General features: G+C 39.9%; 1 protein-coding gene across 3 annotated transcripts; it reads right to left on the reverse strand.

Annotated features, from left to right (window-relative positions):
• Positions 1 to 20,518: 20,518 nt before the first annotated feature.
• On the reverse strand, positions 20,519 to 112,580 carry LOC128652178 (uncharacterized). Of its 3 annotated transcripts, none has more exons than XM_053705122.1 (9): positions 112,455 to 112,580; positions 79,938 to 80,175; positions 72,280 to 72,363; positions 66,631 to 66,711; positions 47,521 to 47,859; positions 47,250 to 47,357; positions 46,117 to 46,209; positions 24,450 to 24,530; positions 20,519 to 23,723 (listed from the first exon to the last, which is right to left on the reverse strand). In XM_053705122.1, exons 2-9 carry the CDS (start codon positions 80,121 to 80,123, stop codon positions 22,527 to 22,529), a joined length of 2,169 nt encoding a protein of 722 aa, XP_053561097.1. In that variant the 5' UTR covers positions 80,124 to 80,175; positions 112,455 to 112,580; the 3' UTR covers positions 20,519 to 22,526. The 3 variants fall into 3 exon arrangements, with proteins under 3 accessions (XP_053561097.1, XP_053561099.1, XP_053561094.1); XM_053705124.1 differs by lacking the exon at positions 112,455 to 112,580 and adding an exon at positions 82,257 to 82,607 and having other exon boundaries at positions 72,280 to 72,360; XM_053705119.1 differs by lacking the exon at positions 112,455 to 112,580 and adding an exon at positions 82,257 to 82,607.
• Positions 112,581 to 144,179: the final 31,599 nt, after the last annotated feature.

Genomic DNA, 144,179 nt, shown 5'->3' on the forward strand with positions numbered 1-144,179 from the left:
TCCCTTATGACCAACATTGTATCAGATCGCTTTTGTGTGTTTGAATACCTTATTACTCATTGCGTGTTTGCTTTGCTATTTGGCTAGTGCTGTTTGGCTCTGCAAATATGGACAACCGGCATAGAAAAGAAACAATCCAACGAACCGTCTTGAAACCAACAACTTCTTTAATATAACTCCAGGTACAAAAACACCACATCCACATAAAATTGTAAAAGATAGCTTAGTCCACCAGATTAAGCCGTAGCCGGTCTTACGCGTTTCGGCTTGAAAATTGCCTTAATCATAGACCATATGGACAACCGTCAGATTGTGTTGGTGCTGTTGGACAAGTTATGTACAACAGACTCAGGTGTGCCTGGCATCACAAAAAGATGCGAGGGGAACGCCTGAGGATTAGGGCTCCTCCTGTTCACAGGGTGAGGCTCACCTTGGATAACATGAGCGATGCCGAGGTTTTTGACAAGCATCGGCTCAATAGGCAGCAGCTATTGAACCTTTACGATGTACTAAAGCCTTATCTGGAGCCAGACAAGCGTATGCGCACTGCAATTCCTGGCATGTCCAAGATGCTTTGCTGCATACATGTCCTGGTCTCCGGAGACTTTCAATCCACAGAGGGTTACTTGTCTGGCTTGTCTCAAGGCACCTTCTCTGTGGTTTTTGAAAGGTTTCTGAATGCCATGAAAATAATTTGTAGGCTTTTCATAGGATTCCATCAAAATGAGGACGATTGGAGACACCTAAAGAGGGAATTCAAAATTCAAATAGCTGAAATTCTGAATATTTTAGGAGCAAAATATTGCACCCATGTTGCTCTGCAGGCTCTAGCAGAAGAGGGTCCTTACCGAAATCGCAAACACTTTCATAGTTTGAATGTGCAGTTTATTTGTGATGAACATGTTTGCGAATTTCGGGGGCGCCATTCACGACGCCCGTGTCCTCAGGCAGTCGTCAGTCTGGTAGCAGTTTGAGGACAGATAGTTTCCCCACGGGTGGCTCTTTAGACAATTGCCACAGTTGTGTTTGTGTAATGTGCAAAATGTGCAGATATAGAATGTTTAACCAGTTAATTGTCTTTCAGCAAATGTCTAGGTTTAGCTCAAAACAGATATGTAGCAGGTCATAGCGAAAATGTGCAGATATTGAATGTCGTTTAAACATTTACTTGTCTCATTTAGCAAATGATGTTTAACCATTTCATTTCATTGTCTCTTTCAGCAAAAGTCTAGGTTTAGCTCAAAACAGATATGTAGCAGATCATAGCTTAAATGTGCAGATTTAGGGGTCATTTTATCAAAGCGTCAATCTCAGTGCATTCGCCGGCGTCAATACGCTCGCGAGACATTGCTGACGCGGATCAGAATACGATCTTATTATTTCTCAAAAAAGCCGTCAAAAACACTTGCGTCAAGTACGGTGCGAAGAGCATCGGACTGGTGTTAACTAACAGTCATCGATGTCACAGTAATACATGTTTTTCCCAACTTTATTTATACCATTTCATTACTGTCCATGATCAAGCACATTTCTCCAAAGCTAATCTTTTATTTTTCAACTGGTAATGTCCAAGAAATAGCTACATTTATACCTCAACAAACAATATCTCATAGAAAGTTATTTTTATATTTATTTGTTATACAAAAAAATCTGTTAGATGATACTTTCACATAAATGAATGTGTATTTGTATTTCTAGAAGTCATGATTTGCTTTTATCTCATACTTTTTTTTATAAATGATTATTAATGCTAGAATTTGTACATATATCTTCGCACATACTTGTATATATACCCCTTAAAGGACACAGGAAAATAATTCAACACAGTTACGATACTTATACTGCTAGCAGTACTGGAGGGCGTTTCACATACGCTTCCTCAGAGCCCTCTAAGGAAGCGTATGTGAAACGCGACCACATCAGGGGACTCTCTGTATTTTAACTGCCCTCCAGTTGTTGTTAATTCTAAAATTTAAATAATTTTGAACTAGTTTAAAATAACAAACTACCATTGAAAACCTTCTTCTAGAAAAGGGTGCATTTACAAAACCAGTACTCTCCCAGTACTGCTAGCACTATTAGTATTGTAACTGTGTTGAATTATTTTTCAAAACAAAGCTGGTAGCAAATACTGAGCGATTGATCAAAGTTATTTAAAGACACAGTACTTGTTGGTGTCTAGAATTTATGTAGCATCCTCCTCTCTATAAATAACACTATTCTAGTTACAACAAAATTCACTCATACTATAATAGTAATATTACCGCACTGGAGGAGTGTTTTTAAATGTGTGTGTGAGCAGCCTAAAGCTGTTTCTATTTTTTGCTGCCTTTTTTATTTTCAAATCAATTAAAGGTTATATTTGAATGAATGAATGAATTATTCTAAGATACACAGATAGTACATAAAACAAACCTCTTTTTTGAGCATACTCACCTCTTTGTGGGATCTGCTCTTATTTGATACATTGAAATTTGTTGCTTAAATTACACCTACTTATGTTAACCCACATACATATTTAACAAGGTTAATAAGTAGGAATTCACAATATATATATATATATATATATATATATATGTTGCTTTCTTTTCTTAAATAAAACATAATCATGTTTAAATTCCTTGCCTTCATTTCATGATGCATGATCTGTAAAGTGTGCACTAGTATTTTTGTATATTCATCTAAGGTTTGGATTTTAAAATGATTTATGTGTAGACTGTCCATTTCACTAAGACAAACATTAATATTTCTATTGAATAAAATGTTCAAGTCTCATTGGGGGGTAGTTATCAAGCCGTCAACCTCAAATACGCTGGAATTCCGCAGCGTATTTGTGGCGAGGCTGATTCGCCTAAGTTATCAAGCCCTAGATACCGGCAAAAGTAGAATTTTGTGACGTAAGCTTCGATCCGCTGGACTCAGTCCGACACAGATCGATTCTTATGTCACTCCAGATGTTCCGCACACAAGTGCGGCACTATCTGACTACTTTTGCTAGTTATCAAAAAACTAGCAGGTACGCTCGGCACTTTTCCGGCCCAGCGTACCTGGTTTTCAAACCGCCGCCCTGGAGGCGGCTGATCCCATAGGAATCAATGGAAGTCTGACCATAGTGAAAGTTAATGTTCGCTGCTACCAGACATCCCATTCATTCCTATGGGAGCTGTCTGCACCTAACACCCTAACATGTACCCCGAGTTTAAACACCCCTAATCTGTCCCCCCCTACACCGCCGCAACTAAATAAAGTTATTACGCCCTAAACCGCCGCTCCCGGACCCCGCCACAAGCTATACTAAATATGTTAACCCCTAAACCGCCGCTCCCGGAGCCCACCGCCACTCTAATAAACTGATTAACCCCTAAACCGCCGCTCCCGGAGCCCACTGCAAGCTATAATAAATATGTTAACCCCTAAACCGCCGCTCCCGGTCCCCGCCGCAACACTTATAAATGTATTAACCCCTAAACCGCCGCTCCCAGACCCCGCCGCCACTTACATGATACCTATTAACCCATATCCTGCCCCCCTATACCGGGGATTTATTTTTATTTTTATTTTACAGGCAACTTTCAATTTATTTTAACTAGGTACAATAGCTATTAAATAGTTATTAACTATTTAATAGCTACCTAGTTAAAATAAAGACAAATTTACCTGTAAAATAAATCCTAACCTAAGTTTCAATTACACCTAACACTACACTATACTTTAATAAATTATTTCTATTTAAAACTAAATACTTACCTGTAAAATAAACCCTAAGATAGCTACAATATAATTAATAATTACATTGTAGCTATTTTAGGATTTATATTTATTTTACAGGTAACTTTGTATTTACTTTAGCTAGTTAGAATAGTTATTAAATAGTTATTAACTATTTAATAACTACCTAGCTAAAAGAAATACAAAATTACCTGTAAAATAAATCCTAACCTAAGATCCAATCAGCCAATCTGATTGAGCTCGCATTCTATTGGCTGTTCCGATCAGCCAATAGAATGCGAGCTCAATCTGATTGGCTGATTGGATCAGCCAATCGGATTGAACTTCAATCTGATTGGCTGATTCAATCAGCCAATCAGATTTTTCCTACCTTAATTCCGATTGGCTGATATATATTTTTTTTTAGAAGACATCCCAAAGTATTGATCTAGGCCAATTTTGGTATAATTCATGCCACCATTTCACCGCCATATGTGATCAAATTAAAAAAAAAAAGATCACTTTTTTACAATTTTTTTCACAAACTTTAGGTTTCTCAATTAAATTATTTACAAACAACTTGTGAAATTATGGCATAAATGGTTGTAAATGCTTCTCTGGGATCCCCTTTGTTCAGAAATAGCAGACATATATGGCTTTGGCGTTGCTTTTTGGTAATTAGAAGGCCGCTAAATGCCACTGTGCACCACACGCGTATTATGCCCAGCAGTGAACGGGTTAATTAGGGAGCATGTAGAAAGCTTGTAGGGTAAATTTTAGCTTTAGCGTAGTGTAGTAGACAACCCCAAGTATTGATCTAGGCCCATCTTGGTATATTTCATGCCACCATTTTACCGCCAAATGCGATCAAATAAAAAAAAAAGTTAAATTTTTCACAATTTTAGGTTTCTCACTGAAATTATTTACAAACAGCTTGTGCAATTATGGCACAAATGTTGTAAATCCTTCTCTGGGATCCCCTTTGTTTAGAAATAGCAGACATATACGGCTTTGGTGTTGCTTTTTGGTAATTAGAAGGCCGCTAAATCCCGCTGCGCACCACACAAGTATTATGCCCAGCAGTGAATGGGGTTAATTAGGTAGCTTGTAGGGAGCTTGCATGGTTAATTTTAGCTTTAGTGTAGAGATCAGCCTCCCACCTGACACATCACACCCCCTGATACCTCCCAAGCATCCATCTCTCTTCCCTCCCCAACCCCACAATTGTCCCAGCCATCTTAAGTACTGGCAGAAAGTCTGCCAGTACTAAAATAAAAGGTATTTTTTTATCATATCTACATATGCTGCTGTGTAGGATCCCCCCTTAGCCCCCAACCTCCCTGCCCCCCCCCCCCAAATAGCTCTCTAACCATCCCCCTCTACCTTATTGGGAGCCATCTTGGGTACTGGCATCTGTCTGCCAGTACCCAGTTTAGAATAAAATAGATTTTTTTTCTTGATTTTTTTTCTTTCTATAGTGTAGCTTCCCCCCTAAAGACTAAACCCCCACCCTCTCCCAGATCCCTTAGATCCTTTTTTTATCCATTTCCTCCCCCATTTCTCCCACCTATTAACATAAACTTTTTCTGTAGTGTAGCATTTCCCACCTGCTCCTTCCCCATGCACACGCCCGCCCGCCAACCCCGTGCACATTTGCGCGTCCGTGCGTGCCCCCCGGTGACCCCACCCCCCAATCCCGCCCCCCTCTTACTGAAAGAAGCCATTGATGGTTGCCCACGCGTCTCCCACTTCAGCTCCCACCCACCAACGATTGCGGCCATCAATGTCCGGTGCAGAGAGGGCCACAGAGTGGCTCTCTGCATCGGAGGGGTAAAAAATGTTATTGCAGGATGCCTCGATATCGAGGCATCACTGCAATAACCAGAAAGCGGCTGGAAGCAATCAGGATCGCTTCCCCCGCTTTCCAAGACCAAGGACGTACGGCGTACGTCCTCGGTCGTTAAGTGTATTTTTTTTGAGGACGTACGTCCTCGGTCCTTAAGGGGTTAAATAAATTATATTTAACATTACCAAGCCAATCATCTTAATATATTTTGTCATCAGTGATTACCTTGTTTCAAAGCATATGTAGAGTGCACATTAATATTTGTTCATATGACACACTTCCATATTATCCAATTAGTGGACTCTCATAAGTAAATCCATAGGCATGTGTCTAAAAGTACTGTATGTTGTGCACATTAAATAATGCACTCTAGATGTGATCCAATGACAAGTACGTCACATAAGAGACGGACCTCTATGGCTTTTCAATATCAAATGCATCCATGTGTACTGATATATATAATCAAAAAGAGAAATGTAATTTCATAAAGATGAACACATAATGGGGACTTTGTAACTACTCAGAATGCAGGCATTTGGTCTCTGGTGTATGTAAAGAGTAATTAAATGCTTAAAAAAAAAAAAATCTTCAAAAGCTCATGCAAAAAAGGTTTTGTGTAAGTGACTTGATTCAGATTTGCTTTGCTGTTATGTTAAAAAAAGATCAGTAGTGCCTGTACTGTCCATTTTTTTTCTTTTTTTTTTTAAATCTTGCAATCACAGTTAGTGTGTAGCTTGAAAAAGCTAGGTTAGTGTAGGGTCAAAATATGAGGGGGGGTGCATGACCACTAGCTTAGTCAGGGGCCCCAACATTTCTAGTGGCGGCCCTGTTCCCCTCATGCCCCTGCCTAACCTGCCCAGGCCCCACCTGTCGAGGCCCCACCTGTGTCTGTTCCACCTGTCCAGGCCCCACATTCCTCAGCAGGCCCTGCCCCACTACCCCATCCATCCTCACTGCCAACCCCTTTTCCATGCTCCTCACCTTCCTCTGCCTGTGTATGCTGTTCTCCTTCCCAGCCACAGATGTAAGTATCAAAATAAACATTAGACCATACATTCTTAAAGGGACATTATACTGATCTAATTATACCGAAATGTAATTTTTATTGAAATATTTATTTAGAAAACTTTATTTCTGATATGAATGTACATATTTGTGTAATTCTTCTTCTATATAGTATATTTTCTTGTAAACATGATTTGTATTAACATTATTACAATGTCCCTTTGCTTATTTTTACTTCTGTTCTGTCATTTATATTAAATATAAATTAAATATTTTGTTTTAGGTTGTGCATGGTTAGCATGGTTGACGCTAGAGGCTCTAGCCAGATTGGAGAGCACCATTCTGCGTTGCCATCAGTGGCTGGAAATGATTCAGGATTCCATGGTTTTGCATCTGCAGTTTAATGAGATAATGCTTACTCGCATGAGCCGTATTGAGGCAAGGCTGCAAGCTGCAGAACCTCAGGCAGATGAACGTGAGGAGGATGCCCCAGAAAGTGGACAGTCCGGAGATGGGGGGAGCATGAGTAACTCCTCCGTCAATTATTTTTGTGATAATTTGTTGCCTGTTGGCTATGTTCTTTATTTTGTATTGGTTTTTATGTTTGTGCCTGTTGCACTTTGTTTGCCCTTGTCAGATTGCTCCAAAGGGGCTATATTGGCCTTTGTATGCCATTGTCAACTCCCTCCAATGACTGTGATGCAATATGTCACCTTGTCAGATGGCTCCAAAGGGGACTGTATTATCATTCGGACTTATTTGTCCTATTATATTATTTAATTATGTTTTATGACCTTCATAAATCATATTTATCATAATAAAAAGAATCTTTTAATTTAAATGTTATATTTATTATTTATTTATTAATGTCATTTCTAATAAAAGTGATTATTTTTTTTAAATAATTCTTAAGTGATGCTGACAACACTAATTTCTTTATGGATATGCATTTATAAGGTACTTTTTAATATCTAATTTAGTTTTACTCAACATACACATATAATATATTTAAAGCAGACTATAATCTGGATGTTGACAGCACATATATTCCAATTCTTATGAAATCTTATTTTAGTAGTAGAACATACAAAATCACTGTGTGTAATGCACACATATTTTAGATGAATAATCTCTTTCTATGATGTTATATTTAATTATCAAACAATATATTTCTATAGGTAACATATAATGTATAAACAATACACATTTTCGTGATGTATATAGTAGCATTATTTCTATCTTAAACCTTGATGCTTCATGAATATTATGTGAAAATGTGCATTACATAGAACAAGCACACTTGCTATTTAACAATATAGCACATGCTAGTTTTATTGTTATTGACATGCAAACGTGTAATTTCCGTAATTTGATTGGAGTACGTTGTTCAGCGATATTGGATGCGCCATGTTGCGTAAGACTTCAAATGCAAATGTGTAATTTCCGTAATTTGATTGGATCACGTTGTTCCGCGATATTGGATTTGCTACGTTGCGTAAGACGTCACATGCAAACGTGTAATTTCCGTAATTTGATTGGATCACATTCTGCGATATTGGATACGCCATGTTGTGTAAGACTTCACATGCAAACGTGTAATTTGATTGGATCACATTGTTCCGCTATATCGGATGCGCCATGTTGCGTAAGACGTCACATGAAAACGTGTAATTTCCGTAATTTGATTGGATCATGTTCTGCGATATTGGATGCGCCATGTTGCGTAAGACGTCACATGCAAACATGTAATTTCTGTAATTTGATTGGATCACGTTGTTCCGTAATATTAGATGTGCCATGTTGCGTAAGACGTCACATGCAAACGTGTAATTTACGTATTTTGATTGGATCACGTTGTTCCACGATATTGGATGCGCCATGTTGCATAAGACATCACATGCAAATGTGTAATTTCTGTGATTTGATTGGATCACATTGTTCCACGATATTGGATGCGCCATGTTGGCGAATGGGAACACAAGTTTATAGCTTGTGTCCATCTTTGACATTGTTGAAACACAGATGATAAAAGATCTAAAATATTTTGATTGATTGCTGTCTCGTGGAAAAAACGAATGAAGTCAATGGGGGGTAGTTATCAATGTGTCAACTTTCCTGCCTTCGCCGGCCCAATACGCCCGCCTAAGCTCGCCTCACATCGCCGCCGTGGACATTAAAAAATTCGCCTAAGTTATCAAGTAAAGCTGTCAAAAAGCCGCGGGGCGATGAGCAGCGGACTGTGAGAGTTATCACTCATCCGATCTCGCTGCTCTTCGGCTGTTTGACAGCTTTCTTGCTAGCCTGTCACTAAGCACTCACACTAAACTACACTGTTCTACCCCCTATACCGGCGCCCCCGGAGCCCCCCACAACTAAATAAAGTTACTAACCCCTAAACCGCCGCTCCTAGACCCCGCCGCAAGTCTTATAAATGTATTAACCCATAAACCGCCGCTCCCGGACACCGCTGCCACCTACATTATACCTAGTAACCCCTATCCTGCCCCCCCTATACCGTCGCCCTCTATAATAAAGTTATTAACCCCTATCCTGCTGATCCCGCACCTCGCCACAAATAAATAAATAGTTTAACCCCTAAACCTGGGGCACTGAAGAAATCTTCCATCCGATGAAGTGATCCTCCAAGCGGCGCTGAAGAAATCTTCCATCCGGGCGAGGTCATCTTCCAAGAGGCGCTGAAGAAGTCTTCTATCCGGGTGAGGTCATGTTCCAAGCCGGGTCTTGAATCTTCATCCTGCCGATGCGGAACAGCCAATAGAATGCAAGCTCAATCTGATTGGCTGATTGGATCAGCCAATCGGATTGAACTTGAATCTGATTGGCTGATTCAATCAGCCAATCAGATTTTTCCTACCTTAATTCCGATTGGCTGATAGAATCCTATCAGCCAATCGGAATTGAAGGGACGCCATCTTGGATGACGTCCCTTAAAGGAGCCTTCATTCGTCGGTAGTCCGTCGGGAAAGAAGGATGTTCCGCGTCGGCGGGATGAAGATTCAAGACCCGGCTTGAAAGATGACCTCGTCCGGATAGAAGACTTCTTCAGCGCCTCTTGGAAGATCACCTCGCCCGGATTGAAGATTTCTTCAGCGCCGCTTGGAGGATCACTTCATCGGATGGAAGATTTCTTCAGCGCCCCTTGGATGATCATTTCTGCCGCTCCGGATGTCCTCTTCAGTTCCATCGGTGGCTCGGCTGAGTGAAGACGACTAAAGGTAGGATGATCTTCAGGGGATTAGTGTTAGGTTATTTTAAGGGGGGTTTGGGTTAGATTAGGGGTATGTGGGTGGTGGGTTTTAATGTTGGGGGGGTTGTATTTTTCTTTTACAGGCAAAAGAGCTGAATTCTTTGGGGCATGCCCCCACAAAAGGCCCTTTTAAGGGCTGGTAAGGTAAAAGAGCTTTGAACTTTTTTAATGTAGAATAGGGTAGGGCATTTTTTTATTTTGGGGGGGTTTGTTATTTTATTAGGGGGCTTAGATTAGGTGTAAGTAGCTTAAAATTGTTGTAATATTTTTTTAAATGTTTGTAACTTATTTTTTTTATTTTTTGTAACTTAGCTTTTTTTATTTTTTGTACTTTAGTTAGTTTATGTAATTGTATTTAATTGTAGTTATTTGTAGTTAATTTATTTAATTAATGTAATGATAGTGTAGTGTTAGGTTTAATTGTAACTTAGGTTAGGATTTATTTTACAGGTAATTTTGTATTTCTTTTAGCTAGGTAGTTATTAAATAGTTAATAACTATTTAATAACTATTCTAACTTGCTAAAATAAATACAAAGTTACCTGTAAAATAAATATAAATCCTAAGATAGCTACAATGTAATTATTAACTATATTGTAGCTATCTTAGGGTTTATTTTACAGGTAAGTATTTATTTTAAATAGGAATAATTTATTAAAGTATAGTGTAGTGTTAGGTGTAAATGTAACTTAGGTTAGTTTTTATTTTACAGGTAAATTTCTCATTATTTTAGCTAGGTAAGCTATTAAATAGTTAATAACTATTTAATAGCTATTGTACCTAGTTAAAATAAATTGAAAGGTACCTGTAAAATAAAAATAAATCCTAAGATAGCTACAATATAATAATTATATATATTGTAGCTATATTAGGGTTTATTTTAAAGGTAAGTATTTAGTTTTAAATAGGATTAATTTAGTTAATAAGAGAAATATTATTTAGATGTATTTAATTAATATTTAAGTTAGGGAGGTGTTAGGGTTAGTGTTAGACTTAGTTTTAGGGGTTAATAATTTTATTACAGTGGCGGCGGCGTAGTGGGGGGCAGGATAGGGGTTAATAAATTTATTATAGGTGGCGACGGTGTAGGGGGGCAGGATAGGGGTTAATACATTTATTATAGGTGGCGACGGTGTAGGGGGGGCAGGATAGGAGTTAATAAATTTATTATAGAGGGCGGCGGTATAGGGGGGGGCAGGATAGGGGTTGCTATGTATAATGTAGGTGGCGGTGGGCTCCGGGAGCGGCGGTTTAGGGGTTAATATGTATAGAGTAGCTTGCGTGGGCTCCGGGAGCGGCGGTTTAGGGGTTAACATATTTATTATAGTGTCGGTGGGCTCCGGGAGCGGCGGTTTAGGGGTTAATATGTATAGAGTAGCTTGCGGTGGGCTCCGGGAGCGGCGGTTTAGGGGGTAATAACTTTATTTAGTTGCGGCGGTGTAGGGGGGGACAGATTAGTGGTGTTTAGACTCGGGGTACATGTTAGGGTGTTAGGTGCAGACATCTCCCATAGGAATCAATGGGATGTCTGGCAGCAGCGAACTTGTACTTTCGCTATGGTCAGACTCCCATTGATTCCTATGGGATCCGCCGCCTCCAGGGTGGCGGTTTGAAAACCAGGTACGCTGGGCCGTAAAAGTGCCGAGCGTACCTGCTAGTTTTTTGATAACTAGCAAAAGTAGTCAGATTGTGCCGTACTTGTGTGCGGAACATCTGTAGTGACGTAAGAATCGATCTGTGTCGGACTGAGTCCGGCGGATCGAAGTTTACGTCACAAAATTCTACTTTTGCCGGTCTGTAGCCTTTGATAACTAAGGCAAATCAGCCTCGCCACAAATACGCTGCGGAATTCCAGCGTATTTGAGGTTGACGGCTTGATAACTACCCCCCAATGTGTTGTTGATCCCAAATATATTTTGAGGGAAGTGATAATCCATGAATGTTCTACGATGAATATACTCCATGTTGTTTAATATGTTTGTCAACAATATTTTCTCATTAACAAATAATTTATGTGTCGTGTTTAATTGTATACATTGTAATTTCCGAAACATGCGCAATGCGCTCTGTATTTGAAGTAATTTTTCAATATGCATTCACCTATATCATATTTTATTGTGTAACATATAATAAATCATGTATACTTTTTAGAGATGTTATGTCCTAATATTTATTATTTAGTTAAATGTTCAATATTGTGTCAAGTATCGATTCAAAATTGTTGTTATCCAAATAATATAACCCTGTGAGCATGAAATTCAAATTTAACTCTGAAAAATGTATCTTTCATTAGTTAGGTAGAACATACAATTTTCAACAACTTTCCAATTTACTTCTATTATAAAATTTGCTTCATTCTCTTGGTATAATTTTTTGAAGGAGCAGCAATACACTACGGGTTTCTAACTGAAGACATGGGTGAGCTAATGACAACTGGTATATATATGCAGCCACCAATCAGCAGCTAGAACCTTTGTTATTTGCTGCTCCTGAGCTTTCCTAGATAAACCTTTCTGCAAAGGAAACAAGATAATGAAGCAAATTAAATAATTTAAGTAAATTTGAAAGTTGTTTAAAATGTTATGCTCTGTCAAAATCATGAAAGAGAATTTTCAGCTTTCATGTCCCTTTAAATTAAATACATTTCCAAAATAAGTAAAACACTTTAAGCTAGCTTTCCAAAATCACACTTTATTTTGCGTATTCAATGTTGTCAACACATCAAAAGAAATATTGCATCCTGGCCAATAAAATATTTGATTTATTTAACAAGCACATGTGGATATACCAATATGCCATTAAATGAGGATTAGTATATGTTAGCATATTTTCTTGTTTAAGGTTTGTTGTTTGCATCAACACAGTGATATGCCATCATGTATAATTGTAATGGTCGTTGGTTTGTATTAGAAGAACACGTTTGAACATCACATCACAAAAACAAATCAATCTAATTAACAGGGACAGCATGTGATGATGTTGTCTCAACACACTTATAAAACACACTCTGCAAACAATCTGCCTCCATGTACCCGGTCCCATAGAATCCTATTGAATACAGAGTGTGCTCCACAAGTGTAAGAAGACATCATCACATAATTATCCTTTACACATTAACTTTACATTTAAATCAATAATATATAAACATTATTACTTCTCCCTCCTTCCCTTCTTCCCAGGACATGGAGGCTCTGGAGTTGTCAAATGCCTCCTCAGACATGTCCTCATTGGAGATGTTTGGTGAAGAGGGGAAGGAGGAGTACTGTGAGTGATTGGGGATTGACAAGGCAGAGTAGGAGATGAATGAGCAGGAGGAGATGATGGAGGAGGCACAGGAGCTGATGGTCCAGGATATGGTCTGCTGGCCACCTCCCGGAGGACCTGGACTATGTTATTTAGAACATTTAACATATTTCTTTGTCCTTCTATCAGGGTGTTCACTGGGTTGGTTATACACTGTGTGTGTGCCTCTTGTGCCCTCCGGGAGTCCTGCATTTCCTGTAGGAAGACCCTCATCAGCTCCACCTTGGACACTGTGGGGGGATGTTTTTGTCAGGGGGATCTTCTCCATGGGGAGCTGCTGCAGGGGGATCCTCCTGCTCTCTCCGAGGTGGCGTGTCACCTTCTGCGTTACTCTCATGCCTGGGTGGAGGAGGAGCATGTTCCTGCTGTGTTTCCTCCTCACCAGCCTCAGACTCTGTATATTTTGAAATTAAACAAATAAGAGATATTAGCACAGTTCCAAATAAAGATGTAAATATTATAGTTGAAAGTGTATTAATGAGGCTGCCTTAGTAATTAAATTTTATCCAAAAGAAATCAATATGATTTATGTATTTGAAAACACGTCTTTCGGGATATCTAGATGGTCAATATTAATTAATTTTTGTGTGCGTCTTAAATGTTTAAATGGACACATAATATAGAGACTAGATACTAATGTGATAGCTTTTCTTCAAATACAACTTTCTCAAGGTAATTCTGAATGTGTTTTCTGAATAATGTTTAAAAAAGCGAAATTGCGTTAGTCATATCCATAATTTATTTTGAGTGTAAATGAGTTATGAAGTGGATGTAAAGTGCTTGGATCCTGAATAGGGCAACCTCGGAGATGTTGGGACGCAGCATTTCCTCCCAGCGGCTGTAGATAAACGTCTGCTCCGGCCCAGATAAAAGTCCCTCATGAAGTCCGCCACTGCGTTGACAGCATCCCTGATCTCCTCCCACAACTTTTTCTTTGCTGATGGGGTGGCCTTCGGTGCCTGCAGCCTCGTAGCCCTCTCCATATAGGCCATTATAAGGGTCTCCTTCTCCTCCCTCCTATACCTCTCCTCCCTCTGCCTGGGTCTCCCCTGTGATGTGAGCCTCTGTTCTCTGGACTGTATTGGGCCCTGTCTGCGCTCCTGACCTGCCCCACTGGGAACAGGCACTTGTTTGTCTTCAACAATGTTGTTTGGCCCACCCACCCTGACCTCTCCCCCTTCCTCTCTAATTCCTCTCCCCCTTCCTCTCCCACTCTCCTCCCTAATCTCCTCACTAATCTCCTGCCTCATCTCCTGCCTCATCTCATCCCTAATCTGCTGCCTAATTTCGTCCCTAATCCTCCTTCACACCATACCTTTTCAGAAGGTGAAAGTGCACAAATGAAAGGGGGTCAAAATAATGATAAAAAAGGATAAAGTGCTCAAACTGTGAATGGATTTTCGACAAAAAGGGTAAGGGGTAGTAAGAAACACAGGCAAACATAATAAAATGGACTAAATGAGGGTGAGTAAACAATAAATTGGTCTAAACTGAACAAAATATAACTCTAGATAGTTTAGTGTGAGACTATGAGGGAAGGAAGGGTATATGGCAGGGACGTGCCCTCATAGGAGGCAGGTGAGGCAGTGCCGCACCTGCAAATGTAAGAGGGGAAAAGTTTTAATAATAATATTTAAAAAAAAAAAAATCTCATATTTTTTACATTTGCATAAATTTACACACCATGTTGGGCAATGGAGAGGCTGTGAGCCGTTCAGCTGCCCTCCATCGCGCAACATGGATTTGTGTATTAGCAAGCAGAGGGAGCTAGCGCCAACCAGTGGTACTTCTTATGGCTAGCTCCTTGCACGGCCCATTATGCTCCTGGAGGCTTTTTTTCTAGCAGCCTCGGGACTCGGGGAGCCAATCAGGTCCAGAGTGTAATCACATGAAGAGACGTGATTGGTGCACTCTGGACTGGAGGAGGCGTGTTTCACTTTCACTTCCTCCTAGTACTGCGGCTGCTGGAGCGGGAAGGTAGCGTGTGACACTGTGTCTTTGAGCATGTGCATCATACGATAGTGGACGCCTGGCGTGGATTCTGTTTGAGGAGAAGTTCAGAAGAAGAAGTGTGTCTTGGACTTCAGTGTTGATTGAACTTCAACACTTAGAAGAGCTGCTGTTGTGCCAGGCTAAGTATCGTCATTGTCATGACGAGTCTCCGTGAGGACCAGCCAGCACCTACCTACAAGTATTGTAATTTTTTTTCCCCTATCTAAATAAATCCCTATATTCGTGTGACCACCAGCATGATCCACTGCTGTCACAAACAGCAAAAACTAATGCCCATTTTCATTGAAATGACAAGCTGTAAAAAATATAAGGTTGAATGTACTACACTCCAGAATGAACACATAGGCCTCTAGTTATCAAGCCGTCAACCGCAAATACGCTGGAATTCCACAGCGTATTCGTGGCGAGGCTGATTTGCCTTAGTTATCAAAGGCTAGAGACCGGCAAAAGTAGAATATAGTGACATAAGCTACGATCCACCGGTCTCAGTCTGACACAGATCGATTCTTACGTCACTCCAGATGTGCCGGCACAATCTGACTACTTTTGCTAGTTATCAAACAACTAGCAGGTACGCTCGGCACTATTCCGGGCCCAGCGTACCTGGTTTTCAATCCGCCGCCCTGGAGGCGGTGGATCCCATAGGAATCAATGGGAGTCTGACAGCAGCGAAAGCTCATGTTCGCTGCTGCCCAATATCCCATTGATTTCTATGGGAGATGTCTGCACCTAACACCCTAACATGTACCCTGAGTCTAAACACCCCTAATCTGCCCCCCCTACACCGCCGCCACCTATATAATAGTTATTAACCTCTAAACCGCCGCTCCCGGACCCCGCCGCCACCTACATTATACCTATTAACCCCTAATCTGCCGCCCCCTATACCGCCGCCACCTACATAAAGTTATTAACCCCTATCCTGCGGATCCCGGACCCCGCCGCAACAAAATTAAATGTTTAACCCCTAAATCGCCGTTCCCGGACCCCGCCCCAACTAAATTAAATGTTTAACCCCTAAACTGCTGCTCCTGGACCCCGCTGCAACTAAATTAAATGTTTAACCCCTAAACAGCCGCTCCCGGACCCCGCTGCCACCTATATTAAACTTATTAACCCCTAAACCTAAGTCTAACACTAACACCCCCCTAACTTAAATATTATTTAAATAAATCTAAATACATATTACAATTATTAACTAAATTATTCCTATTTAAAACTAAATACTTACCTGTAAAATAAACCCTAAAATAGCTACAATATAACTAATAATTATATTGTAGCTATTTTAGGATTTATTTTTATTTTACAGGCAAGTTTGTATTTATTTTAACTAGGTACAATAGCTATTAAATAGTTAATAACTATTTAATAGCTACCTAGTTAAAATAACTACAAAATTACCTGTAAAATAAAACCTAACCTAAGTTACAAATACACCTAACACTACACTATCATTAAATTATTTTAAAAAATTAACTACAATTACCTAAAATTAAATACAATTAAATAAACTAAACTATAGTACCAAAAAAAACCCCCACTAAATTACAGCAAATAATTTTTTTTTTACAAGAACTTTAAACTAATTACACCTAATCTAAGCCCCCTAATAAAATAAAAAAGCCCCCCAAAATAATAAAATGCCCTACCCTATACTAAATTACAAAGTAATCGGCTCTTTTACCAGCCCTTAAAAGGGCTTTTTGCGGGGCATTGCCCCAAAGTAATCAGCTCTTTTACCTGTAAAAAAAAAATACAACCCCCCCAACATTACAACCCACCACCCACACACCCCTAATCTAAAACCTACCCAAACCCCCCCTTAAAAAAACCTAACACTAACCCCCTGAAGATCACCCTACCTTGAGCCGTGTTCACCCAGCCGGGCCGAATTCTTCATCCATGCGGGGCAGAAGAGGTCCTCCATCCGGCCGAAGTCTTCATCCAATCGGCGTCTTCTATCTTCAATCATCTAAATTATGTGAACAGTCCCCAGTAGAAGGCAAAATATTGTTTAACTTTTACAGGCGCTTTACAGGTGTAAAGCTGTAAAGCTTTTGTGGTATGCAAAAATAGCTAAAACTAAGGTCCATTATTATTGAAATGACAAGCTGTGAAAAGTATAAATGCTGAATGTATTACAGAATGAACAACACATAGGGGCCCATTTATCAAAGGGCTTGCGGACCTGATCCGACACTGCGGATCAGGTCCGCAAGACCTCGCTAAATGCGGAGAGCAATACGCTCTCTGCATTTAACATTGCACCAGCAGCTCACAAGAGTTGCTGGTGCAACGCCGCCCCCTGCTGACTTGCGGCCAATCGGCCGCCAGCAGGGAAATCAACCAACGATCGGGTTGATTTCCGGCGATTTCTGTCCGCCTGCTCAGAGCAGGCGGACAGGGTTATGGAGCAGCGGTCTTTAGACCGCTGCTTCATAACTTGTGTTTCTGGCGAGTCTGAAGACTCGCCAGAAACACGGCCCTTCAAGCTCCATACGGAGCTTGATAAATGGGCCTGATAGTGCTTTCATCAAAAGTTGTTTATATCAAACAAACCTTTATCTACTGAAACCTTTGGCTAAAAACTCTCCACAACTTTTGATGAAAGCACTATGGCCTCTATGTATCAAGCTGTCTACTTACCTGCATTCTCCGGCCCAATACGCTCGCCTAAGCTCGGCTACCATCGCCGCCGCGGACCTGAATACGTTTAAGGGGGGGATCGGGTGGGTTTTAGAGTAGGGGTGTGTGGGTGGTGGGTTGTAATGTTGGGGGGGTTGTATTTTTTTTTTACAGGTAAAAGAGCTGATTACTTTGTAATTTAGTATAGTGTAGGGCATTTTATTATTTTGGGGGGCTTTTTTATTTTATTAGGGGGCTTAGATTAGGTGTAATTAGTTTAAAGCTCTTGTAATTTTTTTTATTCTCTGTAATATAGTGTTTGTTTTATTGGTACTATAGTTTAGTTTATTTAATTGTATTTAATTTTAGGTAATTGTAGTTAATTTTTTAAATTAATTTAATGATAGTGTAGTGTTAGGTGTATTTGTAACTTAGGTTAGGTTTTATTTTACAGGTAATTTTGTAGTTATTTTAACTAGGTAGTTATTAAATAGTTAATAACTATTTAATAGCTATTGTACCTAGTTAAAATAAATACAAACTTGCCTGTAAAATAAAAATAAATCCCAAAATTGCTTACAATATAATTATTAGTTATATTGTAGCTATTTTAGGGTTTATTTTACAGGTAAGTATTTAGTTTTAAATAGGAATAATTTAGTTAATAATTGTAATATGTATTTAGATTTATTTAAATAATATTTAAGTTAGGGGGGTGTTAGTATTAGTGTTAGACTTAGGTTTAGGGGTTAATAAGTTTAATATAGGTGGCGGCGGGGTCCGGGAGCGGCGGTTTAGGAGTTAAACATTTAATTTAGTTGCGGCGGAGTCCGGGAGCGACGGTTTAGGGGTTAAACATTTAATTTAGTTGCGGCGGGGTCCGGGAGCGGTGGTTTAGGGGTTAAACAATTTATTTAGTTGCGGTGGGGTCCGGGATCCGCAGGATAGGGGTTAATAACTTTAATATAGGTGGCGGCGGTATAGGGGGCGGCAGATTAGGGGTTAATAGGTATAATGTAGGTGGCGGCGGGGTCCGGGAGCAGCGGTTTAGGGGTTAATATATTTATTATAGTTGCGGCGGGGTCCAGGAGCGGCGGTTTAGGGGGTAATAACTTTATTTAGGTGCGGGGGGCTCCAGGAACGGCGGTTTAGGGGGTAAAACAGTATAGTTTAGTGTGGGTGCTTAGTGACAGGCTAGCAAGAAAGCTGCGAAGAAGCCGATGAGCAGCGAGATCGATGACTGTCAGTTAACAACAGTCCGCTGCTCATCATACCGTACTTGGTGCGCGGCTTCTTGACAGCTTTCTTGATAACTTTGGCGAACGTATTCAGGTCCGCGGCGGCGATGGTAGCCGAGCTTAGGCGAGCGTATTGGGCCGGAGAATGCAGGTAAGTAGACGGCTTGATACATACATTTAATAAATCTACTCCTAAGTATCATAAGACCCCATCTGCAATAAATACAAAAAGCAATGCAATCATACATACTACTTGTACCAGTGTTATATATTTATATATTGGGTGTTTGAGACTGAGGGCCTGATGATCAAAAATGTGCCAGTATGGGGAGAATTCACTCACAATTTTTGGGGGCTTTTTTGAGCATTAAATGGTAATGTAGGTGTCTCTACTCTAAAATTATTTACGGGACCTCACAGTCTTAGCCTGTTAGATAATATTGCCTGTGCGGAAAAGCTTTAGATCATTAGGCCCTAAGAGATTAATGTAAGTTTTTGTTCTTTTATTTACCTGCGTGCACATCTTTACACACACATACACACACTCACACATACACATTCACACAAACATACAGACACACACACTCACACAAACATACACAGGCACACATACACACACTGACACATACTCATACACAGTCACGCAAACATACACAGGCACACATACACACACTCACAGATACACATACTCACAAACATTCACACAAACATACACAGGCACACATACACACCCATTCACATACACACAAACATACACAGGCACACATACACACACTCACATATACACACACTCACACATACACACAAACATACACAGGCACACATACACACACACACACACATATATTCATTCACGCAAACATACACAGGCACAGATACACACACACCTACACATATTCATTCACGCAAACATACACAGGCACACATACACACACTCACATATACACACACACTCACACATACACACAAACATACACAGGCACACATACACAGGCACACATACACACACTCACACATACACATATTCATTCACGCAAACATACACACGCACACATACACACACTCACACATACACATATTCATTCACGCAAACATACACAGGCACAGATACACACACTCACATTCACGCAAACATACACATTCACACATACACACACACTCACTCACACATACATACACACACATACATGCACACATTCACACATACATATGCATACATACACACACCAGCATATATACATACATTCACACACATACACTTACACATACACTCACACATACAAACACACTCACACATGCACGCAAACACACTCACACACATGCACAAACACACATGCACACTCACATACATACACACACACATTTAGATAGATAAACATGTAGTCATTCCACGTTAGTACCAGTATTTAATTGTCACCTATGCTCCTCTTCTTATATAAAACAATATGAGATGGCCCATAAATACTACAATAACATTTTTGTTATAATATATAATAACGTGACTGAAAATTGCTTAATAATATTTTCATATTTAATGTAGCTCTTTATATAGAATTACATTAATCATTTTACAATCTTGATTACAATATTTTGTTTTTAAACAGTAAAAGAAGAAGAAAATAACAAGAATAACTTCAGACTTATCGTGATCATATAGGAAAGAAATCCACATGATGTTGCATTCAGAGGGCAGTAGAAAGGCAGGAAACAGTAGTGTTTTCAAGCACTGGAGTCTTAGAGGTAACTATGTTATTTTAAATTTTGCATAGTAAGGCCTCGCTTCCATTGAGTCGTTAAAAATGGAGCCGTAAGCTACCGAAGCGGCCGACAGCTAAAAGTAATTTACGGCTGCATTTTAGTACCAGGTTTCCATTGAAAAGATTAGCGTGTTGCGCGCAGTCGCTCTTTTCGTGTAGCTGTAAGTTAACGTTGTGTTAACGCTTCCATCTGACGTCGGATTTCTTGAAAATCAATTAGTTGCTAAGGTAACCCGACCTTACGCTATAGAATTTACGTTTAACGTCTGTGCTTCTTACCTGTGATCGCCTCTCAAGAAAAATAAAAAAACACTTATCCATATTTTTAATAATCAAATACTATTTTCTAATATAATTATATTTAACACTTCATAAATATAAGTAATATTTATTGCTGCCCTAGGCATAGGTCTAGTTTGCATTCTGTAGATATGTTCTTGCATATATTATTGTATTTAAATATATACTGATATTTCTATTAGAATATAAGTTCAACTATTTCTATACATGAGACAACAATAAATATTACTTATAACAATTTATTTCTACATTAAAACACTTGCATTATATGCAAGTTTTATCATTTCAATAGAAAATAGGTCTCAAAAAGCACAATTTTCCTCTTTTACACCTAGTTGAGCTGGGGGTAATATTTCTCTATGTATCGACAGCTTCCGACAGTGTATTAACGGTTAGCGCTTTCAATGGAAACCTGGTATAATTTATCGATTAACGGCTTCTATTACTTTCTATGGGACGCGAAAATCTTTTCGGCAGCCGAAGTCCGGCAGCCGATATTGAGGTATAACGCGCCATTGGAAACAGTCGTTAAACGCTATTGCTTTCGACAGCATATTTATCGGTTTGCGAGTGCACGCAAACTGAATTACGACTCAATGGAAGCGAGGCCTAAGTTGGTTACTTTTCTGTCCCTCTAAAATTGTATTTCTTCCTAAGAAATTTTTAGCTAAAACTTAAAAAGAAATTCCTTTAATTTCAATAGAAGAATGATTTAAGGAGCATGAAATACAGTAGCGTTACATAATAAACAAATGAATAATATCAAACAAAAACAATGTTATAATGCTAAGTATGTAATTTTAAACAAGCAGTAAAAAAATTCTGATGAATTTCAAAGTTTCCTTTAATTTCCCTGTCCCCTGTCTCATATGATAGTCATCAGCCAATCACAGATTTATTTACATATGAGATGTACAGTAAAATCCTTACTTTTCAATACAGGACACCAAGAAAACAAAGTAAATTTTATAATAGAAGTAAAATGAAAAGTTATTTAATATTGTATGCTCTCTCTGAATCAAAAAAGTTTAAATTCATGCCCATTTAAAGCAACATTCTAATGCAAAAATGACATACTCTTATTCAATAGAGCATGCCATTTTAGCATTAGTGACCCTAGATAACTATGTGTTTTACCCACCCACCCCTGCAGAGGTTAAACACATAAGTGAAGTCACCTCCCAGAGCTTCTGAGCAGGACACAGCAGTTGAGCCAATCAGGAGCAGCAGTTGCATAAACCCAGCAATTACTGCATGCAATGCTTGTAGTTCCAGAGTTGAACTTTTTCTTTGCGTTTAAAATATTTGCAAGGGTTAAAGCAATAGTTATCAAGGGTCACTAATGCTAACATTACATAATCTTTGCATTAGAATGTCCCTTTAAGCTAGCAGGAATTCCAATGAGTGTGAAAAACATATGAACATATTTTATTCACCTTCCTAGGGTTACCCAGAAGCAATTATTTTATTCTGCTGGCCACCAGCATCACACACAGTGCCACTGCTACAGCAATTAACAAAGTAGGTAATGTAGGCATAAGCTTGGTTGTGACAACCCTAATGAATTCATCTGTAAAGAAATAAAAAGAAAACAATATCAAGAAAATCATTATTAAAAGTATATTCTTCCAGTTAGGTATCTTGTTCAACAGCCAGTTTAGTATTGCCTTTAGTATTTTCCAGCGAAACAAGTACAGGACAGAAAGGCCAATGGCAGAACCAGCTGCAACTGTTGCCCTAGTAACAGCTTTATTAATGGAATGTGCTGCCTTTTTAGGACCTTCATCAGGATTTACATTTGTTTCCCTAGCCTGATTTTGACTGCTTGCGCAATCATGATTGTCAGGTGTTGGTCCTCGTTGACCCACATCAGGTGTTGGTCCTCGTTGACCCACATCAGGTAAATTAGAACCACCTCCACTAGGCAGTCTAGGAATAGGAATATTAGGTAAAGCTGCAGCACCAGCACCAGCACCAAACAAATTAGAAAGACCAAGTATAGATGACAGTCCTACAAATAAACCACCTAAAAAGGAAAACAAATTAAAAAACCAGCCAGTCTTTTTACCCCCTTCACTAGAGTTATTATCTTTATTGGGTTGGCTTGCTTCCTTGTCCTCAGTGTTCCCATCAGCTGTTTGACTTGATTCCTTTTCATTAATATTACTTCCCTTGGGCTTAGATGCTGCATTCTCCTCATTATTTGTCTCACTATGATTGTCTCCTTCATTCTCTTCAGTAGATTCGGTTCCAGGCTGGTTTACTTCGTTTTCTTCATTATTCTGTTCACCAGGATTTGTTGCCTTGTTCTCTGTACTCTCAGGCTCATTATAGCTGACATCTTGTCCATTGTTTTTATTCCCATCTTCAAAACCATCATCCTTGTCTCCATCTTTAATGGATGCTGCAGTTAATGCTGCTTTGATAGATAGCAAAGTTCCAAGAAAATATAATCCTTCGTCACCAGCTTGGACATTGTGGCGGCCACAGCATTTTTCTCTCATTATTTTTTTAAATCTATTAATAAAGATTTCTCTCTGGTAATCCTCAGCACAGAAAAATCTCATGGCAAACTGAGACAGTTCTTCAATCACTTCTTCCTTCTCATCATTTTCTGTATAAAGATTTTTCAGCTTTTCCCTCCATTTTTCTGACATCTAAAAACAAATATAAGATTAAGAGAATACATAAATGGTTATTACTGACTAGGGACGCAACAATTTCTTATAGTATTCTACAAGAATCTTTTCTCTGGTACATATGGTCTTGTTATTATTTTTTTTATTTTCATTTAGTGATCTTGCAATTGTTAACTCTACTTCCCATAATATGTTCTCATTAAAGAGGTGTATTAATCTGAGGTGTATTTAATTTGTTTCTGAATAACTCCTTTACCGTTAGTTTGTCAATCACCACCAATACAGAAGATCCCAGTGCTGCTGTATTGACTATAGAAAGGCTATGTCAACAAGAAACAGCAGAAGAAATCAGCATCCACTTGTTCACATTTAAATGGCAGTTCTTCTTATGAGTTTGAATGACTTAGAATACTAGCTAAATGTCATTAATATATCAATATTATGTATTCTTAAGATAATTCTGACTGATTGGAATACAGGCTAATATATTAGAACTTCATGATAAATGTGTAATAGATACATTTAAATTGTCTTTACTGAAGATGGCATACGTTAAGTATAAATGTTGAGTACTATTCTATTCTGTGATAAAGACTTCATTCTTTGGTCACATCCTAATAATGATCACTAGCCATTCCAAAGATCCAAGTCCCCTACTGTGTAGGTATTTATTGAACCAGACCCTGGCATCTATTCAGGTATGGAACAGATTATTTATTACTACTTAACATATTTAAATCATACCAGAAGCTGCTTAGCAAATCCGGGCAAGTGGAAACGTGCTGTCATGTAGTAGGTTTCTTGAAGATTCTGTATAAATTTTATCTGCGAAAAAAGAAAAAAAGATAAACTGGTCTGTGATGTATTCATGTGTAGTATAGCAGGCATTACTTCACTATTTCCATGTATATGGAAGGCAAGCAATTCATCAGGTTAAAATATTTCAAAAAATGTTTAAACTGTTATTGAGAACTGAATGTTTGCTCACTATTGATTTTCAAGGATCATACAGTTATTAATGGCCTGATCATATAAAGCTCTCTGCTCAGATGAGATGATATAAAATGATCCTCCAGCAATGTGAGATCCCTCACGAGATTCTAAAAACGCAGATTTTGCTATAATTCTCCAAGGGGTGTTCTCTGCATTTCTGTGGCCCCGATAGTCTGGCAATATATAACAGGGATCACAACTTCAGCAATAGTCCACTGACATTGCCACTAAACTGCAATGTAGGCGGTGGGGGTTGGTCTGTGGGGGGGGGGGGGGGGGAACTACACTACAGAAAAACCGGCAAAAAATAAAAAAAAAACTGTCTGCCAGTACCCAAGATGGCCCCCAATAAGGCAGAGGGGGAGGGTTAGAGAGCGGTTTTGGGGGGGATCAGGGAGGTTGGGGGCTAAGGGGGGATCCTACACAGTAACATATGTAAATATGCTAAAAAAAAAAAAAATTAAAAACTTTTATTTTAGTACTGGCAGACTTTCTGCCAGTACTTAAGATGGCGGGGACATTTGTGCCATAATTGCGCAAGCTGTTTGTAAATAATTTCAGTGAGAAACCTAAAATTGTGAAAAATGTAACGTTTTTTTTTTTTAATTTGATCGCATTTGGCGGTAAAATGGTGGCATGCACCACCAATGGTGGTGCACAGTGGCATTTAGCGGCCTTCTAATTACCAAAAAGCAACGTCAAAGCCATATATGCCTGCTATTTCTGAGCAAAGGGGATCCCAGAGAAGAATTTACTACCATTTATGCCATAATTGCACAAGCTGTTTGTAAATAATTTCACTGAGAAACCGATAGTTTGTGAAAAAATTTGTGAAAAAGTGAACGATTTTTTGTATTTGATCGCATTTGGTGGTGAAATGGTGGCATGAAATATACCAAATTGGCCTAGATCAATACTTTGAGATGTCTACTAAAAAAAAATATATACATGTCGAGGGATATTCAGGGATTCCTGAAATATGTTAGTGTTCTAATGTAACTAGCGCTAATTTTGAAAAAAAAAATGGTTTGGAAATAGCAAAGTGCTACTTGTATTTATGGCCCTATAACTTGCAAAAAAAGCAAAGAACATGTAAACATTGGGTATTTCTAAACTCAGGACAAAATTTAGCAACTATTTAGCATGGGTGTTTTTTGGTGGTTGTAAATCTGTAACAGATTTTGGGGGCCTAAGTTAGAAAAAGTGTGTTTTTTTCCATTTTTTCCTCATATATATTTTTTTTTTATATAGTAAATTATAAGATATGATGAAAATAATGGTATCTTTAGAAAGGCCATTTAATGGCGAGAAAAACGGTATATAATATTTGTGGTTACAGTAAATGAGTAAGAGGAAAATTACAGCTAAACACAAACACCGCAAAAATGTAAAAATAGCTTTGGTCCCAAACGGACAGAAAATGGAAAAGCGCTGTGGTCATTAAGGGGTTAAAGACAATAAAAAACACTTCCTTAAACCTATAGGAGCTAGGTATTGTATTGTATAGTATAATGCTTGAATATGTATATAAACCGTAAGGGTTATTGTACAAATCTTCTATTGTGCCCTTAGGCGTGTTTTTTTAACTTATTTTAAGATTGCTATTGAGCATTCTTAATATTCATATTTAAATTATATTGAGAACGCGCAATCGCAATACTAATATTTTACAACATTGCGATTGTAATGTTGCATTTGCAATAATCATATTGCACAATATTGTGATCACAATTGTGTTTTACTTATAATACTGTGACCGCACTTGTAGCAAACGGGTTCTATATTAATATACACTCACCGGCCACTTTATTAGGTACACCTTGCTAGTACCGGGTTGGACCCCCTTTTGCCTTCAGAACTGCCTTAAATCTTCGTGGCATAGATTCAACAAGGTATTGAAAACATTCTTCAGACATTTTGATCCATATTGACATGATAGCATTACATAGTTGAAGCAGATTTGTCGGCTACACATCCATGATGCAAATCTTCCGTTCCACCACATCCCAAAGGTGTTCTATTGGATTGAGATCTGGTTACTCTGGAAGTCATTGGAGTACAGTGAACTCATTGTCATGTTCAAGAAACCAGTTTGAGATGGTTTGAGCTTTGGGACATGGTGCAATATCTTGCTAGAAGTAGCCATCAGAAGATGAGTACACTGTAGTCATAAAGGGATTGACATGGTCAGCAACAATACTCAAGTAGGCCGTGGCGTTTAAATGATGCTCAATTGGTACTAAGGGGCCCAAAGTGTGCCAAGAAGATATTCCCCACACCATTACACCACCACCAGTCTGAACCATTGATACAAGGCAGGATGAATCCATGCTTTTATGTTGTTTACGCCAAATTCCAAAATTACGATCTGAATGTCGCAGCTACCTGCTTCAAGGTTCGACGTGTTGTGCATTCAGAGATGGTATTCTGCATACCTTGGTTGTAACGAGTGGTTATTTGAGTTACTGTTGCCTTTTTATCATATCGAACCAGTCTGCCTATTCTTCTCTGACCTCAACAAGGCATTTTCGTCCAAATAACTGCCGCTCACTGGATATTTTGTCATTTTCTGACCATTCTCTGTAAACCCTAGAGATGTTTGTGCATGAAAATCCCAGTAGATCAGCAGTTTTTGAAATACTTAGACCAGCCTGTCTGGCACCAACAACAATGCACGTTCAAAGACACTTAAATCCCCTTTCTTCCTCATTCTGATGCTCGGTTTGAACTTCATCAAGTCATCTTCACCACGTCTAGATGCCTAAATGGTGCATAACTGTAATTTACCCTACTCCATGTCTCACGTTCAGGGTAGCACTATAGGCATGAATCCCCAAGTTGAGATAGAGCCGCTTCCAAAAGGTGAGATTCAGTATATGCTCTGATTGCGCAGATCTTGTGGTAACAGGAGTGAGGTAGCGGTCTGCCATGATGGTAACTCCCTTGTTCGCCAGGGTCAGGAGTGAATAGGTAACAATAATCTCCTTGTGATGCGTGTTGGTTCCCAGGATTGAGGCTCCATTGGGTGTTGCCTTTTTCTAAGAGAATCCAGTAAGGGGGAGCGATCTCTGCCACTGCAGCGTGGGAAACCTTTACCTCCATATCTTGCACTGTTGTCGCTCTAATGGTATGCGGTCTTGCTTCACAGCTTTTGGCTGCCAGGATAACGATTTCGCCCTGTCCAAGATCTAAGGTAGGAGGTGGGCTATTCTCAGTGTGGCTGGTGTGATTGATCTGGTTAGAGGAGCAGGAGGCATCTGCTTCAGCTGAGCCTGTAGAATTAGATGCAGGCCAGTCACAAGTATCGCTCATGGATGGGTCTGGGGTCACAGGTTGCTTTCTGGCCATATGCTACGGAGTCACAAGGAGTCTGCAGAGCTCTTCCTCCAGGCTATGATAGTAGTCATTTATCGCCTGGACCATCGCATGTTCCCATTTGTCTAGGGCTTCCATTTCAGGTAATAGTAAACGTTATGATAGCCTAATCCCTGGATAAAAATGTTCAATAGGTGTGGATGGTTTCCACAATGAGGAGATTTCTTGCTGCTAGAGGTAATGATAACAGTCTAAGCGTGAGAGTGGAATCTGTGCACTCAAGGCACAGCAGTGTGTGGAGACGATATAGAGGTTTCAGTGATAGGGAAAGGCCTCTAAGTAAAAAGTCCGGTACTGAGGGCAATTAAGCCACGCCATGATCCAAAACCCTATATCTCAGGTCAGGGCACCAACAGACAAGCCTCTCCACAATTTTAAGTTGGATACTCCCAGATCTGCCCTGCAGAATTAAAGAACTATGAAGAGAGCCTGAAGAGCTGAAGCTCAGAGTGACTGGTAAGATGGCCGCCACCTGAGAGTCCCAATCCTATTTTTTTTTAAAGTATCAGATAAACTTTCAAAACATAATCATAATTTGTAAAATCACTGCTGTATTTAAATCTAAAATGCATTAAAATACAAAAGAGAAAGTGCAAAGCTAAAATGTAATAATACTGAAAGGACTCATTTTGAAGTGTAAAGTAAAATCAAATACAAAGCTGTGAGGGTGCCAGGAATCAGACTGAGATGAGAAGTGCAAAAATAATCACACCTTTATTAATAGCAAAAAATAATAAAAAGTCCACAAGTCAAATAACAAGCCACGAGTCAAAATCAGAGCTGGTAGTCAGACGAGCCAAGTCAGGAGCCAAAGCGAATAGTCAGACACGCCGGAATCAGGAACAAGGAAAATAGCAGAGTCAGGAACAAGCCAGGGATCAGGAACCAGGAAGGACATCAGGCAGCCAGGTAATACACAGGAACTCTCACAAACAGGTCTGAGACAACACAAAGGCAAAGCATACTGAACAGAGGCCCTTTAAATAATAAGTGATGACATCACAATTCTGAGACTACATCCTGTTTCACATGGATGATGAACACCAGCCATAAAAGGAAGTGCAGGTAATGAGCAGCATCCCCCACAATGCACCATAGTCAGGAAGAGAGGTGAGTAAAATGGCTGCCAGCAGCACATGGCAAACACAACAGGGAGAAAACCCTGACAGTACCCTCCCCTCAACGACCCCTCCCCCGTGAGAGGACAAAAGGCTAATTGGGGAAACGGGCATGGAAGGCACGGAGGAGGGCGGGAGCATGAACATCAGAGGAGGACCGTAGCCCCTCCAGTGAACCAAATACTGTAAACGGCCCCTGGACATACGAGAGTCAATAATGCTGCTGACCTCATACTCCTCTTGTCAACAAAGATAGGATGGGGACAAGGCAACACAGTGGTAAACCAATTACAAACCAATGGTTTCAAGAGGGAGACATGAAACCATTTGAGATGCGCATAGCAGGAGGAAGGTCAAGAGCGTAGGCCACAGGATTAACCCGTTGGAGTATTCGAAAAGGACCAACATAACGGGGAGCCAATTTATCGGAAGGCACACGAAGGTTCAAGTTGCGGGAGGACAGCCAAACTCTCTCACCTACCTGGTAGGAAGGTGTGGGCAGACGCCTATGATCAGCCTGGAACTTTTGGCGCTGCATAGAACGATGAAGGCAATCCTGAATCTGCACCCACATGGAACGGAGTTGCCGGAGATGCTCCTCCAAAGCCGGAATACCCTGAGACATGAATGAATCGGGCAACAAGGATGGTTGAAACCCATAATTCGCCATGAACGGGGATAACTTGGAGGAAGCATTAATAGCACTATTACGAGCAAACTCTGACCAAGGTAACAGTTCAGACCAATTATTGTGGTGAGACATAGCAACAGAGGAACTGTTCCAGAGCTTGATTAGACCGTTCCGCAGCCCCATTGGATTGAGGGTGATATGCCGAGGAGAAGGAAAGCTGGATCCCCATTTGAGCACAAAAGGAACGCCAAAATCTGGAGACAAACTGGCTACCCCGGTCTGACACTATCTCCTTGGGTATCCCATGTAAACGGAAGACCTCCCGGGCAAAAATTGAAGCAAGCTCCTGAGCGGTAGGCAGCTTCATCAAGGGAATGCAATGTGACATTTTAGAAAAATGGTCAACCACCATAAGGATAACAGTATTGCCATTGGGAACAGGGAGCTCGACAATTAAGTCCATGGAAAGATGTGTCCAAGGACACTCACCATTAGCAATAGGTTGAAGAAGACCCACAGGAAGACGTTGAGGAGTCTTATTCTGTGCACAAACTAAGCAGGAGACAACATACGCAGCAACATCAGAACAAAGACCTGGCCACCAGAATTGTCGAGTGACAGACCAAATCATTTGGTTCTTGCCTGGGTGACCTGCAGCTTTAGGATAGTGGTAAGTGTGCAAAAGTTTAGTTCGAAGATTCTCAGGAACAAAACACTTACCACTAGGTTTCTCAGGAGGTGCATTGGTTTGTGCAGCCAGGATCTCCTCCTCCAAGGGAGAAGTAAAATTAGTACGTATGGTAGCCAAAATATGGTCAGGAGGTATAACAGGAGTAGGTACAGAATCCTCCTTGGACAGAGGTGAAAATTGTCGAGAGAGGGCATCAGCCCTAACATTCTTACTACCAGGCAGGTAGGAGACCACATAATTAAACCGAGACAAAAAACATAATTTATGTAAGAACTTACCTGATAAATTCATTTCTTTCATATTGGCAAGAGTCCATGAGCTAGTGACATATGGGATATACAATCCTACCAGGAGGGGCAAAGTTTCCCAAACCTCAAAATGCCTATAAATACACCCCTCACCACACCCACAATTCAGTTTAATGAATAGCCAAGCAGTGGAGTGATAAAGAAAGGAGTAGAAAGCATCAACAAAGGAAATTTGGAAATAATTGTGCTTTATACAAAAAATCATAACCACCATAAAAAGGGTGGGCCTCATGGACTCTTGCCAATATGAAAGAAATTAATTTATCAGGTAAGTTCTTACATAAATTATGTTTTCTTTCATGTAATTGGCAAGAGTCCATGAGCTAGTGACATATGGGATATCAATACCCAAGATGTGGAGTCTTCCACTCAAGAGTCACTAGAGAGGGAGGGAATAAAACAAAAACAGCCATATTCTGCTGAGAAAATAATCCACAACCCAAAAATAAGTTTATTTTCACTTTTGAAAGAAAAAAACTTAAATCAAAAAGCAGAAGAATCAAACTGAAACAGCTGCCTGAAGAACTTTTCTACCAAAAACTGCTTCTGAAGAAGCAAAAACATCAAAATGGTAGAATTTAGTAAATGTATGCAAAGAGGACCAAGTGGCTGCTTTGCAAATCTGATCAACTGAAGCTTCATTCTTAAAAGCCCATGAAGTGGAGACTGATCTAGTAGAATGAGCTGTAATTCTCTGAGGCGGGGTTTGACCCGACTCCAAATAAGCTTGATGAATCAAAAGTTTCAACCAAGAAGCCAAGGAAATAGCAGAAGCTTTCTGACTTTTCCTAGGACCAGAAAATAAAACAAATAGACTGGAAGTCTTCCTGAAATTTTTAGTAGCTTCCACATAATATTTCAAAGCTCTTACCACATCCAAAGAATGTAAGGATCTCTCCAAAGAATTCTTAGGATTAGGACATAAAGAAGGGACAACAATTTCTCTACTAATGTTGTTAGACTTCACAACCTTAGGTAAAAATTGAAAAGAAGTCCGCAAAACTGCCTTATCCTGATGAAAAATCAGAAAAGAAGACTCACAAGAAAGAGTAGATAACTCAGAAACTCTTCTAGCAGAAGAGATAGCCAAAAGGAACAACACTTTCCAAGAAAGTAGTTTAATGTCCAAAGAATGCATAGGTTCAAATGGAGGAGCCTGTAAAGTCTTCAGAACCAAATTAAGACTCCAAGGAGGAGAAATTGACTTAATGACAGGCTTAATACGAACTAAAGCCTGTACAAAACAGTGTATATCAGGAAGTATAGCAATCTTTCTGTGAAATAAAACAGAAAGAGCGGAGATTTGTCCTTTCAAGGAACTTGCAGACAAACCCTTATCCAAACCATCCTGAAGAAACTGCAAAATTCTAGGAGCTCTAAAAGAATGCCAGGAGAATTTATGAGAAGAACACCATGAAATGTAAGTCTTCCAAACTCTATAATAAATCTTTCTAGAGACAGATTTACGAGCTTGTAACATAGTATTAATCACTGAATCAGAGAAACCTCTATGACTTAGAACTAAGCGTTCAATTTCCACACCTTCAAATTTAATGATTTGAGATCCTGATGGAAAAACGGACCTTGAGATAGTAGGTCCGGCCGTAACGGAAGTGGCCAAGGCGGGCAACTAAACATCCGAACCAGATCCGCATACCAAAACCTGTGTGGCCATGCTGGAGCCACCAGCAACACAAAAGACTGTTCCATGATGATTTTGGAAATCACTCTTGGAAGGAGAACTAGAGGCGGGAAGATGTAAGCAGGTTGATAACACCAAGGAAGTGTCAGCGCATCCACTGCTTCCGCCTGAACATCCCTGGACCTGGACAGGTATCTGGGAAGTTTCTTGTTTAGATGAGAGGCCATGAGATCTATCTCTGGAAGCCCCCACATCTGAACAATCTGAGAAAACACACCTGGATGGAGAGACCACTCCCCTGGATGTAAAGTCTGGCGGCTGATATAATCCGCCTCCCAATTGTCTACACCTGGGATATGCACCGCAGAGATTAGACAGGAGCTGGATTCCGCCCAAGCAAGTATCTGAGATACTTCTTTCATAGCTTGGGGACTGTGAGTCCCACCCTGATGATTGACATAAGCCACAGTTGTGATATTGTCTGTCTGAAAACAAATGAACGGTTCTCTCTTTAGTAGAGGCCAGAACTGAAGAGCCCTGAGAATTGCACGAAGTTCTAAAATATTTATTGGTAATCTCGCCTCTTGAGATTTCCAAACCCCTTGTGCTGTCAGAGACCCCCAAACAGCTCCCCAACCTGAAAGACTCGCATCTGTTGTGATCACAGTCCAGGTTGGGCGAACAAAAGAAGCCCCTTGAACCAAACGATGGGGATCTATCCACCATGTCAGAGAGTGTCGTACATTGGGATTTAAGGATATTAATTGTGATATCTTTGTATAATCCCTGCACCATTGATTCAGCATACAAAGCTGTAGAGGTCTCATGTGAAAACTAGCAAAGGGGATTGCGTCCAATGCTGCAGTCATGAGACCTAAAACTTCCATGCACATAGCCACTGAAGGGAATGACTGATTGCGACCAATTTTAAACGTCTCTTGTCTGTTAGAGACAGAGTCATGGACACTGAATCTATCTGGAAGCCTAAAAAGGTGACCCTTGTCTGAGGAATCAAGAAACTTTTTGGTAAATTGATCCTCCAACCATGTTTCCGAAGAAACAACACTAGTTGATTTGTGTGAGATTCTGCAGTATGTAAAGACTGAGCTAGTACCAAGATATCGTCCACATAAGGAAACACCGCAATACCCTGTTCTCTGATTACATATAGTAGGGCACCCAGAACCTTAGAAAAGATTCTTGGAGCTGTTGCTAGGCCAAATGGAAGAGCAACAAATTGGTAATGCTTGTCTAGAAAAGAGAATCTCAGAAACTGATAGTGTTCTGGATGAATCAGAATATGAAGGTATGCATCCTGCAAGTCTATTGTGGACATATAATGTCCTTGCTGAACAAAAGGCAGAATAGTCCTTATAGTCACCATCTTGAAAGTTGGTACTCTTACATAACGATTCAAAAATTTTAGATCCAGAACTGGTCTGAACAAATTTTCTTTCTTTGGTACAATGAATAGGTTTGAATAAAACCCCAAACCTTGTTCCTGAGGAGGAACTGGCATGATTACCTCTGAAGACTCCAGGTCTGAAACACACTTCAGAAAAGCCTGAGCTTTTACTGGATTTACAGGAATGTATGAGAGAAAAAAATCTTCTCACAGGAGGTCTTACTTTGAATCCTATTCGATACCCTTGAGAGACAATGCTCTGAATCCAATGATTTTGGACAGATTTTATCCAAAAATCCTTGAAAAACCCTAATCTGCCCCCTACCAGCTGAGCTGGAATGGGGGCGGCACCTTCATGCGGACTTAGGGGCAGACTTTGGTTTCCTAAATGGCTTGGATTTATTCCAATTTGAGGAAGGCTTCCAACTGGAAGCAGATTCCTTGGGAGGAGGATTGAGTTTTTGTTCCTTATTCTGACGAAAAGGAACGAAAACGGTTAGATGCCTTAGATTTACCCTTAGGTTTTTTTATCCTGAGGCAAAAAAACTCCTTTTCCTCCAGTGATAGTTTAAATAATAGAATCCAACTGAGAACCAAATAAATTATTACCTTGGAAAGAAAGAGATAGTAATCTAGATTTAGATGTCATATCAGCATTCCAAGATTTAAGCCACAAAGCTCTTCTACCTAATACAGCTAAAGACATGGATCTAACATCAATTTTGATAATATCAAAAATGGCATCACAAATAAAATGATTAGCATGTTGCAGTAAGTGAACAATGCTAGATATGTCAGAATCCAATTCATGTTGCGCTAAATTTTCCAACCAGAAAGTTGATGCAGCCGCAACATCACCCAAAGAAATAGCAGGTCTGAGAAGATGACCTGAATATAAATAGGCCTTCCTTAGATAAGATTCAAGCTTCCTATCTAAAGGATCCTTAAAGGAAGTGCTATCTTCCATAGGAATAGTGGTACGTTTAGCAAGAGTAGAAATAGCCCCATCAACTTTGGGGATCTTTTCCCAAAACTCTATAGATTTTGCTGGTAAAGGATACAATCTCTTAAACCTTGAAGAAGGAATAAAGGAAGTACCTGGCTTATTCCATTCCCTAGAAATCATATCAGAAATAGCCTCAGGAATGGGAAAAACACCTGGGGAAACCACAGGAGGTTTAAAAACAGCATTTAAATGTTTATTAGACTGAACGTCAATAGGACTGGTTACCTCAATATCCAAAGTAATTAACACTTCTTTTAATAAAGAACGCATATACTCTATTTTAAATAAATAAGCAGATTTGTCAGTGTCAATATCTGAGGAAGGATCTTCTGTTTCAGATAGATTCTCATCAGAAGAGGATGAATTATTATTTTGTTGGTCATTTGAAATTTCATCAGCTAAATGAGAAGTTTTAAAATACATTTTTTACGTTTATTAGAAGGTGGAAATGCAGACAAAGCCTTCATAATAGAATCAGAAACAAATTCTTTAAAATTTACAGGTATATCATGCACATTAGAAGTTGAAGGAACTGCAACTAGCAATGTACTATTACTGATAGAAACACTATATGCATGTAAAAGTTTATCATGACAACTATTACAAATGACATTCGGTGGAATAATTTCTACAATTTTACAACAAATGCACTTAGCTTTGGTAGAACCGATGTCAGGCAGCAATGTTCCAGCAGAAACTTCAGAAACAGGATCAGATTGGGACATCTTGCTCAATGTAAGAGAAAAAAACAACATATAAAGCAAAATTATCTATTTCCTTAAATGACAGTTTCAGGAATGGGAAAAAATGCAAAAGCATAGGCCTCTTGATAGAGAAGAAAGCAGGAGGCAAACATCAATGGAGTTTTGAAATAATGAAAAAAATCTGGTGCCAAGGATGACGCACAACGTAACGAAAATAATTTTGCCGACAAAAAATGACCGGAAATGACACACTTCGGTCACTAATGACTAATATGAAACTGACAGTCTGCAGAAGGAAATACATGAACCTGACTCATGGCAAATATAAGTACAATACATATATTTAGAACTTTATATAATTGCATAAAGGGCCAAACCATAGCTGAGAGTGTCTTAAGTAATAAAAACATACTTACCAAACGACACCCATCCACATATAGCAGATAGCCAAACCAGTACTAAAACAATTATTAGTAGAGGTAATGGTAAATTGAGAGTATATCGTCGATCTGAAAAGGGAGGTAGGAGATGAATCTCTACGACCGATAACAGAGAACCTATGAAATAGACCCCCGTTAGGGAAATCATCGCATTCAAATAAGTGATACTCCCTTCACGTCCCTCTGACATTCGCTGTACTCTGAGAGGAATCGGGCTTCAACAATGCTGAGAAGCGCATATCAACGTAGAAATCTTAGCACAAACTTACTTCACCACCTCCATAGGAGGCAAAGTTTGTAAAACTGAATTGTGGGTGTGGTGAGGGGTGTATTTATAGGCATTTTGAGGTTTGGGAAACTTTGCCCCTCCTGGTAGGATTGTATATCCCATATGTCACTAGCTCATGGACTCTTGCCAATTACATGAAAGAAATAGCGCCCATCTGGCCTGTTGGGGCGACAAACGTTTTGCTTCAGATAGATAAGTTAAATTCTTGTGGTCAGTAAGAATGAGCACTGGCACGCTAGTACCCTCGAGAAGATGCCTCCATTCCTTAAGTGCCAAAATTATGGCCAGTAATTCCCTGTCGCCAATTTCATAATTGCATTTCGCTGGAGACAATTTCTTAGAGAAGAAACCACATGGATGCAAGGAACCGTCAGGCGTAGGACGTTGAGACAAGAGGGCACCTACTCCAGTCTCAGACGCATCAACCTCAAGAACGAAAGGCAGGACAGGGTTAAGATGAGCCAGAACTGGAGCAGCAGCAAAGGCATTCTTAAGACTATCAAAGGCCTTAATGGCAGTAGGTGACCAATGGAGTGGATCATTCTCTTTACGGGTCATGTCTGTGATAGGTTTGACCAAGGAAGAAAAGTTTTTAATAAACTTTCTATAAGAATTGGCGAACCCCAAAAAACGTTGAATAGACCGAAGACCAACTGGGCGAGGCCACTGCAGAACTGCAGATAACTTGTCAGGATCCATGGAGAACCCTGCAACGGAGATAACATAACCTAGGAAGGTTACTTGAGTCTGATGGAACTCACATTTCTCGAGTTTACAAAACAAGCCATTAGTCTCTTAAGAACCTGTGTAACATCAGAACGATGAGCCTCAAGTGTGGGTGAGTGTATGAGGATGTCGTCTAAGTACACCACAACACACTGTTGCAACATATCTCGTAGGACATCATTAAAAAAAATTCCTGAAAAACAGCAGGAGCATTATATAGGCCAAAGTGCATTACAAGATACTCATAATGCCCGCTCCTGGTGTTAAATGCTGTTTTCCATTCGTGGCCCTCCTTAATCCTAACGAGATTGTACGCTCCTCTCAAATCAAGTTTAGTAAAGACCGTAGCTCCCTTGAGGCGGTCAAAGAGTTCTGAAATAAGCGGAATAGGGTAAGCATTCTTTTTTTTTTTTTTTAAATAATTTATTTATAATATAAGAAAGATACAAAAATGCACAGAGACCAAATAAAATCTTATAAAGCACATAGTAATATAGAGTGTATAAAAGTACAGCAGGATAACAAGACAGAATCCAAGACAAAAATATTTTTACATCAATTCCATTAATACATGCAATTCAAATAGATATGATCCAGTGTCGGGTAAGTATAGCTTTTTGCATTCCCATTTTTATTTTAAAAATGTCTTCATTCTATAGCCAATGGACAGACAAACATATAAGCAAACACAGGAGACAGAGCAAAGAAAAAAAAAGCCGGCCCTCGCGGTCCGCCCCGTCCGCCCATGTCCCTGTCATCCCCCCATCACTCACCCGATGTCCTGACCCAACTTCCAGGGAAGCGACCTGCATATATGTTTGTCAGAATAAATTCCGACTCACAAAATGGTTTGATCACTTTTATTTGGCAATCCAAAGGAAGTGATATAACAAATGTTTCCCATTTCCTAAAAAATGAAGGTAGATGTTCTTCTTGTGGATAGGGTATATTAAATTGTTCTGTCGTAAACTGACTCAGTAGGGCCTGTTTGAAATGGGATATTTTAGGTTCTTCGCGTGCCTTCCATAATTTAACAATAAGATTACGTCCTGTTAGTATGATTGTGTTTATAAGACTATAATTTTTTGATATGCCTTGGAATTTCACCAAGAAAAAAAATCTCTATGGGATTCAGTACATGGTCCAACTGTAGGGCTTTATTCATCCAAAAAGTTATCTTCTTCCAGTATTGAAAATTTTTGGGACAGGCCCATAGGCAGTGAAATAGATATACATCCATTGCTGAACATCTAGAACAGGGGATGCTTGATTTATACCATTTGGCTAAAATTCCCGGCGTAAGATACCTCTGAAGCCCAATTTTGATCTGGGACTCCCTCCACACGGTTGGAACCCAACCTTGTTGAGCTACTTTAAAACTGCCAATAATAGTCTGATCGTCTATTTCCGGAAATTGAGTAGACCATTTTGCTATCATGTTACTGACTTGTATGCTAGAAGATTTTTGAATTATAAGTAAATATAATGAAGAGATTGCATACGAACCTGATGCATAATTGCATATCCTGGCCTGCAAATCACCTAATGACCAATTTTTTCCATACATTAAGTAGCAATTGAAGATAATCTCTGACTTGAAGATATGCATAGAATTTGCAGATACCTAAGTCAAAGATATTTGCTAATTCTGCAAAAGTTATTGGGTGCCCTGTGGATCCCAAGATCTGACTCATGGATTTCAGACCTTTTAATTCCCAATCCTTAAAGACCAGATTTGACAGCCCAGGGGTAAAGTTAGGATTCCCACAAATAGATAGATAATGTGATACAAATGGCGAACAATCTAGATCAGCACACAATTTCTGCCATGACACTATGACATTTCTGAACATAGATAGGTAAAATATATTTGAGGGGAGTGAAGTTAACGGACAATGGAGTAAAGCCTTCAAATGAAAAGGAGCCACCAACCTTGATTCCCAAATAAAAGAAGAAATATGCTCTTTTTCCGTTAACCAATCCATCGCAACTCTAGCAATAATGGTAAGGTTGTAGACCTGGATATTGGGAAGTGCAAGACCCGCTGCCAATTTGGTATTCATGAGTCGCTGACAAGCGATCCGTGGTTTGGCCCCTTTCCATAAAAATCTAGAGCAAGCTCTATTATATATAGCAATATCCTTTTTATGTAAAAACAACAGGATATTCTGCAAGATGTACAGGAACTTAGGGAAAATAACTGTCTTAATCAATACTACTCGAGCAGATAAAGAAATAGGTAATGACACCCAATCCCCAAGCTTTTTACAGCAATGTTCCAGACAGTACACATAATTTGCATTATACCAATCCGCCGGATTACTCGATAACCGTAGGCCTAAGTATGAAATTTGTAAAACTTCCAGAAACGGGTGCTGTATAATAAGTGTGGGTTTTTTGTACAACCACATTAGTTCTGATTTTGAGGTATTGATCTTATACCCTGAGACCTCATCCGCGTATAGAAGCAGAACTAATTTCTCACCTGCCAATGAAAAACCTGCCAACTCCTGGCGTAATAATATAGCCAAGGGCTCCAAACTGATGTTAAAAAGCAAAGGGGATAGTGGGCAGCCCTGTCTGGTTCCTCTATACAAAGTAAAACGTTGAGTAAAGCGCTCCTCTCAAATCAAGTTTAGTAAAGAACATAGCTCCCTTGAGGTGGTCAAAGAGTTCCGTAATGAGCGGAATAGGGTAAGCATTCTTAATGGTAAGACGATTAAGACCCCTATAATCGATAAATGATCTTAACTCGCCACCCTTTTTCTTCACAAAGAAGAAGATCCCCTGCGACAGAGCATCGGCAACATACTCCTCCATAGCACAATTCTCTGCAACAGACAGAGGGTACACCCGGCCCCGAGGTGGAATAGCTCCGGGTTGCAGTTCTATGGCACAATCGTAAGACCGGTGAGGAGGCAACGTACCGGCACGCACCTTGTCAAACACGTATAGGAACTCTCGGTACTCCTCTGGCAATTGAGATACCGAAGAAGTGCACAAGACTTTTACTTGTTTCCGAAGACAAGTGGAAATACATTGCGGGGACCACAACAAAAGTTTCGGACCTGCGCCAGTCGACTGGGATTGGGCTTTTGGAGCCAGGGATAACCCAGAACAACCGGAAAATGCAGAGAGTTTATCACCTGGAACTGGAGGGTTTCAAAATGGAGAGCCCCAACAGCCATGGACAACGGAGCAGTTTTGTGAGTAATGAATGCGGGCTGAAGGGGCCTGCCATCAATGGCCTCAATAACAAGCGGAACGGACCGAGGCAAAACAGGAATGGAGTACTTAGATACAAAAGCACTGTTAATGAAATAGCCCGCAGCACCGGAGTCAACAAGTGAGTGACTATGGAGGAGTCCACCCAGGAATGGACAACCGTGACTAAAGGTTTCTCCTTAAGCGGTTCCGGGGACGAGGATAAACCACCCAAGGTCTGCCCCCGACAGGACCTTAGGTGTGAGCGTTTCCCGGCCGTGTAGGACAAGACTTCAAAAGGTGGCCCTGTAACCCACAATAGAGGCAGAGCCCCTCCCTCCTCCTAAAGGCCCTCTCCGCCGCGGAGAGACGCGTGAATCCCAGCTGCATCGGCTCAGCAGTACCTGGTGACTCGGGACCAGGAGGCATGGGAGGAGAGGGAGGCATGGGTGGGAACGAACACGTAGGAGACAACGGAACAGGAGGCTTCTGCAAGAGCTCCTTGAAAGAGGGCCTCTCTCTGTGTCTGATGTCAATTAGGATCAAAAAAGACACCAATGCCTCGAGATACTCTGGTAAATCTCTGGCAGCAACTTCATCTTTAATCGCATCAGAGAGCCCATGAAAGAAGGTGGCAACAAGGGCTTCATTGTTCCAACCTACCTCTGAGGCAAGCGTAAGGAACTCAATAGCATACTGAGCAACAGATCTTGTACCTTGCTGAATGGACATGAGTCGTTTAGCAGCAAAGGAGGAGCGAGCCGGAACATCAAATACCCTTCGAAAGGAGGCCACTAATTCAGGGTAATTTGAAATCACAGGTTTATTAGTCTCCCACAAGGGATTAGCCCAGGCAAGAGCTGTGTCAAAGAGTAACTAGATGAGAAATCCCACCTTAGCTCTGTCAGAGGGAAAAGTCTGAGGTAGCATCTCAAAGTAAATGCCCACCTGGTTCAAAAACCCTCTGCACTGATTAGGATCGCCTCCATATTGCTGAGGTAGAGGTGCAGAACCGGACATGCTCCTGGTAGGACTAGGTGCAGCAGCGGAAACAGGAGCAGCCATAACTTGCGGGACACTTTGGTCCAAATGTGCAGTGTGAGTCAGCAGGGTTTGCAGGGCTAGTGCAAATTGATCCAAGCGGTGATCCTGTTCATCCATCCTGGAAATGATGGCAGTTAAAGGTGGATTATTAGCACCATCAGGATTCATGGCCTTTGCATAATGTCAGGGTGCCAGGAATCAGAGACGAGAAGTGAAAAAATAATCACACCTTTATTAATAGCAAAAAATAATAAAAAGTCCACAAGTCAAATAACAAGCCACGAGTCAAAATCAGAGCTGGTAGTCAGACGAGCCAAGTCAGGAGCCAAATCGAATAGTCAGACGAGCCGGAATCCGGAACAAGGAAAACAGCAGAGTCAGGAACAAGCCAGGGATCAGGAACCAGGAAGGACGTCAGGCAGCCAGGTAATACACAGGAACTCTCACAAACAGGTCTGAGACAACGCAAAGGCAAAGCATACTGAACAGAGGCCCTTTAAATAATAAGTGATGATATCACAATTCTGAGACTGCATCCTTTCTCACATGGATGATGCACACCAGTCTGACCATAAAAGGAAGTGCAGGTAATGAGCAGCATCCCCCACAATGCACCATAGTCAGGAAGAGAGGTGAGTAAAATGGCTGCCAGCAGCACATGGCAAACACAACAGGGAGAAAACCCTGACAAAAGCACAAAGTGTATGTGTAACACAATTCTCATATCATGCAGTACTATATTGCACTGGGCTTGTATCTCCTTCAGATACAGAAATGCAGAGAACACTCCATAGAGAAGTATAGCAACATTTGCCTATCTTGAATCTTGTAAGAAATCTTGCAGTGCTGGATGATGATCCTCTCATCTTAGCGGAGACGTTTATGGCAGGCAACTCTCATATCTCTGGGACTTCCAGGTTCCACCATTTTACTCAGTGAGTTCCGCCCCTGTGAAGTCTGCACTATAATTTCTCTCAAAGCAGGAGAATATTTTATCACCTGGCCCTTAGTGATTAATATCCCTCAGAGATCAATTGATAGACAGGGACAAACATTCATAACCATCAAGTGACATATTGTGTATAAATTCCTTGCAGTCTCCTTATTTAAAATCATTGTATTTTTTTATGCACAAAGGTGAAACAGGAATTTATAAAATAAACTTTGTGTTTTGCAAAGATTTAAAGCCCGTCAGTGGTGTCAGATAGGAAACAAATGTGTATTCCTGCGTTCTAATAAAAAAAATTAGACTCCCACCTGCCCTGTATTTTGTGAGACTGAAATAAAGTTTAGGATCTCTTGGGATTCTCCAGGACCTTATAAAAGTCCTGGCTTGCTGGGAACAAGCAGAATTCAGTCCACAAGTGGACTTTACTTTGCCCTCAAATTACGGCGATTGCATGATCAAAAAGTCACCAGGGGGACGGAGCTAGCTGCCGAAGCAACAAGACATGCATTTCATGAGCTCCTACTAACTAAGCTGATTTGGGGGATAATCTTATTGATATTCATCTTATCTGCAGATTATATGTAAAACCCTGCAAAGAAGCCTGACTTTATGAGAAAATGTACTAAGGGAATCATCCTGAAGTAGGCTCAAAATGACCAAAAGGCAGCAGTGAATGCTACTGCAGACGCCATCTTTACAGAAGATCTTCTACGCAGTACAGACATATTGGAGCTTTTAAAGGTACAATGGAAGCGCTACTTAGATGGGAAGAAACTATGCAACAGCTAATAAGCTATCACTTCAATGAGGTTGAGAAAATAATAACCTCAACAGTGTCAGCTATTCAATATAGTGAACCCTGTCCTGCCTCTCAAAAGCATCTGCAGCAGTGGAGCTCTCGGCGTGACCTCTTCCGTGGAGCGCAGAGTGCTGACAGCGGGAAGATGGATCCAGCAGCCGGACCGGAGTGCCCAGTGACAAGAGAGACATCAACCTTAGATGAGGCCACAGACGAGTGTGCTGTTGGTGGGCCCACGAGGCTAGAGATGGAGGAGAGTTCGCAAGATGGGAGTTTGTTCCCGCCCCACCAGATACCGGCTTCTTCATACTCATCCAGCGGAGGAGATTCTGAAACAGGGGCTCCGGCTGTGAGACGCTGCGAGAGGCTGTCGAGTGAGTCTGCTACTATGCCTGGAAAGCAACTATTCTTCTCTGCAGGCTTATATGCCAGACTCACCTCACGATCTCTTTCTACACAGATGACCACTGGAGGGGATGTGAACTTGGGGAGAATGAGATATACCCTGACTGGAGAGCTAAGTGGATTGCATACCATTACTATTTTGCTCCTCCAAGCTTCGTGGACTCCCATGCTGCCAATCATGGGGGAAGTCTCCCTGCTGGGTGATATGTTTTGCAAGGCCGGTGTGGGATAAGAGATGAACAATGTTAGACACAGTATTAAGCTTCCAAGCTTTTCAGTTAAAATGTATGTCTATATTCACCACTATTTGACCTTTCACAAGAACTATGGACCCAGTTTCCCTGATTATTAGTTAATATGTGTTTGCAAGGTCTTATTTTTATTTTACCGTTAGATTACTTTATTGTTATTTAAGACCACTATTGAAGGCACAGTTTAGGGTATACATGCATACTCCCTGTCTTAGTTAATTCTGATTGGGGTTTGATAAGAGGTACACCCTCCCACTGGTGTAAGGAGACATGGGAAAATTGGCTACTACGATACGATATTTGCTCTGCAATTGTTATAAGAATGTGGGCTTAGAGCCTGTCACATAGCATTGAAATGTACTGAGTTATTATATTTTGAGCACTTTGAGTTCCAGACATGATATCTATCAAACCTTGTTATCATAGTTATTTTGGGGCGCATAACTTCAACTCATAACTCCTGATAAGCTTCTAACGCAGGCCGGTCCAGAATTAATATTGCCATCACCCAGGGTCTACTTACCTGCAACATTCTAAATGTAACAGTAGCCTAGTGTGTAGTTAACTTCCCTTTTTTTTTTTTTTTTCTCCTAGTTATTGATATATATATATATATATATATATATATATATATATATATATATATATATATATATATGAGACCTTCTGCAGAAATATAATAAATGTATCTAGCTATATATCGAATAATAACACATATTGTATTTAACTAATGTTTTGCTTACTGTTACTGTTATAGATGTACCTACAGGATTTCTTCTCCATATATCTCAGCTTTTGCCATTATAGCATTTATTAATGTGTGAAAAAGCGCAACTAATTTGCTGACTAAATTAGGTCTGGGGTAGAGCTACGGCTATCCATATATACTATATGCAACCCTCCACGGGGACAATTTATATTCTTTAGACTCTATGACAACTAGCTAATTCTCTCTGATATACTTATTAATACAGTTACTAACCAATAGCACTTATCTGTACACATTCTGTTCTGGGGCATAGGGCCGTGTCCCTAGGACTGAATCTTATTGCCTGTGTGTAGTAGTGAAACCTCCATATTGTACTGACTACATATCTCTATTATAGTTCACTGATTAACTTAAGGTAAATGTATCCCACATACGATCTACACCCCTAAAGTATTCCTAAGTTAACTTCCCCATAGAGGCAATTGATAGCCCTCATCTCAATCAATAAAGTAAAATGAGGTTTCTGTTATATGGATTCTGACATGTAGGTGTTTAGCCATAGCTGATACTGCTAGGTACATTGTTTAGACCATATCTAGGTCTAGCTTAATATTTATGCTGCTCCCATGATAATTGCTATTTTTATATAGCTCCCCCCTCCCACCAATACACTTTGGCATTCGTAATTATGCTCGAAGTGTTTTTATGCGGTTTCCCTTGATAAATACCGCAAATGTAATCATATTTCACTTTATAACTTACATATTTTTTCTTGTATTGAAGTCAGAACCTTATGTCCTTGTATCATATTAAGATCTTGTGCATTTTCTAACAAGAAATCTATGTTTATACACTTTAAATCACATGGTGGTTCTACCTCTGCTTAATTATTTATTTTCCCCCATTATAAATGATTTATAAGTTATTCTCCTTTTTCAATGCGGGAAAGTATTCTTACACATAGTTTTAGTATGATATCACTTATGTTAATTAAGACAACAACATGATAATTCATTCAGATATTGTAATATCCTCGTGATGTCTCTCTATCCTCAAATGAACAGGTTGCTTATGTTCAGTTTTCTATTGTTGTTTACTTTGTTTTGGATGGTTCTGTATTTTTTGAAAAACCTAAAAATATAGAAAATGTGAGTTTTACTATTCGTGTTTTGCATAAATGTGTCATAATGGCTATGTCTATATGTTAAGGCACATTGACTGCCATGATTCTTTTTTTTTTTTTTTCTGTAATGCAAATGTGTTTGTAATGCAAATGTGTTTATTGTATCACATGTTTAACCTCAATAAAAAATTATTTAAACAAAAAAAAAAGTCACCAGCATTGGAGAGAAATCATGCAAAATCTTTTTTTTTTAGCATTATATTGTAATTCCCTTCTTAGCTTGATAAATAGCTAAAATTCTTTGAGAGACTTCACAGTTCTGAAAAGACTTCTTAGATAATCTCACCAGAGAGGAGAGTTTAAATGATGGTTTATTACACATTTTATGGCGTATTGGGTTTAATGACTTTCAACATTCTGTAAATTATAAATATAGATTTTGTGGCAAAATGATTTTATCTTATTATGCTAAATAAGATTTTATAAAACACTGAAGAATTATAAGTATGTGAGCAACTTCTTATAAGCAGTTTTTAATTATAGAAAAAGTTACTTCTTAAACTGAAATGTTATTTTAATATATTTTTCCAAGTACTTACCACACATCCAGCTAAGAAGACGGAGAAAACTTTATGGCACAGGCCAATAGAGAATATGTTACCAGAACTTGTTTCTTTTGTACCTCCGAGTGCCTGGAAAATAGGCAAAGATTATAATGTTTCTTTACTGTAATATTAACCTTGGTGCCTTGGCATGTTTTAGTGAAATCTATAGCATAAATAAAATGTTTTTGTGTGTCATGATTAAATTCTCACTGCACACATATCTCTACCTAATTCCCTATTGCACACACACCACTATCGAATAGACACATGCACTGAGCATTCGTTTATCCAAACAATGATCCCACCATATTCTCACCACCTTCATTGTATTTTATCTACTTAAAGGGCCATAATACCCAAATGTTTAAACACTTGAAAGTGATGCAGCATAGCTGTAAAAAGCTGACTAGAAAATATCTCCTGAACATCTCTATGTAAAAAAGAAAGATATTTTACCTCAAAAGTTCCTCAGTAGCCACCTCCCATTGTAAAGGATTTCTAAGCAGCATTTTAGTGTGTCTGTCCTGGGACAGCTTAGGGGATGAGCCTCGTGAACTCTCATATTATTTCACCAATCAGGTAAAGGAAGCTTACTATAAAATCTCATGAGAGTTAAGTCAAATCTCATGAGATCACAGAAAGAGTTCATGACCTCAGCACTGCTGATGCTGATTGGCTGCTGTTTTTTTATTTTTTTTACCTGCAGCTGGGAGCAGGTGAAGTATAACTTTTTACACAGAACTTACTCTGCTGAGCTGAGGAGATTGTGAGGTAAAATATCTTCCTTTTTTACATAGAGATGCTCAGGTGATATTTTCCTGTCAGATTTTTACAGTTATACTGCATCAGTTTCAAGTGATTTAGCATATGAGTATTATGTCCCTTTAAAGCTGTTATATGTCCTAATGCAGTTGTACAGTTTGATTGTTATATATGATCCAACTCTTGAAAGTGACAGGGTTATGTCAGATCTTGGTGTTTTATATCTAGGCTTTTTCAACCTTACAATCTTCATAGCCCTGTCCATACACCTATCACTGAAATACTTTACAGTAATATCACTGGTTCTTTCCATCTATCAGTTTTAACTTTCTGCTCCTCTCTCAAGGAGATTGTAATCTACTCACCCATTCCTTTTCTTTTGAGTTCCTGAAGACAACATAAACTCTTTTCCCCTGGTACACCAGAGGCAGCAACGTAGCCTCCAACTCAAAATGTGTTATCATCTCTTCAAACTAGAGAAGGAAGAATCAGACACAGCATACTTATTTCTTAGTATCACTTTCAACTTTTGATGCATTACTCCACTAATAATTTCAGAACTAAATGCTATCCTCATCTAGAGCTACATACAATGATATATATGTAATTGTTCTACTTAGCAGAACACTTTCTTACCTGTGTATTCTGATGAGAGTCGTCTGAGTTTGTTATATGCTCTTCGTTATCCTTAATATTCTTAAATTCAGCTAGATCTTCCCACTTAGCTGCTACATCTGCCGCTACCAGAGCTACCAAGGCACATAAGACCATGATGTCTGCTTGATTAGAGAGATCTTTGCAAGTTCCTATCACTTTTTTTACAAGAATTTCATTTAGCGTATTGGAGAATTCATTCTCTGCAACATCTTTTGAAGGGCAGAAAAATCTTAATGCTGACTTGCAGATTTTTTGGGCAGCCGCAGAATCTTTTTTATCCAGCAATGACCTTAGATGGTTTGAGCAATCATCTGATACCTGTTTGTGTATAAAATTGCAGAATCAATCAATTTAAGCATTTTAAAATGCATGGACAATAATCTTATAATACATCTATTGTGAGGGACATTAACCCCTTTACATTTCTACCCCTCTGCTGAACTGTTTAGGAGTTTTTAGATACTGCTATATTTATTTCCATTTAATCATTAATATAAATTCCTGATAACTGTGCAACTAACAATTCCATATGTTACAATACTTAATTGCTATAATAAATAAGCATTCTAATAATCACATTTTAGTTTGCAGAAGTTTAATAGTATAACATTTTAAGTATTTCATATTTTTTGTTTCACTTTTTATTAGATCAGGAAAAATGTTTGTTATTTTGTGAACAGAGTATGTGTAAAAATATTAACATAAAAGAATTCCAACAGCAAAAATATGCTTTCCAAAAAGGTTAAAATTGATTTTTAGAGGTCAAGCTGTTTAAATAGGACAATTAAAATATTAAAGGGCCATAATACCCAAGTGTTTAAACACTTGAAAGTGATGCAGCATAGCTGTAAAAAGCTGACTAGAAAATATCACCTGAACATCTCTATGTAAAAAAGAAAGATATTTTACCTCAAAAGTTTCTCAGTAGCCACATCCCATTGTAAAGGACTTCTAAGTAACAACTCAGTATGTCTGTCCTGGGACAGCAGAAGGAGCGAGCTTTCGTGCACACTCATCTTTTTTCCCTATTCAGTGTAAGGAAGTTTATAATGAAATCTTGTGAGAGTTAAGTCAAATCTCATGAGATCACAGTAAAAGAGTTCATGACCTCAGCACTGTTGATGCTGATTGGCTGCTGTTCCTTTCTTCATTTTTATTGTGAGGTAAAATATCTTCCTTTTTTACACAGAGATAGTCAAGTGATATTTTCCTGTCAGCTCTTTACAGCTATACTGCATCAGTTTCAAGTGATTTAGCATATGAGTATTATGTCCCTTTAAGTGAAATGCAACTAGAAACGTGAAATCTGATGGACTGGGTCAAAATTTAAATGTACGTCAGCATGTTTCAATTGTAAGTAGAATTATTTTCGCAGTATACTTCCATTAGCAAGAATTCTTCTATTAAAAGTTATTATTGCTGTTCAGCGGCATACGCACAGTTGCTGTAAGTGCCCTGTGCACCAGTATTTAAGCTCAGAGAGATGGTGGTGGTATGTATTGTGTCAGTGAATTTGTGTCATACAAGCTACTGCTGACTCTCTGAGAAGACTGGTGCGCAGGCCCTCAGAGCATATGCTGTTCAGCATAACTACAAACAACACAAGCGAATACATCATAATAGCACAACACTGTGTGTAGAATCTAAGATACACATAGCACTGAAATGCTTCCCTTAATTAATATACCATCTTCATTTCATAATGAGTTTAGTTATTACACTCATAACTTCAGCATATGTTCTAATATGAAAAACATTTGATCGATCCAAAACCAATAATAGCAAGCAATGCCAATCTAAATGTATTTAGACTAATTGAAACCAAAGTGTCTAACATGTATGTACAGTTAGCTTCTTTCCTCTTATCTTTTTGATATATGGAGGTCACTTTGGGCCCGGGGAGGTTTCCCCTTTGCAGCTTCATTCACAAGTGGCCCCTGGGTAAAGAAACAGGAGGCTGCCTGCTGACAGTATAGAATTCAGTTCCAGCAAGCCAAATACCTATATCTATAGTAATTCCAAGTTTGCTGACTGTAGCTTGCTTTGGGCCAGATTATGAGTGGAGCGCAAAATTGAGTGGAGCGTGATATTTGCACTCCACTTGTAATACCAGCACGCACAAATGTGTGTTGGTATAAAAAAGTGAAACGGTTGTGTTCGCATTGCATGGAAACTTTGAGAGCGCACTTCCATAGACTCCAATGGGAGCCTTGTTCTGATGCCGATAGACATGACACAGAACCTAGCACAGCGAAGGGGGTAAGTTACGCAGCAAAGTTTAAATATATATGTATATGAATAAATACATATATATTTGGGTTTATATGTGTATATACACATATTAACACATATATATTAATAGTTTTAACACAGGCCAAGCCCTGGAGTACCCCTTGCAAATGTTTCAAGGACCCCCAGGGGTACACGTACCACAGGTTGAGAAACTAGGCCTTAAAGGACCTAAGAACTGAGCTAGAGACCTGTTTGCTCAGGTAATTGTATTTTTAATTTATGAAACTATGTAGGTTTACCAAATAAATTATTGACTACACATGGCATAGTTAACTGCAAGCATGCCTGCATCATCAGCCCTATATTCTAATATTGGTTCCAAGATTAGTTGGCTCCCTACATCCACATTGCTATTAGTTTTCCCATACTGGTTATTTGGGGTTATTAGTTAAAGTATTTACAGAAGCAACCTTAAGTTTTCATTAGCATTGTAATACACACTTTGTCATTTGAGACTCAAGAGTAGTCTCTTTTTATCAAAATGCCTTTTGCCGCTCATATTTTTCTTAATTCCTAAGAGGTCCAAAAGTGGCCTCATGAGTAATACAGAAGGCTTAAATTCAATTTCATTTTTAAGGTTTCTCATGTTAAAGGGACAGTCTACACCAGAATTTTTATTGTTTTAAAAGATAGATAATCCCTTTATTACCCATTTCCCAGTTTTGCATAACCAACACAGTTATAATAATATACTGTGATTATCTTGTATCTAAGCCTCTGCAAACTGCCCCTTTTTTCAGTTCTTTTGACAGACTTGCAGTCTAGCCAATCAGTGCCTGCTCCCAGATAACTTCTCGTGCACGAGCACAGTGTTATCTATATGAAATACGTGAACTAACACCCTCTAGTGGTGAAAAACTGTTAAAATGCAATCTGAAAGAGGTTGGCTTCAAGGTCTAAGAAATTAGCATATGAACCTCCTAGGTTAAGCTTTCAACTAAGAATACCAAGAGAACAAAGCAAAATTAGCGATAAAAGTTAATTGGAAAATTGTTTAAAATTACATGCTCTATCTGAATCATGAAAGTTTATTTTGGCCTAGACTGTCCCTTTAAGGAGAATTTAATTTTAAAAAGAGGTTTCAATTTTATAGGCCACAATAGTTAAAGTGATGGTAAATTCGAGCTTTTAAAAAAACGCTAGGATTTACTATCACTAAAAAAAAAAGGGTGCTAAACTCACACTCTGTCTGTGCTGAGGCAGCTCGCTAAAGTCAAAGCCTCTGGCCGCCCATGGGACAGTGCTCTTCTACCAATGATGTGATGTTTCCACCTCTAAACTTCTAACACTGTCAGATACCATGCACAGCTATTGGTTTACAGGTGGAAACGTCACTTTATTGAAGAAGAGCGCTGTGGGCGGTCGGAGGCTCTGACTTTAGCGAGCCGCTGCAGCACAGACACAGTGAGTATAGCACCCTTTTTTTAATAAATGATAAATGAAACCCAACATTATTTTTAGTGATGGTAAATCCTAGAGTTTTTTAAATGCTTGGATTTACCATCACTTTGATATAATTTTGATATCCGTATCTCTGACATGATTCTGCTTAATGTGAGCTCTCTATTGATTAGGTGATAATATTATCTATATGTTATGACCAAGAATGTAAAAAAAAAAAAAACTAATTTAGAACAATACTTATTTGAGACTATTGGGGGGATCCTACACAACATCATAAGCAGAAGATAGATGAGTTCCTAATATGTATTTAAAATGAAGGATTTATTACTAAGACAACTTTTGAATATCTAAAGGTTCAATTTCTAAAGACTCCTGTTTTCTATACACTTCCAAAAGTTCATAAAGACCTAAAAATATCCCTTGGGTTTAAAGACCGCCGCTCCATAACCTGTCCGCCTGCTCTGAGCAGGCAGACAGACATCGCTGCAATTCAACCCGATAGAGTACGATCCGGTTGATTGACACCTCCCTGCTGGCGGCCGATTGGCCGCGAGTCAGCAGGGGGCGGCGTTGCACCAGCAGCTCTTGTGAGCTGCTGGTGCAATGTTAAATGCGGAGAGCGTATTGCTCTCCGCATTTAGCAAGGTCGTGCGGACCTGATAAATAGGGGCCATTGCATCAACCTAGTGCCATGTTTTTAGATCGACTTTTACAAACAAATGTACAGAATCTGCCCTTCTTTTTATTGGATTCACCATCCCTGTTGTTCCTATTAAAAAATTTGGATAATTTAACGGAAACAGATTTACTAGTCAAGTTAGACGGGACTAGTCTATATACAGGGAGTGCAGAATTATTAGGCAAATTAGTATTTTGACCACATCATCCTCTTTATGCATGTAGTCTTACTCCAAGCTGTATAGGCTCGAAAGCCTACTACCAATTAAGCATATTAGGTGATGTGCATCTCTGTAATGAGAAGGGGTGTGGTCTAATGACATCAACACCCTATATCAGGTGTGCATAATTATTACGCAACTTCCTTTCCTTTGGCAAAATGGGTCAAAAGAAGGACTTGACAGGCTCAGAAAAGTCAAAAATAGTGAGATATCTTGCAGAGAGATGCAGCACTCTTAAAATTGCAAAGCTTCTGAAGCGTGATTATCGAACAATCAAGCGTTTCATTCAAAATAGTCAACAGGGTCGCAAGAAGCGTGTGGAAAAACCAAGGCGCAAAATAACTGCTCATGAACTGAGAAAAGTCAAGCGTGCAGCTGCCAAGATGCCACTTGCCACCAGTTTGGCCATATTTCAGAGCTGCAACATCACTGGAGTGCCCAAAAGCACAAGGTGTGCAATACTCAGAGACATGGCCAAGGTAAGAAAGGCTGAAAGACGACCACCACTGAACAAGACACACAAGCTGAAACGTCAAGACTGGGCCAAGAAATATCTCAAGACTGATTTTTCTAAGGTTTTATGGACTGATGAAATGAGAGTGAGTCTTGATGGGCCAGATGGATGGGCCCATGGCTGGATTGGTAAAGGGCAGAGAGCCCCAGTCCGACTCAGACGCCAGCAAGGTGGAGGTGGAGTACTGGTTTGGGCTGGTATCATCAAAGATGAGCTTGTGGGGCCTTTTCGGTTTGAGGATGGAGTCAAGCTCAACTCCCAGTCCTACTGCCAGTTTCTGGAAGACACCTTCTTCAAGTAGTGGTACAGGAAGAAGTCTGCATCCTTCAAGAAAAACATGATTCTCATGCAGGACAATGCTCCATCACACGCGTCCAAGTACTCCACAGTGTGGCTGGCAAGAAAGGGTATAAAAGAAGAAAATCTAATGACATGGCCTCCTTGTTCACCTGATCTAAACCCCATTGAGAACCTGTGGTCCATCATCAAATGTGAGATTTACAAGGAGGGAAAACAGTACACCTCTCTGAACAGTGTCTGGGAGGCTGTGGTTGCTGCTGCACGCAATGTTGATGGCGAACAGATCAAAACACTGACAGAATCCATGGATGGCAGGCTTTTGAGTGTCCTTGCAAAGAAAGGTGGCTATATTGGTCACTGATTTGTTTTTGTTTTGTTTTTGAATGTCAGAAATGTATATTTGTGAATGTTGAGATGTTATATTGGTTTCACTGGTAAAAATAAATAATTGAAATGGGTATATAATTGTTTTTTGTTAAGTTGCCTAATAATTATGCACAGTAATAGTCACCTGCACACACAGATATCCCCCTAAAATAGCTATAACTAAAAACAAACTAAAAACTACTTCCAAAACTATTCAGCTTTGATATTAATGAGTTTTTTGGGTTCATTGAGAACATGGTTGTTGTTCAATAATAAAATTAATCCTCAAAAATACAACTTGCCTAATAATTCTGCACTCACTGTACAGTCATTCCACATACTGAAGGAATTATGGCAGTGGCCAATCAATCTGGATATAGGTCATCCTTTTGAGTTTTTCACATGCTTATTGGAACAATGTCTCACTATGAATTACTTTAGGTTTGAACAATAGTATTTGTACAACTTACTTGGACAGCAAATGTGGCTCCATCATATGCTAATCTATACATATTTTGAAACAATATATACTGATAATTTTTTCCATCAAAATGTGATTTTTTTTCAAACAATATATTGATTACGTACTCCTGATTTGGTCTGGTATGGAAAAACAATTGTTAGAATTGTTTTAAAGAGACTCAATTCAGCTAATACAGCATTGAAATTTAAGATGGCATTATGTAGAGGAAATTGAGTTTTTAGACATTTGTCTATATAAAAAGGATAACATAATTTATGTAAGAACTTACCTGATAAATTCATTTCTTTCATATTAGCAAGAGTCCATGAGCTAGTGACGTATGGGATATACATTCCTACCAGGAGGGGCAAAGTTTCCCAAACCTCAAAATGCCTATAAATACACCCCTCACCACACCCACAATTCAGTTTAACGAATAGCCAAGAAGTGGGGTGATAAAAAAGTGCGAAAGCATAAAAAATAAGGAATTGGAATAATTGTGCTTTATACAAAAATCATAACCACCACAAAAAAAGGGCGGGCCTCATGGACTCTTGCTAATATGAAAGAAATGAATTTATCAGGTAAGTTCTTACATAAATTATGTTTTCTTTCATGTAATTAGCAAGAGTCCATGAGCTAGTGACGTATGGGATAATGATTACCCAAGATGTGGATCTTTCCACGCAAGAGTCACTAGAGAGGGAGGGATAAAATAAAGACAGCCAATTCCTGCTGAAAATAATCCACACCCAAAATAAAGTTTAATGAAAAACATAAGCAGAAGATTCAAACTGAAACCGCTGCCTGAAGTACTTTTCTACCAAAAACTGCTTCAGAAGAAGAAAATACATCAAAATGGTAGAATTTAGTAAAAGTATGCAAAGAGGACCAAGTTGCTGCTTTGCAAATCTGATCAATCGAAGCTTCATTCCTAAATGCCCAGGAAGTAGAAACTGACCTAGTAGAATGAGCTGTAATCCTCTGAGGCGGAGTTTTACCCGACTCAACATAGGCAAGATGAATTAAAGATTTAAACCAAGATGCCAAAGAAATGGCAGAAGCTTTCTGGCCTTTTCTAGAACCGGAAAAGATGACAAATAGACTAGAAGTCTTTCGGAAAGTCTTAGTAGCTTCAACATAATATTTCAAAGCTCTAACAACATCCAAAGAATGCAACGATTTCTCCTTAGAATTCTTAGGATTAGGACATAATGAAGGAACCACAATTTCTCTACTAATTTTGTTGGAATTCACAACTTTAGGTAAAAATTCAAAAGAAGTTCGCAACACCGCCTTATCCTGATGAAAAATCAGAAAAGGAGACTCACAAGAAAGAGCAGATAATTCAGAAACTCTTCTGGCAGAAGAGATTGCCAAAAGGAACAAAACTTTCCAAAAAAGCAATTTAATGTCCAAAGAATGCATAGGTTCAAACGGAGGAGCTTGAAGAGCCCCCAGAACCAAATTCAAACTCCAAGGAGGAGAAATTGACTTAATGACAGGTTTTATACGAACCAAAGCTTGTACAAAACAATGAATATCAGGAAGAATAGCAATCTTTCTGTGAAAAAGAACAGAAAGAGCAGAGATTTGTCCTTTCAAGGAACTTGCGGACAAACCCTTATCTAAACCATCCTGAAGAAACTGTAAAATTCTCGGTATTCTAAAAGAATGCCAAGAAAAATGATGAGAAAGACACCAAGAAATATAAGTCTTCCAGACTCTATAATATATCTCTCTAGATACAGATTTACGAGCCTGTAACATAGTATTAATCACAGAGTCAGAGAAACCTCTTTGACCAAGAATCAAGCGTTCAATCTCCATACCTTTAAATTTAAGGATTTCAGATCCTGATGGAAAAAAGGACCTTGCGACAGAAGGTCTGGTCTTAATGGAAGAGTCCAAGGTTGGCAAGAGGCTATCCGGACAAGATCCGCATACCAAAACCTGTGAGGCCATGCCGGAGCTACCAGCAGAACAAACGAGCATTCCTTCAGAATCTTGGAGATTACTCTTGGAAGAAGAACTAGAGGCGGAAAGATATAGGCAGGATGATACTTCCAAGGAAGTGATAATGCATCCACTGCCTCCGCCTGAGGATCCCGGGATCTGGACAGATACCTGGGAAGTTTCTTGTTTAGATGAGACGCCATCAGATCTATTTCTGGAAGTTCCCACATTTGAACAATCTGAAGAAATACCTCTGGGTGAAGAGACCATTCGCCCGGAAGCAACGTTTGGCGACTGAGATAATCCGCTTCCCAATTGTCTATACCTGGGATATGAACCGCAGAGATTAGACAGGAGCTGGATTCCGCCCAAACCAAAATTCAAGATACTTCTTTCATAGCCAGAGGACTGTGAGTCCCTCCTTGATGATTGATGTATGCCACAGTTGTGACATTGTCTGTCTGAAAACAAATGAACGATTCTCTCTTCAGAAGAGGCCAAAACTGAAGAGCTCTGAAAATTGCACGGAGTTCCAAAATATTGATCGGTAATCTCACCTCCTGAGATTCCCAAACTCCTTGTGCCGTCAGAGATCCCCACACAGCTCCCCAACCTGTGAGACTTGCATCTGTTGAAATTACAGTCCAGGTCGGAAGCACAAAAGAAGCCCCCTGAATTAAACAATGGTGATCTGTCCCACGTTAGAGAGTGTCGTACAATCAGTTTTAAAGATATTAATTGAGATATCTTTGTGTAATCCTTGCACCATTGATTCAGCATACAGAGCTGGAGGTCGCATGTGAAAACGAGCAAAGGGGATCGCGTCCGATGCAGCAGTCATAAGACCTAGAATTTCCATGCATAATGCTACTGAAGGGAATGATTGTGACTGAAGGTTTCGACAAGCTGAAATCAATTTTAGACGTCTCTTGTCTGTTAAAGACAGAGTCATGGACACTGAATCTATCTGGAAACCCAGAAAGGTTACCCTTGTCTGAGGAATCAAAGAACTTTTTGGTAAATTGATCCTCCAACCATGATCTTGAAGAAACAACACAAGTCGATTCGTATGAAATTCTGCTAAATGTAAAGACTGAGCAAGTACCAAGATATCGTCCAAATAAGGAAATACCACAATACCCTGTTCTCTGATTACAGACAGAAGGGCACCGAGAACCTTTGTAAAAATTCTTGGAGCTGTAGCTAGGCCAAACGGCAGAGCCACAAACTGGTAATGCTTGTCCAGAAAAGAGAATCTCAGGAACTGATAATGATCTGGATGAATCGGAATATGCAGATATGCATCCTGTAAATCTATTGTGGACATATAATGCCCTTGCTGAACAAAAGGCAAGATAGTCCTTACAGTTACCATTTTGAACATTGGTATCCTTACATAACGATTCAATATTTTTAGATCCAGAACTGGTCTAAAGGAATTCTCCTTCTTTGGTACAATGAAGAGATTTGAATAAAACCCCATCCCCTGTTCCGGAACTGGAACTGGCATAATTACTCCAGCCAACTCTAGATCTGAAACACAATTCAGAAATGCTTGAGCTTTCACTGGATTTACTGGGACACGGGAAAGAAAAAATCTCTTTGCAGGAGGTCTCATCTTGAAACCAATTCTGTACCCTTCTGAAACAATGTTCTGAATCCAAAGATTGAGAACAGAATTGATCCAAATTTCTTTGAAAAAACGTAACCTGCCCCCTACCAGCTGAGCTGGAATGAGGGCCGCACCTTCATGTGGACTTAGAAGCAGGCTTTGCCTTTCTAGAAGGCTTGGATTTATTCCAGACTGGAGATGGTTTCCAAACTGAAACTGCTCCTGAGGATAAAGGATCAGGCTTTTGTTCTTTGTTGAAACGAAAGGAACGAAAACGATTATTAGCCCTGTTTTTACCCTTAGATTTTTTATCCTGTGGTAAAAAAGTTCCTTTCCCACCAGTAACAGTTGAGATAATAGAATCCAACTGAGAACCAAATAATTTGTAACCCTGGAAAGAAATGGAAAGTAGAGTTGATTTAGAAGCCATATCAGCATTCCAAGTCTTAAGCCATAAAGCTCTTCTAGCTAAAATAGCTAGAGACATAAACCTGACATCAACTCTGATAATATCAAAAATGGCATCACAGATAAAATTATTAGCATGCTGAAGAAGAATAATAATATTATGAGAATCATGATCTGTTACTTGTTGTGCTAAAGTTTCCAACCAAAAAGTTGAAGCTACAGCAACATCAGCCAATGATATAGCAGGTCTAAGAAGATTACCTGAACACAGATAAGCTTTTCTTAGAAAGGATTCAATTTTCCTATCTAAAGGATCCTTAAACGAAGTACCATCTGACGTAGGAATAGTAGTACGTTTAGCAAGGGTAGAAATAGCCCCATCAACTCTAGGGATTTTGTCCCAAAATTCTAATCTGTCAGACGGCACAGGATATAATTGCTTAAAACGTTTAGAAGGAGTAAATGAATTACCCAATTTATCCCATTCTCTGGAAATTACTTCAGAAATAGCATTAGGAACAGGAAAAACTTCTGGAATAACCACAGGAGATTTAAATACCTTATCTAAACGTTTAGAATTAGTATCAAGAGGACCAGAATCCTCTATTTCTAAAGCAATTAGTACTTCTTTGAGTAAAGAACGAATAAATTCCATTTTAAATAAATATGAAGATTTATCAGCATCAATCTCTGAGACAGAATCCTCTGAACCAGAAGAGTAATTAGAATCAGAATGATGATGTTCATTTAAAAATTCATCTGTAGAGAGAGAAGTTTTAAAAGATTTTTTATGTTTACTAGAAGGAGAAATAACAGACATAGCCTTCTTGATGGATTCAGAAACAAAATCTCTTATGTTATCAGGAACATTCTGCACCTTAGATGTTGAAGGAACTGCAACAGGCAATGGTACATTACTAAAGGAAATATTATCTGCATTAACAAGTTTGTCATGACAATTAATACAAACAACAGCCGGAGGAATAGCTACCAAAAGTTTACAGCAGATACACTTAGCTTTGGTAGTTCCAGCACTAGACAGCGATTTTCCTGAAGTATCTTCTGACTCAGATGCAACGTGAGACATCTTGCAATATGTAAGAGAAAAAACAACATATAAAGCAAAATTGATCAAATTCCTTAAATGACAGTTTCAGGAATGGGAAAAAATGCCAGTGAACAAGCTTCTAGTAACCAGAAGCAAAGAAAAAATGAGACTGAAATAATGTGGAGACAAAAGCGACGCCCATATTTTTTAGCGCCAAACATTATTTGGTGCCTAAATGCTTTTTGGCGCCAAAAATGACGCCACATCCGGAACGCCGACATTTTTTTGGCGCAAAAGGACGTCAAAAATGACGCAACTTCCGGCGATACGTATGACGCCGGAAACAGAAAAGATTTTTTGCGCCAAAAAAAGTCTGCGCCAAGAATGACGTAATAAAATGAAGCATTTTCAGCCCCCGCGAGCCTAACAGCCCACAGGGAAAAAAGAGTCAAATTTTTTAAGGTAAGAAAAAATGATTGATTCAAATGCATTATCCCAAATATGAAACTGACTGTCTGAAAATAAGGAAAGTTGAACATTCTGAGTCAAGGCAAATAAATGTTTGAATACATATATTTAGAACTTTATAAACAAAGTGCCCAACCATAGCTTAGAGTGTCACAGAAAATAAGATTTACTTACCCCAGGACACTCATCTACATGTTGTAGAAAGCCAAACCAGTACTGAAACGAAAATCAGCAGAGGTAATGGTATATATAAGAGTATATCGTCGATCTGAAAAGGGAGGTAAGAGATGAATCTCCACGTCCGATAACAGAGAACCTATGAAATAGACCCCGTAGAAGGAGATCACTGCATTCAAAATAGGCAATACTCTCCTCACATCCCTCTGACATTCACTGCACGCTGAGAGGAAAACCGGGCTCCAACTTGCTGCGGAGCGCATATCAACGTAGAATCTAGCACAAACTTACTTCACCACCTCCATAGGAGGCAAAGTTTGTAAAACTGAATTGTGGGTGTGGTGAGGGGTGTATTTATAGGCATTTTAAGGTTTGGGAAACTTTGCCCCTCCTGGTAGGAATGTATATCCCATACGTCACTAGCTCATGGACTCTTGCTAATTACATGAAAGAAAATAGGATTCATACCAAGTTGTTTAGGAAACCAACTGCTAAAATGCATTACTCAATTACACAAGTTACCATCCACCTTTGAAAAGACCTTTACTAAAGTCACAATACACAAAAATGTTCTTACAAAAAAGCAAATTGGACCTACTTGCTGAACACTTTGGTTACAAAAGGAAGCTAAATATACATTTAGATTAGTATTGCTTTTTATACGGCTAGATTTAGAGTTCTGCGGCCAAAGGGGTGCGTTAGCTACGCATGCTTTTTTTTCCCCGCACCTTTTAAATACCGCTGGTATTTAGAGTTCACAGAAGGGCTGCGTTAGGCTCCAAAAAAGGAGCGTATAGCATATTTACCGCCACTGCAACTCTCAATACCAGCGGTGCTTACGGACGCGGCCAGCTTCAAAAACGTGCTCGTGCACGATTCCCCCATAGGAAACAATGGGACAGTTTGAGCTGAAAAAAAACCTAACACCTGCAAAAAATCAGCGTTCAGCTCCTAACACGGCCCCATTGTTTCCTATGGGGAAACACTTCCTAAGTCTGCACCTAACACTCTAACATGTACCCCGAGTCTAAACACCCCTAACCTTACACTTATTAACCTCTAATCTGCCGCCGCTATCGCTGACCCCTGCATTTTATTATTAACCCCTAATCTGCCGCTCCGTACACCGCCGCCACCTACGTTATCCCTATGTACCCCAATCTGCTGCCCCTAATATTTATTAACCCCTAATCTGCCGCCCCCAACGTCGCCGCTACCTACCTACACTTATTAACCCCTAATCTGCCGACCGCACCGCACCACTACTATAATAAAGTTATTAACCCCTAATCCGCCTCACTCCCGCCTCAATAACCCCATAAGAAATAGTATTAACCCCTAATCTGCCCTCCCTAACATCACCGACACCTAACTTCAATTATTAACCCCTAATCTGCCGACCGGATCTCGCCGCTACTCTAATAAATGGATTAACCCCTAAAGCTAAGTCTAACCCTAACACTAACACCCCCGTAAGTTAAATATAATTTAAATCTAACGAAATAAATTAACTCTTATTAAATAAATTATTCCTATTTAAAGCTAAATACTTACCTGTAAAATAAACCCTAATATAGCTACAATATAACGAATAATTATATTGTAGCTATTTTAGGATTAATATTTATTTTACAGGCAACTTTGTATTTATTTTAACCAGGTACAATAGCTATTAAATAGTTAAGAATTATTTAATAGCTAAAATAGTTAAAATAATTACAAAATTACCTGTAAAATAAATCCTAACCTAAGTTACAATTAAACCTAACACTACACTATCAATAAATTAATTAAATACAATACCTACAAATAACTACAATTAAATAAACTAACTAAAATACAAAAAATAAAAAAGAATTAAGTTACAAAAAATAAAAAAATATTTACAAACATTAGAAAAATATTACAACAATTTTAAACTAATTACACCTACTCTAAGTCCCCTAATAAAATAACAAAGACCCCCAAAATAAAAAAATGCCCTACCCTATTCTAAATTTAAAAAGTTCAAAGCTCTTTTACCTTACCAGCCCTGAAAAAGGCCATTTGCGGGGCATGCCCCAAATAATTCAGCTCTTTTGCCTGTAAAAAAAAAAACATACAATACCCCCCCCAACATTACAACCCACCACCCACATACCCCTAATCTAACCCAAACCCCCCTTAAATAAACCTAACACTAAGCCCCTGAAGATCTTTCTACCTTATCTTCACCATGCCAGGTTCACCGATCCGTCCTCCGAAGCCTTGATCCAAGCCTCCGAAGTCTTCATCCAAGCCCAAGCGGGGGCTGGAGATCCATAATCCGGCTGAAGTCTTCTATCAAGCGGCGGCTGAAGAGGTCCAGAAGAGGCTCCAAAGTCTTCATCCTATCCGGGAAGAAGAGGAGATCCGGACCGGCAACCATCTTGATCCAAGCGGCATCTTCTATCTTCATCCGATGACGAACGGCTCCATCTTGAAGACCTCCAGCGCGGATCCATCCTTTTCTTCCGACGTCCAACTGAAGAATGAAGGTTCCTTTAAGGGACGTCATCCAAGATGGCGTCCCTCGAATTCCGATTGGCTGATAGGATTCTATCAGCCAATCGAAATTAAGGTAGGAAAATTCTGATTGGCTGATGGAATCAGCCAATCAGATTCAAGTTCAATCCGATTGGCTGATTGGATCAGCCAATCAGATTGAGCTCGCATTCTATTGGCTGATCGGAACAGCCAATAGAATGCGAGCTCAATCTGATTGGCTGATCCAATCAGCCAATCGGATTGAACTTGAATCTGATTGGCTGATTCCATCAGCCAATCAGAATTTTCCTACCTTAATTCCGATTGGCTGATAGAATCCTATCAGCCAATCGGAATTCGAGGAACGCCATCTTGGATGACGTCCCTTAAAGGAACCTTCATTCTTCAGTTGGACGTGGGAAGAAAAGGATGGATCCGCGCTGGAGGTCTTCAAGATGGAGCCGTTCATCATCGGATGAAGATAGAAGATGCCGCTTGGATCAAGATGGTTGCCGGTCCGGATCTCCTCTTCTTCCCGGATAGGATGAAGACTTTGGAGCCTCTTCTGGACCTCTTCAGCCGCCGATTGATAGAAGACTTCAGCCGGATTATGGATCGCCAGCCCCCGCTTGGGCTTGGATCAAGACTTCAGAGGACGGATCGGTGAACCTGGCATGGTGAAGATAAGGTAGGAAGATCTTCAGGGGCTTAGTGTTAGGTTTATTTAAGGGGGGTTTGGGTTAGATTAGGGGTATGTGGGTGGTGGGTTGTAATGTTGGGGGGGGGTATTGTATGGTTTTTTTTTACAGGCAAAAGAGCTGAATTATTTGGGGCATGCCCCGCAAATGGCCCTTTTCAGGGCTGGTAAGGTAAAAGAGCTTTGAACTTTTTTAATTTAGAATAGGGTAGGGCATTTTTTTATTTTGGGGGTCTTTGTTATTTTATTAGGGGGCTTAGAGTAGGTGTAATTAGTTTAAAATTGTTGTAATATTTTTCTAATGTTTGTAAATATTTTTTTATTTTTTGTAACTTAGTTCTTTTTTATTTTTTGTACTTTAGTTAGTTTATTTAATTGTAGTTATTTGTAGGTATTGTATTTAATTCATTTATTGATAGTGTAGTGTTAGGTTTAATTGTAACTTAGGTTAGGATTTATTTTACAGGTAATTTTGTAATTATTTTAACTAGGTAGCTATTAAATAGTTGTTAACTATTTAATAGCTATTGTACCTGGTTAAAATAAATACAAAGTTGCCTGTAAAATAAATATAAATCCTAAAACAGCTACAATATAATTATTCGTTATATTGTAGCTATATTAGGGTTTATTTTACAGGTAAGTATTTAGCTTTAAATAGGATTAATTTATTTAATAAGAGTTAATTTATTTAGTTAGATTTAAATTATATTTAATTTAGGGGGGTGTTAGTGTTAGGGTTAGACTTAGCTTTAGGGGTTAATACATTTATTATAGTAGCGGTGAGGTGCGGTCGGCAGATTAGGGGTTAATTATTGTAGGTAGCTGGCGGCGACGTTGTGGGGGGCAGATTAGGGGTTAATAAATATAATATAGGGGTCGGCGGTGTTAGGGGCAGCAGATTAGGGGTACATAAGGATAACGTAGGTGGCGGCGCTGTGCGGTCGGCAGATTAGGGGTTAATTATTGTAGGTAGCTGGCGGCAACGTTGTGGGGGGCAGATTAGGGGTTAATAAATATAATATAGGGGTCAGCGGTGTTAGGGGCAGCAGATTAGGGGTACATAAGTATAACGTAGGTGGCGGCGGTGTGCGGTCGGCAGATTAGGGGTTTAAAACATTTAATCGAGTGGCGGCGATGTGGGGGGGCCTCGGTTTAGGGGTACATAGGTAGTTTATGGGTGTTAGTGTACTGTAGAGCACAGTAGTTAAGAGCTTTATGAACCAGCGTTAGCCCAAAAAGCTCTTAACTCCTGGTTTTTTTCTGCGGCTGGAGTCTTGTCGTTAGATTTCTAACGCTCACTTCAGCCAAGACTCTAAATACCGGCGTTAGAAAGATCCCATTGAAAAGATAGGCTACGCAAATTGCGTAGGTGGATCTGCGGTATGGAAAAGTCGCGGCTGGAAAGTGAGCGTTAGACCCTTTCCTGACTGACTCTAAATACCAGTGGTAGCCCAAAACCAGCGTTAGGAGCCTCTAACGCTGGTTTTGACGGCTAACGCCAAACTCTAAATCTAGGCGATAGTGTTTTCTTGTTATGTATGGTATTGGATCAATCAAATGTTTCTCATACAAGTTACATTTGCTGAAAATACATTTTGAGTGTAATAATGTAGTTTAAGCAAAATCTCATTATGGAATGAATTTATTAATTAAGGGTAGCCTTTGAGTGTTATGTTTCTCTTATATTCTGCATATAACATTTTGCTATTACGATGTATCCTGGTGTGGTATTTTTAGTTACAAATAACTTTTGGGTTTATTCACTTTATTATAATACCCCAAAACATTACATGGTAAAAAATAAAGTTGTACTTATGGAGTAAGACTCAGAGAGCACAGCTTCACAGAGAGTGTATCCTCACTTATATGAATTGTGTAGTTTTTTTTAAAGTACCCTGGGCAAATATGGACAGTTGAGAGCTATTCAGAGTGCAGCCCATACACAGATATATATATATATATATATATACACACACTTACCGGCCACTTTATTAGGTACACCTTGCTAGTACCGGGTTGGACCTTTGCCTTCAGAACTGCCTTAATTCTTCGTGACATAGATTCAACAAAGTGTTGGAAACATTCCTCAGACATTTTGGTCCATATTGACATGATAGCATCACGCAGTTGCTGCAGATTTGTTAGCTGCACATCCATGATACAAATCTCCCGTTCCACCACATCCCAAAGGTGCTTTATTGGATTGAGATCTGGTGACTGTGGAGGCCATTGGAGTACAGTGAACTCATTGTCATGTTCAAGAAACCAGTTTGAGATGATTTGAGCTTTGTGACATGGTACATTATCCTGCTGGAATTAGCCATCAGAAGATGGGTAGACTGTAGTCCTAAAGGGATGGAAATGGTAGGCCGTGGCATTTAAACAATGCTCATTTGGTACTAAGAGGCCCAAAGTGTGCCAAGAAAATATCCCCCACACCATTACACCACCACTACCAGCCTAAACCATTGATACAAGGCAGGATGGATCCATGCTTTCATGTTGTTTACACCAAATTCTGACCCTACCATCTGAATGTTGCAGCTGAAATCGAGACTCAGACCAACGTTTTTTCAAGCTTTTATTGTCCATTTTTGATTAGCCTGTGCGAATTGTAGCCTCAGTTTCCTGTTCTTAGCTGACAGGAGTGGCACCCGGTGTGGTCTTCTGCTGCTGTAGCCCATCTGCTTCAAGGTTCGATGTGTTGTGCGTTCAGAGATAGTATTATGCATACCTTGGTTGTAGTGAGTGGTTATTGGAGTTACTGTTGCCTTTCTATCATCTCAAACTAGTCTGCCCATTCTCCTCTGATCTCTGACATCAACAAGGCATTTTCGTACACACAACTGCTTTCTCTTTTCGGACCATACTCTGTAAACCCTAGAGATGGGTGTGCGTAAAAATCCCAGTAGATCAGCAGTTTTTGAAATACTAAGACCAGCCCGTCTGGCACCAACAATCATGCCACGTTCAAAGTCACTTAAATCTCCTTTCTTCCCCATTCTGATGCTCGGTTTAAACTTCAGAAAGTCGTCTTTACCACCTCTAGATGCCGAAATGCATTGAGTTGCTGCCATGTGATTGGCTGATTAACAATTTGTATTACCAAGCAATTGAACAGGTGTACCTAATAAAGTGACCGATGAGTGTATATTTGTGCATGTAAATTAACATGTTTGAATATTACTCCTTAACATGTGCGTCAAACATTTTGTTGAGTTTATAACACATGCATTTTATACTAAAAAAAAAAAAAGTTAAATTAAACCAGCTCTCCAGTGTAGGAATCTTGCAAGCTGCTGAAGTCACTGCTCAGACTCCAAGTAATCAAGAACAACAAAGAAAGTACAGCAGCACAATCCTCTTGCAAAGCAATCTCTCAAGTTAATAAAAAGATGGGAAAATACAATAAGATGACAATGTTTCGGCTACATGCCCTTAGTCATGTCATGTATTTTCCCATCCTTTTACTAAATTGAAAGATTGCTTCACAAGAGGATTGTGGTGCTGTACTTTCTTTGTTGTTCTGGGTTTTATACTAGATGAGGAATTAGCACATCATTTTGTTTTTATCATTAATGAGTAATAATTACGTTGTATTTGTTGTACTATTATTAGGGAAGGGCGAGAATTTTTAAGAATATTCGTTTTTATCAACATTCGATTTTGTAAATTGAATTTCTACAATAACATTCATTCTAACATTTGAATTTGAATGTAAACACTTTCACCCATCCCTAACTATTATATTGATCTTTAAAAGAAGATACATTTGAGGTGACAATGTATTTGTCACTACAGCTAAAGAACGTATATTTGAGACCCAAATTATTGGCTTTCATTAGAGACATAATACAATACTGCTATAGTTTTAGATTTTTACTGACATTTGTAATAAAGTGTCCTATTGGAAATATTAGAGCACAACTATGGTTATAAGATTTATTATGCACAAGGTTGAAAGATTTTGTACGCACCAGATAGGAACTGACAAAGCCAGACAAGTTGAAAGTTGCTGACAGCCGGGAGATTTCAGCAGAACTAAGCAGTAAACGTACCTGGAAAAGGAAATGACATGTCAGCGATATACAATCTGCTTATTATCCTACACTAGGCTCCCCTTTAAGTTCCATAGGGCTAGCTTACGAGTGGAGCACAAATTAGCGTTTCTGCTTGCCCATTAATTCCGCTAGACGAAGACTTTTTACGCATGTCGGGTTGTGCTCATATTACAAGTTGAAAGTAAAAAGTTTGCATGTGAGTGTAGACCCAACGTGCGCAAAAAAATTATTGTGGCCACGTAAACTTCTTCTCCCATAGAAGTCAATAAAAAGCAAAAACTGAAAAAACAACAACCAATACTCGCATCAGCCAATAGGATTTTTTCTACCTTAATTCCGATTGGTTGATAGAATTCTATCAGCCAATCAGAATCTAAGGGACGCCATCTTGGATGACGTCACTTAAAGGTACCTTCATTCTGTTTCAGTCGTCGGATGAGGAGGATGCTCCACATCGGATGTCTTGAAGATGGACCCGCTCTGCGCCGGATGGATGAAGATAGAAGATGCCATCTGGATGAAGACTTCTGCCCATCTGGAGGACCACTTCTGTCCGGGCTTGGATGAAGACTTCTGCCTGTCTGGAGGATCACTTCGCCCGGCTTGGATGAAGACGTCTCCCGGTAAGTCGATCTTCAGGGGGTTAGTGTTAGGTTTTTTTAAGGGTGTATTGGATGGGTTTTATTTTTTAGATTAGGGTTTGGGCGGCAAAAGAGCTAACTGCCCTTTTAAGGGCAATGCCCATCTAAATGCCCTTTTCAGGGCAATGGAGAGCTTAGGTTTTTTTAGCTAGTATTTTATTTGGGGGGTTGATTGTGTGGGTGGTGGGATTACTTTGGGGCAATGCCCCGCAAAAGGCCCTTTTAAGGGCTATTGGTAGTTTAGGCTAGGGGTTTTTTTTATTTTGGGGGGGCTGTTTTATTTTAATAGGGCTATTAGGTGTAATTAGTTTAAATTTCTGTAATTTGTTTATTATTTTCTGTAATTTAGTGTTTGTTTTTTTGTACTTGAGCTAATTTAATTTAATGTAGGTAATTTTATTTAATTTAGTTAATTTATTTAATTATAGTGTAGTGTTAGGTGTTAGAGTAACTTAAGTTAGGTTTTATTTTACAGGTCAATTTGTATTTATTTTAGCTGGGTAGTTAGTAAATAGTTAATAACTATTTAGTAACTATTCTACCTAGTTAAAATAAATACAAAATTACCTGTAAATTAAAAAAACCCTAAGCTAGCTACAATGTAACTATTAGTTATATTGTAGCTAGCTTAGGGTTTATTTTATAGGTAAGTATTTAGTTTTAAATAGGAATAATTTAGTTAATGATAGTAATATTTATTTAGATGTATTTAAATTATATTTAAGTTAGGGGGTGTTAGGTTTAGGGTTAGACTTAGGTTTAGGGGTTAATAACTTTAATATAGTGGCGGCGACGTTGGGGGCGGCAGATTAGGGGTTAATAAATGTAGGTAGGTGGCGGCGATGTTAGGGCCGGCAGATTAGGGGTTAATAATATTTAACTAATGTTTGCGAGGCGGGAATGCGGCGGTTTAGGGGTTGATATATTTATTATAGTGGCGGCGACGTTGGGGCGCCAGCTTAGGGGTTAATAAATATAATGTAGGTGTCGGCAATATTGGGGTCAGCAGATTAGGGGTTCATACATATAATGTAGGTGGCGGCGGTGTCTGGAGCGTCAGATTAGGGGTTAAAATTTTTATTTTAGTATTTGCGATGCGGTAGGGCCTCGGTTTAGGGGTTATTAGTAGTTTATGGGTGTTAGTGTACTTTTTAGCACTTTAGTTATGAGTTTTATGCTACGGCGTTGTACCATAAAACTCATAACTACTGACTTTTAAATGCGTTAGGACTCTTGACAGGGTAGGGTGTACCGCTCACTTTTTCACCTCCCAGGACAGACTCGGAATATCAACGCTATGGAAGTCCCATAGAAAAAAGACTTTACAAAGTTTACGTAAGTCGTTTTGCGATAAGGCCAAAGAAGTGTGCAGTGAGCCTAAACCTGCAAGACTCGTAATACCAGCGGGCGTAAAAAAGCAGCGTCCCCACTATACTAAAGTTATTAAGCCCTACACCGCCGCCACTATAATAAACCTATTAAACCCTAAACCGAAAGCCCCCATATTGCAACTAAACTAGTAACCCATAAACCTATCCCTAACGTAACCCTAACCCTAACGTAACCCTAACACCCCCTAACTTTAACATAAGTAACATAGAGCTAAATTAAACTTACAATTATTAACTAAATAAACCTATTAACCCCAAAACCACCAGCCCCCCACATCGCAACAACCTAAATTAAACTATTAACCCCTAACCCTAACGTAACCCTAACCACCCTAACTTTAACATAATTAAAATATAGCTAAATTAAATTTACAATTATTAACTAAATAATACCTATTTAAAACTAAATACAACTGTAAAATAAAACCTAAGCTAATAGTTATATTGTAGCTAGCTTATGTTTTATTTTTATTTCACAGGTAAGTTTGTATTTATTTTAACTAGGTAGACTAGTTAGTAAATAGTTATTAACTATTTAATAACTACCTAGTTAAAAAAAAATACAAAATTACCTGTCAAATAAAACCTAAGCTACCTTACACTTAAACCTAAAATTACAAAAAAAAAAACTACCATTACAAAAAATAAAAAAACTACCATTGCAAAAAAAAAAAAATTATCCAAAAAAGAAAAATATTATATTATATAAAAAAAACACCTCAAAATAAAAAAGCCTGATCTAAAATAAACTACCAAGGGCCCTTAAAAAAACACCCCCTTAAAATATACATTACACAAAATAACAAACAAATGATCAAAAGTAAAAAAAAAATCCTATTCTAATACCCATAAAAAAACACCCCAAAATAAAAAACCTAATCTAGAATAAACTACCAATGGTCCTTAAAAGGGCCTTTTGTAGGGCATTGCCCTAAAGAAATCAGCTCTGTTTATGAAAAAAAATACAAACACCCACTAACATTACAAACTCCCACCCCCCCCCCCCCAAACCCACAAAATAAAAAAAACTATCTAAAAAACCTAAGCTACCCATTGCCCTGAAAAGGGCATTTGGATGGGCATTGCCCTTAAAAGAGCATTTTGAACTTTTACTGTCCAGACCCTAAACTAAAAAAAAATCCACCCAAAAAATCCTTTAAAAAAACCTAACGCTAACCCCCTGACTATCCACATCTTCTATCTTGATCCCGGAGGCGCGGAGCGGGTCCATCCTGAAGACATCCAGCGCGGATCATCCTCTTCATACAGTCGCCGCAGTACACTGAATCTTCAATGCAAGGGACGCGATTCAAGATGGCGTCCCTTGCATTCCTATTGGCTGAAAATTTTGAATCAGCCAATAGGAATTAGGGCTGCTAAAATCCTATTGATTATTCAAATCAGCCAATAGGATTTAAGCAGCTCTCATTCTATTGGCTAATTTGAATTAGTCAATAGAATGAGAGCTGCTTAAATCCTATTGTAAATGTACCTTTTGTTTGGTTAAATGTCTCTCTTTACACAACCTTGTTCATAAAGGAAATGAATGCAGAAAAAAATATTAATGTCATTATTTTTATGTATATGTGTGCATGTATGTATACGTATGTATGTATATATGAGTGAGTGTGTGTATGAATGTGTGTGTATTTATCGGTCATGTATTTATGTATATGTGTGTGTGTATGTATTTATGTATCTGTGTGTATGTCTATTTGAATGAGTGTGTGTATGTATGTATCGGTCATATATTTATGTATATGTGTGTATGTATGTATATGTGTGTATGTTTATGTGAGTGTGTGTATGTATTGGTCATGTATTTATGTATATGTGTGTATGTATGTATATGTGAATGTTTATGTGAGTGAGTGTGTGTATGTATCGGTCATGTTTTTATGTATATGTGTGCATGTATGTATGTATATGTATGTATGTTTATGTGAGTGAGTGTGTGTATGTATCGGTCATGTTTTTATGTATATGTGTGCATGTATGTATACGTATGTATATGTGAGTGAGTGTGTGTATTAATGTGTGTGTATGTATCGGTCATGTATTTAATAATGTATATGTGTGTATGTATGTATATGTGTGTATGTTAATGTGAGTGAGTATGTATGAGTGAGTGTGTGTATAAATGTGTGTGTATGTTTCGGTCATGTATTTATGTATATGTGTGTATGTTTATGTGAGTGAGTATGTGAATTTTTATTAATGTCATCGGTCATGTATTTATGTATATGTGTGCATGTATGTATATGTGTGCATGTATATGTGAGTGTGTGTATGTATGAGTGTATATGTGTGTGTTGTGATGTGTGTGTGTGTATTTGTATTAATGTCATCGGTCATGTATTTATGTATATGTGTGTATGTTTATGTGAGTGAGTGTGTGTATGTATCGGTCATGTATTTATGTATATGTGTGTATGTATGTATGTATATGTGTGTATGTTTATGTGAGTGAGTGTGTGTATGTATCGGTCATGTTTTTATGTATATGTGTGCATGTATGTATATGTGTGTATGTTTATGTGAGTGAGTGAGTGTGTGTATGTATCGGTCATGTTTTTATGTATATGTGTGCATGTATGTATACGTATGTATATGTGAGTGGGTGTGTGTATGAATGTGTGTGTATGTATCGGTCATGTATTTATGTATATGTGTGTATGCATGTATATGTGTGTATGTTTATGTGAGTGAGTGTGTGTATTTGTATTAATGTCATCGGTCATGTATTTATGTATATGTGTGCATGTATGTATATGTGTGTATGTATATGTGAGTGTGTGTATGTATGAGTGTATATGTGTGTGTTGTGATGTGAGTGTGTGTATTTGTATTAATGTCATCGGTCATGTATTTTATGTATATGTGTGCATGTATGTATATGTGTGTGTGTATATATGAGTGAGTGAGTGAATTTGTATGTTGTGATGAATGATTGTGTGTGTTGTTGTTTTTTGTGTATAAGTGAGTATCTTTTTTCCATATCCTGCTTAATGTGAGTTAAGCACATCTAATTTTGTACCTCTTTAAATGTGCACACATATTTTAATCACTTGACTAAAAATGCAGGGAACATTGCATGCAAAGTACACACACGCAGGGGAGAAGACTACTTGGAAGGTACAAAGAGTTAGCCCTTAGTGATTAGCGATGGCCACAAAAGTTGAATTTACTTTTCTTTTCTAATAATCCCTTCACTTGTGTGGTATATTGATTTATAAAAAGTATTGTATATGCGTCTGGCATGGGGTTTGTTTTGGACTATACTGTAATAATAAGGGTTGCATTTCCAAATGCAAACTTTCAAATGTAAAAAGGGTGAAAAAAAAAGTTTAAGAGGCTCTGATCTAGACTGCCCACTGTGTGAGATCCCAAGCGGAGACTTATCCACACTGTACTACTGTTCAAATACTTTACTTTCCATATTGCTCTTTTCCAGTGAACTATTTTGTATTGGTAATTTTTTTTCTTCTCATTAGCACATTGAGATCAACACACCACTGCTTAGACATTCTCACCTCACATTCTGATGACTCCACAGAAAACACCTTACTGGATATTCCATAATGAAATTCACTTTGAACATCTTTACGAAAGTCCTGCTGAGAAAAGATAAACAAATACCATTTGTCAGAGGTATTTTACAGGCAAAACATGATAAATAAATGATAAATATATATAGCAGTTCCATGTTTTCTTTTTTATTAATTAAAAGGATATGAAACCCAAAAAAATTATTTTGTGATTTAGACATAGCATACAATTTTAAAATGTTTTCCTATTTACTTCTATGATCAAATTTGCTTTGTTCCCGTGGTATTTTTTATTGAAGTGATACCTAGGAAGGTATTTGGAGAACTACATGGCAGGAATTAGTGCTGCCTTATAGTGCTCCAAAAATTGGCAGACTCCTAAGCTTATGTCCCTGCTTTTCAACAAAAGATACCAAGAGAACGAAGACAAACTTATAATAGACGTAAATTAGAATGTTGTTTAAAATTGCATGCTCTATTTAAATCCAAAAAGAAGATGTTTGGGTTCCATATTCCTTTGAATATTTAATGTTTGCAGGGGGGGGGTCTAAGGCGGAATTTATCATTCTTTTAAAGCTTGACCTTTAAATCTGCTACCCATTGTGGCATGAACTAGCACACCACATGTTATTCTTTCTGCCTGGCTGCCATGAATGTTGAAATGAGGCACATTAGTATCCTCTGCTATTCCTTTGAACAGACAGGCCCTGTGTGTGGTGTTAAAGAGGCAGCACACACTGCAGACTGGTAAAATGCTAACCCAGCTACAGATCTGTTTTTAAAGTGGCCTCAGCACAAATGATAAGGCAATATACTGCAAAACAATGCAAGTTTTGCTAAGAAAATGGCAGCCGCAAGCCATGTCTTATTCAGTAATAAGTTTGGATTGGCAGGTGGTGGGGAAGTATAGCCATTGAAAAAAACAAAACTAATTTCTTTCATGGTGATGAGAGTCCACAAGCCATTACTCCTGGGATTCAACTCCTGGTCACTACGAGGAGACAAAAATCCCCAAAGCTCTAAGAGCACTTAATTCCTCCCACCTCTCTGGTATTCCATTCTGACATGTCAAAAAAGGCTAATTTACCAAACTTGATCTCCGTGGGGCATACAATCTCATTCGTATCTTCCCAGGACATGAGTGGAAGACTGCCTTCAACACAAGATCCAGGCATTATCAATACTTAGTAATGCCTTTTGAGTTGGTAATGCCCCTGCTGTCTTTCAAGCCTTCGTCAATTATGTCTTCCTTGACCTCCATAATCGGTCACAACCTTGGAGGAGCATCATGAGCATGTAAAACAGGTGCTTCTTCGCCTGAGAAACAATTCTCTGGTAGCCAAGCTGGAGAAATGTGAGTTTGACCAAGCCCAGATTCAATTCCTTGGATATGTCTTCTCTAAACAGGGTTTTGCCATGGATCCTACTAAGCTAACCACAGTTTTGGGCTTCTCTAATTATTATTGCAAATTTATAAAGAACTTCTCCAGAATTGTTGCTTCTCTTACTGAGCTGACTAAGAATTGGCCTCCAGCAGCTACAAACGCTTTCTCTCTCCTAAAAATGCCTTTTTTACTGCCCCTGTACTATGTCATCCTGATCCTGACCTGCAGTTTACCCTAGAGGTCGATGCCTCTGAGATTGGAGCTGGTGCTGTCTTAACTCAGAGGGACCCTTCAACCTCCAAATTGCATCCTGTAGCCTTTTTTTCTTTCATGTAATTGGCAAGAGTCCATGAGCTAGTGACGTATGGGATATACAATCCTACCAGAAGGGGCAAAGTTTCCCAAACCTCAAAACCTCTAAATACACCCCTCACCACACCCACAATTCAGTTTTACAAACTTTACCTCCTATGCAGGTTGTGAAGTAAGTTTGTGCTAAGATTTCTACGTTGATATGCGCTTCTCAGCATTGTTGAAGCCTGATTCCTCTCAGAGTACAGCGAATGTCAGAGGGATGTGAAGGGAGTATCACTTATTGTATATGATGATTTCCCTAACGGGGGTCTATTTCATAGGTTCTCTGTTATCGGTCGTAGAGATTCATCTCCTACCTCCCTTTTCAGATCGACGATATACTCTCAATTTACCATTACCTCTACTGATAACTGTTTCAGTACTGGTTTGGCTATCTGCTATATGTGGATGGGTGTCTTTGGGTAAGTATGTTTTTATTTCTTAAGACACCTCAGCTATGGTTTGGCACTTTATGCATTTATATAAAGTTCTAAATATATGTATTGTACTTATATTTGCCATGAGTCAGGTTCATTTATTTCCTTCTGCAGACTGTCCGTTTCATATTTGGGAAATATAAACATCTTTTAAAGAAATTTTTTTCTTACCTGGGGTTTAGTCTTTTTTCAATTGACTACTTCTTGCAAATTGCGGGCGGCATTAGGCCCCGGGTGCGACAAAGGCTAAACTTTATTGCGTCATTCTTGGCACGAAAATATTTTTGGCGCGGAAAAATACGTCTATGACGCAACTTCGTCATTTCCGGCGTCATACTTGACGACGAGACCTTTCACACGGTTGCGTCATTAGTGACACGAGTGTGTCATTTCAGGTTATTTTTGGCGCTAAAAAAGTTTACGTTACGTTTGTGCGTCATACTTTGCGCCAAACTTTTTCATTATTTCAATACCCCATTGATGTTTGCCTCTTGCTTTTTTCTCTATCAGAGGCCTATGCTATTTGCATTTTTTCCCATTCCTGAAACTGTTATATAAGGAAATAGATAATTTTGCTTTATATGTTGTTTTTTCTCTTACATTTTGCAAGATGTCTCAATCTGATCCTGCCTCAGAAGTTTTTGCTGGAACATTGCTGCCTGACATCGGTTCTACCAAAGCTAAGTGCATTTGTTGTAAAATTGTTGACATTTTTTCGCCAAATGTCATTTGTAATAGTTGTCATGATAAACTTTTACATGCAGATAGTGTATCCATCAGTAATAGTACATTGCCAGTTGCAGTTCCTTCAACTTCTAACGTGTATGATATACCTGTAAATTTTAAAGAATTTGTTTCTGATTCTATCTTTAAGGCTTTGTCTGCATTTCCACCTTCTAATAAACGTAAAAGGTCTTTTAAAACATCTCATTTAGTTGATGAAATTTCAAATGACCAACAACATAATAATTTATCCTCTTCTGATGAGGATCTATCTGATACAGAAGATCCTTCCTCAGACATTGACACTGACAAATCTACTTATTTATTTAAAATAGAGTATATGCGTTCTTTATTAAAAGAAGTGTTAATTACTTTTGATATTGAGGTAACTAGTCCTCTTGACGTTCAGTCTAATAAAAGTTTAAATGCTGTTTTTAAACCTCCTGTAGTTTCTCCAGGGGTTTTTCCTATTCCTGAGGCTATTTCTGATAAGATTTCTAAGGAATGGAATAAGCCAGGTACTTCTTTTATTCCTTCTTCAAGGTTTAAAGAACTGTATCCTTTACCAGCAAAATCTATAGAGTTTTGGGAAAAAATCCCCAAAGTTGATGGGGCTATTTCTACTCTTGCTAAACGTACCACTATTCCTATGGAAGATAGTACTTCCTTTAAGGATCCTTTAGATAGGAAGCTTGAATCTTATCTAACGAAGGCCTATTTATATTCAGGTCATCCTCTTAGACCTGCAATTTCTTTGTCTGATGTTGCGGCTGCATCAACTTTCTGGTTGGAGAATTTAGCGCAACAGGAATTGGATTCTGACTTATCTAGCATCATTCGCTTACTGCAATATGCTAATCATTTTATTTGTGATGCCATTTTTGATATTATCAAAATTGATGTTAGATCCATGTCTTTAGCTATATTAGCTAGAAGAGCTTTGTGGCTTAAATCTTGGAATGCTGATATGACATCTAAATCTAGATTACTATCTCTTTCTCTAGCGCTGCGGAATCTGTTGGCGCTCTACAAATAACTTTAAATTTTCTGGAACCAACTTTGACCAACCTTATGAATATAAACATTTTAGGCTCTGTGTAAACCTATATTATACACAAGCAGAAAAGCGACTATAACGCAGCATTACCATTCCTTAATAAAGCTGAATTCAGATAAAGTCAAAGACATTTGCTATAACATCAAGAACAAAGAGCTGTTCGTAGCAATACGTTTACTCTTTGCAATTGCATCCATATGCAACTTTAAATTACTTCTTAATTATCATTGTGAGTGTTTGCCATTTTTTACTTCTAATTATTAACAAGACTATATACAGCTGGTGACAACCTTTTATTACTCCTTAACTATCATTGTGAGTGCTTGCCATTTTTTACTTCTAAACATTAACAAGACTATATATGACTGGGTAAGAACCTTAACCTAGTCTTGACATAACAGTTGTAACAACAAAACGTTATTTGTCAATTAAGTGTATCACAAGAATGTTACATGCACCAGGAAGGATATGACATAATTATAAGTCATCCTATACTTATAAGGCAAAGAGTTAATTTAAATGTGCACAAATAATTCAACCTCTGTTATCTGGCTATCATAAGCCTTCCATGGGTTGAACCAAAAGCTGTATATTCAAACCAACTCTGATACAATACAAGGTAATACAACCTGGTGGGAATTCTGACATAAAGTCCCAATTATTTCTCCTGTCTCTCAAAGGATAAAATATATATATTTTTTAACCCACGAGCGGCAGTATATTAACTCACTTTACAAGATATACCAACAAACAATATACACAATTTGATATTATTTGTTATTGGTCTTAATACCACATAATAACTATATCAGTGGGGATAAACGTCTGCTATATCCAGTATAATACAATCTGAATATGATTACATTATTCCAAGGCTCCTGAGTGTGGTTTTAAGTGTGTGTTTTCCAATTTTATTTTGCTTCTAATAAAAGTAAATTTTTAATCCATAATAGTTATCACCTGCAATTTTGTTTGCACATCATTGTTTAAGACTTTCTCTATGATATCCTAATTTGACCTCAATATAGTTAGGACAATTCCCCCGAGTGCTATATATGTAGTCTTTTTCTAGATACGGCCAACCCAGCCTCTCTAGTAGTCTGTTTAGGCCTTGATTTGAAACCCATTCTGTAATCCTGGTAAAATATATTTAATACCCAAAGATCTAGGACAAACTGTTAGCTGGCCTTCAGAAAAAGGCATAAACTGTTCCCTACCAGAAAAGAATATGGAAGAGGAAGAAGGTTCATAATATGCTCGGCATTGTTGCAACTGGTATTAAACTTCCAGGAAAATCTAGAAGATTCAGGTCATTGTAAGGAGCAGGAAGATTTTTTGTCTTGAGGGAGAAAAGTTCTTGAAAATGATAATGTCAAAACTAGGCCCAAATAAATTATATTAAAAATCACAAAGCGTATACCACAATAGTTAAAAGTCTTCCAATGTGTAAATTAGACTATTGTGTCATGTATAAAATAGTCTAACAAAATTACTGGTAACAGTACATGTCCCCTGGATATGATGTACCTCAAAATTGGTGTACCTGCTAATAACTTGTGGGCTATGTGAGTTCGTGAAATGGCTGCACTTAACTGAAATGCACCCACTCTATGAGGCCCATTTATCAAGCTCCGAATGGAGCTTGAGGGCTTGTGTTTCTGGCGAGCCTGCAGGCTCACCAGAAACAGCAGTTATGAAGCAGCGGTCTAAAGACCGCTTCTCCATAACCCTGTCCGCCTGCTCTGAGCAGGTGGACAGAGATCACCACAATTCAACCCGATCGAGTACAATCAGGTTGATTGACACCCCCCTGCTGGTGGCAGCGTTGTACCAGCAGCTCACAAGAGCTGCTGGTGCAATGCTGAATACGGAGAGCGTATTGCTCTCCGCATTCAGCGAGGTCTGTCGGACCTGATCCGCACTGTCGGATCAGGACTGACAGACCTTTAATAAATAGGCCTCTATGTGTATACTGGATGCAGAAAAGACTGTGGTAGAGAGCCCATACAGTGCTTTCCAAGCAACAGTAGAGGATCTGAATTTGGAGTACAACGACGACCCAACAGGAAGAGGCTAATGACCGGTCTCCGCAACACTGGTGACTGGTTTGTGACTAACTCCCAATGGGTGTAATTCTGTCACTTTCCAGTACTCCATGCACCCCTCTGTCCTTGTAGATAGTTCAAATTTAATAATTGGAGTAAATTGGAAAGTTGTTTAAAATCACGTTCTGACTGAATAATGAAATAAAAATGTTGGGTTTCATGTCTTGGGAATCTTTGCTTTCTCCTAGTGGCCAGGAGTTGAATTCCAGGGGTAATGCTCTCAGCACCTTATGAAAGAAATAAGGGCAGTAAAAGAAGGTGTTAATGTATTTTAAAAATGTTCACAACCAACTGTTATGTTAATTTATTGCAAGACTGCAGAAAAGTCTAATAATTGCAAGTTGATTTGTGCGCCTCTAACTGTGTTGTTGGATCTTACTGCAATACAACCCCAGTTCTGAAAAATTTGGGACAGTATGGAAAATGTAAAAAAACAAACAAAAAGAGTAAATCGAAGATTCGATTCAGCCTGTACTATATTGAAAACACATTTTAACACATTATTTGATGTTTTACTTTGTGAATTTAATGTATTTTTTAAAATATACACTCATTTGAAATCTGATGACTGCAACACACATTTCAAAAATGTTGGGACAGTTGACTGTTTGCCACTGTGTAACATAACCTTTTCTTTTAATAACACTTATTAGAAATTTGGGCACTAAAGACACCAGTTGGTTAAGTTTAGCAAGCGGAATTTCCCCCTTTCATCCATTATGCATGTCATCAGCTACGCAACTGTCTGAAGTTTAGTGTTTGGAGACATTTTCTGTTGTATTTAAAGGAATAGTCAAGTCAAATTAAACTTTCATGATTCAGATAGAGCATGCAATTTTAAGCAACTTTCTAATTTACTCCTATTATCAATTTTTCTTAGTTCTCTTGGTATCTTTATTTGAATGTAAGTCAAGGAGCCGGCCCATTTTTGCTACATCACCAGGGTAGCAGTTGCTGATTGGTGGCTACATTTAGACACCAATCAGAAAGTGCTACCCATGTTCTGAACCAAAAACGGGCCGGTTCCTTTGCTTACCTTCTTGCTTTTTCAAATAAAGATACCAAGAGAATGAAGCAAAATTGATAATAGGAGTAAATTAGAAAGTTGCTTAAAATTGCATGCTCTATCTGAATCATGAACGTTTAATTTTGACTAGACTATTCCTTTAACATTTATTTTACAACCAAAAATGTTCTGGATGCCAAGTGAGACCAAGTGCTGTAATCATATTCTGTAACAGAGTAACGAAACGGGAAACAAGCAGCAAGCTACAGAGCAGGATTTTACAAGAAATCAGTGGTTATCATCAATTGCACCAGCCGACCACCAAGTTCAGTTTTTCTGGGATTTAAGAGAAGCCAGCATCTGGGGACATCGTGTGACACTACACTCCAGCGAGCTTTTCACCCTTTGTGAACTAAGCTCCTCCTTTCAAACATACATTCTTGGAACGGCTTTGGGAAACACTGTTGGACAGCAGCGGTTTAATTTTCTACCATATTGTTTCTTATAGACGAGTGAGAGTTTATGCGCTTTGTTTGTTTTTCTCCTGACACAACAATATGGCTGAATCACACTCACCTTCTGCAGAGTCTGCTGAGCTGGTGCTTTATGAAGGAGTCCAAACTTTGTGTCTTGATTGCTAACAATATACAGTTGCTTTGAACCATTCCTTAGGAAGAGCAAAGAGACCTCTTCTTTCTTAACGGTGTAATCATGCTGAATTTCAAACACCTGCGCCTTGGCTTTCTGCTGATTCTTCTCCATTTAGTATTAATTTCAAGCAATGCTGGTTTACTAAAAGCTTCTAGATACGTATCTGAAAAAAATTTGTTTATGTTATAAATTATTGTTAAATTACCATATCAAAGTTATTACATTTTCTGTGTTCTTATAAAGGGACATGAAAAATGTACAAATATTTTAGCCTGCACATATCATACATTTCTTGTCATGTTTGTTGTCTAACGTCTTTAAAATGTGTAGTCTTCTTCTAAAATAAAATAAAATTTAAAAAAAGAAACATATTAGTTAAAGGGAGCATAATGTTTGCATTTCTTTAAAAGGATCTAAACATATAGGTAAAGTCCCTTATGGACGCCTCAAGCATTGCAGCTTTAGAGCAGGATATGGCCAGTGATTGGTGGCTATATTTGAATGCCACTCCTGATTGGCTCACTGGAAGTTTCCTGGTCAGTTTGCAGCTCCTGAGAGACTTTACCTGTGTGTTTAACACATTTGCAAGGCTTGAAGGGACATACCAATGAAAAAAAATGCTCTATTGTGCCAGTACATTTTATTATTGCACTATTGCCTACATATATCTATATGTTTAACACCTGCAAATGGGTAAACATATAATTAACCCATTTTGGACAATCAAGTCCAAAATAAACTTTCATGATTCAAATAGGGCATGTAATTTTAAACAACTTTCCACTTTACTTTTGTCACCAATTTTGCTTTGTTCTCTTGGTATTCTTAGTTGAAAGCTCATATACTAATTTCTTAGACCTTGAAGGCCGCCTCTAATCTGAATGCATTTTGACAGTTTTTCATCACTAGAGGACATTAGTTCATGTGTGTCATATAGATAACATTGAGCTTACCCACGTGAAGTTACCTAGGAGTGAGCACTGATTGGCTAAAATGCAAGTCTGTCAAAAGAACTGAAATAAGGGGGCTGTCCGAAGATGCTTAGATACTAGGGGGCCCATTTATCAAAGGGCTTGCGGACCTGATCCGACACTGCGGATCAGGTCCGCAAGACCTCGCTAAATGCGGAGAGCAATACGCTCTCCACATTTAACATTGCACCAGCAGCTCACAAGAGCTGCTGGTGCAACGCCGCCCCCTGCTGACTCGCGGCCAATCGGCCGCCAGCAGGGAGCTGTCAATCAACCCGATCGTATTCGATCGGGTTGATTTCCGGCGGTTCCTGTCCGCCTGCTCAGAGCAGGCGGACAGGGTTATGAAGCAGCGGTCTTTAGACCGCTGCTTCATAACTTGTGTTTCTGGCGAGTCTGAAGACTCGCCAGAAACACGGCCCTTCAAGCTCCATACGGAGCTTGATAAATGGGCCTGAAGGTATTTACAGAGGAAAAATTTGTATTATAACTGTGTTGGTTATGCAAAATTTGGGAATGGGTAATTAAGGGATTATCTATCTTTTTAAACAACAAAAATTCTGGTGTTGACTGTCCCTTTAAATTCAACTCTCTAGAGCAGCAATGCATTGCTGGGAACTAGCTGAGCACATCTGGAGAGTCAATGACAATGGGAATATGTTTGTAGCCACCAATCATCACCTAGCTCCCCAGTAGTGCATTACTGCCCATGAGTCTACCTAAACATGCTTTTTACCAAAGAATACCATGAGGACAAAGTTCATTTGGTAACAAAAGTAAATAGAAAAATGCTTGCTACTCTGTGTGCACCATGAAAGCTTCAGTTTAACTGTCATGTCCCTTTAACAATTGGAATCAATGGATCAGTAGTGCAAAAATTACATACTCTAATAGTTTAACTCCAGGAAAAAATACTTTTAAAATATGTTATTAGGAAAGTTATAAATATGATTGTTTCAGAGTTCTATCCTTTTGTTGGCTGTTGTCATACAGAACATAAGCTATTAGTCTAATAAGAAAATGTTTATTATTGCATGAAGTGAATAGGTGGCTATATACTATTAGGGTTACTAACCCTCCCTTATTTCCAGGCATCTACTTCTTTTATCCCTTATCTTTTACAACATGTAAAATGTTTATTTCAAATATGTATCTCTGTACTCTTGTACTGTTATTTAGTTAATCATTTTCAGAAAGTGTAGCATGTCTGCAGAAAGAACAGGACATCTGGCCAGCTCTGGATCATCACTATACTGCCATGTTCAGTTCTGACCTGATCAGTTTTGCTGGGATGCATTAAGGAACCTAGACACCAGCTCTCTTCCACAAGCACAATCTACATTTCCCAGCATGCCATGCCTTCAGATCAGAGTGAGCAGACAGGATTCGGAAGTATATAGGATCACAGCTAGGGTTGCCACCTGACCCGGTTTCACTGGGACAGTCCCGGTCTGGGACTGTATGTCCCGTGCCCCGGAAATACCGTCAAATCCCCCGGGCTAAGAGCTCCCCCCCCTGGGGCTGGCACAGCACTGACCGCAGAAAAAAAACAAAAAAACAGCTGGCCAGAGGAGCTCATAGCCTGGCGGGAGGAGAGACGGAACCTGCGCTGTCTGGAGTATGTGGGAGGTGCTGCCTGGAGTATGTGGGAGGGAGGAGGAGGTTCACGTGACGTCACTTCCATCTCTGCACTGAACTGTTCTTATGCAATGTACTGGCTGTGGCTTTTATATATATATATATATATATATATATATATATATATATATATATATATATATATATATATATATATATATATATATATATATATATATATACTGTATATATATATTATATATATTATATATAAATTTGATTTCATATTGAATTTGAGGCCGCAAGAAGCCATGCCCCCAAGTCACGCCCCCAAGTCACGCCCCCTCCACCCCCATTTAGAAAGTGTCCAGGAATCTTCTGGGCAAAAGGTGGCAACCCTAATCACAGCACTGTTTGCTTCTCTCTGCTCCAGGACCAATGTTTAAAAGCTTTCTAATGCTAAAGCATAGATATACATGCACTAAAGCACACAACTACATGTTGTTGAAACTATGCAAGTATGCAGTACCAGGTTTTCAGGCAACAATAGACATTGTGGGGACAGAGCAAACAAAGGGTGCATATTGCCATACACCCCAACTGTCCCGATTTTCGCGGGACAGTCCCGATTTTAGGGTTCTGTCCCCCTGTCCCGGGTTGCTAGCCATCTGTCCCGATTTGCCCCAGTCCCATACTCAGAAGCAGCTGGCTTTGCTCTCACAGGGTTAGATACCTGTTAGATTCCCTGTGGAATAGGAATGGTGTGTGGGTTAAGCAGGAGTAAGGAGGCTATATACACTCTGACCACGGGTAATGGTGACCTCTCTAACCTACCTCTGGTAGTGATGATGTCTAACCCCTGGTGATAATACTAGCATGCCTTCAGTTTTATACAAAGAGCAGTGCTAATACCAGGGTAACGAACAATTGCAGCCGCAGACTGCCAGCTAATGTGCTTGCCAACCCCAGGACCCCATACAATGAATTACAGATACCCATATATGATGTAGTGTATGTCTATCTGTATCCATAACTGTGTGTGTGTATCTGTATGTATAAGTTTATGCTATGTAGTGTGTGTGTGTCTGCATGTATAAATGTAAGCTATGTAGTGTGTGTACAGTATGTGTATCTGCATGTATAAGTGTATGCAATGTAGTGTGTGTGTGTCTGCATGTATAAGTGTAAACTATGTAGTGTCTGTGTATCTGCATGTATAAGTGTGTGTACAGTATGTGTATCTGCATGTATAAGTGTATGCAATGTAGTGTGTGTGTGTCTGCATGTATAAGTGTATACTATGTACAGGGAGTGCAGAATTATTAGGCAAATGAGTATTTTGACCACATCATCCTCTTTATGCATGTTGTCTTACTCCAAGCTGTATAGGCTCGAAAGCCTACTACCAATTAAGCATATTAGGTGATGTGCATCTCTGTAATGAGAAGGGGTGTGGTCTAATGACATCAACACCCTATATCAGGTGTGCATAAATATTAGGCAACTTCCTTTCCTTTGGCAAAATGGGTCAAAAGAAGGACTTGACAGGCTCAGAAAAGTCAAAAATAGTGAGATATCTTGCAGAGGGATGCAGCACTCTTAAAATTGCAAAGCTTCTGAAGCGTGATCATCAAACAATCAAGCGTTTCATTCAAAATAGTCAACAGGGTCGCAAGAAGCGTGTGGAAAAACCAAGGCGCAAAATAACTGCCCATGAACTGAGAAAAGTCAAGCGTGCAGCTGCCAAGATGCCACTTGCCACCAGTTTGGCCATATTTCAGAGCTGCAACATCACTGGAGTGCCCAAAAGCACAAGGTGTGCAATACTCAGAGACATGGCCAAGGTAAGAAAGGCTTAAAGACGACCACCACTGAACAAGACACACAAGCTGAAACGTCAAGACTGGGCCAAGAAATATCTCAAGACTGATTTTTCTAAGGTTTTATGGACTGATGAAATGAGAGTGAGTCTTGATGGGCCAGATGGATGGGCCCGTGGCTGGATTGGTAAAGGGTAGAGAGCTCCAGTCCGACTCAGACGCCAGCAAGGTGGAGGTGGAGTACTGGTTTGGGCTGGTATCATCAAAGATGAGCTTGTGGGGCCTTTTCGGGTTGAGGATGGAGTCAAGCTCAACTCCCAGTCCTACTGCCAGTTTCTGGAAGACACCTTCTTCAAGCAGTGGTACAGGAAGAAGTCTGCATCCTTCAAGAAAAACATGATTTTCATGCAGGACAATGTTCCATCACACGCGTCCAAGTACTCCACAGCGTGGCTGGCAAGAAAGGGTATAAAAGAAGAAAATCTAATGACATGGCCTCCTTGTTCACCTGATCTGAACCCCATTGAGAACCTGTGGTCCATCATCAAATGTGAGATTTACAAGGAGGGAAAACAGTACACCTCTCTGAACAGTGTCTGGGAGGCTGTGGTTGCTGCTGCACGCAATGTTGATGGTGAACAGATCAAAACACTGACAGAATCCATGGATGGCAGGCTTTTGAGTGTCCTTGCAAAGAAAGGTGGCTATATTGGTCACTGATTTGTTTTTGTTTTGTTTTTGAATGTCAGAAATGTATATTTGTGAATGTTGAGATGTTATATTGGTTTCACTGGTAAAAATAAATAATTGAAATGGGTATATATTTGTTTTTTGTTAAGTTGCCTAATAATTATGCACAGTAATAGTCACCTGCACACACAGATATCCCCCTAAAATAGCTATAACTAAAAAAAAACCTAAAAACTACTTCCAAAACTATTCAGCTTTGATATTAATGAGTTTTTTGGGTTCATTGAGAACATGGTTGTTGTTCAATAATAAAATTAATCCTCAAAAATACAACTTGCCTAATAATTCTGCACTCCCTGTAGTGTCTGTGTATCTGCATGTATAAGTGTATTCTGCATATATAAGTGTATGCTATGTAATGTGTGTATTGCATGTATAAGTGTATACTATGTAGTGTCTGTGTATCTGCCTGTATAAATGTATGCTATGTAGTGTGTGTATCTGTATGTTTAAGTTTATGCTATGTAGTGTGTGTATCTGTATGTATGTGTATGCTATGTAGTGTGTGTATCTGTATGTATAAGTGTATGCTATAGTGTGTGTATCTGTATGTATAAGTGTATGCTATGTAGTGTGTGTATCTGTATGTATAAGTGTATGCTATGTAGTGTGTGTGTGTCTCCATGTGTAAGTGAATGCTATGTAGTGTGTGTGTGTATCTGCATGTGTAAGTGTATGCTATGTAGTGTGCTACTGTGCAATTTTGCTGACTTTAAAGGCCAGAATCTAAAATATTAAAGGGGAATGCAGAGAGTAGTTTTAAAGAATTTATTATTAAATGTCCAATTAAGATAAAAATATTTAGCAATGTCTTTGCAAAGGCTAATTAACTACATAGCTCACATAGCAATACCAGTGGTTTGAGCTTGTGTTTGATTTGCTGCCTAAGTGTATTAAAATATATGACTTTATTTAGAATTTTATTTAAATTACTTTGGTCTTATGATTTTTTTAAGCCCCGCCCACCACATTTCAATTTTTTTGCCACGGTGGGGGGGGGTTGTCCCTCTTTTGAATTTTGAAATGTTGGGAGGTATGTATTGCTCCCCTGTAGTGCTACATGTAACTATAGGCAGTGTGGGGACTGGGCTAATAAGAGTGTGACTATTACACCTCTGTAGCACTGCACACAACTATAGTCACTGCAGGGACCCCGTAATTAAAGGGTGCACATTGCTCCTATGCAGCATCACGTCATTCTGCATTGTCCATTTCTGTATGCAGCACTGTGCAGGCAGGCACCCTTAATTGTCCTGCCTCTTGGTATCTATAGCTGCATGGAATTCCGGCACTGCAGTTGTTATATATATATATATATATATATATATATATAACATTTAAAGCAGAGGGTACTTCAGGCAGGGCCAGTGTACCAATATATCTGTATTTTCATAAACATTTGTGCATATATAGTTGTTGGGTCGCTTTGACAGAATGCATGAAGATCCAGTAATGAGGAAGAACAGAGCAATGTGCTGCTCGAGTTCCACATCTGAGTAAGTATAGCTCACCCAATGAGCTATTACATCAGTGCTCACAGGATCATGCTTGACTGCACATAAATGGCAACATTTAAACTGTTCCTAAACCATAAGCAATACTAAAGTAAAGAAGTGTTAATGGTACAACCTATGCTGTAGTGTGGGCTTTACTCTTTTAAAATGAGAGGAAAGCAACCATCTCTCAATTCACTCTCCCTAATAATTAGCACGGTAATGTCTGTTAGTTATATGGTATCGTTTTAACAGACATTCATTTCAGGGTTTTAATTTACCTTTAATCTACATTCTACTAAAACAAATGTGACTGCAGTGAAGATGGGAACTGCAGGATTTTATTGTTTCGGAATTCTGGTTTTTGGCATTTGACAAGTTAGGGATTTTATTGTTTCGGGATTTTACTATGCGGGATTATGTTGTATCGGCATTGTTAACTTTTGGAATTTAGAACGTCGGGATTGCGGCGTTCTGTCTTCTGTACTTCGGTCTTCTGATATAGACCCCAGAAATTGCAGCTAGAATACCTTTTTGACAGATGCAAACATTTTTTCCCTTGATATGTTCCTCATCACTCTTTATACCAGCTACAGGGCTAGATTACAAGTGAGGCGCAAACGGTTTTGCGCTAGTGTTATTGTGTTTTTGCAAGCCATTTTCATTAAGCTGATATTACAAGTTGAGCGAAATCGCGATTGCCGCAATCTCAGAGCTGTGGTTAACCTTTTTCCGAAAGAAAAAAGTTGCACAAAACACATTACAAAGTACAGCTACACCCAATTTAACACTGTTTAATAAAAAATATTAAAAAAAATATTGCACAAAAAAGTTATAAGGGCTGAAAGATATGAGATCTCGGGTGTTGGAAAAAAAAGCAGGCAAAGGGCTTTAACATTGAGACACATACATATACATTGCTAAAGCTGTATTTGCATGTATGTATATATATATATATATATATATATATATATATATATATATATATATATATATATATATATATATATATATATATATATATATGTCTATATATGTGTACTTATATATTAATGTATTTATATGTGTATATATGTTTTTACAGTCATAAATACACATATAAAAACTTTAATATATAAATACACATATAAAAACATTAATATATATGTATACATAAATAAACATATTATAGCCCTTTTGTAGTTAAGTAGCTGAAAACATGATAAAAACATATTTATTTTTAATAAAGATTTTAACTATTTGTTTACTGTACATCTTTCACATTTGCTAAAACAAATATGCTATGTTGTTTGCGAGATGGTTGTTAGGTTTTTGTTCAACATTTTTTTTTTTTTCTCTATTGACTTCAATGGGGAATGCGAAAATGCAATGGAGATTGCGCAATCTTGGGTGTTAGTTTTTCCCCACACTTTTTTTTCTCTATTGATTTCTATGGGGGAATACATGAACAAGCACATAAAAAAAAAAAATTGAGCTATTAGGCAAAAAAAATATATTTTTTTAAACTTGTAATATGAACACAACCCGACTAGCTCAAAAAGCTTAACTCTAGCGGAGTTTTTTGCGATTGTGAAAAAAATAAAATACTGCGCCACTTGTAATCTAGCCCACAGTGTATTCAATTTGCAGTATAGGAGAGTGGTATATTTTAAGTTTTAAATTGCTATTTGTTTTCAGACTCTCTGTATAGTTACAGAAGAAGGCTCAGCCCTTTCAAATGAATGTGTACTGAACAGCTACTTCCCTGGGAAGTGTGTGCCTTTAATCATTTTTTTTTGTAACTTAAAATAAAAAGCAATATCTATTTTTATGCAAAACACTTGTAAAACAAACAAAAACACAAAAAGTATACAGGTATACCCCGCTCATACAGCAGGCTAGGGACCGGAGCCCCACTGTAAAGTGAAAACCGCCTTAAAGTGAAACAGGGCAGTTTTAGCTTTCTTTTCACTTGCCAGTGTGTTTAAAGACTTGAAAACATGTTTGAACTAACATATATTAGGGGTGCAATAGTACTACGTTTAGTTTAACACTAGCACAGCACAGTATTCAATAAACACTGTATCTGTAAAATGGTGACAATTACTGTAGTACAATTTGCCAGACTATAGCACTAAGACACAGATTGCACTGTAATGCTGTAAACAGAGTGAACTAAGCATAACAAAATCGTGCCAGTCACTTTTCTCGCAATCTCAGGATGATTACAGCACTGTTTCAAAATCCTTGGAGGTTGACCTTCAGCTCCACAAAGCGCTGTATTAGCGAAGCGCTGTAAAGTGAGGTAGACCTGTATTTTTTTTCTCTGCACCTAATCTGCAATGCAATATAACATTTTAAATAGTGCTTTATTCTCCTTTAAATCAACACATTTTAATTCAGCTGGTGCTTTGGTGTAACTGTCGAATTTAAAGCTGAATTTATTTTCAAAATGACCTGCAAAATTATTTTTCACAAAAAAATAATCTCATCGCAGAAAGGGAAAAAAAGTTCTTCCTCTGTGTAAGAGTTTTCATTAATGAAACTTACTGTCCTGTATTACTAGATTCTTCCCTACTACATTCACTGTTCTCCAATCATATGCAACAAATCCTGTCAATAGTGACTGGTTAAACAGATAAGTTATAGGATAAGCCTTAGGATCTCTTCCTTAATAAGGTTTTCAGGATAGCCTCTGCTGACAAATCTGTTGCCCATTTCTAACATCCTGGTTGATAATATTTCTTCATCCTTCACTATTGTCACACCCGTATGCAAATCTGAAGAAAAGGAAATAATTTTTTAGTATCAATGGTTAGACCTCAATTGCCGAGACAAAATAGATGTATATTAGTGTAGCAGAAAGTTACTGAAAAATACAATGACAGGATGTATCTTCAATTGTAACACCAAGCTGTGATTTCTATAATGGTGGTGTAAATAGTATTACCCTATGGCTGCCTCATGTGCAGAGGAATGCACTGAGGGAATGCAGCAGGGAAATCGGTTTACACCCCAGAGGTCAGATAAAGTAAAATAGGTAAAAACAAAAATAGAAATATGATGCACAACAACTATAAAATTATTCAATAGTTAGTGCAACAATTAATTAAATGAGGTGTGATTGGAAAAAATAAAAATAAAGTATTATAGGAATATATCGATGTTGAATATTGTCCAATTAGCTTAAGAATTGAATAGGACTGAAATATTGTTGCAGCATACCACAGCAGAATTAATTATGAAGATTAGGCTTACCGGAGAAACTATTCGTTTGAGAGAGCTGAGTGATACAATGTATCGTTATAGAGCGCTGTGTAGTCCGACTGTGCTGAAGTTGGCGTGTGACGTCACAGCCTCGTGGCTTGCATGAGCGTAATGGTATCCCAGCTGACTGCCGAAGCAGTGTAATCCGGAGCAAAAGAAAATGACAAAGTGTTAAAGGGCGCTGTGGATAAATAACATAATATAGTTTTACCAAATACTGAATCGTATGAAATGTGAATAGTCTTCACTTTGGTAGATTGATCTGGTTGCGTGAATCCGTCTGTTTAGGAAACTCAGTACAGAGCAGGAGTTGGCTTGTAGTGTATGAGAGGTATAACTTCAATACTAAGCACTATGTGAAGTGGGAGGCAACCTTAAATAGGGTGGAGAGGATAAGGTGAGCAGAGAATTAAAGGGATAGTGATTACTGACAGGTAATATGAGAGGAAACCCTGACAGAATCCCCCATCTAATGAGCAACTCCAGGGGCTCATGGTCCTGGGCGATCAGGGTTTCTTTGATGGAAACTGGAAACCAGACGAGGTGCTGAAATGTTGCTAGCAGGTTCCCAAGAGTCTTCCTCCTTGGAGTAGCCCTTCCAGCTGATGAGGTATTGTAGAGCTCCTCTGTACAGGCGGGAGTCGAGAATAGATCTAATTTCATACTCGACATTTGGATCAATGGTAATGGTAGGAGTAGACCGTTGATTTGAGTTACGTCTAACCTCCCTATACGGTTTTAGTAGGGAGACGTGAAATGTTGGGTGAATCTTTATTGTATCAGGTAACTTGAGTCGAACAGCATTTGGATTGATCACTTTCTCAACTGGATATGGTCCAACGAAAAGAGGGGAGAGTTTTCTAGATGGAGTATTCAATCTCAAGTTTTTTGTAGAAAGCCATACTAAATCGCCTATTTGGTAGACTGGAGGAGTTCTTCTGTGTTTGTCATAGTAATGTTTTTGTATGTCTTTGGCCCGTTTTATGGAGGATTCGATAGATTTGAAATTAGAGGAGATGGAGTCAGATAATTCTGAAATGCTGGGAGAGAGAGACTGTGAGGTAGGTAACAACTGAAAAGAAGGGTGAAAACCATAGTTTGCAAAGAACGGGGTTTGATTGGTAGTGGCATGTAACGTATTATTATAACAGAATTCGGCATAAGGTAAAAGTTCAGACCAATGATCTTGTTGTGTAGAACAGAATGCTCTCAAGAATTGCTCAAGCCACTGATTACATCTTTCCGTCTGTCCATTTGTTTGTGGATGATACGCAGTAGTAAGTTTTCTGTCAATGTTGAATATTTTACAGAATTGCGACCATAACTTGCTGGAGAATTGTGTGCCTCGGTCGGAAAGGATAGTAGAGGGTATACCATGGTATTTGATCACATTGGAAATAAGTAAACGGATAGTCTCCATAGCAGTAGGTAGTTTGTTATATGGAATAAAATGACACATTTTTGTGAACAAATCCACAACAACAAGAATGGTGGTATTTTTTGAGGAAAGAGGCAGGTCAACAATAAAATCAAGTGCAATGTCAGACCATGGCCTGTTTGGTGTAGGTAGAGAAAGTAGCAAACCATAGGGGGGCTGTTTTTCCTTTTTTGAAACTATACATGTACCACAAGTTTGAACATGGTTTTTTATGTCAGTGGTCATATGAGGCCACCAATAGTTTCTGTTAACTAATTCTAAAGTCTTAGTAATGCCAGGATGCCCAGCGAGTACAGAGTCATGTACAGAATGGAGGAGAGTAGATCTGAGAGTAGGTGGGATGTATAATTTAGAGTTGAAGTAGTAACAGCCATCGGGTTTGATAATAAGATCAAGCTTCGCCTTTGTTTTATCCTTTCTTTGTTCAGTTTTTAGGATAGGCATGGAGTTTGTGGTGAAACAGAGAAAATTTTGAGGTGGGATAAGAGATTGTTGAAGGGATGGTAAAGGTTTGTCCACTGGCATACGAGAGAGGGCATCCGCCTTCTGATTTTTTCCAGATGGGCGAAAAGTAATTAGGTAATTAAACCTTGATAGGAATAGATTCCAGCGGACTTGTCTAGCAGATAAGGTCCTAGTAGACTTTAGGTACTGTAAATTCCTATGGTCGGTATAAATTAGAATAGGAATAGCAGTCCCTTCCAACAGGTGTCGCCAATGTTCCAAAGATAGCTTTATAGCAAGTAACTCTTTATCCCCGATGGGATAGTTTTGTTCAGCCAAATTCAGGGTTCGTGAGTAGTAGGCGACAGGGTGTAGGGGTTTTTTCAAATCTTCCCTCTGAGACAAGATTGCGCCTACTGCATAGTTGGATGCATCGACTTCCAGGACAAATTGATACTTTGGGTCAGGGAAGCGGAGGATGGGAGCAGTGGTAAATTTTTCCTTGAGGAAGTCAAATGCTTTTTGAGCTTCAGAGGACCATTTGAAAGTACTATTAGATTTTGTTAATGAAGTAAGTGGAACTGTGAGCTTGGAGAAATTTTTTATAAACTTTCGATAAAAGTTGGCAAATCCCATAAAACTTTGTACTTGTTTTTTTGTTTTAGGGATGGGCCACTGTAGAATTGTATTGATTTTGTTGTCCTCCATACGAATGCCTGCTGGGGAAATTTCGTAACCTAGGAATGAGATAGACTGCGAATTGAATATACATTTTTCAGCCTTTGCGTATAGATGGTTACTTCTAAGTCTGGAGAGTACTTGTTTAACATGAGTAATATGTTCAGATAAGGACTTGGAGTATACCAGTATATCATCCAGGTAGATGACGATGTAAACATCCAGGATATCTCTGAATACGTCGTTGATAAGATGCTGAAAAGTAGCAGGGGCATTACATAACCCAAATGGCATGACGACGTATTCGAACAATCCATAACGAGTTCGAAACGCCGTCAACCATTCATCCCCAGATCTTATTCGGATTAGGTTGTAAGCCCCCCTTAGGTCTAATTTAGTGAAGTATTTGGCCCCTTCAAGTCTCTCTATGAGCTCCGGAATCAAAGGTAAAGGGTACCTATTTTTTATGGTAATCTGATTTAATTTTCTATAGTCGATTATGGGTCTTAGTGAACCGTCTTTATTTTTCACAAAAAATATCCCCGCACCTGCGGGAGAAGTAGAGGGGCGAATGAAGCCTTTTTTTAGATTTTCATGGATGTAAGTTTTTAAATGCAGAAGTTCAGGGTTCGACAGAGGGAATATATGCCCACAAGGTATTTCAGATCCTGGGATGATATCAATGGGACAATCGTATTTACGATGAGGGGGTAGGTTTTCACTTTCTGTCTTACTAAAAACATCAATGTACTCTTTGTACACATCAGGTACAAGGTTTTCAGGTGACACTTCGGTTGTCTGTAGGATAGTGACCGGAAAACAGTTGTTAATACAGTAAGGAGAAGAGAAAGTCAGTGAGTTGTTAAACCAGTTTATAGTTGGATTGTGAGTTTTAAGCCATTGAATACCCAGAACCACAGGGGAAACAGGTGAACAGATTACATCAAAAGTAATAAATTCTCTATGGTGGTCAGTGGTACTCACCAGGAGGGGTACAGTTTCATAAACCACAGGACCAGTGGTGATTTCTCTACCATCTATTCCCCTAAGAAAAACAGGAGACTTTTTCTGGGTTAGCGGTATTTTATTTACAGTGACATACTCCTTATCTATGTATGAAGCAGTGGCTCCAGAATCAACTATCGCGGATGCGCTGGCCCGCTGTTGTTCCCACTGTAAGAGAAGAGACAGTGTTAAATAAGAATGAGTTTGTACCTGGGTAGTACAACAAAATGGCTGGTATGAAATCTTACCCTTGTTCTGTCTGAGAAGGGATGGACAATCTTTTACTGTGTGATCGTCAGAAGCACAATATAGGCAGAGATTTAAGTTGCGTCGTCTGAGTTTCTCTTGGGGAGAAAGAGGACCTTTTACAAATCCTATATCCATAGGTTCAGCCAAGATTTTAGTAGAGGAAGTAGTATGTGAGGTAGTAACTTGTTTTTTGTAAGAGAAATCATGTGAAGACCTCTCTTGCTGCCTTTCCCGGAGGCGTCTATCTATGGTGATGGACAGGGTCATCAAATCTTCTAGTGTAGAAGGTAGATCTATTCGTGAAAGTTCATCTTTAATAGGGTCAGACAAACCCAATCTAAACTGGTTCCGCAATGATAAGTTGTTCCACTGTGAATCTTTTGCCCATTTCTTGAATTCGGTGATGTAGTCTTCTACAACCCTCTTTTTCTGTCTCAAACCTCTCATGGCTGTTTCTGCAGTAAGCTGTTTGTATGGGTCCTCATACAGCTGACCCATAGCAGTGAAAAAATTCTCTAATGAGTTTAAGATTTCTTCATTGTTCTCAAAGAATGTATTCGCCCAAGTACGGGGTTCACCCCTTAAGTATGATATCGTAGTAAGAACCCTCACCCTATCAGTAGGATAGGTATGAGGTTTTAATGCAAACATAAGCAAGCATGCGTTTTTGAATTCTCTATACTGGGATCTATCCCCATGGAATTTTTCTGGGGGACTAACTTGGGGCTCAGAGCCAGAAATTCTTTTGTCAACCACATCCCTAATATAAGCTTTTATAGTCTCATTCTCTGTTTTAAGGGAATTGAGACCATCAGTTAATAAATCAACCCTTTGTTGAAGGGCAATTATGTGTGGGTTGGTCTCAGCTGGGTCCATATTACTTTAGGGCTTAGTATTCTGTCACACCCGTATGCAAATCTGAAGAAAAGGAAATAATTTTTTAGTATCAATGGTTAGACCTCAATTGCCGAGACAAAATAGATGTATATTAGTGTAGCAGAAAGTTACTGAAAAATACAATGACAGGATGTATCTTCAATTGTAACACCAAGCTGTGATTTCTATAATGGTGGTGTAAATAGTATTACCCTATGGCTGCCTCATGTGCAGAGGAATGCACTGAGGGAATGCAGCAGGGAAATCGGTTTACACCCCAGAGGTCAGATAAAGTAAAATAGGTAAAAACAAAAATAGAAATATGATGCACAACAACTATAAAATTATTCAATAGTTAGTGCAACAATTAATTAAATGAGGTGTGATTGGAAAAAATAAAAATAAAGTATTATAGGAATATATCGATGTTGAATATTGTCCAATTAGCTTAAGAATTGAATAGGACTGAAATATTGTTGCAGCATACCACAGCAGAATTAATTATGAAGATTAGGCTTACCGGAGAAACTATTCGTTTGAGAGAGCTGAGTGATACAATGTATCGTTATAGAGCGCTGTGTAGTCCGACTGTGCTGAAGTTGGCGTGTGACGTCACAGCCTCGTGGCTTGCATGAGCGTAATGGTATCCCAGCTGACTGCCGAAGCAGTGTAATCCGGAGCAAAAGAAAATGACAAAGTGTTAAAGGGCGCTGTGGATAAATAACATAATATAGTTTTACCAAATACTGAATCGTATGAAATGTGAATAGTCTTCACTTTGGTAGATTGATCTGGTTGCGTGAATCCGTCTGTTTAGGAAACTCAGTACAGAGCAGGAGTTGGCTTGTAGTGTATGAGAGGTATAACTTCAATACTAAGCACTATGTGAAGTGGGAGGCAACCTTAAATAGGGTGGAGAGGATAAGGTGAGCAGAGAATTAAAGGGATAGTGATTACTGACAGGTAATATGAGAGGAAACCCTGACAACTATTCTACTAACCCTAAGGAGTTGACTCCTAGGGAGTGAGTCTTTTAACCTAATAGGATGAAAACTATCATAGGCTAGCATAGTATTCCTATCAGTGGATTTTCTAAAAAACATAATTTATGTAAGAACTTACCTGATAAATTCATTTCTTTCATATTAGCAAGAGTCCATGAGCTAGTGACGTATGGGATATACATTCCTACCAGGAGGGGCAAAGTTTCCCAAACCTCAAAATGCCTACAAATACACCCCTCACCACACCCACAATTCAGTTTAACGAATAGCCAAGAAGTGGGGTGATAAAAAAGTGCGAAAGCATATAAAATAAGGAATTGGAATAATTGTGCTTTATACAAAATCATAACCACCACAAAAAAAGGGCGGGCCTCATGGACTCTTGCTAATATGAAAGAAATGAATTCATCAGGTAGGTTCTTACATAAATTATGTTTTCTTTCATGTAATTAGAAATTATTCATTTCTTTCATATTAGCAAGAGTCCATGAGGCCCGCCCTTTTTTTGTGGTGGTTATGATTTTGTATAAAGCACAATTATTCCAATTCCTTATTTTATATGCTTTCGCACTTTTTTATCACCCCACTTCTTGGCTATTCGTTAAACTGAATTGTGGGTGTGGTGAGGGGTGTATTTGTAGGCATTTTGAGGTTTGGGAAACTTTGCCCCTCCTGGTAGGAATGTATATCCCATACGTCACTAGCTCATGGACTCTTGCTAATATGAAAGAAATGAATTTATCAGGTAAGTTCTTACATAAATTATGTTTTCTTTCATGTAATTAGCAAGAGTCCATGAGCTAGTGACATATGGGATAATGATTACCCAAGATGTGGATCTTTCCACACAAGAGTCACTAGAGAGGGAGGGATAAAATAAAGACAGCCAATTCCTGCTGAAAATAATCCACACCCAAAATAAAGTTTAACGAAAAACATAAGCAGAAGATTCAAACTGAAACCGCTGCCTGAAGTACTTTTCTACCAAAAACTGCTTCAGAAGAAGAAAATACATCAAAATGGTAGAATTTAGTAAAAGTATGCAAAGAGGACCAAGTTGCTGCTTTGCAAATCTGATCAACCGAAGCTTCATTCCTAAACGCCCAGGAAGTAGAAACTGACCTAGTAGAATGAGCTGTAATCCTTTGAGGCGGAGTTTTACCCGACTCAACATAGGCAAGATGAATTAAAGATTTCAACCAACATGCCAAAGAAATGGCAGAAGCTTTCTGGCCTTTTCTAGAACCGGAAAAGAAAACAAATAGACCAGAAGTCTTTCGGAAAGATTTAGTAGCTTCAACATAATATTTCAAAGCTCTAACAACATCCAAAGAATGCAACGATTTCTCCTTAGAATTCTTAGGATTAGGACATAATGAAGGAACCACAATTTCTCTACTAATGTTGTTGGAATTCACAACTTTAGGTAAAAATTCAAAAGAAGTTCGCAACACCGCCTTATCCTGATGAAAAATCAGAAAAGGAGACTCACAAGAAAGAGCAGATAATTCAGAAACTCTTCTGGCAGAAGAGATGGCCAAAAGGAACAAAACTTTCCAAGAAAGTAATTTAATGTCCAATGAATGCATAGGTTCAAACGGAGGAGCTTGAAGAGCCCCCAGAACCAAATTCAAACTCCAAGGAGGAGAAATTGACTTAATGACAGGTTTTATACGAACCAAAGCTTGTACAAAACAATGAATATCAGGAAGAATAGCAATCTTTCTGTGAAAAAGAACAGAAAGAGCAGAGGTTTGTCCTTTCAAGGAACTTGCGGACAAACCTTTGTCTAAACCATCCTGAAGAAACTGTAAAATTCTCGGTATTCTAAAAGAATGCCAAGAAAAATGATGAGAAATACACCAAGAAATATAAGTCTTCCAGACTCCATAATATATCTCTCTAGATACAGATTTACGAGCCTGTAACATAGTATTAATCACAGAGTCAGAGAAACCTCTTTGACGAAGAATCAAGCGTTCAATCTCCATACCTTTAAATTTAAGGATTTCAGATCCTGATGGAAAAAAGGACCTTGTGACAGAAGGTCTGGTCTTAACGGAAGAGTCCACGGTTGGCAAGAGGCCATCCGGACAAGATCCGCATACCAAAACCTGTGAGGCCATGCCGGAGCTACCAGCAGAACAAACGAGCATTCCTTCAGAATCTTGGAGATTACTCTTGGAAGAAGAACTAGAGGCGGAAAGATATAGGCAGGATGATACTTCCAAGGAAGTGATAATGCATCCACTGCTTCCGCCTGAGGATCCCGGGATCTGGACAGATACCTGGGAAGTTTCTTGTTTAGATGGGACGCCATCAAATCTATTTCTGGAAGTTCCCACATTTGAACAATCTGAAGAAATACCTCTGGGTGAAGAGACCATTCGCCCGGATGCAACGTTTGGCGACTGAGATAATCCGCTTCCCAATTGTCTACACCTGGGATATGAACCGCAGAGATTAGACAGGAGCTGGATTCCGCCCAAACCAAAATTTGAGATACTTCTTTCATAGCCAGAGGACTGTGAGTCCCTCCTTGATGATTGATGTATGCCACAGTTGTGACATTGTCTGTCTGAAAACAAATGAACGATTCTCTCTTCAGAAGAGGCCAAAACTGAAGAGCTCTGAAAATTGCACGGAGTTCCAAAATATTGATCGGTAATCTCACCTCCTGAGATTCCCAAACTCCTTGTGCCGTCAGAGATCCCCACACAGCTCCCCAACCTGTAAGACTTGCATCTGTTGAAATTACAGTCCAGGTCGGAAGCATAAAAGAAGCCCCCTGAATTAAACGATGGTGATCTGTCCACCACGTTAGAGAGTGTCGAACAATCGGTTTTAAAGATATTAATTGAGATATCTTTGTGTAATCCTTGCACCATTGATTCAGCATACAAAGCTGAAGAGGTCGCATGTGAAAACGAGCAAAGGGGATCGCGTCCGATGCAGCAGTCATAAGACCTAGAATTTCCATGCATAAGGCTACCGAAGGGAATGATTGTGACTGAAGGTTTCGACAAGCTGCAATCAGTTTTAGACGTCTCTTGTCTGTTAAAGACAGAGTCATGGACACTGAATCTATCTGGAAACCCAGAAAGGTTACCCTTGTCTGAGGAATCAATTAACTTTTTGGTAAATTGATCCTCCAACCATGATCTTGAAGAAACAACACAAGTCGATTCGTATGAAATTCTGCTAAATGTAAAGACTGAGCAAGTACCAAGATATCGTCCAAATAAGGAAATACCACAATACCCTGTTCTCTGATTACAGACAGAAGGGCACCGAGAACCTTTGTAAAAATTCTTGGAGCTGTAGCTAGGCCAAACGGCAGAGCCACAAACTGGTAATGCTTGTCCAGAAAAGAGAATCTCAGGAACTGATAATGATCTGGATGAATCGGAATATGCAGATATGCATCCTGTAAATCTATTGTGGACATATAATTCCCTTGCTGAACAAAAGGCAAGATAGTCCTTACAGTTACCATCTTGAAAATTGGTATCCTTACATAACGATTCAATATTTTTAGATCCAGAACTGGTCTGAAGGAATTCTCCTTCTTTGGTACAATGAAGAGATTTGAATAAAACCCCATCCCCTGTTCCTGAACTGGAACTGGCATAATTACTCCAGTCAACTCTAGATCTGAAACACAATTCAGAAATGCTTGAGCTTTTACTGGATTTACTGGGACACGGGAAAGAAAAAATCTCTTTGCAGAAGGTCTCATCTTGAAACCAATTCTGTACCCTTCTGAAACAATGTTCTGAATCCAAAGATTGTGAACAGAATTGATCCAAATTTCTTTGAAAAAACGTAACCTGCCCCCTACCAGCTGAGCTGGAATGAGGGCCGCACCTTCATGTGGACTTAGAAGCAGGCTTTGCCTTTCTGGCTGGCTTGGATTTATTCCAGATTGGAGATGGTTTCCAAACTGAAACTGCTCCTGAGGATGAAGGATCAGACTTTTGTTCTTTGTTGAAACGAAAGGAACGAAAACGATTATTAGCCCTGTTTTTACCTTTAGATTTTTTATCCTGTGGTAAAAAAGTTCCTTTCCCACCAGTAACAGTTGAAATAATTGAATCCAACTGAGAACCAAATAATTTGTTACCCTGGAAAGAAATGGAAAGTAGAGTTGATTTAGAAGCCATATCAGCATTCCAAGTCTTAAGCCATAAAGCTCTTCTAGCTAAAATAGCTAGAGACATAAACCTGACATCAACTCTGATAATATCAAAGATGGCATCACAGATAAAATTATTAGCATGCTGAAGAAGAATAATAATATCATGAGAATCATGATGTGTTACTTGTTGCGCTAAAGTTTCCAACCAAAAAGTTGAAGCTGCAGCAACATCAGCCAAAGATATAGCAGGTCTAAGAAGATTACCTGAACACAGATAAGCTTTTCTTAGAAAGGATTCAATTTTCCTATCTAAAGGATCCTTAAACGAAGTACCATCTGACGTAGGAATAGTAGTACGTTTAGCAAGGGTAGAAATAGCCCCATCAACTTTAGGGATTTTGTCCCAAAATTCTAATCTGTCAGACGGCACAGGATATAATTGCTTAAAACGTTTAGAAGGAGTAAATGAATTACCCAATTTATCCCATTCTTTGGAAATTACTGCAGAAATAGCATTAGGAACAGGAAAAACTTCTGGAATAACCACAGGAGATTTAAATACCTTATCCAAACGTTTAGAATTAGTATCAAGAGGACCAGAATCCTCTATTTCTAAAGCAATTAGAACTTCTTTAAGTAAAGAACGAATAAATTCCATTTTAAATAAATATGAAGATTTATCAGCATCAACCTCTGAGACAGAATCCTCTGAACCAGAAGAGTCATCAGAATCAGAATGATGATGTTCATTTAAAAATTCATCTGTAGGGAGAGAAGTTTTAAAAGATTTTTTACGTTTACTAGAAGGAGAAATAACAGACATAGCCTTCTTTATGGATTCAGAAACAAAATCTCTTATGTTATCAGGAACATTCTGCACCTTAGATGTTGAAGGAACTGCAACAGGCAATGGTACTTTACTAAAGGAAATATTATCTGCATTAACAAGTTTGTCATGACAATCAATACAAACAACAGCTGGAGGAATAGCTACCAAAAGTTTACAGCAGATACACTTAGCTTTGGTAGATCCAGCACTAGACAGCGATTTTCCTGTAGTATCTTCTGACTCAGATGCAACGTGAGACATCTTGCAATATGTAAGAGAAAAAACAACATATAAAGCAAAATTGATCAAATTCCTTAAATGACAGTTTCAGGAATGGGAAAAAATGCCAAAGAACAAGCTTCTAGCAACCAGAAGCAATGAAAAATGAGACTGAAATAATGTGGAGACAAAAGCGACGCCCATATTTTTTAGCGCCAAATAAGATGCCCACATTATTTGGCGCCTAAATGCTTTTGGCGCCAAAAATGACGCCACATCCGGAACGCCGACATTTTTGGCGCAAAATAACGTCAAAAAATGACGCAACTTCCGGCGACACGTATGACGCCGGAAACGGAAAAGAATTTTTGCGCCAAAAAAGTCCGCGCCAAGAATGACGCAATAAAATGAAGCATTTTCAGCCCCCGCGAGCCTAACAGCCCACAGGGAAAAAGAGTCAAATTTTTGAAGGTAAGAAAAAATGATTAAATCAAATGCATTATCCCAAATATGAAACTGACTGTCCGAAAAATAAGGAAAGTTGAACATTCTGAGTCAAGGCAAATAAATGTTTGAATACATATATTTAGAACTTTATAAACAAAGTGCCCAACCATAGCTTAGAGTGTCACAGAAAATAAGATTTACTTACCCCAGGACACTCATCTACATGTTTGTAGAAAGCCAAACCAGTACTGAAACGAGAATCAGCAGAGGTAATGGTATATATAAGAGTATATCGTCGATCTGAAAAGGGAGGTAAGAGATGAATCTCTACGACCGATAACAGAGAACCTATGAAATAGACCCCGTAGAAGGAGATCACTGCATTCAAATAGGCAATACTCTCCTCACATCCCTCTGACATTCACTGCACGCTGAGAGGAAAACCGGGCTCCAACTTGCTGCGGAGCGCATATCAACGTAGAATCTAGCACAAACTTACTTCACCACCTCCATCGGAGGCAAAGTTTGTAAAACTGAATTGTGGGTGTGGTGAGGGGTGTATTTGTAGGCATTTTGAGGTTTGGGAAACTTTGCCCCTCCTGGTAGGAATGTATAACCCATACGTCACTAGCTCATGGACTCTTGCTAATTACATGAAAGAAAGGTCTGTTTTTAGGGTCCCATTATCCTTATATACCCTAGTGTCTAAGAATTCCACTGAAACCTCACTATGTGTAAATAAAACAATAATATAAAACGTGTAAGAGACTGGACAAAAAAACGTACTGTCCTGTATCACCAGATTCTTCCCTACTACATTCACTGTTCTCCAATCATGTGCAACAACTTCTGTCAATAGTGACTGGTTAAATAGATAAGTTATAGGGATAGGAAAGTCAAAATTAAACTTGCATGATTCAGATAGAGCATGTCATTTTAAGACAATTTAAAATTCACTTCTATTTTTAAATGGGCTTTGTACTCTTGGTATCCCTTGTTGAAAAGGAATATATACACATATCCTATACTAGTGGGAGCTAGTTGCTGATTTGTGCCTGCACTAGGGTTGCCACCTCAGCCCTGTTTTCCTGGACACTTATGAGTTACATATGCTGCAGGGTGTGCAGGGAGGAACATGTATTGTGTTTCTGGACAGCACTATTCATATTCCTCCCTGCACACCCTGCAGCATGTGTAACTTATAAGTGTTCTGTATTTTAAGGGACAGGTGGCAACCCTAGCCTGCACACATTTGCCTCTCGTGATTGGTTAACTAGATGTGTTGAGCTTGCTGCCAGTAGTGCAATGCTGTTTCTTCAGCAAAAGTTAACAAGAGAATGAAGCAAATTTGATAATAGAAGTAAATTGGAACATTGTTTAAAATTGTATTTTCTATCCAAATAATGAAATATTGTTTGGGGGCTTCCTGTCAGTTTAATGGAGCTGCTAGCACAGATTGAAGTTTCTTTTGAAGCTTCTTGGATGAATATTATCTGGATCCACTGACCTTTTTACATTTATTTTTCATAATGCAAATAAAACCTCATCCTCTGTAAAAAGATTAGTGCTAAGTCTATTTCCATTTTAGTAGCATCACTTAATGTTCACAATCTTTTGTGAAGACAGAAAAGTAGTAAATGAGTACAGCACCTGTTAGTACCTTGAAGTAGGTTTTAGTTCTGTTTGATGCCCGTGGAGAAAGGGTTACTGCCACCCTCACAGCAACATAGACAAATGGTATCCACAGCACCAATTTAGGTAAAAGAAAAAACCTTTATTTTCACATTACATGCCACGTTTCGGCCTTCATGGCCTTAATCATGCATACAAAACATTTAAGCCTCTATCCACAGTATATAGGCTAATCAATTAAAACATTAATTACAAACAGATTTGACAAAATGTTTCACACAGAGTAATTACTCCCTCTAGTGTTAGTCATATTTTACTTGACCCCACATTACCCATTACTCATTTCTTTACCTTAACAAAAGACCACCACACAACTTCTTGGGAAGAAAAGGCCGCAGCTTATTTTATTAACAAACATTAACCAATAGAACTTTGATTCAACATTTACAACTTTATTTACACTTTGAACACTAACAGTGCTTGCCTATTGACCTCTCTCTAAGCCCCCACCCATTTTGGGCGGGGCGTACACCATCACCTTTCTTTTCCGCTACCAACCAAAGTGCATCCACTATCCACCAGGCGTATGCCTCAATAGATCATAGCAAGCACCCCGGCCTAGCTGCGACAAATGAACACTACACTCAGGGAGGGAGGGCGGGCAACAACACCTGCCGTCTTGCTCCTGTGAAAATGGCTTCTGACGTTTCCAGCAGGGGAGGGTTTATAACCCCTCCTATCCAACTCCACCTGTTCAGCGGAGCCATCCATTCCTCAGGTAAGTAGGGGTCAATGCGCCCTTATTCCATTTCCTTTCAAACAGGCTTTTCTTGACCCCACATTACCCATTACTCATTTCTTTACCTTAACAAAAGACCACCACACAACTTCTTGGGAAGAAAAGGCCGCAGCTTATTTTATTAACAAACATTAACCAATAGAACTTTGATTCAACATTTACAACTTTATTTACACTTTGAATACTAACAGTGCTTGCCTATTGACCTCTCTCTAAGCCCCCACCCATTTTGGGCGGGGCGTACACCATCACCTTTCTTTTCCGCTACCAACCAAAGTGCATCCACTATCCACCAGGCGTAAGCCTCAATAGATCATAGCAAGCACCCCTGCCACCACTCGCACTCAGCGAGTACCGCCACCCAAAGCCAAGACCTTTTCGATCCCCTCTTTTAATGTAAAATTGAAAAGGTGCAAACCCACCTCATTTAAGTGCACCCCGTCCTTTAGGTAGAAACACCTACCAGACTCACCCTCGAATTCAATGTGTCGGAGACCGATGACCTCCAACCTTTTAACAAAGCCACTGATTGTTCTGTTCACCTTGCGTCTAGATGCCTCCAGTTTTTTAAAGTCCCAAGCAGATCGCCAAACCAACCTTGTTTCAATCTCAGACCATATAATTGTTATGCCCGAGAACAATTCCCGGAGCCTCCTAAAATCCCCTTTTATTTTTTCCACCAGGTCCCTCTGGGGCATGAGGCCCAAATCATTCCCCACTGCGTGGACCAATAACACCTTAGGGGGGCCAAACATTCTTGCATAGTCCACCACCGTTCCCACCACTTGGTCCCACTTCATGCCCTGAATCCCAAACCATCTCAGTGAAATTCTCTCTTCTGCAAAACCCAACTGCAAACCATTATCTTTAACTGCCGCTGCCTTTCTGGCCCAAAAGACATAGGAATGTCCTAGGATCCAACACTTCACCGGGCCTGTTGAATGAAAGAGATCACACCACATAAGACAGTTCCTACTGCAACACCAAACCCGGCCTCACATACCCCCGGGAATCTCTCTGACCTCCATCTCCCAATCCTCTTAATAATTTCCTTATCCAGACCCAGGTTCGCTGCCTCCGTAGCCGCCCCTACCCTGAATGAGTGAGAACCGAACTCTGCTCCCTCCAAACCCAACAACACGAGTCCCCTCCGCAATACCGCCGTGAACTGAAATTTGGACAGGGAAGAGCCGTCTGCATGAACCAACAACGGCCCAGTCAGGTGACCGGTCTCCCCCAAATACTCTCGTACTACAGCCACTGGGCAACACCTCCCCCCAATCTCCCGCAACCTTATGACAGACCCCTTCCCTGCCTGGTCCGTTTTGGACCTACGCACCCACAGCTCTACGAACCCATCCGTCACCACGACATCCTGCCTCCCCAGACCACTTCGGTCCCAACGATTCCTACCCATCAGCTCTGAAAAAGCTGTTTTGAACAACAGCTCCTCCTGACGTGATGAACACACTTCCCTCAATCTCTCCACTATCCCCGATAAGATAGCATAAGTAATCGGTCTCCGGCCATCCGGCCGAACACCACCTCTACACAAACCTCTCACCGCCATACGAACTATGAACACCTTAGTCCAATCCTCCCCTCCCAGCATCTGAAACAGAAACGCTAATGCCGCCATTCTCTTGCGACACTCCGAAGGAGATAGCCTCTCTCTCCTCCAACTTTGTATCCACTGAAGGAGTATCCCTAGTTCCCCTTCACCTGATCCCTGTGCAGTCTCCTGTTCCACAACTTTCCACCACAACAGCCACACTCGGGCGTAAGCCCTCCATGTGCTAGGGGCTACCGCTCCCTTCACCAGGTTCAATGCTCCTGACAACCGAGCTGCCACAGATCCCCCGGGCATTAGACTCCCTCCTTGTCCGCGTGCGGGGCCACCTCCCGGAATCTGTCCCACTGGAATCGGGACAGAGAATCAGCAATCACATTGTACCGACCAGGAACATGCACTGCTCTAAAGGAAATATTGCACCTCAAACACTCCAGTACAAAAACCCTGAGTAGCCTTATAACCGCCGGCGAGTTAGCCGTAAGCCTATTAATGGCCCACACTACTCCCAAATTGTCCGAATGAAAACAAACTCTCTTATTACTCAATCTTTGCGGCCAGATCCACAATGCTACCACCAACGGAAAAAGCTCCAAAAACGTTAAGTTTTTGGTCAGCCCCCAAGACCTCCATTCTGGCGGCCACCCTGCCGCACACCAGTGCCCGTCCAAAAATGCCCCGAAGCCATGAGCCCCCGACGCATCCGTATAAAGACACAGCTGGTCGTCCGACCACCCTGTTTCTTGAATCAATAGCCGTCCGTTAAAATCTTCCAAAAAAAATTTCCACACTTTTAGGTCCTCTTTAACCTCCCTATTCAGCCGAATATGGAACCTTGGGCTTGAAACCCCTACCGTTGCCAAAGATAGCCTCCGACAAAATACCCTCCCAATGGGTATGATGCGGCACGCGAAGTACAGCTTACCCAAGAGAGACTGAACCTCCCGTAACACCACCTTTTCACTCCTCAACGCCTTTTCAATTACCATCAGCAAGTCCCGGATTTTATCATTTGGGAGTCTGCACTCCATTTTGACCGAGTCCACCTCAATTCCCAGAAAAGTCAAATTTGTGGACGGGCCCTCCGACTTCTCAGGCGCCACCGGAATACCAAACTCCCTGGTCACCTCCCCGAACACCTTAACCAATGATTCGCAAACATCCGAACCCGCGGGGCTGACAAAGAAGAAGTCGTCCAAATAATGGACTGCAGAGAACTTCCCCGTCTTCCTCTTCACCACCCATTCCACAAATGAGCTGAACCTTTCAAAATATGAACAGGATATCGAACAGCCCATAGGGAGACACATGTCCACAAAATATTGATCATCCATCTTGCAACCCAACAGATGATGACACTTCGGGTGCACCGGTAACAGGCGAAAAGCGGATTCCACATCGGCCTTCGCCATCAATGCTCCCCTACCCGCTGCTCTTACCACCGCCACTGCCTTATCGAAGGACGCGTACTTGACTGAAACTAGCTCAGGGTCGATACCATCGTTTACTGACAGTCCTTTCGGGTATGACAGGTGATGGATCATCCGGAATTGCCCCGGCGATTTCTTTTGGACTACCCCCAGCGGTGACACCCTAAGGTTCGGAAACGGCGGGTCTCGAAACGGACCCGCCATCCTGCCCAAATTCACCTCCTTCCACAACTTTTCCCTCAAAATCTCCGGAAACTCCCTACCCGACTTCAGATTACCCACAAACCCCGAAACAACCTGTTCCTTAAACAGAATTACAAACCCTGTACTAAAACCGGTCAAAATCAACTCTGCATCCCCCGCGTGACCCCGTTCAAGGGCGTACTCCCCTAATCACAGCACCATCTTTTCTACCCTCACCGGTGTCCGTGCCCGATGAACCCACGTCCCCCGCACGGGTTCCGGATTTGCCCTTCTTGAAGCACTTTGCCCCAGAATTGCATGCCTCCGCAAAATGAGCACTCGTGCTTGTATTTGCACGAGGTGCCGAACCTACACTAACCCTCGTTGAACTGGAAGCAAAGGCCCTTCCTAATGGCCGCTCCCGGCCCACTACTTGCTCCACTACTCCCACTTGCTTGCCCATAGCCACGAAAGGAATTGCTCCCCCGTAACGGGGTCATGATTTCTAACCAAATCCCCATGTCTCTATCGTCCCACCTCATTTCGGGACGGACCGCCATCCGCTGACGAAACCCCTCATCATATCTCCACCACGCCATCCCCCCATAAGTCCTGTATGCACTTGATATTTCATCAAGGTAACAAAACAATGGGGCTCCCTGCTCCGGGGTTTTTTCACAAACCACGCTAGCCAAGATATAAAAGGCCCGAGTCCAATTCCCGAATGTTTTGGGAATTTTTCTCCACCGCTTTTTTCTCTCCTCCTCCTCCTTTTTACCCTTTTCCTTCTCCTCCTCCTTTATCTCCAATACATGCTCTAGTGGAAGCAAGGAGAATATTTCCACGAATTCCCTCTTACCTATCTTTTTCCCTCAAATCGCTCGTAAGGTGGATACCCAGCGGGCCCACCGAGCATAAGCAAGGTCTTCTAAGTGCCCCTTCCGGCACTCTAGTAACCTCCCCTCCACCCGTCGCCGCCGCGACAGCCGCTGAACCGCCTCCCGTCTGTGGGACCGGAGCCGGGGTTCCTGACCCCGGCTCCACCCAGGCCGATGCCACCGCACCCACTCCGCTACCTGGTTTCTCTAATGCCAGCAAAATACCCCTCAAGCTCGCTACAATAGTCTCTCTCTCTCTCCTCCCGAAACACTCACCACCGGAGCCCCCCCAGCTGCCACCTCACCTGCAGGCTGTTGCCCCAACACTGGCTCCTGGCACCTAACCGGCGCCGGGTTTCTCCTGCGCTCCCTGTCCGTCTCCCGGCCTCCACTCGCATCCAGTCTCCTACGCACTCCATCACGTCGTGCAGGAGAACGCCCCGTGCCGTATCTGCTCCGGTCCTGCTCTCTCTCCACCCGGCCCCATGTTGGGGAGGGACTGCGACCACCTCCCCGAGGCCGCCTCAACGGGGACCTAGACCTCCGGCGTCCGCCAGACCCCCTTGCTCTACCTGCAGGTGATATGTCGCTCCCCCTCCTGCTCACCACCCTTGCTGCCTGTGGAACAGATACAGTATTAGGATCCTCCCCACCCCCGCCCTGTCTCACTCCCGTTACGTTCACCCCTGTCCCCTGGCCCTCCCCCTCAATTCTCCGTGGTGGAGACAACAACTGTATCAGCTGCGCCAGGGCAGAAAGATTCCCTACCTGGCCAGCCGAACCCGATGACGTGCCCTCCAAAGGATCCTCTTCTTCCTTCTCTGAAAGGAGACAAACCATCAATACATGCTCCCCCCCAACTCCTATCCCCCTCTTCCTCCCCTGAGAAAAACCCATCATAAGCTTCATGCTGGGTCCCCATTCCCGTCTAGGCCTCCCATGGTACTGGGCCCCAAAACTAACACCCCCCCCTCCCCTCCACCCTTACATGCACAGGGGATCCCAATATCAAACCCCCTTAAGCAACTAAAAAAGGCCCCACCCCAGCCGTGCCCTTATTGAGTGCCCCTCTCACCCCCAGCCCGCAGGTCCGGGCCTCCCCGCCGCCGTTTTTTATTGGCACCCCTCGCTACTACTTCCCCCGTTTCGTCTACGGCCCCCAAACCGCTGCCGCCAAACTACTGAGGCCTAGCTGCGGCCTCCCCTGCACGCCATACAGGTGACCTGATAGCCTTCCACTCGCTGTCCCGCCCTGCGCGGAGCCAGTATCCTAACTCGCCCCTACCCGTTATCACAAGGCCCTATCCTCCGAACACTGAGGCCTAAACGTGGCCTACCCCCGCAAGCCGTGCTGGCGTCCTGCTGCCTCACAAATAATTTCCCGCCCGTACCGCGTGGCGCCACGTGCGATGCCCTCCACTTAGCCCTAACTAAGAAGGCCTACCACGGCATACCCCTCGACTCCTCATCCCTGTTCCTTTCCTAGCCGGCCGCCTTCTGACCTGATAACAAATCCCCTATCACTGTTGCCTGACGCCTCCCTAGGCCTTATAGGTGGCCACCCCTAGGAAAGCCTTAAACTGGCATGCCCCTAGCCTCTTATCCCCTTCTACCTCCTGCCGGCTGGCCCCCTGCCTAAAAATTCCCTTCCCCAACCTACATAATCAACCCTCAGCCTTATGGATGGCCACTCCCGGCACCAGAGACTTACCGCCTGCACCAAAGCCCCTTCACCCCCCTCGTAAGCCCCCCATCTGCAATAACTCAGCATCACTTACCGGTCCCGTTACCGCCTCCGCCACTCCGACTGGCTCTCGCGGGCCTCCTCCTACCACGGGCTGCGCCCGGCTCCTCGCGACGTCGCTCGTCCATGACGTCATCGGCCGGTACCGGCGCCTGCCGTACCTCCGCTGCTGCTCCGGTCCGTCGATTCCTCCCGGCATCCGATCTAACTGACCTCGTCACCTGGCTGCCAGGCCCACCACCTCCGCTCCTCAGCCTGCTGCCGTACGCCTCCGGACTGAGCCGTTCTGGAGGCCTCGACCTCCTGGCCGGCCGTGCTCCGCTCCGGGACTCCAGATGCGGCCGCACCTGCACCAGGCAACCGGTCCCGAATCCACTGCTCTCCATGACTCCTGGCCGCCTCCAACAACTCCTGCAAAAGGCTCTCCATCAGCAACAACACCTGCCGTCTTGCTCCTGTGAAAATGGCTTCTGACGTTTCCAGCAGAGGAGGGTTTATAACCCCTCCTATCCAACTCCACCTCTTCAGCGGAGCCATCCATTCCTCAGGTAAGTAGGGGTCAATGCGCCCTTATTCCATTTCCTTTCAAACGGGCTTTTCTACATCATATGAAATTTAACTCTCAAGTTACCAAAATACAATTGCTAGAGGAATTTCAACTGAATGCACAAGTGTCATTAAAAACAAGAAAATATATAGGAACAAGTCTTACTGCAATCTTATATGTCAGTAGTTACACCACTAAGTATATTACTAGCACCTTTTACCAATCTTACTAAGAAGTTTTACCTATGTGTTTAAATGAACAAGAAATTTTACCTATGTGTTTAACTTTTTTGGAAAAAAATTTTTTGAATTTTTAATTTTACATTTAGAGAAAGACAGAGAAATCTATTTCTCTATTTAACCCTTTAGGGTACATACAATCTAACTTGTGGATCCAGTAAGTTTCTTTTTGTTTAAGGATCCTCTCCCTGTCACCCCCTCCTCTTAATGTACCTACATGGTCAATAATCTGCCACCTAATTTGACTTATGTATGGCCTGCCTGAATATAATGATTAGAAACAGGAGCTTCTTTATTACCACATCTCAAGTTGGACTTATACTGATTAATTCTTTCCCTACCTTTTCTAGTCGATTCTCCAATGTAAATAAGAGAACACGGGCATTTAATAAGATAGATTACATAAAATGTCTCACACGTATAATAACCATTAATTTTATATTTATGCCCTGTTCTAGGCTAGGAAAATTCTTTCCCTTCAATCATTGCATGTCAATTAGAGCACCCTAAACAGGGATGGGAACCAAAATATTTCTGACCCATATGGCTTTGTTTAAGACTTTTGGAGGGTCCCAAATCATTTTTAATCAGTGTGTCTCTCAAATTTCTAACCCTCTTAAAGGCCATAATGGGATTATTTTGGAATATTTCCATATCCCTTTTACAATTTTTAATGATATTTCAATGCTTTCTTATGATTTTAGTTACTTCAGTACTATACAAATTATATTGCGAAGTAAATACCATCCTCCTACTTTTATTTTTACTATTTTTATTATCTTTAGGGGCATTATTATCTTTGCACATATTTTTCTCTCTCTGAAGCCTTAGGATCTCTTCCTTAATAAGGTTTTCAGGATAGCCTCTGCTGACAAATCTATTGCCCATTTCTAACATCCTGGTTGATAATATTTCTTCATCCTTCACTATTCTACTAACCCTAAGGAGTTGATTCCTAGGGAGTGAGTCTTTTAACCTAATAGGATTAAAACTATCATAGGCTAGCATAGTATTCCTATCAGTGGATTTTCTAAAAAGGTCTGTTTTAGGGTCCCATTATCCTTATATACCCTAGCGTCTAAGAATTCCACTGAAACCTCACTATGTGTAAATAAAACAATAATATAAAACTTGTAAGAGACAGGACAATACACTTACTGTCCTGTATTACCAGATTCTTCCCTACTACATTCACTGTTCTCCAATCATGTGCAACAACTTCTGTCAATAGTGACTGGTTAAACAGATAAGTTATAGGGATAGGAAAGTCAAAATTAAACTTGCATGATTCAGATAGAGCATGTAATTTTAAGACACTTTAAAATTCACTTCTATTTTTAAATGGGCTTTGTACTCTTGGTATCCCTTGTTGAAAAGGAATATATACACATATCCTATACTAGTGGGAGCTAGCTGCTGATTTGTGCCTCCACACATTTGCCTCTCGTGATTGGTTAACTAGATGTGTTCAGCTAGCTGCCAGTAGTGCAATGCTGTTTCTTCAGCAAAAGTTAACAAGAGAATGAAGCAAATTTGATAATAGAAGTAAATTGGAACGTTGTTTAAAATTGTATTTTCTATCCCAATAATGAAATATTGTTTGGGGGTTTCCTGTCAGTTTAATGGAGCTGCTAACACAGATTGAAGTTTCTTTTGAAGCTTCTTGGATGAATATTATCTGGATCCACTGACCTTTTTACATTTATTTTTCATAATGCCAATAAAACCTCATCCTCTGTAAAAAGATTAGTGCTAATTTCCATTTTTAGTAGCATCCCTTAATGTTCACAATCTTTTGTGAAGACAGAAGTACTCATTAAGACAGTCTGAAGTTTGCTTCTACTATTCTACCATCAACTGTTTTCAATTGTACTATTCAAACCATATTGCTGATCACTGGAGCCTAAATTCTCACCTACAGACACATCTGATAAATAACTTATAGATTTACAAAAAAAATCTTATGTATGATGTCATCAAAATATAACATCTAAAATGTATACATACATCTCATGACTATTGCCTACCGTATGGCACCACATACATAACAACAGCTCAGTGTTGCATTTGTCTTTCATAAATCAAACATTGCATAACTGCAGGCTCAGCAAGCTTTAATAAATCTCTTACAGACTGTGGTCCTGTGCAACTGGGTAGGCACTTGAGTTAATACACTTTTAACTTGATCTCAATCACGCTTTACTAAATTGTATTTTAAACAAAGCAATGACTTACCTGGCTTTCTGCATAACACTGAACCCTAATACAGGAATGTAGTCTGCAACAGGAATGCAATCTGCAAATTTAGTTTTACTTCAAGTTACTTTCAGTTTCATTTATTTGAAAAGCAATCGGATATTTAGTACACTCCTCCTAGACTGAGGCTGTAAATGCCACAGGTTAGTGATAAAGTTCTGCTTATTAAAACCAGCATAAGACTATTATATTTTGACACATTTTTTGTGTATCATAAACAAATGTTTCATAGGGAAATATGAAAAATTGCCAATAGTAGAAACAAAGTTCAAGGTGGAGACAGAGTAATTTTTCTACTATTTAATTTTCTAATCATTCTTATACCAACAACTGTCAGGACTGGGAAACCAGTACATTTGTCTGGGCAGTCCTGAGACAGAGATGTGCAGTGTGTTCTGGGGTACAGTTGAGTGGTATGGGAGAGAACTTGGGTGGTGCAGAGGCGCATAATTCCAAACATATTCAGGGTCTTCTGGAATTAGGAGGTGAGGGAGCCTTGTGGGTGTTTTGTTGGTGATAAGAGGAGCAGAGCAGTGGGTTGTATCATGGTAGTTTACAAAGCAAGGGTTAACCAACCCTGCAACAGTCCCCAGTTATTGACATAAAGGGTTTACCAACCCTATAAACTTTTAACAAGATTGACACAGTCATGGCCAATTCAGGCAAGTCTGTAACTTAGTTCAGTGTGTCCAGAGTTAACAAAACAATCTCCACTCTGTACTAGACCTAGAAAATACCAAAAACTCCTCACTTAAAGCCACCCAATCTAAACGATCTATGCTGCCACCATAATATTATATATCATTATATGGAAAACCCTAAGGAAAACCAGACAAATAGATTAAGGCTCCAAATCATAATCTGACAAAAATCAATTTAAAAACAAAATACTGTTGTTAATAGTCTCTTTGGTAATGTCGTTCAAATATTAGACAAAGCCAAAACTTAATAAAGAAGTATTTATTAAGAATAAAAATAGTAACATTGCATTTACATAAAAAAAAGAACAAGCAAAATTACACGAAACAAACAGTTGAAAATAAAAAGGAGAGGGAACTTCCGTGCGGCGGCCATGATCAGTCATATCATCTTGAACTGCTTCAGCCTTATAAACAACTATAGGTCCTTTCTCTATAGAGGATTTTCAACCCATCTATATAACCATTTTCAGGATAGCTGAAGGTTGAGATGATCCAGAGAATATTTTGAGGCCAAGGCCAACCTTTCACCCCCCCCAGCGGGAACCCTTCAGGTCCCTGTCCTTACAGAGTGCCTGGTGTGCACTTTATACAGTGGAGTTATCATTGTTGTACCACCCGGCATAGATAAACAGTACTTAACATGGATACTATTGATCTTTTTAGAGAACTCTTTACTTTACTCAGTTGATATCTAGAGGCTTTTACAAAGTCCCTTAAAGTGGTGGTCCATTCCTCTCCTACTTTGTTATCTGAGACTATCTTGACTAATCCTGTTGGCGAGTGTTGCACTAGTGATGTTGTCTAAGAGTCCCCGGTATCACATTCCGAAGACATACCAGTCTGCAAGCAGACCCTTAGTGCAGTGGTAGGACATGAACACACCTGGCCTCTGGATTGTGGGTCAGGTTACAGGATAGTGCAGCTGCCCTGTGCCCAGCAGCCGAGGCCACGGGATGAGACAAAATATCTGAATATTATATAACCAGCAGGGAAAGCCATTGCTATTTGAAACACAAAAGCTTTAAATCGTGTAACTGGGGAAAACACTAGGAAAAGTGAGCATGTGGAAATCTCATATATTTATTTCACTATTTAAAATGATCAGCAGATGTCAATGCTGTAAAGACAGCAACCTATACCACGCCATAATATATCTAGATATAGAAATATACCGCTCTCCCAACCCTATAATATCACTCACTGTTCAGAAAACCCTTACTCTACCTTCTCTAACACCTTTAAAGTGTCACCTCTTTAATATAAGACTGACTCACTTAACACCATCATCTATCACCCATCATATAAATCTATCCTTTTAGTAATCTGCCGAGTCACCATATGGAAATGCTAATTTACTCCCCAACTTTGCTGCATGACTTATAAAGCCTGGAAATTCCATTACAATAGCATTAAATGTCCCAGCGACTATCCTACTCTCATAATCTTCCTTATTTTCAAGGTACGACCCCTCCATAGAAAGAAATGTCTTACTTTAGTACACCACCAGCATTACAGTAGTATGAGTAGTGGGTTCAGTTTCCGCCCCTTGTTTATCATTATTGTTCTATCCATATTATTATTATACTTTATTTATGAAGCGCCAACATATTCTGCAGCGCTGTCCATGGATACAATTCATTTAAATAAAACAATAATATAAAACTTGTAAGAGACAGGACAAAAAACTTACTATCCTGTATTACCAGATTCTTCCCTACTACATTCACTGTTCTCCAATCATGTGCAACAAATTCTGTCAATAGTGACTGGTTAAACAGATAAGTTATAGGGATAGGAAAGTCAAAATTAAACTTGCATGATTCAGATAGAGCATGTCATTTTAAGACACTTTAAAATTCACTTCTATTTTTAAATGGGCTTTGTACTCTTGGTATCTCTTGTTGAAAAGGAATATATACACATATCCTATACTAGTGGGAGCTAGCTGCTGATTTGTGCCTGCACACATTTGCCTCTCGTGATTGGTTAACTAGATGTGTTCAGCTAGCTGCCAGTATGCAATGCTGTTTCTTCAGCAAAAGTTAACAAGAGAATGAAGCAAATTTGATAATAGAAGTAAATTGGAACGTTGTTTAAAATTGTATTTTCTATCCCAATAATGAAATATTGTTTGGGGGTTTCCTGTCAGTTTAATGGAGCTGCTAACACAGATTGAAGTTTCTTTTGAAGCTTCTTGGATGAATATTATCTGGATCCACTGACCTTTTTACATTTATTTTTCATAATGCCAATAAAACCTCATCCTCTGTAAAAAGATTAGTGCTAAGTCTATTTCCATTTTAGTAGCATCACTTAATGTTCACAATCTTTTGTTAAGACAGAAGTACTCATTAAGACAGTCTGAAGTTTGCTTCTACTATTCTACCATCAACTGTTTTCAATTGTACTATTCAAACCATATTGCTGATCACTGGAGCCTAAATTCTCACCTACAGACACATCTGATAAATAACTTATAGATTTACAAAAAAAATCTTATGTATGATGTCATCAAAATATAACATCTAAAATGTATACATACATCTCATGACTATTGCCTACCGTATGGCACCACATACATAACAACAGCTCAGTGTTGCATTTGTCTTTCATAAATCAAACATTGCATAACTGCAGGCTCAGCAAGCTTTAATAAATCTCTTACAGACTGTGGTCCTGTGCAACTGGGTAGGCACTTGAGTTAATACACTTTTAACTTGATCTCAATCACTCTTTACTAAATTGTATTTTAAACAAAGCAATGACTTACCTGGCTTTCTGCATAACACTGAACCCTAATACAGGAATGTAGTCTGCAACAGGAATGCAATCTGCAAATGTAGTTTTACTTCAGATTACTTTCAGTTTCATTTATTTGGAAAGCAATCGGATATTTTAGTACACTCCTCCTAGACTGAGGCTGTAAATGCCACAGGTTAGTGATAAAGTTCTGCTTATTAAAACCAGCATAAGACTATTATATTTTGACACATTTTTTGTGTATCATAAACAAATGTTTCATAGGGAAATATGAAAAATTGGTGTGCACTTTATACAGTGGAGTTATCATTGTTGTACCACCCGGCATAGATAAACAGTACTTAACATGGATACTATTGATCTTTTTAGAGAACTCTGCGCTTTACTCAGTTGATATCTAGAGGCTTTTACAAAGTCCCTTAAAGTGGTGGTCTATTCCTCTCCTACTTTGTTATCTGAGACTATCTTGACTAATCCTGTTGGCGAGTGTTGCACTAGTGATGTTGTCTAAGAGTCCCCGGTATCACATTCCGAAGACATACCAGTCTGCAAGCAGACCCTTAGTGCAGTGGTAGGACATGAACACACCTGGCCTCTGGATTGTGGGTCAGGTTACAGGATAGTGAATGGTAAAGTTGCAGCTCAGATCAGTAGTCTGGAAACAATGCAGAATGCATGTGACTTGCTGAAATACATAACTGAAAACAGGTTAGTGAATGGTAAAGTTGCAGCTCAGATCAGTAGTCTGGAAACAATGCAGAATGCATGTGACTTGCTGAAATACATAACTGAAAACAGGTTAAAAACAGAACAGAAGGGGGGGGGGCTGTCCATACAGTGATCCTGAGCGGTCGCACTCTTCTAGAGCTCCAGCTGATAAGCTTTTGAATCTGCTGATTATAAGCAGCATCCTACAGCTTACTTACTGAAATTGACTTATATATCAATACTTTGCTCTTTGAGCTTACTAATAATTTTGGGGCTGTATTTTTTACACCAGAATCGGACGTCAAGGGCCTGGAGCGGTGTCTCAATACAGACGGCGCTTCCCCCTTGGTAATCCCTGAGGTATTTGGCCTGGATAATCTCTGCTTATTAGTGCCGTTGATCGTGTGTAGGCTTGCCTACGTACATCCAGAAGTTGTGAGAATGGAGGAGAAAAAACATTTAACAAGATGGGGCAAGTTATTTGAGAGATTTAATAACCATATGCAGTCTCTAATCAAAAAAGCCCCATTTGAGCATCTGCTGCAGCATATAAAAACAGTTCGGAATCCACATAAACCTCCAACCAGGCTTTAAACTGCGACAACCCCCAATGATGCAACTATACCAACTAGCCAGATAGGCAAGAGGACAAGCAGGATACACTGCCACACCAAAGGAATCTATCATGGCAGCAACCGGTGTATAAACCGGATCTACAATCTACACCAAAGTTATCCACACAGGGGTATGCTGCTATATGCAAATTAGGATCTAAGGAGGTCAGCGATCTCGCTAACCTTACTTCCAGTACATCATCTGTGGAGAGGTTTGCTTTAACGAATTCAGTGGGAGAAGCTGATCTAACAATAACACGGAAGATAATGGAGGAAATCTTTACACCGATCCGGGATACGACATCAGGCAAGCTCCTGATAGACACACAGCTGGGACTTCCCAAACCACCAGACTGGCCCCCACATACCAAGAGATCTTGGGGAACATCGGCCCAGACGACAGCCCTCCAACAACTCTGTATGGCTGGGAAAGTAAGGAGCATCCTTTGCTTCCACAGAGGTGATCACATTCTAGAGATTGGCTAAAAATAACTCACAAACATTTTGTGTTACTTGTTTTCAGCCACTTAGTCATATGAATGCTCACCAAACCTTGTTAGTGTCATATTTTTTTAATCAAAGTTGCTTTCACTTTTACACGTTGCTGACATAGCTAAGAATTTTCACACCACGCCCTTACAATATAAGAAGTATACAGGCACTTAATTTTAAATGTTCTTTACATAACATAACAATTACATTAATAACGGAAGTTTATGTGCTTAAATAGTTTTGCATGTTCTCTTTCTTGTCTGCCCTGTGCCCAGCATCCGAGGCCACGGGATGAGACAAAATATCTGAATATTATATAACCAGCAGGGAAAGCCATTGCTATTTGAAACACAAAAGCTTTAAATTGTGTAACTGTGGAAAACACTAGCGGCTAGATTTGGAGTTTTGTCGGTAAAGACCCGAAAAACTAACGCCGGCTTTTTTCTGGCCGCACCATAAAAATAACTCTGGTATTGAGAGTCCACATAAAGGCTGCGTTAGGCTCCAAAAAAGGAGCGTAGAGCATTTTTAACGCAGCTTCAACTCTCGATACCAGAGTTGCTTACGCAAGCGGCCAGCCTCAAAAATGTGCTCGTGCACGATTCTCCCATAGGAAACAATGGGGCTGTTTGAGCTGAAAAAAAACCTAACACCTGCAAAAAAGCCGCGTTCAGCTCCTAACGCAGCCCCATTGTTTGCTATGCGGAAACACTTCCTACGTCTGCACCTAACACCCTAGCATGTACCCCGAGTCTAAACACCCCTAACCTTACACTTATTAACCCCTAATCTGCCGCCCCGCTATCGCTGACCCCTGCATATTATTATTAACCCCTAATCTGCCGCTCCGTAAACCGCCGCTACTTACATTATCCCTATGTACCCCTAATCTGCTGCCCTAACATCGCCGACCCCTATATTATATTTATTAACCCCTAATCTGCCCCCCACAACGTCGCCTCCACCTGCCTACACTTATTAACCCCTAATCTGCCGAGCGGACCTGAGCGCTACTATAATAAAGTTATTAACCCCTAATCCGCCTCACTAACCCTATAATAAATAGTATTAACCCCTAATCTGCCCTCCCTAACATCGCCGACACCTAACTTCAATTATTAACCCCTAATCTGCCGACTGGAGCTCACCGCTATTCTAATAAATGTATTAACCCCTAAAGCTAAGTCTAACCCTAACACTAACACCCCCCTAAGTTAAATATAATTTACATCTAACGAAATTAATTATCTCTTATTAAATAAATTATTCCTATTTAAAGCTAAATACTTACCTGTAAAATAAATCCTAATATAGCTACAATATAAATTATAATTATATTATAGCTATTTTAGGATTAATATTTATTTTACAGGCAACTTTGTAATTATTTTAACCAGGTACAATAGCTATTAAATAGTTAAGAACTATTTAATAGCTACCTAGTTAAAATAATTACAAAATTACCTGTAAAATAAATCCTAACCTAAGTTACAATTAAACCTAACACTATACTATCATTAAATTAATTAAATACAATACCTACAATTACCTACAATTAAACCTAACACTACACTATCAATAAATAAATTAAATACAATTCCTACAAATAACTACAATGAAATAAACTAACTAAAGTACAAAAAATAAAAAAGAACTAAGTTACAAAAAATAAAAAAAATATTTACAAACATAAGAAAAATATTACAACAATTTTAAACTAATTACACCTACTCTAAGCCCCCTAATAAAATAACAAAGACCCCCAAAATAAAAAATGCCCTACCCTATTCTAAATTACCACAGTTCAAAGCTCTTTTACCTTGCCAGCCCTGAACAGGGCCCTTTGCGGGGCATGCCCCAAAGAATTCAGCTCTTTTGCCTGTAAAAAAATAAACATACAATACCCCCCCCCCCCCAACATTACAACCCACCACCCACATACCCCTAATCTAACCCAAACCCCCCTTAAATAAACCTAACACTAAACCCCTGAAGATCTTCCTACCTTATCTTCACCATACCAGGTTCACCGACCCGTCCTGAAGAGCTCCTCCGATGTCCTGATCCAAGCCCAAGCGGGGGGCTGAAGAGGTCCATGATCCGGCTGAAGTCTTCATCCAAGCGGGAGCTGAAGATGTCCATGATCCGGATGAAGTCTTCATCCAAGCGGGAGCTGAAGAGGTCCATGATCCGGATGAAGTCTTCTATCAGCGGCATCTTCAATCTTCTTTCTTCCGGATCCATCTTGCAGACCTCCGACGCGGAACATCCTCTTCTCCCGACGCCTACTAGCCGAATGACGGTTCCTTTAAGGGACATCATCCAAGATGGCGTCCCTCGAATTCCGATTGGCTGATAGGATTCTATCAGCCAATCGGAATTAAGGTAGGAATATTCTGATTGGCTGATGGAATCAGCCAATCAGAATCAAGTTCAATCCGATTGGCTGATCCAATCAGCCAATCAGATTGAGCTCGCATTCTATTGGCTGTTCCGATCAGCCAATAGAATGCGAGCTCAATCTGATTGGCTGATTCCATCAGCCAATCAGAATATTCCTACCTTAATTCCGATTGGCTGATAGAATCCTATCAGCCAATCGGAATTCGAGGGACGCCATCTTGGATGACGTCCCTTAAAGGAACCGTCATTCGGCTAGTAGGCGTCGGGAGAAGAGGATGTTCCGCGTCGGAGGTCTGCAAGATGGATCCGGAAGAAAGAAGATTGAAGATGCCGTTGATAGAAGACTTCATCCGGATCATGGACCTCTTCAGCTCCCGCTTGGATGAAGACTTCAGCCGGATCATGGACCTCTTCAGCCCCCCGCTTGGGCTTGGATCAGGACATCGGAGGAGCTCTTCTGGACGGATCGGTGTGATACCCGGTGAGGTGAAGACAAGGTAGGATGATCTTCAGGGGCTTAGTGTTAGGTTTATTTAAGGGGGGTTTGGGTTAGATTAGGGGTATGTGGGTGGTGGGTTGTAATGTTGGGGGGGGGGTATTGTATGTTTTTTTTTTACAGGAAAAAGAGCTGAATTTCTTGGGGCATGCCCCGCAAAGGGCCCTGTTCAGGGCTGGTAAGGTAAAAGAGCTTTGAACTTTAGTAATTTAGAATAGGGTAGGGCATTTTTTTTATTTTGGGGGGCTTTATTATTTTATTAGGGGGCTTAGAGTAGGTGTAATTAGTTTAAAATTGTTGTAATATTTTTCTTATGTTTGTAAATATTTTTTTATTTTTTGTAACTTAGTTCTTTTTTATTTTTTGTACTTTAGCTAGTTTATTTAATTGTATTTATTTGTAGGAATTGTATTTAATTAATTTATTGATAGTGTAGTGTTAGGTTAATTGTAGGTAATTGTAGGTAGTTTATTTAATTAATTTATTGATAGTGTAGTGTTAGGTTTAATTGTAACTTAGGTTAGGATTTATTTTACAGGTAATTTTGTAATTATTTTAACTATTTTAGCTATTAAATAGCTCTTAACTATTTAATAGCTATTGTACCTGGTTAAAATAAATACAAAGTTACCTGTAAAATAAATATTAATCCTAAAATAGCTATAATATAATTATAATTTATATTGTAGCTATATTAGGATTTATTTTACAGGTAAGTATTTAGCTTTAAATAGGAATAATTTATTTAATAAGAGTTAATTAATTTCGTTAGATGTAAATTATATTTAACTTAGGGGGGTGTTAGTGTTAGGGTTAGACTTAGCTTTAGGGGTTAATACATTTATTAGAATAGCGGTGAGCTCCAGTCGGCAGATTATAGGGTTAGTGAGGCGGATTAGGGGTTAATAACTTTATAATAATAGCGGTGCGGTCCGCTCGGCAGATTAGGGGTTAATAAGTGTAGGCAGGTGGAGGCAACGTTGTGGGGGGCAGGTTAGGGGTTAATAAATATAATATAGGGGTCGGCGGTGTTAGGGGCAGCAGATTAGGGGTACATAAGTATAACGTAGGTGGCGGCGCTTTGCGGTCGGCAGATTAGGGGTTAATTATTGTAGGTAGCTGGCTGCGACGTTGTGGGGGGCAGGTTAGGGGTTAATAAATATAATATAGGGGTCGGCTGTGTTAGGGGCAGCAGATTAGGGGTACATAAGTATAACGTAGGTGGCGGTCGGCAGATTAGGGGTTAAAAAAATTTAATCGAGTGTCGGCGATGTGGGGGGACCTCGGTTTAGGGGTACATAGGTAGTTTATGGGTGTTAGTGTACTTTAGAGTACAGTAGTTAAGAGCTTTATAAACCGGCGTTAGCCCAGAAAGCTCTTAACTACTGACTTTTTTCCTGCGGCTGGAGTTTTGTCGTTAGATGTCTAACGCTCACTTCAGACACGACTCTAAATACCGGAGTTAGAAAGATCCCATTGAAAAGATAGGATACGCAATTGACGTAAGGGGATATGCGGTATGGAAAAGTTGCGGCTGAAAAGTGAGCGTTAGACCCTTTTTTGAGTGACTCCAAATACCGGAGGTAGCCTAAAACCAGCGTTAGGAGCCTCTAACGCTGGTTTTCACGGCTAACGCCAAACTCCAAATCTAGGCCTAGGAAAAGTGAGCATGTGGAAATCTCATATATTTCTTTCACTATTTAAAATGATCAGCAGATGTCAATGCTGTAAAGACAGCAACCTATACCACGCCATAATATATCTAGATATAGAAATATACCGCTCTCCCAAGCCTATAATATCACTCACTGTTCAGAAAACCCTTACTCTACCTTCTCTAACACATTTAAAGTGTCACCTCTTTAATATAAGACTGACTCACTTAACACCATCATCTATCACCCAGCATATAAATCTATCCTTTTAGTAATCTGCCGAGTCACCATATGGAGATGCTAATTTACTCCCCAACTTTGCTGCATGACTCATAAAGCCTGGAAATTCCATTACAATAGCATTAAATGTCCCAGTGACTATCCTACTCTCATAATCTTCCTTATTTTCAAGGTACCACCCCTCCATAGAAAGAAATGTCTTACTTTAGTACACCACCAGCATTACAGTAGTATGAGTAGTGGGTCCAGATTCCGCCCCTTGTTAATCATTATTGTTCTATACATATCATATTATAATTCTTATAAAATCATGCTTAATGTTATCTATGCTTGTTCTATGTCTACATATTATTTTAAAAATAATCCCAACATGATTTAATAATAATTTATCAGGGACCTATAAGTGGCCCAATTGGACATTTTCAGGGACAAAAAAAGAGGACTTATCCTTTGTCTTTTTTACCATATAAGACATGCTCTGTACAGAATTCAGTTTTAATGTTGATGTATATTTCATTAGCATGTATATCTTTTTATTTGTATGTCCTCAATAAAAAAACAGAACAGAAGTTAGCCTTTGAGAAAGCCTAACGACAAAATGCACATCAGGCTTTTCAGTTGAATCTTCACAGCATGTTTATTTGATTTGTAATTGAGTATTTTGGTGTCAGAGAATATGTTTGCGGTGTGTGGATGCATGGATCCAACCAGTTTTAATAATTGTGTGAGCACTACTACAATATAGTTTTGGGAGGACTGTGTCCTCTCTAGTTATATAGTTATTTTTGGTGGAACTCACACAATGGGACAACCGATGCTGATTGCTCCATGATTGCATCTCTGACACCTATTGAATGGTCAATTTCATACAGTGTAGTCGTACATGTCTGCTTATCTGAATCTTTCAGAGTAACTAAGTTTAGAATACAATAATATATCCAGGTTTGAACTGTAGAGTTTGTGGCTAAGAGTTGAACAGGTTTTCCACATCACCAGGGGGGTTGCTGCCTATTAATAAGCGCAGCTCTAGGCCCAATATGTCTGAGTCGTGGTTCCAATATCATAAAGACATTGTATGTGGTCTCAATGTTACTCACTTTGTGAAGAAGTCATATTTGATCAAATTCAATGTGGTTCCTGTCACAGAGATCTAAAAATCAGCAGATTATTAGAATATCATCTAGAGCTCTTGAGAATGCGTCCTTTTATGAATGCTGTACAGACACGCCCCCTGTAACAATTTTTTTTAACAATGTTATGCATTTCTAAGCACTAGAGGTCAGCAACATTTGCAAATGCAAACACTCATGCCATATAGTGCTTAGGACACTAATAGGGACTTGAAACCCAAACATTTTCTTTCATGATTTAGGTATAACATACAATTTTAAACAACTTTTCAGTTTACTGCTATAATCAAATTTGCTTCATTCTCTTGGTATCAGTTGTTGAAGGAACAGCAATGCACTACTGGTTTCTAACTGAACACATGGGGGAGCTAATGACAATCAGTATATATATATATATATATATATATATGTAGCCACCAATCAGCAGCTAGAACCTAGGTTCTTTGCTGCTCCTGAGCTTTCCTTTTAGCAAAGGATAATACGAGAAGGAAGCAAATTAAATAATAGAACTAAATTGGAAAGTTGTTTTAAATTGTATGCTCTGACTAAATCATGAATGTCTAATTATGACTTTACTGTTCCTTTAAACATTCCTTGGCCTGCCTAGTTCTGCTCCTTTACAAAAAATACTAAGTAGATTCAGTACATTCGATAATAATAATAATTTTGGCTTTAAAAGTGTATAATCACTGCTCTGTGTGTATGTTACTGGCAGAGAGCAGATTGTTAAATCACATTTGAATTGTGAAAATGTTATATGGCAGGGTTAGAGCAAAACTAGGAGGAATGTAGGAGAGAGGGCAATGAATGCACCCATGGGCTTTAGCCCCTGATCAGTTTTCAGATTAGGAAATCCCCTGCTGTAAATCATTCAAAGTCCTGTTACACAGAAAGTTATAACTGCAAGTTGGGGAAAATGCTGAACTTTAATTCCTAAATTATTTTCAGTTTCGTTTTCTTGAAAAACAATCAGATTACTTTATTTCCTCCCTGCTAGTCCTAGGGCAAAGTATATGTTTAGATAAGACTATCTGTACTTTATGTTAAACCAATACTCTTTTGGATTTCTTTCTGGTCTATTTCATGTTGTCTTTATGGTGCACTAGTCTGAATGTCATATTTATATTTATATAAGACAAAGAACTATTTAAATTATATGACAAGGAATACGTGAGAATGGCAAAAAATAGAACAAATAAGGATAGAGAAGGGAAGTAGCAGACATTGGGTTTTTGAATTCAAGGTCATTACAATCCATTAGAAAAACCTGATTATAGCATTATTTTTGAGTGGCTTCACATTATTTAAAGGTACATTAAAGTCATGTTTATATAATTATATAGATTAATGAATGCATTTCATTGCTATTAGGTAGCATGCAGGAGACTCAGGACCCGGAATTAAACAGAATACAATTCAACCTCTCTTGCATCGTGGAAAAACTGCAATGTTCAAATTTAATTTATAGGAAAAAGACAAAATAAACCATGAAAGTAACTTTTTTTAATTTATAGATAAAACTTGTGGGCGAGATTACAAGTGGAGCAGTATTTAACGCTCCCGCTCGAGTGCTAACTCCGCTGAAAGTAAGTATTTTGCGCGAGCGTCGGCTAACGCTTATATTACAAGTTGGGATTAAAACAGTGTTTGCTCATGCGCTAACCCGATATGCGTAAAAAGCTGAACTTAGAATATTGTGTGATAACGTATTCCCCAATAGAAGTCAATGGAGCAAAAAAGGTGGAAAAAACCCTACTTGCACGCAAATACAGTCTCATATTCTCAAGTGCGCTAACCCAACATTAAATTATTCATATTTCACATTCCAATGTTCTTCACATAGTAGAATATGTTCTGTTTATTTATAAATATATATTTCCATATATATTTAACGGTATTTTGGTACAGTATACCTATATCATTTTGGGCCAGGTATTTGCCCATAATTAAAAAATTACACTGTATACAATGAAGACAGGGGTAACATCCCATATTAGGAGTAGTAAGGTAATTAATTAATGTAGGTTTAGTAGTGCCAACGTCAGCTGTAATCAAATTATCTCTGAGGTTCTTCTCCCTGCGATATGATGGCATAGTAGGTAGTTGAAATGACTCTACATTGGGGTTATATTTAGATAGAAGATACCAATGTTTTCTGACAGTTTTAAAAATATCTCTACTCCTGTTACTATAGTCAGTGGAAAAAACAATCTACCTATTTTAATTGTTATGTGAAGGTTGTATAGCATCACCTTCACCAGTAGATAAACTCCTGATTGTCAGGGTTTTTTCTCTGTTGTTTGCCATGTGCTGCTGGCAGCCATTTTACTCACCTCTCTTCCTGACTATGGTGCATTGTGGGGGATGCTGCTCATTTCCTACACTTCCTTTTATGGCCAGACTCGTGTGCATCATCCATGTGAGACAGGATGCAGTCTCAGAATTGTGATGTCATCACTTATTATTTAAAGGGCCTCTGTTCAGTATGCTTTGCGTTGTCTCAGACCTGTTTGTGAGAGTTCCTGTGTATTACCTGGCTGCCTGACGTCCTTCCTGGTTCCTGATGCCTGGCTTGTTCCTGACTCTGCTGTTTTCCTTGTTCCTGATTTCGGCTCGTCTGACTATTTGCTTTGGCTCCTGACTCGGCTCGTCTGACTACCAGCTTTGGTTTTGACTCCTGGCTTGTTATTTGACTTGTGGACTTTTTATTATTTTTTGCTATTAATAAAGGTGTGATTATTTTTGCACTTCTCGTCTCAGTCTGATTCCTGGCACCCTGACATTACACAAAGGCCATGAATCCTGATGGTGCTAATAATCCACCTTTACCTGCCATCATTTCCAGGATGGATGAACAGGATCACCACTTGGATCAATTTGTACTAGCCCTGCAAACCCTGCTGACTCGCACTGCACATTTGGACCAAAGTGTCCCGCAAGTTTTGGCTGCTCCTGTTTCCGCTGCTGCACCTATGCCTACCAGGAGAATGTCTGGTTCTGCACCTCTACCTCAGCGATATGGAGGCAATCCTATTCAGTGCAGAGGGTTTTTGAACTAGGTGGGCATTTACTTTGAGATGTTACCTCAGGCGTTTCCCTCTGACAGAGCTAAGGTGGGATTTCTCATTGCGTTACTCTCTGACACAGCTCTTGCCTGGGCTAATCCCTTGTGGGAGAATAATAAACCTGTGATTTCAAATTACCCTGAATTTGTGGCCTCCTTTCGAAGCGTATTTGATGTTCCAGCTCGCTCCTCCTCTGCTGCTAAACGACTCATGTCCATTCAGCAAGGTACAAGGTCTGTTGCTCAGTATGCTATTGAGTTCCGTATGCTTGCCGCAGAGGTAGGTTGTAACAATGAAGCCCTTGTTGTCACCTTCTTTCATGGGCTCTCTGATGCGATTAAAGACGAAGTTGCTGCCAGAGATTTACCAGAGGATCTCGAGGCATTGGTGTCTTTTTTGATCCTAATTGACATCAGACTCAGAGAGAGGGCCTCTTTCAATGAGCGCTTGCGGAAACCTCATTTTCCATTGTCTCCTACGTGTTCGTTCCCACCCATGCCTCCTGGTCCCGAGTCACCAGGTACTGCTGAGCCAATGCAGTTGGGATTCACGCGTCTCTCCGTGGCGGAGAGGGCCTTTAGGAGGAGGGAGGGGCTCTGCCTCTATTGTGGGTTACAGGGCCACCTTTTGAAGTCTTGTCCTACACGGCCGGGAAACGCTCACACCTAAGGTCCTGTCGGGGGCAGACATTGGGTGGTTTATCCTCATCCCCGGAACCGCTTAAGGAGAAACCTTTTGTCATGGTTGTCCTTTCCTGGGTGGACTCCTCCATATTCACTCAGGCTCTTGTTGACTCCGGTGCTGTGGGCTATTTCATTGACAGTGCTTTTGTATCAAAGCACTCCATTCCTGTTTTGCTTCGGTCTGTTCCGCTTGCTATTGAGGCCATTGATGGCAGGCCCCTTCAGCCCGCACTCGTTACTTACGAAACTGCTCCATTGTCCATGGCTGTTGGGGCTCTCCATTTTGAAACCCTCCAGTTCCAGGTGATAAACTCTCCGCATTTTCCGGTTGTTCTGGGTTATCCCTGACTCCTAAAGAACAATCCCAGTCTCGACTGGCGCAGGTCCGAAATTTTGTTGTGGTGCCTGCAATGTATTTCCACTTGTCTTTGGAAACCAGTTAAAGTCTTGTGCACTTCTTCGGTATCTCAATTGCCAGAGGAGTACCGAGAGTTCCTAGACGTGTTTGACAATGTGCGTGCCGGTACGTTGCCTCCTCACCTGTCTTACGATTATGCCATAGACCTGCAACCCGGAGCCATTCCTCCTCGGGGCCGGGTGTACCCTCTGTCTGTTGCAGAGAATTGTGCTATGGAGGAGTATGTTGCCGATGCTCTGTCGCGAGGAATCATCCGCAAATCCTGCTCTCCTGCAGGGGCTGGCTTCTTCTTTGTGAAGAAAAAGAGTGGCGAGTTAAGACCATGTATCGATTATAGGGGTCTTAATCATCTTACCATTAAGAATGCTTACCCTATTCTGCTCATTACGGAACTCTTTGACCGCCTCAAGGGAGCTATGGTCTTTACTAAACTTGATTTGAGAGGAGCGTACAATCTCGTTAGGATTAAGGAGGGTCACGAATGGAAAACAGCATTTAACACCAGGAGCGGGCATTATGAGTATCTTGTAATGCCCTTTGGCCTATGTAATGCTCCTGCTGTTTTTCAGGAATTTATTAATGATGTCCTACGAGATATGTTGCAACAGTGTGTTGTGGTGTACTTAGACAACATCCTCATACACTCACCCACACTTGAGACTCATCGTTCTGAAGAACACAGGTTCTTCAGAGACTACGTGAGAACGGCCTGTTTTGTAAACTCGAGAAATGTGAGTTCCATCAGACTCAAGTAAGCTTCCTAGGTTATCTTATCTCCGTTGCAGGGTTATCCATGGATCCTGACATATCTGCAGTTCTGCAGTGGCCTTGCCCAGTTGGTCTTCGGTCTATTCAATGTTTTTTGGGGTTCGCCAATTACTATAGAAAGTTTATTAAAAACTTTTCTTCCTTGGTCAAACCTATCACAGACATGACCCATAAAGAGAATGATCCACTCCATTGGTCACCTACTGCCATTAAGGCCTCTGATAGTCTTAAGACTGCCTTTGCTGCTGCTCCAGTTCTGGCTCATCCTAACCTTGTCCTGCCTTTCGTTCTTGAGGTCGATGCGTCTGATACTGGAGTAGGTGCCCTCTTGTCTCAACGTCCTACGCCTGACGGTTCCTTGCATCCGTGTAGTTTCTTCTCTAAGAAATTGTCTCCAGCTGTGATATTCTGTTTACTCTGTTACAATTATGAATATAGTTTTGGATCTCAATTGCAGTGTTGCATAAAATGAGTTTGTTCCACCTGAGTTTCTGTATTCAATGTGGATGAATACAGATTAACTATCAGTGAAAAGTTATTAAAGGTTAAAGTTAATCTGGGCACAATGTAACAACACAAAGGCTCTGGTGTTATAGTAAACAAAGTCTCTGTTAGTTAGTTCAGGCAAGGTGTTACCTTGTTTCAGATAGCTGTAGAGATGGAAACAATCCTATTCAGACTTGCTGACAGGCTGCTGACACACTGAATCAGAGTAGGCTGTACTGAAGCTGAATGAACAGAGAGTGATGTCACAAAAGGGGGTGTGGCTAAGTTCCGGTTTTACAATCCAGTTTTCCTCTTTGTATTTGCTTTGGTTTTCTTCTGGTTAGTTGACTTGTACTCAGGAAACAACCACTAAGTGCCAGTGGAGTTGTGGCAAGAAGGGAGCGCAAGATTTTGTAATAGGAAGGTGTGCTGTGAAATATGTTGCAGTCCAATGTAGCTTCAGAAACTGCAGGGGCAATAAATGCTGCAGTAGTAGAGAGGAGTTTTAATCCTTAGTTCAGATGTCCAAGTGGCTTAGAGAAAGGAGATTATGTTAGGTTTGTATCCTAAGAAACAACTGCACATACACCTGCTAGGAAGCAGTTTCAATACTAAGCACCTGTTTACAGGAAACAGGATACTCTTAAAGACAAAGTGGGAAGGGCTATGAAATGACTGACAGGAGACCTGACACCAGCGGAGTGCAATTATGAAATTGGCGACAGGGAATTACTGGCGATAATTTTGGCACTCAAGGAATGGAGGCATCTTCTTGAGGGTACTAGTGTGCCAGTGCTCATTCTTACTGACCACAAGAATTTAACTTATCTATCTGAAGCAAAACGTTTGTCGCCCCGACAGGCCAGATGGGCGCTATTTTTGTCTCGGTTTAATTATGTGGTCTCCTACCTGCCTGGTAGTAAGAATGTTAGGGCTGATGCCTTCTCTCGACAATTTTCACCTCTGTCCAAGGAGGAGTCTGTACCTACTTCTGTTATACCTCCTGACCATATTTTGGCTACCATACGTACTAATTTGACTTCTCCCTTGGGGGAGGAGATCCTGGCTGCACAGACCAATGCACCTCCTGAGAAACCTAATGGTGTTTTGTTCCTGAGACTCTTCAAACTAAATTTTTGCACACTTACCACTATCCTAAAGCCGCAGGTCACCCCGGCAAGAACCAAATGATTTGGTCTGTCACTCGACAATTCTGGTGGCCAGGTCTTCTTTCTGATATTGCTGCGTATGTTGCCTCCTGCTCAGTTTGTGCACAGAATAAGACTCCTTGACGTCTTCCTGTGGGTCTTCTTCAACCTATTGCTAATGGTGAGCATCCTTGAACACATCTTTCCATGGACTTAATTGTCGAGCTCCCTGTTTCCAATGGCAATACTGTTATCCTTATGTTGGTTGACCGTTTTTCTAAAATGTCACATTGCATTCCCTTGATGAAGTTGCCTACCGCTCAGGAGCTTGCTTCGATTTTTGCCCGGGAGGTCTTCCGTTTACATGGGTTACCCAAGGAGATAGTGTCAGACCGGGGTAGCCAGTTTGTCTCCAGATTTTGGTGTTCCTTTTCTGCTCAAATGGGGATCCAGCTTTCTTTCTCCTCGGCATATCACCCTCAATCCAATGGGGCATGCGGAACGGTCTAATCAAGCTCTGGAACAGTTCCTCCATTGCTATGTCTCAGATCACCACAATAATTGGTCTGAACTGTTACCTTGGGCAGAGTTTGCTTGTAATAGTGCTATTAATGCTTCCTCCAAGTTATCCCCATTCATGGCGAATTATGGGTTTCAACCATCCTTGTTGCCTGATTCATTCATGTCTCAGGGTATTCCGGCTTTGGAGGAGCATCTCCGGCAACTCCGTTCAACGTGGGTGCAGATTCAGGATTGCCTTCATCGTTCTATGCATCGCCAAAAGTTCCAGGCTGATCGTAGGCGTCTGCCCGCACCTTCCTAGCAGGTTGGTGAGAGAGTTTGGCTGTCCTCCCGCAACTTGTGCCTTCCAATAAATTGGCTTCCCTTTATGTTGGTCCTTTTCGAATACTCCGACGGGTTAATCCTGTGGCCTACGCTCTTGACCTTCCTCTTACTCTGCGCATCTCCAATGTTTTTCATATCTCCCTCTTGAAACCATTGGTTTTTAATTGGTTTACCACTGTGTTGTCTCGTCCCCGTCCTATCTTTGTTGACAACCATGAGGAGTATGAGGTCAGCAGCATTATTGACTCTCGTATGTCCAGGGGCCGTGTACAGTATTTGGTTCACTGGAGGGGCTACGGTCCGGAGAAGCATTCTTGGGTTCCCTCCTCTGAAGTTTATGCTCCCGCCCTCCTCTGTGCCTTCCATGCTCGTTTCCCCTATAAGCCTTTTGTCCTCCCGCAGTGGAGGGGTCGTTGAGGGGAGGGTAGTGTCAGGGTTTTTTTCCTGTTGTTTGCCATGTGCTGCTGGCAGCCATTTTACTCACCTCTCTTCCTGACTATGGTGCATTGTGGGGGATGCTGCTCATTTCCTACACTTCCTTTTATGGCCAGACTGGTGTGCATCATCCATGTGAGACAGGATGCAGTCTCAGAATTGTGATGTCATCACTTATTATTTAAAGGGCCTCTGTTCAGTATGCTTTGCCTTTGTGTTGTCTCAGACCTGTTTGTGAGAGTTCCTGTGTATTACCTGGCTGCCTGACGTCCTTCCTGGTTCCTGATCCCTGGCTTGTTCCTGACTCTGCTGTTTTCCTTGTTCCTGATTCTGGCTCGTCTGACTATTCGCTTTGGCTCCTGACTCGGCTCGTCTGACTACCAGCTTTGGTTTTGACTCCTGGCTTGTTATTTGACTTGTGGACTTTTTATTATTTTTTGCTATTAATAAAGGTGTGATTATTTTTGCACTTCTCGTCTCAGTCTGATTCCTGGCACCCTGACACTGATGGTGTGTTCAATCAAAATTTTCAGGATATCTTCTTTTAACAAACTTTTTTTCCCATGAATTAAAGCCTTTCAGGTAACTTGTCCTATTCTTTAACAATTATTTTTGTATGCAACATCAATACTGACTTTTGGGTATTGATTTGAACACACTATCCTGATGATGATTACATATAGGTATAGATATAGATATATGCAGATATATATGAATATCTATTTAAAAATACTTAAATACATATTCCCCTATGTGAAGAACATTGGAATGTTAAATATTTTCAATAAGTACACAATATAGCACTTTATTAGATATGAATATTGCATAAATATGCTTTTTCCTGTTTTCTTCTACTTAACTGCAAAGGGCTCCAATTCCCTTATATATGTATATATTTGTGTACATATTTATTTATGTGTATAAATGTCTGTATTATAAATACATATGTACATACATAAACAGATATATATATATATATATATATATATACATATATTTTTAGACACGTATGTATCTCTTGTGTTAAGCCCTTTGTCTGCTTTTTTTTCTAACACCTGAGACCTCATATCTTTGAGCCCTTATAACTTTTTGTTCAATATTTTTTAATCATTTTTATTAGATAATGTTATTATGAGTGTAACTGTTCTTTGTAATGTATTTTTGATGTGTTTTGTGACACTTTTTGTTTCGCAAAACAGTTATCCAGAGTTCTGTGGATGCGGTAATCATTCTAGCATAAATTGAGATTGGGCTCAATCGATTTACTTTCAACTTGTAATATGAGAGATAAAACGGCATGTGCAAACAGCCACGATAAACCCCTTTTCGCTTGCGTGTAACTGTTAACACGCCTATTTTGGTCTGTTGCATCACATATCTTGGGATTTTGTAGAATTTTTTCCAAATATGCCCGTTTGCGGGTGAGCGATAAATTAGCACTCCACTTGCAATCTAGCCCATAATTGGTTACGTTTTAAAAAATGCCAAACACATTTGGCATTCATCATCAATATCAAACCAATTAGTTGACAGGAGGATATATAGTATACAGTGCCAAAAGAGATTACACACAAGCTTACTATAATAGGAATGATCACCTAACACAGTCGTTAATAATAGACTTACAAAATGTGTAGAAAGTGGAGCCAAAAGAGAGGTTTGAAGTCCATATTTAATATAAAACATAACACAGATCTTAAAAACATAAAGATTAAAACCAATTGTCTTGATAAAGGCCTTGCTAAAGGTCGAAACGCATCAACTACTTGTTTGACCTACCAGCCCGAGTTTCCTACATTATTATCTGGTAAGCCTATAATCTTTTAGGTAAACCTGTTTCCCAGATTTTTCAGCTTGTATTTTTTTCCTTCCACAGGTTCCCTAAGGATATACAACCCACCCATTTCACTTTACTCGCATCTGGAACTCTCCGATTCCTTCATTCAAATACCTCCTCTTGGGATCACGTATCCCTATTTTGGACACTTTACCTTATGAACATCACTAATGAACTATAATTTTTCAATTTTATCATTTTTTCAATTTCTTCATTTCTGGGCTCCCCTTTTTTTCACATCAATAATTTTGAATATACTTTTAATATATATTTTATATTAAATATTTTAATCCATCTTCTATACACACTTCAGCCTCTCTTTTGGCGCTCCTTTCTACACATTTTTTAAGTCAAACCAATTAGTTACCTTATTTTAATTGAATCGGCATAGGTGTACCGAAGCTGATTTAAAAAGCCTAAAAAATAATAATTTTTATAGATTTTCTGGTTATATTGTATGTGTCAGGACTTACCTGGCTCCCTGTCCAGGACTTGGTGAACGCTGAAGGTGATTTCTTCAGTCTCAACATCTCAAGTGGAGGAATGGCGAGACTCCCACAGCTGCAGCTTCATCTCTCTAGGCACGCGTGCTGCCTACATTTAAAGAGGCTATCTCCTAATTACCAGAACTCCTACCTGAAGGCTATTGGAGTGGGAGTTCCTATAAAGGGTCACTAAGCCCACCACTTACCTTGTTCTTGGAGTTTGGCTTACTCAAATATTAATTTATCCCAGGTATGGACCTAGGATCAAGGTGATGAAACACAAACCACTCTACAAATATCTCAACAATGACAATCCTGTGTGCTCACTGGTGGGCAGTGCTCATTGCCAAATATAATATATATTACAGTGTAAGAGAAAAAGAAGCATTATATAAGCACACTAACACGTATAAGTTATTAGAGTGTGTGTATACAATAATAGATAGTTAGCCACGGGGACCGCTCATTACTTAAAACTTAACTTTTAATAAAACGTAAACTTTTAATAAAACGATATTTTATTTAGAAAATACCCCACAAAAAAAGTTACTGTTCCTTTAAATTTTAAAACGAAACTGCTTTATTTTTCTGCAACAAAATAATAAAGTATCACAAAAAACACTCCGGACAACCTCTACACCTCAGCTTAGCTTTGCTGAGGTGCTTACCTGCCTGACACCGGAGTGAATATTCTGCTAGATAAACCCGGACTCAACTTCTATTTCCTGTCAATTGAAGTCCGGTATCCGCAATACTGCTAATATCTGTGATGAATCTTACTTTGCTCCGGAATACAGGAAGTGTATGGGAAAAAGGTGTGCAACAGCATTTGCCGCTTCAGCTAACTCCGCCCATCGTGGGCATTACAAGATTAACCTCCCGTTCGACTAAATTATAAAGCCGTCGGATATATACAAAAGTGAAAAACACCACCTCTGAGCCTGCTCTCCTCATCCCCAGTGCCTGCCATTACTGCCCATAATAAAGTGATCCCCTAAGCCATAGGAGGATGTCTTTTTTCCCAGTAGTACTTTTAAAGTGCCATCTTTTATTCTGTATACGCTCCTAGAAAAAGAAAATTTATGCTTACCTGATAAATTTGTTTCTTTCTAGACACGATGAGTCCACGGATTTCATCCTTACTTGTGGGATTACGCCTCCTGGTCAGCAGGAGGAGGCAAAGAGCACCACAGCAGAGCTGTATATATAGCTCCTCCCTTCCCTCCCACTCCAGTCACAAGTTAGGAAGAGAAAGGAAAAGCCAAGGTGCAGAGGTGTCTGAAGTTTTAACAAAAAATAGAAATAACCTGTCTCATAGAACAGGGCGGGCTGTGGACTCATCGTGTCTAAAAGTAAACAAATTTATCAGGTAAGCATAAATTTTCTTTTCTTTTTAAAGACACAATGAGTCCACGGATTTCATCCTTACTTGCGGGATACAATACCAAAGCTATAGTACACGGATGAAAGGGAGGGACAAGACAGGGAACCTAAACGGAAGGCACCACTGCTTGAAGAACTTTCCTCCCAAAAACAGCCTCAGCCGAGGCAAAGGTATCAAATTTGTAAAATTTAGAAAAAGTGTGAAGAGAAGACCAAGTTGCAGCCTTGCAAATCTGTTCAACAGAAGCATCATTTTTGAACGCCCATGAGGAAGCCACAGCCCTAGTGGAATGAGCTGTAATTTGTTCAGGAGGCAGCTGCCCAGCAGTCTCATATGCAAAACGGATGATACTCTTCAGCCAAAAAGAAAGAGAGGTAGCCGTAGCTTTCTGACCCCTACGTTTGCCTGAAAAAATAACAAACAAAGAAGACGACTGTCGAAAATCCTTAGTCGCTTGTAATTAGAACTTTAAAGCACGGACTACGTCTAAATTGTGTAACAGTCGTTCCTTCTTAGAAGGAGGATTAGGACACAAGGAAGGAACAACAATCTCCTGATTAATATTCTTGTTTGAAACAACCTTAGGAAGAAAACCAGGTTTTGTACGTAACACCACCTTATCCGAATAGAAAATAAGATAAGGAGAATCATATTGTAATGCCGAATGCTCAGATACTCTTCGAGCAGAAAAAAACAACATTTATGCTTACCTGATAAATTTATTTCTCTTGTGGTGTATCCAGTCCACGGGTTCATCCATTACTTGTGGGATATTCTCCTTCCCAACAGGAAGTTGCAAAGAGGACACCCACAGCAGAGCTGTCTATATAGCTCCTCCCTTAAACCCCACCCCCAGTCATTCGACCGAAGGCAAGTAAGAAAAAGGAGAAACTATAGGGTGCAGTGGTGACTGAAGTTTTAAAAAATAAAAACACCTGACAAAGTGACAGGGCGGGCCGTGGACTGGATACACCACAAGAGAAAGAAATTTATCAGGTAAGCATAAATTTTGTTTTCTCTTGTAAGGTGTATCCAGTCCACGGGTTCATCCATTACTTGTGGGATACCAATACCAAAGCTTTAGGACACGGATGAAGGGAGGGACAAGGCAGGAACTTAAACAGAAGGCACCACTGCCTGTAAGACCTCTCCCCCAAAAATAGCCTCCGAGGAAGCAAAAGTATCAAATTTGTAGAATTTAGCAAAAGTATGAAGCGAAGACCAAGTTGCCGCCTTGCAAATCTGTTCAACAGAAGCCTCATTTTTAAATGCCCATGTGGAAGCAACCGCTCTAGTAGAGTGAGCTGTAATCCTTTCAGGAGGCTGCTGTCAAGCAGTCTCATAAGCTAAACGGATTATGCTTCGCAGCCAAAAAGAAAGAGAAGTTGCAGAAGCCTTGAGACCTCTCCTCTTTCCAGAGTAGACAACAAGGCAGATGTTTGACGAAAATCCTTAGTTGCTTGTAAGTAGAACTTTAAAGCACGAATCCCATCCAGATTGTGCAACAATTTCCTGATTGATATTTCTATTGGAAACAACCTTAGGAAGAAAACCGGGCTTAGTACGTAACACCACCTTATCCGCATGGAAAATCAGATAGGGTGAATCACACTGCAGAGCCGATAACTCTGAAACTCTTCGGGCTGAAGAGATAGCAACTAGAAACAAAACTTTCCAAGATAAAAGTTTAATATCTAATGAATGCATAGGTTCAAACGGAACCCCTTGAAGAACTTTAAGAACTAAATTTAAACTCCATGGCGGAGCAACTGGTTTAAATACCGGCTTGATTCTGACCAAAGCCTGACAAAACATCTGCCAGACGCTTGTGAAAGAGAATAGACAGAGCAGATATCTGTCCTTTTAAGGAACTAGCTGACAATCCTTTTTCCAATCCTTCTTGGAGAAAAGATAGAATCCTAGGAATCTTGACCCTGCTCCATGAGAAACCCTTGGAATCACACCAATTAAGATATTTACACCATATCTTGTGATAGATCTTCCTGGTGACAGGCTTCCTAGCCTGGATCAAGGTATCAATAACAGACTCAGAAAAACCACGCTTTGTTAAGATCAAACGCTCAATCTCCACGCAGTCAGGCGTAGAGAAGTTAGATTTGAGTGTTTGGGGGCGGAGCCAACTAAGCACTGAAACCAGTCGCACATCTCAGGAGCTCCTAGCTTATCTTACTATCTTCAAAGATTTTAGGAATATTTTATCTTTTTATAACCTTCTCTCAGAACCCTCTACAGTGTACTATCATCCTGCTGTTGAGAAAGTGGCTTGTTAGGATTGAATAGCCCTGTAAGATCCTTTTCTGTCCCTGTACTTATTACATCACATCTGCAAAAGCTATGGCGGATCTCTTCTATAGACAGCTGCAGGAGCTACTGGACAATCACAACGAAGCTATTTTATATGCAGTCTCTGAGGCTTTTAAACCCCTCATTGCCCACAACACTCTCTCACCTACCCTGACCGATTGCGAGGAGAAGTGCTTGGGAACTACAGATCATCCGCAAAAGCCGCCATCTTTGTTTATAATTACGGAGCACGCTTCACTGCCTCAAGAAATTGTAACCTTAGAGGAGCAGGGAGCCGGACCTGCGCAGATCTCTAATTTAGTCGCACAACCTGAAAACAAAATCGCTCAATCTGAAAGAAGCTCCGCTGACTACCCGCACTTTAAAAATGATTCTGAGTGAGCCCCAAGACAGCTGCGGTACGGATGAGGCCTTTTACCTGCCTTCGCACTCAGTTCTGCTTAACTGGCTGGCGCAACACCCTAGAAAGAAAAGCCCACTGAGTCTTCTTTATCTGCACAAGGGGCACTGTTACCGGAGATGCCCCACGCTTAGTTATTTTTGGCCTCTGACTCAAAGCCCATGCTGCTACTGCTGCTATGCATACCTGCTGAAGCTGCTATGGGATCCCGGAGGTTTGTCCCTCTACCCCCTACACGGCACATCTGCTGCAACTCAAAGATTTACCATGGTGATTCAGTGACTTTGTCCAGCTTCGTAAGGGACATATAGTGATTCCAGCTCTTTGTTCTGATGGGAGATGAAAGATCCTTATTACTAAGCCTGTTAGAGGGTTAACATGTGAAAACTGGTATTCACAAGGTATAGGTTAAACACCCTGAAGTCCTTACCATGACCGATGCTGTGGGCAGGTCGCTAGTGTACCGCTGGTCATTTAATTTGGCACTTGTGTGAACTAAACTTTATCACTAAGGACACCCCCCTGGATGATTCCTGGCTCTATAGCTATCCAAATGTCTATACTTAGACACGGACTCAGACGCTCTAAAGTCATTACAAGTTTAATTATGCTTATGCTCACTAGCAGGTATCTTAGTCATTATTGGGGTGGTGGTTATTCACTGTTATCTGTTTTAGGTTTGTCAGGTTATAGATCTAGTGCACATATTAATATTAACGTCAAATATCCAAGCACATTACCCGCATAGCATCTACCCTAATAATTTGCTCTATTAAACTAGATGTATTCACTGTGGATATATCCGTATTTCCCTCATGTTATTCTTATTATACTGAGCATTGGGCACCACTTTGTATGTACAAACGTTTTCTGCACTTGTATAGCGCAACTAATGTTAATTCATGGAGCACATTATGTTTGATAGATTTAACTTAAATTAACTTCCTTACTAATTGGAGCTTGACAGATCGGCAAAGAGGTTAGAAGTTACATTTAATCTGTCATTAGGTTTGGCTGTTTTGTCCATACGTATCTTGCTAAATGCTCTTCTGGTCTAACTCATGGTACAGAGGGCAAATCCATAACTGTGAATTTAGAATTTGAGGCTCCCTCGAGTCGGGTATAACATTAGCCCACTATATAATTAACATATAAGCTACTTACTACACATCAGAACCCCCCCCCCCCACCATTGTCTTCAAAACTGCATATTTCAGCATCATGTTTAATACTATGGGGCATAGGGCCCATGCCCTGTGGTAGACTTATTCTCTACTTGTCCATCCATGTAATCTTGGTTTAGATTATCAAAGATTGTCTTACTTGCATGTCTCTTCTCTGAAAATCCTGCATATGTGACATGGCGTCTGAATGGATACGGATCCTTAAGGTGAACTAATATTGTGATAGCCAAATTCTTAGGAGTTAATATTCACCCTTGTTTTTATAATGCCCAGTACATTTATGGGAAAAAAGCTTTTATTTTTACAGGATAACTGTTTATATTATCTTATAACTCCAAACCCGGTTTGTCCTATCTAGCTTACAACTGCAAACTCCTACAGCAATGGGTCTACCCCATCTTATCATGACGGGAATACTTATATTATATTACAGACCAGTCTGACAGATATCAAATGTATATATATCTCCTTTAATCTCCCTTACTGCTGAGCTACTCCTTTGTTAATCTTTACTATTAACAATTATCCTCTTGCCATAATTCTTAGTCTATATTACCAATCGTATTCAACTGACCACCTCCCCCCCCATCTCTAGATAATGTACCTCCTTGTTCAGGAGGGCCACCCATGCGGTCTATCTGACATGTAAAGCAACTCTAAATAGTCATAGTATTAATGTGACATTCCTTAATCTCATCTATATTGTGTCACTAGTTATATATGTCTACAGAATGTTTCAAAGTATTGTAATAGAGTTTGAAGTTGTGAGATTCCTCCTAAGTATACTCAAATCTTCTTGTAGCCCCTATGGAATCTCTTTATTTTCTTTTCTTTCTTTTCTCTATTACAAAACTAGTCATGCATGTTTATAAAAGGTTTCCCTTGAGTCTTACAAGTATTGATGTAGCACTCATTAAATTCATTTAAGCGGTAACACAAGTATACAGTATGACTATGGATTGTTTCATGATATAAGGGAATCCCCGAATTATCTATCTTATAGAATTAGTCATGCATACCTTCAGAATGTTTCAAAGCAAAACTAATTTGAAAATATGAGGTACTTGTTCTGTATGCTTAAATTTCTTTATTTTCTTTATTTTCTCTATTACAAAACTAGTCATGCATGTTTATAAAAGGTTTCCCTTGAGTCTTACAAGTATTAACGCAGCACCCATTAAATTCACTTATGCGGTAACACAAGTATACAGTATGAATATGGATTATTTCAAGATATAAGGGAATCCCTTAATTCTCTATCTTATAAAATTAGCCATGCATACCTTCAGGTTTATCCGACATGCACCGCTACTCTGAATAGTAAAAGTATTGATGTGACATACCTTAATCTCACCTATATTGCATCACTAGCTATATATGTCTACAGAATGCTTCAAAGTATTGTAGTAGAGTTTGAAGTTGTGAGATTCCTCCTATGTATATTCAAATCTCCTTGTAGCCCCTATGGAATCTCTTCATTTTATTTTCTTTATTTTCTGTATTACAAAGCTAGTCATCCATGTTTACAAAATGTTACCCTTGAGTCTTACAAGTATTGATGTAGCACTCATTAAATTCATTTAAGCGGTAACACAAGTATACAGTATGACTATGGATTGTTTCATGATATAAGGGAATCCCTGAATTATCTATCTTATAGAATTAGTCATGCATACCTTCAGAATGTTTCAAAGCAAAACTAATTTGAAAATATGAGGTACTTGTTCTGTATGCTTAAATTTCTTTGTGTTACAATGGTTATGACTATATCTCTGAAAGTGTATTGGACATAATTTTGTTGTCTTTATTCTTTCCTGTATTAACATACTTCTTGAAGCATGACATGTATGTTGTAACCTGTTTTCAACCTCAATAAAAATATGTTTAAAAAAAAAAAAATGAATGGACCCTGGATTAGAAGGTCCTGCCTCAATGGCAGAGGCCATGGTGGGCAGGATGACATGTCCACCAGATCTGCATACCAAGTCCTGCGAGGCCACGCAGGAGCAATTAAAATCACCGAAGCTTTCTCCTGCTTGATTCTGGCAATCAGGCGCGGGAGAAGAGGAAACGGTGGAAACACATAAGCCAGGCTGAAGGACCAGGGCGCTGCTAGGGCATCTACTAGTGCTGCCCGAGGATCCCTTGACCTGGACCCGTAACAAGGAAGCTTGGCATTCTGACGGGACGCCATCAGATCCAGCTCCGGTCTGCCCCATAGATGAATCAGTTGGGCAAATACCTCCGGGTGAAGCTCCCATTCCCCCGGGTGAAAAGTCTGCCGACTTAGAAAATCCGCCTCCCAGTTCTCTACTCCTGGGATATGGATAGTGGAGAGATGGCAAGAGTGAGCCTCTGCCCATAGAATTATCTTGGAAACCTCCATCATTGCCAGGGGACTCCTTGTTCCCCCCTGATGGTTGAAATAGGCTACAGTCGTGATGTTGTCCGACTGAAATCTGATGAACCTGACCGCAGCCAGTTGAGGCCATGCCTGAAGAGCATTGAATATCGCTCTTAGTTCCAGAATGTTTATCGGGAGGAGGGCTTCCTCCTGAGTCCACGAACCCTGAGCTTTAAGGGAGTTCCAGACCGCGCCCCAGCCCAGAAGGCTGACATCTGTTGTCACTATAGTCCACTCTGGCCTGCGGAAGCTCATTCCCCTGGACAGATGGACCCAAGATAACCACTAGAGAAGAGAATCCCTGGTCTCTTGATACAGATTTAGCAGAGGAGACAAATATGTGTAGTCCCCATTCCACTGCTTGAGCATGCAAAGTTGCAGTGGTCTGAGATGTAGGCGGGCAAACGAAACTATGTCCATTGCCGCTACCATTAGGCCAATTACTTCCATACACTGAGCCACTGACAGCTGAGAAATGGAATGAAGAGCACGGCAGGAAGTTAGCAGCTTTGATATCCTGACTTCCGTCAGAAAAATGTTAATTTCTACTGAATCTATCAGAGTCCCTAGGAAGGAAACTCTTGCGAGAGGGGAGAGAGAAATCTTTTCTCTGTTCACCTTCCACCCGTGAGACCCCAGAAAGGCCAGCACAATGTCCGTATGGGACTTGGCGATTTGAAGAGTCGACGTCTGGGTCAAGATGTCGTCTAGGTAAGGAGCCACTGCTATGCCCCGCGGCTTTAGGACCGCCAGTAGGGACCCTAGAACCTTTGTAAAGATTCTTGGCGCCGTGGCTAACCCGAAGGGAAGAGCCACAAACTGGTAATGCCTGTCTAGGAAGGCGAACCTGAGGAACTGATGATGATTTCTGTGAATCGGAATGTGCAGATAAGCATCCTTCAAGTCCACGGTAGTCATATATTGACCCTCCTGGATCATAGGAAGAATGGTTCGGATTGTCTCCATCTTGAAGGATGGGACCCTGAGGAATTTGTTTAGGATCTTGAGATCCAAAATTGGTCTGAAAGTTCCCTCTTTTTTGGGAACTATAAATAGATTTGAATAGAAACCCTGCCCCTGGTTCCTCCCTTGGAACTGGGTGGATTACTCCCATAACCAGTAGGTCTTGGACGCAATGTAAGAACGCCTCTCTCTTTATCTGGTTTGCAGATAATTGAGAGAGATGAAATCTCCCCTTTGGTGAGGAACCTTTGAATTCGAGAAGATATCGAATAGAGAAAGTCTGCCCCCTACTAGATCCGGTCCCGGATCGGGGGCTACTCCTTCATGCTGTTTTAGAGACAGTAGCTGGCTTTTTAGCCTGTTTCCCCTTGTTCCAAGCCTGGTTAGGTCTCCAGACTGGCTTGGACTGGGCGAATTTTCCCCTCTTGTTTTGTATTAAGGGAAGCGGAAGCCGCGCCACTCCTGAAGTTTCGAAAGGAGCGAAAATTAGTCTGTTTGGTCCTTAACTTATTAGACTTATCCTGGGGAAGGGCGTGACCCTTTTCCCCCAGTAATATCAGAAATGATCTCCTTCAGACCAGGCCCGAATAGGGTCTTTACTTTGAAGGGGATGTTAAGAAGCTTAGACTTTGAAGAAACATCTGCTGACCAGGACTTAAGCCATAGCGCCCTACACGCTATGATGGCAAAACCTGAATTTTTAGCCGCAAGTTTGGTTAACTGAAACACGGCGTCTGAAATAAAGGAATTAGCAAGTTTAAGAGCTTTAATCCTGTCCAAAATCTCATCCCACGGAGTCTCCACTTGTAGAGCCTCTTCTAGAGGCTCGAACCAAAAGGCCGCTGCAGCCGTAACTGGAGCAATGCATGCGAGAGGCTGGAGAAGAAAACCTTGATGTAAGAAAATCTTCTTTAGGAGACCCTCCAATTTTTTATCCATAGGATCTTTGAAAGCACAACTGTCTTCAATCGGAATAGTTGTACGCTTTGCTAAAGTAGAAATAGCTCCCTCCACCTTGGGGACTGTTTGCCACGAGTCACGCATGGCGTCAGCTATGGGAACATCTTTTAAACACAGGAGGGGGAGAGAACGGAATACCTGGCCTATCCCATTCCTTAGTTATAATTTCTGAAAACCTTTTAGGGACTGGGAAAACATCAGTGTAAACAGGGACTGCAAAGTATTTGTCCATTTTACACAGTTTCTCTGGCACCACAATGGGGTCACAATCATCGATAAGACCTCCCTAAGCAATAAACGGAGGTGTTCAAGCTTAAATTTAAATGTTAACATGTCAGAGTCGGGCTGAAGTAATAACTTCCCTGAATCTGAAAGATCACCCTCAGATATCAAATCCCTTGCGCCAACTTCGGAACATTGTGAGGGCATAACGGACATATCTACTAAAGCGTCAGAAAGCTCTGTATTTGTTCTAGCCCCAGAGCTGTCTCGCTTTCCTTGTAACCCTGGCAGTTTAGACAACACCTCTGTGAGAGTAGAACTCATAACTGCCGCCATGTCTCGTAAAGTAAAAGAATTAGACGCGCTAGACGCATCTGGCGTCATTTGTGCGGGTGTAATAGGTTCAGACCCCTGGGGAGAGCTAGATGGCAAAATCTCCCTTCTTACAGTCTGAGAATCCTCTGGGGATATATTTTTTAAAGCCACAATATG

This window comes from Bombina bombina, chromosome 1, assembly GCF_027579735.1.
Source record: "Bombina bombina isolate aBomBom1 chromosome 1, aBomBom1.pri, whole genome shotgun sequence".
NCBI classification, from domain to species: Eukaryota; Metazoa; Chordata; class Amphibia; order Anura; family Bombinatoridae; genus Bombina; species Bombina bombina.

What these genes read in the sequence shown, in the direction of transcription:
- LOC128652178 (XM_053705122.1), bottom strand. Translation starts at nt 80,123, where the DNA reads ATGGAGAAGAATCAGCAGAAAGCCAAGGCGCAGGTGTTTGAAATTCAG. An exon ending in TGGAGTCATCAGAATGTGAG is followed by an intron (nt 66,712 to 72,279) that starts GTGAGAATGTCT and finishes TTCCTTTTCCAG; the next exon opens with GTACGTTTACTGCTTAGTTC. An exon ending in ACTCAAAAGAAAAGGAATGG is followed by an intron (nt 46,210 to 47,249) that starts GTGAGTAGATTA and finishes CCTATTTTCCAG; the next exon opens with GCACTCGGAGGTACAAAAGA.